Source organism: Phocoena phocoena, chromosome 13 (assembly GCF_963924675.1).
Source record: "Phocoena phocoena chromosome 13, mPhoPho1.1, whole genome shotgun sequence".
Classification (NCBI taxonomy): domain Eukaryota; kingdom Metazoa; phylum Chordata; class Mammalia; order Artiodactyla; family Phocoenidae; genus Phocoena; species Phocoena phocoena.
This window is the reverse complement of record NC_089231.1, coordinates 83,297,610-83,441,788: the sequence shown is the minus strand read 5'-3', so window position 1 is coordinate 83,441,788 and position 144,179 is coordinate 83,297,610. Positions and strand designations below refer to the sequence as shown.

The 144,179-nt window shown below is 39.5% G+C and overlaps 3 protein-coding genes and 1 non-coding gene across 6 annotated transcripts; 3 read left to right on the top strand and 1 right to left on the bottom strand.

Moving 5' to 3' along the window:
- Positions 1–23,807: 23,807 nt before the first annotated feature.
- On the bottom strand, positions 23,808–91,186 carry KNTC1 (kinetochore associated 1). The gene is made up of 63 exons (XM_065889536.1): positions 91,058–91,186; positions 86,305–86,425; positions 84,463–84,578; positions 83,492–83,570; positions 82,826–82,903; positions 81,659–81,693; positions 81,304–81,414; positions 80,397–80,490; positions 79,990–80,042; positions 79,661–79,776; positions 79,255–79,309; positions 78,629–78,727; positions 76,848–76,891; positions 76,679–76,744; positions 76,198–76,273; positions 72,202–72,327; positions 72,022–72,111; positions 71,557–71,610; positions 70,096–70,157; positions 67,975–68,086; positions 66,745–66,888; positions 66,508–66,564; positions 66,313–66,414; positions 64,492–64,608; positions 64,256–64,399; positions 63,722–63,820; positions 62,998–63,101; positions 62,745–62,844; positions 62,165–62,299; positions 61,514–61,633; positions 59,816–59,888; positions 59,138–59,205; positions 56,242–56,522; positions 54,856–55,028; positions 54,309–54,406; positions 53,606–53,744; positions 53,074–53,130; positions 52,405–52,568; positions 50,892–50,996; positions 50,349–50,477; positions 49,603–49,719; positions 48,681–48,790; positions 46,411–46,618; positions 44,538–44,627; positions 43,334–43,505; positions 43,189–43,247; positions 42,837–43,053; positions 41,772–41,845; positions 40,538–40,748; positions 40,309–40,418; positions 37,947–37,993; positions 36,466–36,544; positions 35,133–35,251; positions 34,283–34,418; positions 33,529–33,624; positions 33,101–33,157; positions 30,147–30,201; positions 29,994–30,057; positions 29,297–29,426; positions 28,149–28,238; positions 27,536–27,681; positions 26,420–26,510; positions 23,808–24,173 (listed from the first exon to the last, which is right to left on the bottom strand). Exons 1-63 carry the CDS (start codon positions 91,184–91,186, stop codon positions 23,808–23,810), a joined length of 6,969 nt encoding a protein of 2,322 aa, XP_065745608.1.
- A 2,602-nt stretch (positions 91,187–93,788) lies between these two features.
- Positions 93,789–112,239, top strand: RSRC2 (arginine and serine rich coiled-coil 2). 2 transcript variants are annotated; one of them, XM_065889697.1, is made up of 11 exons: positions 93,789–93,900; positions 98,075–98,136; positions 99,696–99,739; positions 100,544–100,621; positions 102,199–102,411; positions 102,972–103,175; positions 104,565–104,687; positions 107,035–107,114; positions 108,053–108,285; positions 108,679–108,768; positions 111,256–112,239. In XM_065889697.1, the coding sequence occupies exons 4-11, from the start codon at positions 100,614–100,616 to the stop codon at positions 111,433–111,435; spliced, it is 1,131 nt and encodes a 376-aa protein (XP_065745769.1). In that variant the 5' UTR covers positions 93,789–93,900; positions 98,075–98,136; positions 99,696–99,739; positions 100,544–100,613; the 3' UTR covers positions 111,436–112,239. The 2 variants fall into 2 exon arrangements, with proteins under 2 accessions (XP_065745769.1, XP_065745768.1); XM_065889696.1 differs by lacking the exon at positions 100,544–100,621 and having other exon boundaries at positions 93,804–93,900; positions 97,980–98,136; positions 102,221–102,411.
- A 3,166-nt stretch (positions 112,240–115,405) lies between these two features.
- Positions 115,406–138,622, top strand: ZCCHC8 (zinc finger CCHC-type containing 8). Of its 2 annotated transcripts, XM_065889704.1 has the most exons (15): positions 115,406–115,620; positions 116,798–116,840; positions 119,409–119,483; positions 121,055–121,160; positions 122,372–122,446; positions 124,707–124,810; positions 124,930–124,995; positions 125,565–125,625; positions 126,103–126,245; positions 126,535–126,677; positions 129,592–129,713; positions 131,043–131,129; positions 131,398–131,515; positions 137,017–137,909; positions 138,125–138,622. In XM_065889704.1, the coding sequence occupies exons 1-14, from the start codon at positions 115,422–115,424 to the stop codon at positions 137,793–137,795; spliced, it is 2,121 nt and encodes a 706-aa protein (XP_065745776.1). In that variant the 5' UTR covers positions 115,406–115,421; the 3' UTR covers positions 137,796–137,909; positions 138,125–138,622. The 2 variants fall into 2 exon arrangements, with proteins under 2 accessions (XP_065745776.1, XP_065745777.1); XM_065889705.1 differs by lacking the exons at positions 124,707–124,810; positions 124,930–124,995; positions 125,565–125,625; positions 138,125–138,622 and having other exon boundaries at positions 115,422–115,620; positions 137,017–137,795.
- On the top strand, positions 119,946–120,080 carry LOC136133382 (small nucleolar RNA SNORA9). The gene has a single exon (XR_010656525.1). It is a non-coding gene; the product is annotated as a small nucleolar RNA SNORA9 (small nucleolar RNA).
- Positions 138,623–144,179: the final 5,557 nt, after the last annotated feature.

Genomic DNA, 144,179 nt, shown 5'->3' with positions numbered 1-144,179 from the left:
TAACTCTTTGTATATAAAATAAAAAATTTTAAACTTACCCAAAAGACAAGGAAATTCATCATGAAGGAAATGGAGAGATCTTCTTAACCAAGCCTGGGAACTCAGAAGCTATGAAAGAAAAGATGGGTATTTGACTATGTCAACATTAAAATGTTTTATGTGACAAGGGATACCAAAAATAAAGCCAGTGCAAATGATGGAGCTGGAAAACTATTTGTAATACAAATAATAGTCACCAACTGTGGTTGACTAACTTACTGTGTGCCATGCACCATCCTATTGACTTGTATTAACTCACTGGTGTCTAGAACAACAGTATGAGGTAGGAATTATGATGTTGATCATGACTGCTACTTCCCAGAGGAGTAAACTGGGGCAAAGTTGAATGACTTGCCGAGGTCACATAGCCAGTCAGGGGCTAAGTTCTGAGGCGACCCTTGGCAGCCCGCCCCAGAAGACGATGCTCTTAATCACTTCTCTGCAGTTAAGCCAAAGTTCAGATGGATGCTATCTAAAGAGCTTTTACAAATTGACCTGAACAAGACAAACAACTAAGACAGAAATGGACTTAGATTATGAACAGCTTATTTACAGAGGAGCAAAACCAAATGGCCAACAAAAGAATGTAAAGATCTTCAAATTCAACAGTGGTCAGAAAAATGCTAATTAAAGAAGCAATAAGACATTGCATCCACTAGACTGACTGACATAACTAAAACGAGCAGTGCTCTCAAGTGCTGGCAGGAATATGGAGAAAAGGCCACTCTGGTACATGTGAAGTTCTGCAGCCATTTGGGGAAGCAATCTGGCAACATCTGTTAAAATGGAAACAAAACCCTTTGACCCATTTATCCAACTCCTGGGAATCCGTCCCAGAAAAATAAAAGTACCAATACTTAAGGACGGGAACATTGTTTTTTTGTATGTGTGGTAGGAAGCTGGCCACAAAATGAATGCCCATCAAAAGGAAAAGGGGAACGATGGAATAAATGATGCTCCATCCACCCTATACATATTTTAATAAAATAAAATCAATCCGTGTCTGCAGCCTGGCGGCCTGCTGGCCCTAAGGGCTGGCAGATGTGTTTTTGGTGAGCCAGCAGTGTTTTTATAAATTCCTGCAGGCTTCTGAGTCTATGATCCCCTGCAAATATTTCCATTAGACACAAAGTCTGCCGTCAAAAGGGCTACAGTACACAAACGTACGTGGTATATGTGTGCTATTAACCTTTCATGGGGGGGCGGGGGGAGGTGTGGGTGATGATGTGGAGAAATTGGAACCCTCATATATCGCTGGCGGGAATGCAAAATGGTGCTGCCACTGTGGAGAACAGTTTGGTGGGGCTTTGATAAGGTAAACATAGAGTTACCATAGGATCCCAGCAATTCCACTCCTATGAATATATCCAAAAGAACTGAAAAAGATGTTCAAACAAACACTTGAACACAAATGGTCATAGCAACACTATTCACGATAGCCAAAAGGTGGAAACAACCCAAATGTTTATCTACTAAATGAATGGTTAAACAAATGTGGTCCATGCATCCATACATACAATGGAATATTATTCAGCCATAGAAAGGAATGAAGTACTGATACATATACAACATGGATGAACCCCGAAAACATTATGCTGAGTGAAAGAAGCCAGAACTAAAAGGCCACGTATTTTATGATTCCGTTTATAGGAAATGTCCAAAAGAGGCAAATCCATAGAGACAGGAAGCAGATTAATGGTCTCCGGGACCTGGGGGGATGGGAGAATGGGATGTGACTGCATAATAAGGGGTTTGGGGTTTTTGTTTGGGGTGATGAAAAAGTTCTGGAACCAGACGGTGGTATTTGTTGCACAGCACTGTGAATGTATCAATAGTTAATGCCACTTTAAAATAGTTAAAATGGTGAATTTTATGTTATGTATATTTTATCACAATAAGAAAAGATTCATGGAGCGGGACAATTAGAAAAAAAGAGTCTGAAAAGGTAACTGGGGGAGGGGCAATAAAGGAAAAGGGGTTGAGAAACACTCTGGGATAAAGACTAGTCTGTGCTTCAGTATATCAAAGATCGTGAGCCTTAAAGCAAATACCTAAATAATTCACCTTTTTTTTTTTTTTAAACAGTGACGGGGAATTCCCTGGCGGTTCGGTGGTCAGGACTTGGGGCTTTCACTGCCATGGCCCGGTTCAATCCCTGGTGGGGCAACTAAGATCCCACAAGCCGCGCAGTGTGGCCAAATAAATAAAAAAAACAGTAAGACAGGAATAAAGACACAGACCTACTAGAGAATGGACTTGAGGATACGGGGAGGGGGAAGGGTAAACTGTGACAAAGTGAGAGAGAGGCATGGACATGTATACACTACCAAACGCAAGGTAGATAGCTAGTGGGAAGCAGCCGCACAGCACAGGAAGATCAGCTCGGTGCTTTGTGACCGCCTGGAAGGGTGGGATAGGGATGGTGGGAGGGAGGGATACGCAAGAGGCGAGAGATATGGGAACATATGTATATGTATATATAACTGATTCACTTTGTTATAAAGCAGAAACTAACACACCATTGTAAAGCAATTATACTCCAATAAAGATGTAAAAAAAAAACAGTGAGGGATCTTGTAGGCCCTTGAGGCAAATCACCCTCCTTTTCTGTTTCTAACCCAGGATTTGGGGTGTGTTCTTTCACAGCCCGCAAGGATTTGAGCTTAATCACTGTTTCTTGTCCAACTTTTGTCTGACTCTGTGTCACTTGGGACCTTCTGGGTTACCTGGGGTAACGCACGTTATGTAAGCAACCGAAGTAAGTTTGCTCAGGAAACTGTCAAGCCTTGTGCTGGCCTGGACCATACTGTCTTAAGCCAAGTCCAAATACCATCTGATAGAAGGTGCATCGTTACTTTATACGCCACGAAGACAGGAAAAGAATGTGCACCCACTATGGCAAACTTCTTATCACTTTAAAATTTCAATGGATACTTGTCACTCTTGTGCATATATTAAAAGGACAATGGAAATAAGTTGACTAAGGTGTTCCTACAATGTCTTCCTGCTTAGAATCTGACTCTTCTCATAACTTTTCGAAGCAGTCACACTGAGGTCTGTGTTTTTCACTCACCATTGTCCTCTGTGCCTTGAGAATGATGGTGATACTGCATTTCTCTCTTTTTTAAAAAAATGTATTTATTATTAAAAAAATGTATTTATTTTTATTTTTGGCTGCGTTGGGTCTTTGCTGCTGTGCGCAGGCTTTCTCTAGTTGCGGCGAGCAGGGACTACTCTTCCTTGTGGTGTGAGGGCTTCTCATTGCGGTAGCTTCTCTGCACGGGCTCTAGGCACCTGGGCTTCAGTAGTTGTGGCACGTGGGCTCAGTAGTTGTGGCTCGTGGGCTCTAGAGAGCAGGCTCAGTAGTTGTGGCGTATGGGCTTAGTTGCTCTGCGGCATGTGGGATCTTCCCGGGCCAGAGCTCGAATCCGCGTCTCCTGCATTGGCAGGCAGATTCTTAACCACGGCGCCACCTGGAGAGCCCGATGTTGCATTTCTTAAAAGACTGAAAAGCCGTTGGCATTGGGTTCTTGTGCCGGCTCAGGAATCATGCAGGGGAGCCTCCTTTTGACTCCTCCAATGGCAATGTTGCTATACATGTCTGATCCTCTTCTTGCCTCATCTCTTCTCCAACTCCTGTGTTCTTAGGAGTGAAAAAAGTGCTCCACTGTTTCCCGGAGCCATCGACACCCATCCTGGCGCTTTGGACCCCTGTGCTTTTGGCGCTCACCTTCCTGCAGGCAAAATCGTCACTCCAGGATTGCTGCCCCCACAGCAGCAAGAATTAAGACACCAGCTATTGTTAGACACAGTCCAAGACGTTAAACGTCATGAAAAACAAAGGATACATTTAATTTAATTTTTTCGACTTTATTTTATATTGGAGTATAGTTGATTAACAGTGTTGTGTTAGGGACTTCCCTGGTGGCACAGGGGTTAAGAATCTGCCTGCCAATGCAGGGGACACGGGTTTGAGACCTGGTCCGGGAAGATCCCACATGCCGCGGAGCAACTAAACCCATGCGCCACAACTACCGAACTTGCGCTCTAGAGCCTGTGAGCCACAACTACTGAGTCCACGAGTGACAACTACTAGAGCCCACGCACCTAGATCCCGTGCTCTGCAGTGAGAAGCCACCGCAACGAGAAGCCCATGCACCGCAATGAAGAGGAGCCCCCACTCACCGCAACTGGAGAAAGCCCGCGTGCGGCAGCGAAGACCCAATGCAGCCAAAAATAAATAAATAAATAAAATTAAAAAACAATGTTGTGTTAGTTTCAGGTGTACAGCAAAGTGGTTCAGTTATACATATACCTGTGTCTATTCTTTTTCAAATTCTTTTCCCATTTAGGTTGTTACACAATATTGAGCAGGGTTCAAAAGATGCATTTTTGCTTACATCGATGAAAATGGTATGCCAGGAAAGAGAAGCTCTAGAATTGTCCCCATTCTCATGATGTGGCCTCAGTTGGTCGTTGCTCTGACTTCTGTCTTCTTTGGGGGTCTCTTGGCTTCTGCCCAACTCCAACGGAGGTGTTTATTTCTTGCATATCTTGCTTGGGTCCAGACTTCCATAAAGAGAGGACCCGACTGGATCGTTGTCACTGTCCAGCATCTTCCCTGACATGACTGGGTCTAATAGTCATTATCCAATGGGAGTGGGTTGAATGGTGATCCTCAAAAAGATATGTTCACGGGCTTCCCTGGTGGCACAGTGGTTGAGAGTCGGCCTGCCAATGCAGGGGACACGGGTTCGTGCCCCGGTCCGGGAAGATCCCACATGCCGCGGAGCGGCTAGGCCGGTGAGCCATGGTCACTGAGCCTGCTCGTCGGAGCCTGTGCTCTGCAATGGGAGAGGCCACAACAGTGAGAGGCCCACATACCGCAAAAAAAAAAACAAAAAAACAAGATATGTTCATGGATTAATCCCAGAACCTTAACTTGTGAATGTTCCCTTATTTGGAAAAAGGGTCTTTGCAAATACGATTAAATTTAGGATCCCAAGATAAGATCATCCTGGATTATCTGGATAAGCCTTAAATCCAATGACAAGCATCCTTAAAAGAGACACAGAGAGGAGAAGGCCATGTGAAGACAGAGGAAGAGACCGGAGTGATGCAGCCACAAGTCAAGAAACAGCTAGGGGCACCAGAGCTACAAGAGGCAAGGAAGGGTCCTCCCCTAGAGCCTTCAGAGGGAGTGTGGCCCTGCCAACATCTCAATTTTAGACTTTTGGCCTCCAGAACTGTCAGAGAATAAATTCCTGTTGTTTTTTTTTGTTTGTTTGTATTTTTTTTGCAGTATGTGGGCCTCTCACTGTTGTGGCCTCTCCCGTTGCGAGCACAGGCTCCAGACGCGCAGGCCCAGCGGCCATGGTTCACGGGCCCAGCCGCTCCGCGGCATGTGGGATCTTCCCGGACCGGGGCACGAACCCATGTCCCCTGCATCGGCAGGCGGACTCTCAACCACTGCGCCACCAGGGAAGCCCCAATTTCTGTTGTTTTAAAGCACCAAGTGTAGGGTCTTCCCAGGTGATCCAGTGGCTAAGACTCCATGCTCCCAATGTAGGGGGCCCCGCTTTGATCCCTGGTCAGGGAACTAGATCCCACATGCTGCCTCAACTAAAAGATCCCGGGTGCTGCAACAAAGACGTGGAGCAGTCAAACAAATAAATAAATATTAAAAATAAATAAAAAGTGAAGCACCAAGCGTGTGGTAATTTGTTATAGCAGCCCCAGGAAACTAATAGGCAGTATGGAGTGCCTTTTTGAGCAAAGTGTATGTACCAGGCCAGCTGACAGCTGTCAATCAACCAGTGGATGGCTCCCCTGGGCTGGTCTAGTCAACTGAAGCTCAAACGGTGACATGACACAGTGCTCAAGCCATGGGCTTCTCTCTCAGCACAGCACAGAGTGACACGAGGACTGCAATTCGATTTTTAAAAACTTCCCCACTCTAGCCTTTATGGGTCTAAAACAATCCTTTGTTTTCAAACCTAGTATTATCTTTCTCATAAACATTCAGTTGAAAACAAATTAATCCCCATAATGCTCTAGGTGGTGTCCCTGGAGCCTGCACTTGGCCTTGCTGGCTAATTGAGGGACTTCAGCGACACTGGCTGATGTCACTGCTTTCCCTTAACCACTCATTGCAAGGAACTGCTGCAGTCTTTCCTTGTGTCTATTGTCATGGAGGATCCAATCAGAACACTTCCTCTCTTCCACACTTTCATTGTACCCTGTGCTTTTTTTTTCTTCATCACATTTATCACAATATTAATTTTAAAATGATCTGCGTAACCCCAGTGTTCATAAGTGACCATCAACAGACGAATAGATGGAGAAGATATTACATATATATATATACACACACAGTAGAATACTACTCAGTCATAAAAAGGAAAAAATCTTGCCATAACAAAAAAAGATGCAAACTCACAGAGCACAAACTAGTGGTTACCAGAGGGGAGCGGGAAGGGGGGGAGGGGAAATACAGGGGTAGGGGAGTAAAAGATACAAAATATTAGGTATAAAATAAGCTACAGGGATATATTGTACATCACAGGGAATATTGCCAGTATTTTATAGTAACTATAAATGGAGTATAACCTTTAAAAATTGTGAATCACTACATTGTACACTTGTAACTTATAGCAACTATACTTCAATTTAAAAAAAGAAAAAAGTAATTATTGATAGATAAAAATAAATGAATAAAATGAGCTGCAGAATTATTTGTTTAACCTCAATCTCCTCCACCACACTGTTAGCTCCATGAGGACAGGAGCTAAGGCTCTCTGTCTTACCGTCATCTCCCGACTGCCTTGCCCAGTGCCTGACACATAGTAGACACACAAGGAATATTTGTGGAATAGACAAAGAAATGAATTCCATACGGCTTGGTGGTGGAGGCAAAGGCAAATCTGGGTACACAAACCAGAATCTAGACAACTTTAAATAAATGGGAGTTCCTTGAAACACATTCCCAGTGTTTCAAAGGTGCCATAAGGAAAGCACACCCTGGATCCACCAGGGTCCTTCCTTTAGTATATTTTAAGAGCTTCCATTTCACACAGGCTTCATCATCTGACATGCTGTTTGTCATGACCTTACTTCCCACACTTCCTCCTTAAGACAGATGTTTGCAGAACAAACAATCCCCAAAGGAAAGCTTGCTTGGCAGGTAGAACAGTATGGTTCACACCCTTGAACAGAATACAAATTGATCTCACAATACGGGGAGGGGTGGTTGACAGAGAACTTGGCTACCTGTGTCATGACATTCACACTCAAGGTCACCATCTCCTGAAAATGGCCCTCTTCCAAGTGACCATGCCCTTCAGAGGTGATTGGGTTCTCACCCAGCTTCAGGGTGTGAATCTTGATTAGTTTTAGCCAGTCGTGGTGGTTTCACTCTCCTTGCCAAGACATTGCTGTAGGCTCAGAGATGTGACACAATTCTGACCTATAGGATGTGAGGGGAAGTCTAGGGATGTGTTTCAGAAAATTTTCTAGTAATTCCATTCCTAGGTATATGTCCCGGAGAACTGAAGATCAGTTACTTAAATCAGTACATGTACAGGCACGTTCATAGCAGCACTGTTAGATAGAAAGAGCCAAAACATCCATCAGCAGCTGAATGGATAAACTCAATGTGGCATACCCACGCAATGGACTCTCAGAAAAAGGAACGAAGTACTGATGCATGCTACAATGTGGATGGACCTCGAACACATTAGATGAAGTGAAAAAAGCCACAGAAAAGGCCACGTACTGGGACTTCCCTGGCGGTCCAGTGGTTAGGACTCCGCGCTTCTTCCACTGCAGTGGGACACAGGTTCGACCTCTGGCTGGGGAACTAAGATCCACGTGATGCGCAGCCTGGCCAAAATAAAAAAAGGAAAAAAGGCCCCGTATTGTATGATTCCAATGTCCAGAATAGGCAAATCCTTAGAGACAGAAAGATTAGGGGTTTCTCAGGAATCGGAGGGGAGGGAGAGAGGAATGGCTGTTTAGTGGGTATGAGCTCTCCTCTGCAGGGTAATGCAAATGTTTTGGAACTCAACAGAGATGGTGGCTGCAAACACTGTGAAGGTACTAAATGCCACTGAATCGTTTACTTATAAAATGGTTAATTTTATGTCGCGTGAATTTCACCTCAAATGGAAAAAAAAGACCTTTGGAAATTCTTGCCTAAGGATGTAATGTTTGGAGGAGCTGAGGCCCGCCACCCCCACCCCCCTTTTTTTTTTTTTTTTTTTTTTTTTTTGCGGTACGCGGGCCTCTCACTGCTGTGGCCTCTCCCGCTGCGGAGCACAGGCTCCGGACGCACAGGTTCAGCGGCCATGGCTCACAGGCCCAGCCACTCAGCGGTGTGTGGGATCTTCCCAGACCGGGGCACGAACCCGTGTCCCCTGCATCGGCAGGCTGACTCTCAACCACTGCGCCACCAGGGAAGCACCGCCCCCCCCCCCACCCCTTTAAAAAAATTTTTTTTGGTCGCACCACGGCATGCGGGGTCTCCCCCTGCAGTGGAAGCATGGAAGTCCCAGCTGAGTCCTTTTGTGAGGAAACAAGCTAAGGCCAAACCAGTACATTAAAGGATGGCTGAGTGGAAAGATGGAAAGAACCTGGGCTCAATTACATCATTGGCAAGTTCTGGGAACTCAATATCTGAACTTCTGATTATGCAAGATAGTAAATGCCCTCTTTACTTAAAGCCAGCTCTAGTTAGGTTTTTTATTACTGGCAGCCAAAAGACTCCAAAGAAGGTTCTGAAAAATCAAGGCAAAGGTACTGATTTTATCCAAATGGGAGCAAGAATCACACGACTAACAGTAGCCATGTTCGTGCGTCTCTCCCTGGAGAGAAAAGATAGCATAATGAGTTGCTACAGCTAAAGTGAAAGAAACAAACCTTTTCAGCTTGTAGGTAGACAGCTAATGATAAAGAATTCTCAAGCGCAGTTAAATCTCAGGGTTAGGTAAGGAGTATGTGTATGTGCGTGTGTGTGTGTGTGTGTGTGTGAGATTCCCCAAGATGAACCCAGGTCTCATGCTGTCTCAAGCCAATCTTAGTATTTCAAAAACAGGGAAGGACTAGCTTTAGGTGCTATATGTAAATAATTATAGGATTGTCAGCTCTGCGTACTGCAGGCAAGATGCAATCGCTAGCCACACCACTGAGTTTGTGTGGCTTCTCTCGGGCTTTGAGAGCTTAGCAGAGCACTGAAATGTGACCACACGTTGTGAAAAACTCATGCTTTCTCTGTGTGAAATGTCAATTCTATGCGGTGAAAGTGAGCACTTCCCTTTTCAAAGTCAGGTTGACTTTTCTGAATCACTAGGCTGTGACTGGGAGAAAGCAGAGGAAGATAGAAGTGGATCCCTCTCCACCCCCTTTCCCTCAATTTTCTGTGGTTCTGGAAAGTTCTGGCACCTGTTGGGCTGCACCCCACAGGCCAACAAGCCCTGTGCTTCCCCAGCTTCAACAGCCTGGAGTCAGCTACAGATATATCAATGGTTCAATGGATGGGGGAGCTTACACATCTGAAGCAAAGTCCTAGAGCGACACCCCACCTGTGCAGCGGTCGGTGGGCAGGACATGGTGGCGGTCTTCGCTCCTGGGGGGCAGGGGAGGTTACCAGTTATAGGAGAATTGACCTCACGTGGGCTCATTAGTTGCCAGGGAAACTAGCCAAGGGACACGCCCCTCACCGCCCCTTTATTCCTCTTTCCACTAGCTGGGGCCTGGGACAAGTACTTAGGAAGGTCAGTCCTGTGCGTAGGGTGTAGGTGAAGCAGGCACTGGTCGGGCAGGGGATGGACAGAGAGAAAGAGAACAGCCGTGGTCAGTGGCCTGATCATACACAGCCTTGTCCGTTTCCTGCTCTACTCCACAGACAGAAAGCTTTCAGAAAAAGGATAATGCAGCTGGATGGGCTTTTATAAGGGCGTTTAAAGGCTAATATTAGGGATTAATAATTGAAGTGTGGTTGGATTTGATCTTTCTCTTACTATATGTCTTGGCACTTAGTCCTAAGTCATTGTGTAATGTGTAAACTATTAAAATAAATGACTTAAGTCGCCTACGGTAAAAACCTGTTTCACAGCTGATGGATTAAGGGAACCAGGTCCTTCACCCATGCTGATTCAGGTGCTATATTTGTCTATAAATGTTGCAGGGCCTTAGCCATGATGGAAATTAATTAGGATGTATTCCTCTGAGAATCTCTAATAGGGACATGGAGTTACCTTCCTCTCTGTCTTCACATCTTGGTTGTTTTTTATTGACTCAGCTGGGATTTCATATATTCAATGGGTCTTCTCTCTAAAGAGGTGAGCTGTTTATTCAAGAAGTCTTGAATCGCCTGGAATGTGAGGTATTTCCAAAACAATGAGTAAGTGTGCTTAAATAAAAGGAAACAAAACAGAATCCTGCCGACTTTCAGAGTGTGGACATTGAGTTAAATCTAAACTACTGCCAAGGTCCTTTGGGGCTCTGCTTATGAGCCAGCTGCAAAGAAAGGGAAAGGAAAGAGGAATAAAAAATTGGCTTTTGAGACTTGCCCTGCTGGTTACTTGTATCCACTTTTGAAAGCTGTTGATTCTTTAGCTTTTCTGTAGATTTAATGGGATAGTTACAGGAGACGGATGACGGTGAGAGTGGCACACCACTGTGAATGTACTTAGTGCCACTGAACTGTACAGTTAAATATGGTTAAAATAGTATGTTTTATATCATGTGACTTTTATCACACACATACACACACACACACACACACACACACACACACACACAAAATGGGATAGTTAAAATGCACATGAGATTGGGTAACACGGCCAAAACCACAGGATCCAGAGCGGAGGGCTAGGTTCTGGTTTAAAAACCTGAAAAACTGAACTCTGTAATCACCAAGGAGGAAAACATTAGTGAAACATACATTGTTTACTAAGTAGAATCAGGGATGAAAATAAGTAAACACTTAGTCATAAAAATCAGAAGGAGGTTGTCATCACCTTTCAAAAGAATATGGTTCCTATATTATTCAGCCCTAAAAAGGAAGGAAATTCTAACATGTGTTACAACATGGATGCAGCCAGAGGCATTACGCTGAGTGAACTAAGCCAGTCACAAAAGGACAAATACTGTATGAGTCCATTTAACAGGAGTTCCCTAGAGTAGTTAAATTCATAGAGACACGAGTAGAATTGTGGTTACCAGGGGCTGGGGAAATGGGGAGTTATTGCTCAACGGGGACAGAGTTTTAGTTTTGCAAGATAGAAAATTCTGGAGCAGGATGGTGGGGATGGTTGCCAAACAGTGTGGAAGTATTTAATGCCACTGAACTGTACACTTTAGAATGGGTAAGATGGTAAATTTTATGTGTATTTTACCACGAATAAGATTTTTTCTTTAATGGAAAAAGAAGAAAGAACATAGTTCCTAATCTATACTGGGAATGTTTTGTGTCTTGATTTGGGTGTTTATTACATAGACACGTTGTCTTTGTGAAAATCCATGACGATTTCCGTACTTTTCTGTACCTTAGTTTACTTCAGTTAAATTTATAAGATGAGGGCTTCCCTCGTGGTGCAGTGATTAAGAATCCGCCTGCCAATGCAGGGGACACGGGTTCTAGCCCTGGTCCAGGAAGATCCCACGTGCCACAGAGCAATTAAGCCCGTGCTCCACAACTACTGAGCCTGCGCTCTAGAGCCCACGTGCCACAACTACTGAGCCCACGTGCCACAACTACTGAAGCCGGCACGCCTAGAGCCCATGCTCCACAGCAAGAGAAGCCACCGCGGTAAGAAGCTCACGCACCGCAACGAAGAGTAGCCCCGCTTGCCGCAACTAGAGAAGCAGCAATGAAGACCCAGTGCAGCCAAAAAAATTAAAAAAAAAAATTTGTAGGATGATTGTGGGACTTCTCTGGCGGTCCAGTTGGTCAGGACTCTATGCTGTCACTGTTGAGGGCCCGGGTTCGATCCCTGGTCAGGGAACTAGGATCCCACAAGCTGTGAGGCGCGGCAAAAAAAAAAAAGTATAAAATGATTGTTTCTTATCAGTGGCAAAGTAGAGAGCTCACTCTCACTGAAAGGAGTACACACTTTATCCAAAGGCAGAAGCAGTAGAATTTCAGGAGGCTGGAGTGGTTTGAAGTGTCCCCCTTACTCCCCAACCACAATATTCACGTCCACCTGGAACCTCAGAATGTGACGTTACTGGGAAATACTGTCTTTGCAGATGTAATTAAGGTAAGGATTAAAATGAGATCCTACAGGATTAGGGTGGGCCCTAAATCCAATGACAAGTGTCCTTATAAGAGACAGAAAAGGGGAATTCCCTGGTTAGTGGTTAGGACTCGATGCTTTCACTGCCAGGCCCAGTTGGAGAAGTAAGATCCCACAAGCCGCACAGAGTTGCTATAAATACATAAATAAATAAATAAATAAAAGAAAAGGACAGAGAGACACACGGAGCGGGCCATGTGTTGATGGAGATAGAGACTGGAGTGATGCTGTCACAAGCCAAGGAACACCCGGCACCACCAAAAGCTGGAAGAGGTAAGGAAGGATTTTCCATTAGAGACTTTGGAGGGAATGTGGTCCTGCTGACACCTTAATTTTGGACTTCTGGCCTCCAGAACCGTGGGAGAATAAGTTTCCGATGTTTTAAAACACCCAGTTAGTGGTCATTTGTTATGGCAGCCCTAGAAAATGAATACAGAGATATTTGGGGCAAATAGAAGAGAAACTTGAGTTTTCTCCCACTGCCTTTCAAGAGACCTACCCAAGGAGGTTGGATGAAGATGATGTGATAGCATAACTTCGTCACTGGCTTTCATCCTTCTGGTTCTTTCTTCCTTTCCCTCTTAAGATCTCCTCTTTCACTCTTCCATACAACCCTCACCACTTACATTTTCTTTTCACTCTCGCTAAGCCCAGAAGTAAAATGAAAATATAGAAAAAATCCCACCAGTAAACTTGTTTGAACCAAAAGCATGGAACTTTCTGAGAAAAGGTCACCCACTAATATATCAGCATGCAGAATGCAGAATTCTTTTTTTCTTTTTTCTTTTTGGCCACGCTGCACGGCTTGTGGGATTTTAGTTCCCTGACCAGGGATTGAACCCAGGCCCTTGTCAGTGAGAGTGTGGAGTCTTAACCACTGGACCGCCAGGGAATTCCTCAGAATTCTTCTTCTTATTGTTATTTTTTAATTTTGGTGAAGTGCAATTTATCAACTGTTTCATTTATGTCTACATTAACATTTTTAAAAATTAATTAATTTATGGCTGTGTTGAGTCTTCATTTCTGTGCAAGGGCTTTCTCTAGTTGCGGCGAGCGGGGGCCACTCTTCATCACGGTGCGCAGGCCTCTCACTGTCGTGGCCTCTCTCGTTGCGAAGCACAGGCTCCAGATGCGCAGGCTCAGTAGTTGTGGCTCACGGGCCCAGTTGCTCCGCGGCATGTGGGATCTTCCCAGACCAGGGCTCGAACCCGTGTGCCCTGCATTGGCAGGCGGATCCTCAACCACTGCACCACCAGGGAAGCCCCAGAATTCTTATTTTAACATGGCAAACTTATGAATGATTCAACTATTACAATCAGTGTTGTATACTGTGGTTGGTTAAGAGTCATCTTAGAAAGAAAGAGATTGAAACACCAGCATATGCATTCATATCATTTGATGACAAAAGTTTTCCTAGATATTCTGGCTCCATGTGATCAAAAACATCATCAACTACAGGGCATGTGATATTATGAGGTGGGAAGAAGAGGAAGAAAGTTTGTAAATTACCACTTCTTCTTTTGAGGTATGAAATATAGTATGGGTTATGAGTAACATCCTTTCAGACTTAAAAAATCAAGTCTATATAAAGAACACTGGAAAAAATAAGTTGACAAGAATCCTGGTTTTGAGATCATGCCATTTCTCCTGATTCATTATATTATTTCTTTGAATGCAAGGACTATCTTAACACTTCATATGTACATGCATAGTCATATAAATAAGATATTCTCTTAAGTAATTCAAGGAACTTGGATACTGAGTAAATGTCATGTAATAAAGAATGAGTGGGAGTTAACTAGGCAAAGAGAGAATGGGAGCAAAGACTTGAAACAGCATATGGTGTGTGCAGAGAATCGCTCCCAGAGACAAGACAGGGAGTGGAAAAAATCTGATCATAGAGTCTTAACTGATATCTTAAGAATGAGTAAGCCAATATGTATACATATAGAAAAATAATAAAAACCCCTCAAAGTATCAAGGTGGTTAAAAAGCTATACGACAGGGCTTCCCTGGTGGCGCAGTGCGTTGAGAGTCCGCCTGCCGATGTAGGGGACACGGGTTCGTGCCCCGGTCCAGGAAGATCCCACATGCCACTGAGCGGCTGGGCCTGTGAGCCATGGCCGCTGAGCCTGCCCGTCTGGAGCCTGTGCTCTGCAACGGGAGAGGCCACAGCAGTGAGAGGCCTGCGTACCACACAAAAAAAAGCTATAGGGCATAACAATATTAATTATAATAGCCAAAAGGTGGAAACAGCACAATTTTCCATCAATGGATAAGCAAAATGTGGTCTATCTATGCCATGGAATATTATTCCACCATGAAAAGGAATGAAGTACTGATACATGCCACAACATGGATGAACCTCATGGTCACTAAAGACCACATACTGTATAATTCCATTTACAGGAAATGTCCAGAATAGGCAATTCCATAGAGACAGAGAGTATATTAGTGGTTGCTTGTGGGCGGGTGGGGTTTGGGAGGGGAAATAGGGGGATGATAGCTAAAAGGTATGGGGTTTCTTTTAGAGGTGATGGAAATGTTCTAAAATTGACTGTGGGGACTTCCCTGGTGGTGAAGTGGTTAAGAATCCACCTGCCAATACAGGGGACACGGGCTCGAGCCCTGGTCTAGGAAGATCCCACATGCTGCAGAGCAACTAAGCCCGTGCGCCACAACTACTGAGCCTGCACTCTAGAGCCCACGTGCCACAACTACTGAAGCCTGCGCGCTACAGCCCCTGCCCTGCAACAAGAGAAGCCACTGCAATGAGAAGCCCACGCACCACAACAAAGAGTAAACCCCACTCGCCATAACTAGAGAAAGCCCACGTGCAGCAACAAAGACCCGAGGCAGCCAAAATTAAATAAATAAATAAATTTATATTTGTGAATATTCTCAAAATTATTGAATAGTATACTTTAAATATGTGAATTTTATGGTGTGTGAACTATATCTCAATAAAACCTTTTTTTGTTTAAGCTGTAGGATTACTTACCAAGGGAAAGTCAGTTTAGAGGTTGTATTCTTTGGTCTTATGGATGTTGGAAGGAGAGTTCAAAAAGAGAAATTGCTCTAGAAATTTCTTTATTTCCTTTAGAAAACATTCAGCCTTGGTTGTTCTAGAAGCACAAGTTCTTGTTTTCTGATTGCTTTTGAATATGTAAAGAGTGCCAGAAAAAAAAAAAAAAAAAGAGTGCCAGAAAGATAAAAAACCCCACTTTGTAGCTCTCTAATCGTTTGTAAAGTTTATGGTAAGACTTAGCTGTTGTGAGTTAAGATTTAGAATCTTGCTGTGCATCTTGGTTAAGATCATATAGTGTGACGGCCACTCGACTCTGAGATATGCAGATACACTGTGGATTTAACTCATCCACAAATCTCAAGTGGAAAACGGAGGGGAGATAAGCCAGAATGGAAGACAAGATGTTTGTCCTGGCATTTTTTCCCCTTCATCAAGAGTATTGTAAGGTCTCCCACTAGGATGGCTAAAATTAAAAGGGCTGATATACATGCACCCCAGTGTTCATTGCAGCACTATTTACAACAGCCAACACATGGAAGCAACCTAAATGTCCATCTACAGAGGAATGGATAAAGAAGATGTGGTACATATATACTATGGAATATTACTCAGCCATAAAAAAAGAATGAAATAATGCCATTTGCAGCAACATGGATGGACCTAGTGATTATCATACTAAATGAAGTGTCAGACAAAGACAAATATATGGTATCACTCATATGTGGAATCTTTTTTTTTTTTTTTTTTGTGGTACGTGGGCCTCTCACTGTTGTGGCCTCTCCCGTTGCAGAGCGCAGGCTCTGGACGCACAGGCTCAGTGGCCATGGCTCACAGGCCCAGCCGCTCCGCGGCATGTGGGATCTTCCCAGACCAGGGCACGAACCCATGTCCACTGCATTGGCAGGCAGACCCTCAAGCACTGCGTCACCAGGGAAGCCCCTAATCTAATTTTTTAAACAATGATACAAATGAGCTTATTTATAAAACAGAAACAGACTTACAGATATCAAAAGAAAACTTATGATTACCAAAGGGGAAACATGGATGGGAGGGATAAATCAGGAGCTTGAGATTAACATACGTACACTATTATATATGATAGATAACCAATAAGGACCTCCTGTATAGCTCAGGGAATTATACTCAATATTCTGTGATAACCTATATGAGAAAAGAATCTGAAAAAGAATCAATATATGTATATGTATAATTGAATCACTTTGCTGTACACCTGAAACTAACACAACACTGTAAATCAACTGTACTCCAATAAACATTTTAAAAAATAAAAATAAATTTAAAAAATAATAAAATTAAATTAAAATGACTAATGATTCCAAGTGTTGTCAAGGATGTGGAACAATCTCTCTCTCGCTGGTGGGAGTGTAGACGGTACAACCACTGTGGCAAGATTGTTTGGCAATATATATATATATATATATATTTTTTTTTTAAATAAATTTATTTATTTATTTTTGGCTACGTTGGGTCTTCATTGCTGCACGCAGGCTTTCTCTAGTTGTGGTGAGAGGGGGCTACTCTTGGTTGCGTTGCACGGGCTTCTCATTGTGGTGGCTTCTCTTGTTGCGGAGCACAGGCTCTAGGCATGCGGGCTTCAGTAGTTGTGGCACGCGGGCTTAGTTGCTCTGCGGCATGTGGGATCTTCCCGGACCAGGGCTCGAACCTGTGTGCCCTGCATTGGCAGGCAGGTTCTTAACCACTGCACCACCAGAGAAGCCCCTGAACTTAAGATTTATGTGCTTTATTGGATGTAAATTATACCTCAGTATTAAGAGTATTGCAAAGTAGGGACTTCCCGGGTGGTCCAGTGGGTGAGACTCTGCGCTCCCATTGCAGACGGCCCAGGTTCGATCCCTGGTCAGAGAACTTTATCCCAAATACCACAACTAGGATCCTGCGTGCTGCAACTGGGACGCCGCACAACCAAAATCAATCAATCAATCAATCAATCAAAAATAGTATTGCAAAGTAAAGTCGTCTATCCCAGTAGTTTCCAAAATGGTGTGCACAGGACAAGCCAATGGATATAGGAAGAAAGTATTAGCATCTCTATTTTTTATTTCCTCTTTTTAAAAACTTAACTATATTTGATTTATAATACTGTGTTAATTTCAGGTGTACAGCTTCTTTTCCATTGTAGGTTATAACAAGATATTGAATATAGTTCCTATTTCTTCTTTTCAAAATCTCTACTAAAAGAATACACATTGGGAGTATATATTCAGAATTTTTTACTGAAGGACATGCAATAAAAAACTTTGGTGGGGGAGCAGTAGTCTATTATACCTAGGGCACCAACATTCAACAAAAAAGGAACACGTTGGTTATCTTAAGCACCTATGTATGCTTGCTTAGCTACTCCCCCCTGGATGGATGTGATCACCAAAACTATTTTGTCTTATTCTCTTACTTAAAGAAAACTTGTCAAAAACTACCCAAGGGAGGGATCCAATGTGTTTACATAAGCACAGCAAGTAGATTCCAAATTTCTGGGCCCCAGAAGAAACAGAAGAAAGAAGACTGAATATCCTACATGTTGTCAGACCACCTTTTCCATCCTCGGGAAGGGCAAGCAGCGCCTCACTAATTAAATTCTCTACTCCAAGTAGTCAAAGGAATGGCCATTGAGCCACCTCATGGAAAGTCAGAGATGATGAAAGACTGTGCATGAGTCATGAAAATTAAATGTAATATCTTTACTTATTTAATTGTTGCTAAATTCCTCCCTTTTTTTTTGGTTATGTGTAATGAGGTTCCTTCATTAGTTCATGTGACCATGAAACATTCGAGGAAGGAAATTTACCCTGAAAAATGGGTAGCCAAAATTCATTTATCTCATACATATATATTAAGAGCCTACTACATGAGGCATGGCTCTAAGGTATGGGGACAAAATAATGAATGGTGAGACAATCAATAAAGAAGGCGACAAAGATAATTTTGAACAGTTTTGTGAAGGAAGTACATACGTTCATGCCCTAGCAAGTGACTGGGATGGGGAGACACTGGCCAGAGAAAAGGGGAGAGTGGTAGGAACTGAGGCCAGAAAGGTAGGTGGGCTGGATCCAATTTTAAGCCATGGTATGGATGGGCAGGTAGCACTGAGCTATAACAGATCCACCTTTTAAATCCTGTGCTTTAAAAAATGTGACCCTTGGGCTTCCCTGGTGGCGCAGTGGTTGAGTCTGCATGCCGATGCAGGGGACACGGGTTCGTGCCCTGGTCCGGGAAGATGCCACATGCCGCGGAGAGGCTGGGCCCGTGAGCCATGGCCGCTGAGCCTGCATGCCCGGAGCCTGTGTTCCGCAACAGGAGAGGCTACAACAGTGAGAAGCCCACGTATCGAAAAAAAAAAAAAAAAAATGTGACCCTCCACAGGGGTTGCCTTTTTTGGCTAGATGTACCGAGAGGAGAACACTTTTATAGAAAATCTTCCTAGAGAGTGTTGACAAAAAAAATTAATCAATAGTCAATCTAAAAAAGAAATGAAAAATTTTACTTGAGTCAATCTGAGGATTATAAGTCGGGAGAGTGTCTCAGAGAGCTCTGAGGACTGCTCCCAAGAGGCAAGGGGGGAGGTTAGTATAGGTGTGATTTTGGTGAAGGGTGCGTGCAATCAGCACACATCTTGATAGAAGGTTGCTGCTACTCACCAGGGAGAGACATCTTAGTGGTTTTAGTGCTTTTCTAAGTATGGGAAGAGGCAAGAAACTGGGTTCACAAAATCCTCTCCTGAAAATATTTGGGGACCAGTTCTGCCAGTTTTCCCAGAGCACAAAGTGACTCATCCCCATCCCTTCAGGAGGTGTTGTAGGTCAGTGACTACAGCAACTAATGACTAGATTCCCGTAGAACCGGATGGTGGGCAACATTCTTTATTTTACAACCCCTTCCTTTCAGTCTTAATTGCAACCAAGGTTTGGGAGGCATTTCGTGACCAATTTGTCCCATGGCACTAGGAATGTGCATTCCCAGGTCAGGTGGGGATTTTGTTGATGGGCCACTCAGTGTGCTATTACTGGCCTAGGCTCTGTTAACTGTTAACCGAAGGCCTCTGGACCACCTGTCTTACTGGTCTGTTATAGTCCAGGAAATGGTTCCTTCTTGTTGCTTCTTCCCATATCTAGAGTTACACTATTACAATTATTGATCTTATAGAACTATATTTTTGATCATTTCAAGTCATCTAGTCATCAATTAAAAAAAAATTATTTATTTTGTTTTTTATTTATTTTTGGCACATTGGGTCTTCGTTGCTGCGTGTAGGCTTTCTCTAGTTGCAGCAAACGGGGGCTGCTCTTCGTTGCAGTGTGTGGGCTTCTCATTGTGGTGGCTTCTCTTGTTGCAGAACACGGGCTCTAGGCGTGTGAGCTTCAGTAGTTGCGGCACGTGGGTTTCAGTATTTGTGGCTCTTGGGCTCTAGAGCACAAGCTCAGTAGTTGTGGCACACGGGCTCAGTTGCTCCCTGGCATGTGGGGTCTTCCCGGACCAGGGCTCGAACCCATGTCCCCTGCATTGGAAGGCAGATTCTCAACCACTGTGCCACAAGGGAGGCCCTGGTACTCATTTTTTTTTTTTTTTTTGCAGTACGCGGGCCACTCACTGCCGTGGCCTCTCCCGTTGAGGAGCACAGGCTCCGGATGTGCAGGCTCAGCGGCCATGGCTCACAGGCTCAGCCGCTCTGCGGCATGTGGGATCCTCCCAGACCGGGGCACGAACCCGTGTCCCCTGCATCGGCAGGCGGACTGTCAGCCACTGTGCCACCAGGGAAGCCCGGTAATCGTTAATTTTATCTGAGGTCCAGTCACACATTCGGTATTGCAAGAAACAATAATCTTGTGAAATAGGCAGAATACATGAAATATAGCTAGGGCTTCCTTGGTGGTGCAGTGGTTAAGAACCCCCCTGCCAATGCAGGGGACACGGGTTCGAGCCCTGGTCCGGGAAGATCCCACATGCCACGGAGCAACGAAGCCCGTGCGCCACAACTACTGAGCCTGCGCTCTAGAGTCCGTGAGCCACAACTATCGAGCCCACATGCTGCAACTACTGCGCCCACGTGCCGCAACTACTGAAGCCCGTGCGCCTAGAGCCCGTGCTCCACAACAAGAGAAGCCACCGCAGTGAAAAGCCCACGCATCGCAATGAAGAGTAGCCCCTGCTCGCCACAACTAGAGAAAGCCCGTGCGCAGCAATGAAGACCCAGCACAACCAATAAATAAATAAATAAATAAGTAGTAAATAAAAGATTAAGGGAAAAAAAGAGAAAGAAATATAGCTAGAAACACTAGTAATCATAAGTATTTTAGCTAAGAACTTCCATTACTTGCAGCCCAGTATCTCCCCAGGTTGTCTGACCAGTGTGTTCTGCACCAGCCTTCTTTTTTCTTTTTAAAAAATATTTATTTATTTGGCTGCATCGGGTCTTAGTTGCAGCACAAGGGATCTCTAGGTGCAGAACACAAGCCCTGAGGCATGTGGTATTTTAGTTCCCCTACCAGGGATCGAACCTGCGTCCCCTGCATCGGAAGGCAGATTGTTAACTGGACCACCAGGGAAGTCCCTGCACCAATCTTTTTTTTTTTTTTTTTTCTTTGCGGTACGCGGGCCTCTCACTGCTGTGGCCTCTCCCGTTGCGGAGCACAGGCTCCGGATGCACAGGCTCAGCGGCCATGGTTCACGGGCCTAGCCGCTCCGCGGCACGTGGGATCTTCCCGGACCGGGGCACGAACCCGCGTCCCCTGCATCGGCAGGCGGACTCTCAACCACTGCGCCACCAGGGAAGCCCTGCACCAATCTTTATAAGGGAACCAATATATTGGTAAGGCGAGTGGTAGCTCATTGTGACCCGTTATAGAATTGCGAAAGGAATGGCATCTTCTAAGGCAGTGGTCCCCAACCTTTGTGACACCAAGGGCTGGTTTTGTGGAAGACAATTTTTCTACGGATGGGGGGGGATGGTTCAGGAGGTAATGTGAGCGATGGGGAGAGGCAGATGAAGCTTCACTCGCTCGTCTGCCACTCACCTCCTGCCGTGCAGCCCTGTTCCTAACAGGCTGTGGGCCGCTATCGGTCCACGGCCCAGGGCTTGGGGACCCCTGTTCTAAGGAGTTACATGGCTGGTGCTAGAAGAAAAGAAATTGAGCTTTACGGTTGTACAGGTATTTCTGCCACAGGGGAGGTCTGGTTGTGCATAATGCAGACGCACAATGCACACTAAAGAGGCCAAAACAAGCAGAGAAAAAGTTTAAAGTTTTTCTTGTCTTAAAATGCAAAATTTTCTTTTTTTTGGCCATGCCGCGCTGCACGCGGGATCTTAGTTCCCCGACCAGGAATCGAACCTGCGCCCCATGCAGTGGAAGCGTGGAGTCTTAAGCACTGGACTGCCAGGGAAGTCCTATAATGTGAACTTTTATTTCATCAAGATCTTTGTTTCTAATTTGAGCAAAGGTGCCAGTGTGCCTCAGTTGGTGACTTGGATTTTATGTTAAGTGACAAAGGTGAGCCAGTAAAAAGTGTGACGCAGGACAAGATGAGATCGGGCTTATGTTTTAAGAATATACTTAGGAAAAAAAAAAAAAGAATATACTTAGGGAAGGGGACGGAGTATGGAGACAAGAGTGGAAAGGTAGGGCTCCCCTGGTGGTGCAGTGGTTGGGAGTCTGCCTGCCAATGCAGGGGACACGGGTTCGTGCCCCGCTCGGGGAGGATCCCACATGCCGTGGAGTGGCTGGGCCCATGAGCCATGGCCGCTGAGCCGGCGCGTCCGGAGCCTGTGCTCCACAATGGGAGAGGCCACAGCAGTGAGAGGCCCACGTACCACAAAAAAAAAAAAAAAAAAGAGTGGAAAGATAAAAACGATCATGGCTAATAAAAATATAATAAATATAACAACAAAAAGTATCCTGGCTAATTATGTATCTGAACTTAAATTCAAATATATTTATATTCCATAAAGCTACTTCTTTGGCATATCAAAAGCTAGCCCGTTACCTATCAGAACTGTGCATGTCTGTTAATCTTCCACCAATTTATTTGATAAATTTTCCTAATGTAGAATTATTTTATTTTGAGGGATAATTGACATATAACATTAGTTTCAGGTGTACAACATAATGAGTCAGTATTTGTATATACAATGAAATGGTCACCACAATAAATCTAGTTAACATCCAGAGCTTTATTCTGAACAATGAAACCAGTTAAGACTGGGAAAGAACTCCTTTTTTAGCGCAGCTTGAGTCCATGAAGCCGGAACGTTCATTTCCATTTGTTACGTTCTAGTGCCACCACTTGACCCTTTCATTCCTTGCACATTTATGCCCAAGAATACCATCACAGGCTCTACTCGTGATCTCAGGCTTATAATTACAGTTTTCTTAAGGTTCAATCACATAGATATTAAAGAAATACAAATGTAAATACTGAGACACTATTTTCACCTATTAAATTAGCAAAAAGTTTTAAAAAGTATGATTGCCAGGACTTCCCTGGTGATGCAGTGGTTAAGAAGAATCCACCTGCCAATGCAGGGGACACGGGTTCGATCCCTGGTCCGGGAAGATCCCACATGCCGCAGAGCAACTAAGCCCATGTGCCACAACTGCTGAAGCCCATGCCTGTGCTCTGCAAGAAGAGAAATCACCACAATGAGAAGCCCATGCACTCCAACGAAGAGTAGCCCCTGCTCGCCGCAACTAGAGAAAGCCTGCGCGCAGCAACGAAGACCCAACGCAGCCAAAAGTAAATAAATGAAAAAAAAAAAAAAAAAAAAAAGAGTATGATCACCCAATGTTGGGGAGGATACAGTAAAGCAGACATTCATGTTTCTGGTAGGAATAGGCTTTTGTGAAGAAGACCTTTTGAAATGCATGCAGTTTGGCAATTTGCATCCAGTCTTTAAAATGTCCTTCTGAGAGTTCCCTGGCAGTCCAGTGGTTAGGGCTCTGAGCTTCCACTGCAGGGGGCACGGGTTCAATCACAGGTTAGGGAACTAAGAGCCCGCAAGCCACTTGGCATGGTCAAAAAAAAAAAACAAAAAACCTTTATTCCCTTTGATCTGGTGAATCTGCTCCTGGGAATGTATCTTAAGGAAATAACTCCAAATAAGGAAAAAGGTTTGTGGAAAATATTGATGTAAATTTCCAGAAGAGAGCAAGTGGATGAACATCTAAACCTACTGCAAGTAGCAGGTTTACAAACGAGGGGATTAAGGCTTTGAGACGTTATATAACTTGTCCAGGATCACACAGCTAGTAGGTGATAGAGCCAGAGGTCAAACCCAGACTTGCTTTTCATCCAAAACCCATGTTTTTAGTCATATTACATTGTTTCCTGTACAGAAATAATATTTTTCTCAACAGGCAAAGGCAAACAAATTCTAGTATTATCAAATTCAGTTTATTCACACGTAGAGCAAAAGACTACACAGGCAGGATAGAGGTGTGAGTGACGTTTCTGTGTGCTGGGTCCCGGCTGCAGGCTCTCAACTCCACGCCGCCCTTGCAGGCCAGCTTCCATCCTGCCCTGTCCTGCCGGGGGCTTACAGCCTGCAGACTGTGTCTCCCGGACCCCTTGCCAGATGGCTTCTGTCCATTCCTGCTATTTCTTGGCACTGGCACGAGAATCAGGAGGCTGGAGAAAGCAACACGCTGCCTCTTTTCCCTTCTGGAGGCGGCAGCACTATAGCCAAGGGTGACCAAGCGCTGCGTGGGCAGCAGTGCCGGCGGGAGGAGGCTCAGCCTCCGGAACAGCAGCGCCCGAGCTCCAAGGCAAAGCAGCTTCCTTTTCTCTTTTTCAAATTAATTAATTGTTTATTTAATTTAATTTTTATTTTTGGCCGCGTCAGGTCTTAGTTGCGGCACACAGGATCTTCGTTGAGGCGTGCGGGATCTTTTTGTTGCAGTGTGCTGGCTCTTTGCTGCAGCTCGCGGGCTTCTAATTGTGGCGTGCGGGTTTTCTCTTCTCTAGTTTTGGCACACAGGATCCAGAGCACATGGGCTCTGTAGTTGTGGCACTCAGGCTCTGTAGTTGCGGCACGCAGGCTTAGTTGCCCTGCGGCATGTGGGATCTTAGTCCCCTGACCAGGGATCGAACCTGCGTCCTCTGCATTGGAAGGTGGATTCTTTACCACTGGACCACCAGGGAAGTCTCAAAGCAGCTTCTGATGTTAGGCGAACAGCCCCTTCCCTTTAGTTTCTCCAGCGCCCCCTCTTCATCTCCCTTTTGCCTTTCAGTCCTCTTGACAGCTTTGTAACCAATTCCTGACACTCAGTCCTTCTCTGCTTCAACTAGCTAGAGTGGTTTCTGTATTTCTGGCTGGCCACTGACGGATACGCTCTGCAGCAAAGATTATATGCATATTTACTAGAATGACGTTAAAAAGACTGACATTCTTATTTATATAGATGGAAGAAACAGGATATAAGTAGTTGCTTTTCTTATGGGGGGAGCAAAAAACTTTCCTTCATACAGAGTGCAAAAAACTAATAGTCTTTACAAGTTATACACGTAACTGGCAAAGAAAATATTTATTAATTTGTAACATGAGTTCTTTATGAGACAGTTATGCTATTATTAAGCATCTTAGTTATTACTTCTCGAGGAACATCTGACAATAGCTACTGTACACAGAATGCACAATTTAAAAACTGTAGTAATAAATAGGGTCATTTGATAACAGATTCCAAACTTCCTCTTATTCTTCTTGAAAAAAGTTTTGATGATTTACTATGATCCATTAAGAAACACCTAAATGGGAAGAAACACAGAAGCATTTTTATGAGTGTCACTTAGTTTTTTAAATAGAAAACGGTTTGATAAACTATAGAACTTAAGCCCTTAACTATATTGCTAAAAATCTACGTATGAGATTATTTTGCATTTTAGACAGATATGATTGGAGAAAAACAGATACATTTTAAGGGCCACAAATCTGTCTCCTGAATCAATATTCTCCCTTTTTGAAAAAAGTAATCTTATGCCATTGAGCACAACAGACTGGAAGTGGAGAAGGGAAGTTATTGATGGATGTTAACAAAATGCAGGCTTATTTTAATGTGACTGACCTGGACCAGGGGAAGAAAAAAACCGCTAATAACTTAATTACATCCAATGAAATTACCAAAACGTGATCAAAATTAAAATTTTTACCTTATATTTAAGTTCAGAACAGGAATAAAAGTGATTTACGTGCATATTTTATACACAAAAACATTTGGAAGAACATACACCAAATTGTTAACAATGATCCTATCTCTGGTTTCTGAGATTTCAAGTTATCAGTTTTCTTGTTATTATTATTTTTGCTCTTCCAGATTACTTTTTTTTAAAAAAACTATCTATCTATCTATCTAACTATTTATTTATTTGGCTGCATTGGGCCTTAGTTGTGGCATGCAGGATCTTTCGTCATGGCGCACAGGCTTCCCTGTAGTGGCATGCGAGCTGCAGAGCGCACAGGCTCCATAGCTGTGGTGTGGCCTTAGTTGCCCTGTGGTATGTGGGATCTTAGTTCCCCAACCAGGGATCCAACTGGCATCCCCTGCATTGGAAGGCGGATTCTCAACCGCTGGACCACCAGGGAAGTTCCGCTCTTCCAGATTTCCTTTTGTTTTTCTATAGTGAACGTATATGTCTTAGCTAATTAAAGAAGTAGTAATAAAAGCAATGGATACTCCAGCACAACATTAATCAATGCCCTGTAAAATTTAGTTTGTCGGGGAGTTCCCTGGCGGTCCAGTGGTTAGGACTCTGCCCTTTCACTGCCGTGGGCCAGGGTTCAATCCCTGGTTGGGGAACTAAGATCCCTCAAGCCGCACGGTGCGGCCAAAAAATTAAATAAATAAACCCGAGAGTGTAACCTAGGCCTCTTGATTCCTGGTCTGGGACTCTCTCATACAAAAAGTGAAATATAAAAATACATGCAGTCACGCACAAAAATACATTTATCTCCAGAACAGGTTGGCTCAATTTTAAGACCCTAGAAATAAAAATCGTGTCAGGTTAGAACCCAGTAACTCTGGGCCAGATTTACCTTCAGAGTTTCACAGGGAGTGGCTCCTGGTGGCACAGGTTTCCCACAATGCTTGTAATATTCAGTTATAAAGATGGAAGCTTCATCTAAACTATGGAATCAACAAGAAGAGGGGCATGAGGAAAATGTGGGAGTGATAAATACGTTTGCCCTGTCCACTGTGGTGATGGCTTCACAGGTGTATACACATATCAAAATTTATCAAGTGGCATACTTGAAGTATGTGAGTTGATTATATATATCAATTTTACCTCAAAAAATACTACTTGTTCATAAATGACAACCTGTAATTATGGTTGGATCACAAGTGGTAAACAAGCGAAAGAAATCCATGGCATGGCACTGAGAAAGTGACACCTCCAGGGATCAGCACAGTTAGACCAAATGTAGGGATGGACCCAGAAACATTTCAATCCTGACTAAGCTTTCCCTTTCTTCTGTGCCAGCCCATTTCTCCCTTCTTTTTACTTTCCAAATCCCCTCCGAACCCTATGCCAAGAAGCTTACTATTTCTTTTTTTTTTTTGTGGTATGCGGGCCTCTCGCTGTTGTGGCCTCTCCCGTTGCAGAGCACAGGCTCCGGACGCGCAGGCTCAGTGGCCATGGTTCATGGGCCCAGCCGCTCTGCGGCATGTGGGATCTTCCCGGACCGGGGCACGAACCCACGTCCCCTGCATCGGCAGGCGGACTCTCAACCACTGCGCCACCAGGGAAGCCCGAAGCTTACTATTTCTAAACTTGTGGGTGCTGGAAAATTAGATAACCAAGCTTAGCAAAAATTATGTTACATATAGCTATTGATTCTTTGGTCAAGTGTCTAAGGAGTAAAGTTGTCATGTAGGGTTTTAGAGCAGGACTATTTTGGGAGGTTAGGCAGCTTGATTAATTGTCTGATTCCAAGTTCATGTTCCAAGAGATTGGATTACAAGACAACTAACCTCTTAGTATGTGTTAGTAGCAAGGTATGTGTAACGTAGTGATGCTACAGCTTAATTATTTGGAGCCTTTAATTACAATCAAATAGTTTTATGATTATTTGATATTTTCATCCAAAATAAATATAAATTTTAAGGAAATTTTACGTTAAGTTGTTTTTTAAAAAATTTTATTAACTTACCTTAACTCATTTGCCAAATAGTTTACTAGTTCAGCGACGTTGTTGGTATTCATCATGTGTGATTTCAACACTGGGAAGTATTTTGTCTTTGCCAAAATCCCAAACTCCTTCTTATCTATGATATTATTCAGGACCAGACTTCTAACCTGTAGAATGACAGGTATCATCGCACGCAAAATGTGTTAGATGCCATGTCATCTTATTCAATACCAAAACATTTCTGACAATTAGGAGTTAAATTATCATCGCATCCTGACTAAGCCTCCTCTTTGAGGGGGTGGGCAGGGGGGACTGCTTTAGTCCATTTCAGTATACAGTGAATAAATAAAAAGTTGTTGTTAAGCACTTTGGGACTTTTTGCAAGGAAAACTGTTCACAATGACAAGTATTGAAGGCTACAGATTTTCCACTGAGTAGAGCACTAAATAAACAAGACAGCCAGGGTCCCTGCCTTTTAAAAATTTAATGAGGCTTTAATGAAAGCCAAATAATTGTATATATTAACAAACAGATCGAGATGGTAGGTTTTCAGCTTAATCTTGGTTTGGGGAAAATTTATTACCTTCTAATATCAAGTTTTTCATAACAAAAGGGAGAGGAAATTGCCTCTTACTTGATGTGAAAACCCTGCCAGCTGGCCAGTATTCATATGTTCCTCTAACTGCTGTAAAATGATCTGAGGGTCACAGGAGCCCAGGAAATTCTAGAGAAAAAAAATCAACACATAATTAATGGAAAAGTATAATTACTACTAATTTCTGTCAAACCTGGAAGGTTTTCATTTTTAAATTTGAAATATCACAAAGCATATCTACTACAGGAAAAAAACCACCTCTATCAACAACAACAAAATTATTGAAATAAGGGAAAAAAGCATTTTACAAATAACTATTCCAACAGCAAAGAGTTGCTTAATAAGCATTTTGTCATTCTAAGTGCCAAAAGGAATCTATTTAAATACTAAAACTCTGAAAAGCATCAATGGATGAGTTTAAGAAGTCAAAAAGGAACAAAGTCAAAGACGGGCACAGATGGCTCTGAAAAAATGCAACGAACAGAGCAAGTGAGAAATAAAAATTATGTGTGCTCATTTATATAGATCTCTATGTACTGCCTTCTCTACCCGTGGGGAAATAATTGTAAAACATTTCCAAATGCTTTGTTCTATTTATTCTATAGTATAAAGGGGATGGGAGTTATTTTTAAAAGTTCTATCCTCAGAATGCTCGTGGTGCCTTTGTTAAGACACCCACACACAACCTGACTCTACTCTTTTATCTCCCACATCTAATCACCAAGTAAAGCTGCATCTTTCCCACCTAGCTCATTTTCGTTGCCACCACCCTGCTTTGGGTACTTATCCCCTCAGGCTTCCCCTGCCTAGCCACAAGATTGTTGGATAATTCCTATTCAAATGCAGTGATTCCCAAGAGTTTCACTTCTTGCCCCCTCTCTCCTCTGATCAGGCCCACGTGGATTATTCCCTCAAAAATACTGCCTGATCATTTCACTTTATTCTGGCAGGAAAATTCACTGTTCCCCACTGATAAAGAATAAGGTGCAAACTCCTCTTCGGGCATCCCTCAGACAAACCTTCATCTGTCTCTCAGTCTTGCCTCCCACCAGACCCCCACACAAACCTTCCACCCCCACTCATGCTTTACAGGTTTGGTGAAAAGAAAGTGGAACCTTTTGCAGGGGACATGCAGCATGAGACCTTCCACACCCTTGACAGCCCCGGAGGAACAATTTGCAAAATACCTTTATTTCCTGGTGCCTTTTTTCCGAGTGGGGCATGAGCATTAGACAGGCTAATGCAAAAGCCGGAAGCTCTAACTGGACATACTGCCTGGCCACTCTGATCAGGTCAAGATCATCTGAAACTGGACATCTTCAAGAGAGCACGGTAATTAGTTAATAACCTGTCATATTCACTAGATTATACTGGCCTTCCTAGTTTTCCACAGTGGTTACCTGTTTACGGTTTCAGTAATTTTAAACATTAAAATGCTGGTGCATAACGTATGCCTAGTAATGAGTAGTTTGAGCCTTTTATGACATCCTTCGTGAAATAAAAGACTTGATCTACAGGAACACAGACTCCTGACTGCAGCTATAATTGTGGCTGAAAGTCTATACATGGCTAAAGACGAATACTTAGAAGACTCAAAATCCATGAGACAACACTGTATGATTACGGTAGTCATAAAAGGTGCTCTATACTCACATTAAAACTGGGTACAAAGTTTAGGGAATGCAGGTTGAATATAAGTTCACTAGTTGCCCTGCATGTGGAAAGTAGACATTGTAAAGATAATAGAGATATTTTATTTTCAAATCAAGTGGTATGCTTAACTTCCCCCCAAAAAGGAATTACTCATAGGAACGTTGATTAGAAAGGAATTTTATAAGCAACAAATCTGATTTTGGGGGGTAGGAAAACAAATATTTTACTTACTCTAGGACAGCGATGAGACTCTCACAACAATCTGACAGCTGACTGGGGCTTAAAGGACAAGAGGCTGAAAATTAAAAGCAACAATAATGTGTCTATATGCATAACTATAAAAGGCTACTGTCAGTGCGTCGGGGAGAGGGGAGAGAAAGATACCTGAAAGTAGCGGTATCTGAACCACGCGCTGCCAGGCTCTGCTGAAGTAGGGAACCTGCGGAAACAACTTTATTAAAGAATTCATGTCTGGGATCTTATGAACCTCTCTTTATTTTGCAGTCACAGAACTATATACACTTAGAGCTTATATTCTTGATGTTAAGACCAAAATTATAAGTTGATATCTCCCAGTTCTAGATCATTAAGATTTTAGGAGAATTTTCCTTCATAACTGTATATTTCAGGATATTAACATATAATCCTGGCTGATTCATTATTATTAATTTTGCTCTGCAAAATATCTTATTCATTTATATTTGAAAAAATGGAAGTATAGTTGATTTACAATATTATATGCAAGTGATTCAGTATTTTTACAGATTATACTCCACTAAAAGTTATTATAAGATAATGGCTATAATTCCTTGTGCTATATACTATATCCTTGTTGCTTATCTGTTTCATATGTAGCAGTTTGTATCTCTTCATCCCATATCCCTAATTTGCCACTCCCCGCTTCCCTCTGGTAACCACTTGTTTGTTTTCTCTGAGTCTGTTTCTGTTTTACATACACACTCATTTGTATTATTTGTTTAGATTCCGCATATAAGTGATATCTTACAGTATTTGTCTTTCTCTATCTGATTTACTTCATTAAGCATGTTACTGCAAATAGCAAAATTGTATTCTTTTTTTTATGGCTGGGTAGTATTCCATTGTATCTATCTATCTACACCACAGCTTCTTTATCCACTCATCTGTTGATGGGCATTTAGATTGCTTCTGTATCTTTGCTACTGTAAATATATAGTGTTGCTATGAACATTGGGGTCCATGTATCCTTCCACGATTCACTATTGTTGCATTTGGGAAAAAAGTGTCAGAACTCAATTCAGAAAACAAAATTTATACTAAGTCTATGTATGTGCCAGACATTGTGCTAGGACCATAGGAAAGGCGGAAGGAGAGAAGGAATTTCAAAAAATGAATAAGGCAACACATAAATTTCCATCAACAGGAGGAGTGGTTAAATAACTTATGATACATTTTATTCCACATTTTGGAGAACAATTAAGAGTTAAAAATCATGAAATAGGGCTTCCCTGGTGGCGCAGTGGTTGGGAGTCCGCCTGCCGATGCAGGGGACACAGGTTCATGCCCCGGGCCGGGAAGATCCCACATGCTGTGGAGCGGCTGGGCCCCGTGAGCCATGGCCGCTGAGCCTACGCATCCGGAGCCTGTGCTCCACAACGGGAGAGGCCACAGCAGTGAGAGGCCCGCGTGCCAAAAAAAAAAAAAAAAAAAAAGAAATACCTCAAAAGATTAAACATAGTTATTGTAAGACCCAATAATTCCACTCCTAGGTACACACTCAAAAGAAACGAAAACATATGTTTTTTATACACCAATGTTCACAGAGCAGCATTATTCATAATAATCAAAAAGTGGAACCAACCCAAATATCCATCAACTGATGAATGGATAAATAAAATGTGGTCTATCCATACGATGAAACATTATTCAGCAATAAAAAGGAAAGATATGGGACTTCCTTGGTGGCTCAGTGGTTGAGAATCTGCCTGCCAATTCAGGGGACATGGGTTGGAGCCCTGGTCTGGGAAGATCCCACATGCCGCGGAGCACCTAAGCCTGTGCACCACAATTACTGAGCCCATGCTCTAGAGCCCGCGAGCCACAACTACTGAGCCAGTGTGCCACAACTACTGAAGCTCGCGTGCCTAGAGCCTGTACTCCGCAGCAAGAGAAGCCACTGCAATGAGAAGCCCACGCACCACAACAAAGAGTAGCCCCAGCTCGTTGCAACTAGAGAAAGCCCGTGTGAAGCAACAAAGACCCAATGAAGCCAAAAATAAATAAATTTATTTAAAAAAAAAAAAAAAGGTATGATACATGAGATAATAGCTGAACCTTGAAAACATTATGGTAAGTGAAAGAAGCACAAAGGCCACATATTGTATGACTCCATTGATATGAAATGCCCAGAAGAGATAAATCCACAGAGACAGTAAGTAGACTAGTGGTTACCAGCGGCTAGAGGGAGGGGGGAAGAAGGAATTAATGATCCGTGATGGATATGGGGTATATTTTCAGGGTGAAGAAAATGTTCTAGAATTAGATAGTGGTGTTGGTAACACACTTTGTGAATATACTAAAAGCCACCTAACTGTACACTTTAAAAGGGTAAATTTTATGTGTGAATTATATCAAAAAAAAAAAGATCTATACGTGCTGATGTGAAACAATCTCCAAGATACATTGTTATGTGGAAAAAAACACTTTGTCTAGAATGTGATTGCATTTATATGTACCAAAATGAATACATACACACACAACACCCACACCCACACATATATGCGCCCACACCCCTGCTTGTATATAATAGGAAAGCTCTAGAAGAAAACATAGGAAATTGTCAACAGTAGTCACTTTGGGGGAGATAATTATGAAGGGAAATGGTAAAGAAAAATTTTCATGTTTTACTCAGCATATGGTCTAATTTATTAAACTAAGAATAAATTATATATTTCTATTATATATATATATATATATATATATATATATATATAAAATGTGTGTGAACAACACATGAAATTTAGAAAAGATGAATAAGACATGGTCTTTGACTTTAAGGGTGCTCAAAGTCCAAGAGGGGCAGTCGAATGTGTGATTTAAATAAATTATACCGTGACCAGTGTTATAGTTGAGCCAAAGTGTTTTGAAGGCATAAATGAAGATGTGATTCCTGAGGCCTGAAGAACTGCGAGAAGTGATGTCGTGGATGAGACAATGTCCAAGCTGGGTTTTCTGGGTCCAGGCACCACTTTAATGGAACAGCTTCACTGAGGAGCTGACTACTTAATCCAGTGTATCCAGCACTAGCCGGTGAGTATAAAGATTAAATTCTGTAAAATTTACTTTAGAAAACTACATACCTGCCATAAAGAATAGATGCTAGAAATGGCTGTTAAAACCTTCCTTAGATAAGGAATCTGAAAAAATAAAACACAAAAGTTCTGAAGACCACCCAAACAGAAAATTCCAATGTGAAAATTAAACTTTCACAAGAATATCAGTAAAATTTATCTTCCATGAGGACCACCAGAGAAGGTCACTTACAAATTCACAAACATCAAAAGAGGCCAGGGAAACTTCCATTTGTTTCCAATGAAATTTATGTCAGTTTTGAGTTTGCACTTTCTCTGGCCTAACGCCAAGTTCTTTAAGTTGGGCATGAAGCCAGTGAGAGTGAATGTTTTCAGCATCCATCTGTTCAATAACAAGTATCAGTGCAAAATGTTTAGGAGATGCTGTGCAAAATCTTTAAAATATACTGCAGTCTAGGGCACTGAGTCTTACTTACCATTCTGAAGCCAAGAAGCTTTTGCAAGAGTCCATTCCAAAGCTGCAGGTCATAGATTTTGTATTCTAAACAAAGCTCAGTCACCAACCTTACAGCCTGAAGCAGACAAAAAAAAAAAAATTCATACTGTTTCAAGACACCAGTAAATCAAACCACCTTTGGAAAAGGTAGGGCAGCTAAAGACAAAACATGCTTATAGTCTAAGTGTGTCTATTGCCTAATTTCAGTGAAGGCCCTCATCTCTCTAGGGAAAGAAAAAAAAAATATTCTTTTTCTTTCTTGCCGTTATGGACTCACAGCATCTCAGACTCCCCTTCCTCCCCGCTTTGTTTCATCTGTCCTAGAACAGTTTGCCTGTTGGCCTCATACCCTTCCCGCCCTGGGCTCCAACTGCCTCAGAGACTACATTCCCACCAGTAACTAGAAGGAAGAGAAACAATACTCCTTACACAGGGAAGTCTGTCTAGATGAGGACAGGCAGGACTTGGGGAGGGATTATAAAAGTGTTCCCTCGGGTAGGTGGGATGGCTTCAGGCCTTAGGCTTTCAGGGAGAGAGGTAAGGGGACTTCCAAGTTGCCTTGTCACCTGCCAGGATAGGAAAGTCAGGAAGCCCTCAGAGCAGTAGACCTGTTCAGGAACCAAGAGTTCTCTGGTTCTGTCTTTCAGAACTCTGAGTGGTGGCAGGCAGCTGCGTGAACAAAAGAGCATCTGAGAAGATGGAGGCCCAACTGCCGGATGACTCTGTGTACATACCATGGATTCGTGGCTGTGGTTTTTCCATAGACCTTTAATCATTCCTTCTTTAGGACTGTTGCAAAATAATTCATAGGTGATGGGGATATTCAGAGCCTCAAATGATGCCAGAAAAGTTATACATTTCAAATAAGATCTGGAAAACAGAGGCATGTATGGGAATCATCCTCACTGACCATATTTACATTTAAAATAATTTCCCTTGGAAATATCGGACAGTTTGTTGTTAAATGTCTATTTTAAGCTTCTAAATATAGTCATGGAATATTAGAAAGAAATCAATTTGAGGGGCTTCCCTGGTGGCGCAGTGGTTAAGAATCTGCCTGCCAATCCAGGGCACACAGGTTTGAGCCCTGATCTGGGAAGATTCCACATGCCGCGGAGCAACAAAGCCTATGTGCCACAACTACTGAGCCTGTGAGCCATAACTACTGAAGTCCACGCACCTAGAGCCCATGCTCCACAATAAGAGAAGCCACTGCAATGAGAAGCCTGCACACTGCAACGAAGAGTAGCCTTCGCTCGCTGCAACTAGAGAAAGCCCGTGCACAGCAACAAAGACCCAATGCAGCCAAAAATAAATAAATAAAATAAATTTATATATATATAAAAAGAAATCAATCTGAGCAAGATGAAGAAAACACTCAGTTTCTAAATGTCTCAAAGACTCGAGGGAAACAAGATGTTCTTAAAGGCCTGTTTCCCCTTTGCCAGAACGTCAAGGACACCCGAGGCAACAGAACCACGTTGACATGGCCCCTCTAACGCGCTCTTCTGAACTATGGGGCTTAAAAGTTATGCTTCCAAAGAATCTGTTTTCTATTAATACGATTTTTAAACTTCCACTTACTTCACTTCTTCAATGGGTTTTTTGAAGAGAGATTCTACAGTTTCCTTGTCAGCCAAATAGAGGAGACACTGCAGGGCTCGCGTTCTGTGGGCGAAAGTGAGCTGGTGCACACCTAACGTCTGTAAGACCAAAAGAGGTTTGTAGAGCTGTGCCGCGTGTTGTAGTTGGATAACTGAGTTTCCATCTAGGTAACATGAGCCACATCAGTTTTTAAAACATTAAAGTCTATGTCTGCCCTTAGGGAGTCAGTGGTTCTTAAAGTGTGTTCCATGGACCCCTGCATGGGGGTTGGAGGGTTTCTTATACTCTTTGAGAAGGAAAATAGTTAGAACCACTTTTGTAATAATACTATAATGGTATACCTGCCTTTTACACTGTGTTAACATTTGCACTGATGGTGCAAAAGCACTGGTGGGCGAACGGTAGGAACACCCAACTGCTGTGGCAGCCACCACATTCTTCACGTTTGCAGTATTGCAAACAAGACACGTCCACTTAAGAAGGTTCTTGAAGCAATAAGGATTAATTTTATTAAACCTCAACTCCTGAATATAGTACTATGAGTTCACACTTGAATACGTGTTACTATTAATTAATCAAAACATATTCATTAATGTTCTACATGACTAAACAGGAAGTACTCGTAAAGCACACCGCGAGGCAATGGGTTTTTTCAGGGAAAAGCCCTTGTATGACTGAGCTGTGAGCTGAACCAGGCACTTTTCATGCAACACCATTTTTACTTGAAAGAATGACTATCAGATAAACTAATATGCAAGAAGGGATTTTTCCCCCCTTGCGGTCAAAGACATACAATCAGCATCTCAGCCTTTTCCCCATTCTTCCTTCTATCTACACCTTTACTCTCCCTCTGCTCCAACTGCCTCAGAGAACATTTCTATATGTAAAAGCCTGAAGGCTAGAGATCGAGTTGCCTTTAGGGATAAGGGAAAGTTATCCCTAGAGTTTAGTGGGGAAGGGGTGTGACAGCTCAGGCAGGGACTGGAGACCAGGGTGAAGACTTCTCTCAGGCTGGCTCGTTGGGGCCTCTGGTATTAGGGATGCAGCTGGACCAGGGCATTAAAACAGTGACTGTGGATAACCCATGGGAATTGTCAACAGCTGCACCACTCAGTTTGCCAAGCAGGATGTTTCAGAAGCCAGCACTAAACGGAGCTCAGCAGGTACTACAATCCTCATCTGTAGAGTAAGACGTACTTTGAGTAAGTACAGAAGTGAGCATTATCTTAATCACTTGTAAATGGTAAATATGCAGGAAAAAATGTTAAGTTTAGATGTAAAGATGAGCTTTGACTAAGTTCGTAGAGCTTACAGTTGTAGCTGATGTTGCAAAAATGAACAGCATTCTTGAACTATAATCAACCGGACGAGACAGAAGGAGATACAGGACTCTGAAAAAAAATTGTTAATTACATTTAGACTTTAACTTAGTGAGAGATTAGCAAAACAAGAGACCTGTTTTACTCTCCATAGAAAAAGTCATTAGACATCCCAAATACAGCCCTGAAGGGCTATCTCCTTTAAAGGGTGCTTAATTTTTTCTTGAGTTCCTTCACAGCTAAAGAAGATAATAAAGACAATAAATGTCAAGCGTCAGTCCTCTCTATGAAATGGCTAGTCAACCTCCCAAAACGTATATTCTTTCTAGTTAAGGAATTAATACAAATCATACTAACCATAGCTGCAAAGTACATTGAACACTACACATGGAAACTTCAGGTTTAGTTCACAGGACCTTGTTAGTGGCACGTTTTAACCTCTGGACTCAGGGCTGACTGGCCCCCTCCAGAGAAGGGCAAGACAATCAGGTGTACTGGAAGGGGAGCGGGGTGGAGATTCCAGTGGGAAAAGGCAGGAAGTTATGAAATTGGCATGAAGTACCCTTTGGGATCTCCTTCTTGGGGTTCTCTCTCTCTCTCTATCTCTCTCTCTCTCTCTCCCTCTCTCTCTCTCTCTGAACTGTTTCCCTCTAAGCCTGTCCAGGTGGCTGGTTCAGTCAGATGCTCCAGGAGCTACCTCTTGCTTAGACAAAGGTGTCTCTGCCCTTAAAGGACTAAGCAAGGACAAAGGGGTGACCAGAGGAAAGAAGGGCATGAAGAGGATACTAGGCCAGTTCTCCCAAAACCAGGAAAAATTCTTTTCCAGTGTTTATCTTTCCACATCCTCTCTCACCATCAGATCTCCAGGGCCAATGTAGGGTGTAGGGCTTCATGAGTGAGCTGAGCTACTTGGGTCCAGACCAGAATGGCAAAAAGCTGGGATACATGCTACCACTCCCTTTCCCATGCCTATGCCAAGCATCATTAATAGATTACCACATTTTCTGATTTGAGCACAGATATAGTCTTCTCAAGAGAGCAAGCCATGACTAGTCAGACTTAGCACAGTACGCAATACCAATGTGCCTTTCTAAGTCTCAGTCTTAGGTTAGAAGGGAAAAAGAAATCCTGGTGGCCTATATCTGAACCAGCCTAGCTCCCCAGGGAGAGAGAATACACAGGGGTCTGGGGCAGAGTCCTAGCTACAGAAGAGTTTTCCTTTGCTCAATGTACATTCTCTGCTAAAGGTGTTCTAGTAGGAACTCACTGAGGGTTCAGAAACTCTGGATCTTGGTTGTTTTTTATTTATTCCACTGGAGATACTTAACACACTCACAGCCATATATCAATGAACTGATTCTTCTCAGAGGTTCTGATCCAAGTTGTACCAAGAAAGTCCAATGTCTAACACATTCATTGGTAAGATTCCTACTAGGCGACAGGATGTAGACAAACATAAGTACAGGAAGAATACCTTCGTAGTGCTTCATCTTCCTGAAGTTCAAATAATTCTGATGGTGTCTTTGAAAAAGTGAAAGAAAAAAAGTTAAAAATTGAAGAAAGTTGGTTGACTGTATAAGCTTATGAAAGTCTATTAGATGAAAAAACCCAATATACAAAATTATATTTAGAGGAGGAGGTGTAGCTCAGTGGTAGAGTGTACGCTGAGCATACATGAGGCCCTGGATTCAACTCCCAGCACCTCCATGTTTGATGACAGCAAAAAAAAAAAAAAATTTATAAAAAAATTTTTATTTACAGACAGGGAATTACAGTGTAATTCATTACTTTATGAGAAGATTCTTGCCTTAAAAAATGGGATTACTCACATTCATTCAGTCAACAAATATGTACTGAGCACTTAACATGCACCAGGCATTTGCCTGAGTGAATAAAACAAATATTCCTGTCCTCCTGGAGCATACATTCATTGGGTAATTTTTAAAAAGAAAGGACTCCATGAATTTTATGCCTTAATCCAGTATATATTTATGGGGACTTACAAAGAAATGTATTAGGTGCTATATGTATAAACACAGTTCCTGGTCTCAAGGGGCTTTCAGTTTAGTGCTCCAGGTTTATGCATAAGTTAAAACATGTGGGTTTGAGTCAAACACAGATTCTACGTGGCCTGGATATGCTTCTAAGTCCTCTGTTTCCACTGATACACAGTCCTTGCTCTTGGTAAATACTCAAAAAATATTTGTTAAAGTGAACGCCAAGTAATATAAAAACCACTAGTTGAAAATCTAATGTCATGTTAGTTATACTATTTGTTTAAAAATGGATTTTTTTCCCCAAGGATATCTGCCTAGGTGGATAGAGGAATTATAGAATCTCCCTCATTAAATTCTGCCTGAAAACTCAGAAGAAACAATTCCGAAGATTCTGCATTTGGATCACCGAATCCCATCATAAATTTAGATGTTAATATTATTTCTAAAAAACTGATGCTATGTGTTCTCATATCTGAAGAGAACACATCCCCTGTAGAGTACGGCTGCTAAGAATCCATAACCTGAATCTAATCATGAGAAACATCAGTAAACCCAGAACGAGACATTTTATAAACCAAATGGCCTGCACCCTTCAAAAATGTCCAGGTCCCGTCACAGATAAAACATTCAGGTAAGAATCATCAGTAGAGTCTAAATCAAGGCACATGTGTGGTGCAGGGGGGAATCTGAAGAACAGAATATTTCACTGTCTCAGAACATCTCCCCTAATAATTATAAAAGGAAACGTAGTAATTATGTGGTACAGAAATGGACAACAGCATAACCAAATTAGCTAAATTAACATCCCTATTAGGGCAAAGAGACATCGTGTGCCCCCAGATGTCAGACCCTGGGCAAGACACACAATCACTCAGGTAATACTCTATCCAAAATGCGTAACTCCAATCTTATCATGAGGACACAGACAAGCCCAAGTTGAGGGGCAAAATAACGGGCCTAAACTGTTCAAAAATGTCAGTGTCATGAAAGACAGAAAAGTTATGGAGCTGTTCTAGAGTAAAAGAGATTAGAGACATGACAAATAAATGCAACACATAATCCTGGATTAGATTCTGGTCCCAGAGGAGAAAACTGCTGTAAGGAACATTATTGGCACAACTGGTTAAACTGTAACATGGACCATAAATTCAGGTATACATAATATATATATGTATTTTACCAATATTGTATCAAAACTAAATTATCTGATTTTGATAATTATACTGTGGTTAAGAGAAAATCCTTTTCTTCGAACTACAAACTTAATTCTTAAGGGGTAAAGGGGCATGACACATGTAATTTACCCTCAAATGGTTCAGAAAAATGTTATATGTAAATATATTATAGGGAGAGTGATGAAGCAGATGTGGCAAAATGTTAAAAACTGATAGATCTGGGCGAAGGGTATACAGGGAATTCTTTTATACTATTCTTGCAACTTTTCTGTACCTTTAAAATTATTTCAAAATAAAAAAATAAAATAATCACATGAATCTGTGTCTAAGAATAGGCCACTTCTTTTATACAAGAATTCATCTGAAATTAATTTAATTCATCAATTAAAAGGTAGAATGTATCAACTATACTTCAATAAAAAAAACATTGCCAAGTTAAAAAAAAAAAAGGTAGAATAGCAGCAAAACAACATTTAAAGGAAAAGAAAATGTAAACAACCCCACTGAAACTCATCGTACAACAGAAGGCATTAAAATGCTCAAATGCTCCTTCTAACATTCCGTGCTAATTAGAAGTCGTATCATTGCAAGACAAATAATTAGCCTTTGAGAAGAAGCCATCAGCTCATACTCAACAACAGACATGCTCAGAACAAGCACTTACTTCACCAGGTTTCGCAGACGGGCACAGCCATTTTTCCAACAACATGTCCCAGACTTTCTCCAAATTAATTTCATTGACTTCAGCTATTTCTTTGGCAGCCGCGTGAATATCTAAGATATTAAAGGCAAAGAATTAAAGAAAGAAAACCTCAGGTTTTCAATGCAAGATACCTGGGAATCAAAAGGATAGGTCTCTTTGGACACAAAGATAAAAAGGGTTTTGCCCTCACCAGGATAATCTTTGCCAGATGAATTCTGAATTCTTTGATTTATGCTGGGATGTTCGTACAGACTGACAATGAGATGTGCTGGTTTTCCGATCATTCTTAAATACTCTGCAGTGTTCAGCTTGTGGGCTATGAGCACAGCTTCCGTGCCTGATCGCCGGTACTGAATATGAAGCTTCTTCAACAGAGCTTCAGCTTTTTCATGTGTTTCATCCTTTTAAAAAAATTCCAAGCAAAAAGAAACTCTTGTTTTCTAAATCGCAAGTGAGCCTAAGAATCCAGCTTTATCAGTCAAGGTCCCTCTCTGCCTTAGTTACACCTTTAAGTGTCTACACCAAGCCTCATCTTCTTTTTCCAGTTTAGGCATCCAACCCTTGAAAACACCTATCACCGGGGCAGGATGAGAAGGGATGCTAGGGGAGCACAATTTAAATTAAAAAGAGGGCTTCCCTGGCGGCACAGTGGTTCAGAGTTCGCCTGCCTATGCAGGGGACGTGGGTTCGTGCCCTGGTCCGGGAAGATCCCACATGCCACGGAGCGGCTGGGCCCATGAGCCATGGCCACTGAGCCTGCGCTCCGCAACGGGAGAGGCCACAATAGTGAGAGGCCCGCGTACTGCAAAAAAAAAAAAAAAAAAAAAAAAAAGAAAGCAGAGCCTGTACCCCAATGTTCATAGCTGCACTACTTACAGTAGCCAAGATATGCAAGCAACTTAAGTGTCCATCGACAGATGAATGATACGGTATATACATATACATAAAGGAATATTACTCAGTTATGAGAAAGAATGAAATTTTGCCATTTGCAACAACATGGATAGACCTGTAGGGTATGTATTATGCTTAGTGAAATAAGTCAGACAGAGAAAGACAAACACTGTATGTTACCACTTACATGTGGAATCTAAAAAATAAAACAAACGGATGCATATAACAAAACAGACTCACAGATAGAGAAGAAACTAGTGGTTACCAGTGGGGAGAGGGAAGGAGAGAGGGGCAATATAGGGGTAGGGGAATAAGTACAAACTACTATGTATAAAATAAACAAGCTGCAAGGATATATTTTACAGCACACGGAGTATAGCCAATATTTTATAATAACTATAAATGAAGTATAATCTATAAAAATTTTGAATCACTATGTTGTACACCTGGAACTAATATAATATTGTAAATCAGCTACGCTTTCATTAAAAAAAAAAAGAGGAGCCTTCAATCTTACAGTTCAGACACACCTGAGATGGGATATTCTGAAGCCACCTCTCAGCTAAATACAGGCAGAATTTCAAACTGGACATCTTGAAGGAACCTAGAGAGATAAAAGATTTATAAGTAAATCGTAGTCCTTTCAAGACAACGTATTTCAGTCAAATTAGCCAGTTTTTAAAAACAATGACAGGAAGCATACTCATAGTAAAAAACAATTTAAACAGGCCAGAGGATACAAAGTAGGAAGTGCAAGTCCACAGAGGCCTTCAGTTTCTATTCCTATCCCCTAGATCCTTACATTCCTCCAGAAGTTTTCTGTGTATGTGTGTTTGTGTATGCACACACATGTGCTCAAGCACATTAAAATGGGATAAGATCATACATGTAGTACAGTTTGCTGTTCTCACTTAATATATATCTTGCATATATTTCCAAATCAACTACATAGAATTCCATTCTATGAATACACTATTTTTTTAACCAGTTCCTGACAAATGAGCATTAAAAAAAATCAGTTATTTTCTTTTTTTTTTGCGGTACGCAGGCCTCTCACTGTTGTGGCCTCTGCCGTTGCGGAGCACAGGCTCCGGATGCGCAGGCTCAGCGGCCATGGCTCTCGGGCGCAGCAGCTCCGCGGCATGTGGGATCTTCCCGGACCGGGGCACGAACCCACGTCCCCTGCATCGGCAGGCGGACTCTCAACCACTGTGCCACCAGGGAAGCCCAGTTATTTTCAACTTTTGTTACAACCAAAAACATGGCAATAAGTGCCTGTGTTTGTGTATTTTTTTGATCATGCAACAATGTCTAAGGATTCATTACTGAAAGTATGTATGATTGGATATGAGGAAGTATTAATCTATATTCAAGCTGAGCAATGCCTATGTCTCTGCGCCCTGGGCAAGCAGCATGGTGTCTTGCTTGGTTCCTCTTTAATGTACAGCAGTGCCGCAAGTGAGGAGAGGGGGCACATACATTTCTAAGCTATCATACTGTTTCTCCTTAAAGATGAGAAAGGAGTACATTTTTTTACAAGTTCCAAAAACAACACAGCTGACCATTTTAAGCCCAATTAAAGGAAGAATCCATACCTTCTGGGACATCCTGGGCTAGACTGATGGCAATGGCTACAGCCCACTCCGGGTTAACGATAGATAACAAGTAGGATTCGATGGTTTGAGTGATCTTAGTTATCTCCTTGTTAATCAGTGTCGAGGATTTAGCTTGTGTTAACTGCAGGAGCTTAGGCTTCAGTTTTTTTTCAAAAACGTGTTTGGCTGTAGACACGTACAGAGTGTCCAAAGAGAACTTCAAAGACAGGAAAAATTAACGCTGACTTACGTGCTCACCTTTAAATGCTGAAAACAGCATAAAATCTTTCTACACAGGGTCTGAATGAATTACAGAATAAAGATACGACTTTTATGAGTTTTAACCCATTACCTTCATTAACTTAGAAATTAAGAGCAATGTTGGGAAGGATTCTTCACTGAGTTCCGTAGCTAGAAAGGAAACAAAGATAGTATGATTTACCTAAGAAAAGGGTTTTGGCTATTCGGTACAATTCATAAGAAGTTAATGAACATACAGAGAATTTTCCAGAAGCTCTGTGCTGTGCCGAAGAATATTAGGTGAAAAGGCAGTCTAGTTTGGGCAGCTGATGGCAAAGTTATTACGTGCTCCAACATATACTGATATTCTAGGTCCACTGGAGGAGAAATTCTTCTGTATGACTTCAAATGTTTCAGAAGACTCAATGCCTACATTAAATTAAAAAAGTATTTTCCTGTGAGGTTAAACCCATCATTAAGCGTTTTAAAATCATCTAATTCTATACTATCATAGGGTTCCATTCCTGGGACAGTCTCATATTCATAAAGATGATCAAAACCTTTCGTAGTTTTACCTTCAAAACTATTATGCTATTCTTCTAAACCATAACTTTTGTGATCATTAAAGAAATTATACTAGGAGAAACCCTGTTGTTGGTGGGATGTTTTATAAACCAGAGTTTGGAAGTTCTCTACTCTCTTCAAATAGTTTTAGATATACCTCAAAAATACTTGATTTCACTTTAAACACATAGGCAGTAGATCTAAAATTAATCCTCTATATTCTCTCTTAAGTTTACATCTTATATTCTGGGGGCCTGTACAACTTTTTTTTTTTTTTTGGCCGTGCCACACGACTTGCATGTGGGCAATCTTAATTCCCTGATCAGGGATTGAACCCAGGCCCTCGGCAATGAAAGAGACACATCCTAACCACTGGACCGCCAGGGAAGTCCCTAGGGCTTATATAACTTTTTGAATCAACCCATTTTCTTTTAATTTTTAAAATCTAATTAAAAAATATATGTAAGCTCCTATGACCATATTTGTAAAACACTAGGAAGTTACTGAGTACTAAAATAGAATTTAGTCCAGGACCTACCTACTAATATAGAAAGCTAAATTTGACTCCGGGTCTTACATGCTTTGATTTTTTTTTTTTTTTTTTGCCAGATGACAAATATTTTTGCCTTAATTCTTCTAAATCAGTCTTTTCGTGACTTTGTACTCTTGGCCAGATTTAAATTGCCTCAGTAGAGCAAAAACTGGATTAAGATAAAACATGGAGAGCACAAAAACTCTTTCTACTTCTGTATCCCTTTTAAAGAAAAGGAAATAGAGTAAAAACTACAGTTTAAAGGGAGCTCAGAGGACAGTCCAGAAAGACACTAGATAACAGTAATTTTTTTAAATGGTCCAAATAAAAACATAATTTTAAAATCTATAATATATTTGTTATACCTGATTAATATTAATGTTAGTTATCTTTTCATCAGCTCTTTCTATGACTTTCAGGACGACTTCAATCATCTCATAGTCATAGGGATCCAACTGTATAAAAACAAAGATATGTCAAAACTGGAGAAGACGTTGCCAGGCTGGTTGATGGTTTTATGCAGTTATGTTCATCAGCAGAGATTACAAATGTAACAGCTCAGTGCACTATAATATTAAGTTAGATTATTCTTTAAAAAATGAACTAACAACAACAAAAAAATGAACTAACATTTTTCTCATCTCTATAATTAACTATTAGAATAAACATACATCTTTAGAATGTCTCAAAAGCTGTTTTTTAAGAAACCTGTATGAGGCAATGTCATTTCAATACAGAGAAATGTTCTTAAGGTACTAAAAACCTAGAAAGATAAACACATTAAAATTTTATAAGACTTTAAAATTTATTTTTGGCTGTGTTGGGTCTTCGTTGCTATGCACGGGCTTTCTCTAGTTGTGGCGAGCAGGGGCTACTCTTCCTTGCGGTGCGGGGGCTTCTCATCGTGGTGGTTTCGCTTGTTGCAGAGCATGGGCTCTAGGCGCGCAGGCTTCAGTAGTTGTGGCACGTGGGCTCAGAAGTTGTGGCTCGTGGGCTCTAGAGCACAGACTCAGTAGTTGTGGTGCACGGGCTTAGTTGCTCTGCGGCATGTGGGATCTTCCCAGACCAGGGCTCGAACCCATGTCACCAGCATTGGCAGGCAGATTCTTAACCACTGCGCCACCAGGGAAGTCCGAATAATTTTATAAGGTTTTTAAATTAAAATTCTTTCTTCCATTTATGATGGGAAAATTAGAACAGGAGAAATTTGACCTTTTCTTGGAAATGACATAACTAAAAGTGTGGGTCTCCAAGCAAAACCTTTTCAAAGGATTTCATTCCAGCTATAACCATATATTAAGATACAAGAAATAGCTGGGTGGCATCTATATATGTTTATAAAAAGAAAGGAAATATTCTCTTTGTTCTGTTTCTGCCCACACACCATTACTTTTAAAAAAAAATTTTAAATGCCAACTAAATTCACGTGTTATTCAACTAAATAACATTGAACAAAGTGGAAAGATGATCTCTTTAGTACCTAGAAATTTTGAGCACGTCTATATAATTTTTGGCTGAATTACAAGCGAAACATAAAACTGAAGTATTATAATTTTAGTCTTATAATTTTATTTCCCCTTCTATCCACCTTCACTCCCCCATCAAACTACCCCTTGACCTAAAAGTTCCAATTCTCAGAAGATCTCCTAAAAAATAATCAAAGAGGGCAAACGTGTGTATGAAGATATTCATTTTAACAACTTATAATAATGAAATTTACAAAAAATTTAAATGTCCCTTCAAAAAGGCCTGGTTAAATACAGGATGTTTCATCCACACAGTGGAATAATAAATATGTATCTGTCAAAAATGAGAGAGACATCTATGCATTGACATGTAACGACAATATGTTAAATGAAAAAAGAGAGTGACAGGATAGTATATTTAGTCTAAGATATTTACCAAATTATTAACATTTTAATCTGTGGGAGTGGGGTTGTAGGGAAATTTCACTTTTTGATTTATACCTTTCTCTCTAGTTTCATCTTTTTCAAAGAATGTGTGCTATTTTAAAAAATCTGGGGAAAAGGGCTATTTTTATTTTGAAGGAAAAAAAGACAGGAAACGTGCTGTATTAAAGTATAATAAAAATACAGAAATTTAAAGTGTTTTGAAAATTAATAGTTTACAAAAAATATAGGACTTACATTTTCAATTTGTTACTATAGATATCTGATTAATTAAGGGTAGGAGGGATGCTTGAAACGACCCAATGCATTCATTTCACCATTCATCTACCTTATGCAGTATTCCACTAAGACTGATGACCAAATCTTTTGTGCTTGTCAGTAAAGGAACCATTTCGATGGCTTTGGCCAGGAGTTTGGAACGCTGCTCCTTTGTGGATTCCGTGCTTGTGTCTCCCTGGCTCTGGCTGGCATTAGTGTTGTGGAGGAGTGTTTCAATGAACAGCTGAAGAGCTGCATCCGAGTCCAACTGAAATGTGCTGAAATAAATATTCAATTACACATAAATGTCCCAAAATGCATGCATTTCTACAGTTTCTCACAGAAAACTTAGGTATGAGCTCCCACCACTGAAATCTAACCCTTCCATTGTCAAGTGTCATAACCAGACCATCTACTTGTTTTCAAAGTTAATTCTTGCTTTTAAAAATATCAGATAAAAAAAAAAATCAGATATTCTTGGTGGGCATATAAACTGGCACAATCTTGGAGGGAAATTTGTAATAAAGTTGAAAATATATATTTATGTCCTTTAATAGAGAAATTCCACTTTCATACACTTCACAAAAGTAGCAAAGATACACATATAGGATGTCCTGTAACAACTGCTTGTAATATTTAAAAATTGGAAACAAATACTCATCAATAGGAGGCTGGTTAAATAACTTATTCAAAGGAATACCATAGGATTCAACAGATATGAGGAAGAGCTATATGTCCTAATCTGAGAAGACATTATTTTGTTAAGTGAAGGATACATGCTATAAGATAATGTACAATTCTATTTTTCATAAACTTTAAAAAATGCATGTTAGTAAATGCATAAGGGAAAAAAAAAAAGAACAATATAGGCCAAACTCTTAACAGTGGTTATCCCTGATGGATGGAATTATGTGGGACTTTGATTTTAATATGTTCCACCTGAATTGGAAAAAGTAGTACATTTAAAAATTAAGAGTCAGGTTAGTATAGACAAATCGACAACTGAAATACCTTCTAAGCCCTATTAATAAGATAGGGATAGTTTAATCTGTTATACAGAATAACTGAAATCTCAAGAAGAGCTTTACATACAATAATTTTAAAGTCATTCCCTGAAATTGTAAAGGTCACCTAAATTTATTCAGTGGGACTGCCTGAGGCAAGAAGGTCACTATCACACAAGTAAAAATCTGCAATGCCATATGTAAGCACAACGATTGTGAAATGAGCCTGACATAATTATAGCTATTTCAATTTCAGAAAAGGGGTCACGCCATAAAACAACAGACAAAAATCTACCAGGAGTTCAAATTAATAAAGAAGACGGAGTGTGCGTGCCTCATTCTGGATCTGTAGCGCTCCAAACTGAAGAATGGCATGGTTTTGTTATATCAGAGTGCAGGTAGGTCACAGCTAGTTAGAGCTATGAGCAGCCTATGGTCCCTGACTTGCAGGTTCAGGATGGTGACAGCCAGGGACATGACTCCCCACCATCCACAAGGACAAAGAACTAGATCCCTGTCTGGTGAGGAAATGCACTAAGCGGCCTCATTATCGAGAACTGAGATTCCACCCATCTGTCACAAACTGGATAAGGATTACAGCACCCTTGGTATTTTAGGAGCAGTACTTATTATCTGACCTTGAGCAGGGCACCTAATATGGGTTTGTTTTCTCATACATAAATTGGTTATAATATACAATAAAAAGTAAACGTGATGATGTGTGGGAAACCACTTTGAAACTAATAATGGGCCAGCAAATTTAATATCTAAATTTATCAGATAAAAACAACTGAGATATAAATTATAAATCATTTGATTCTCCTCATCACAGTAAGCTGTATCTATAAATAACATTTGGTCTGTTTTTTAAAGTTATTAAAAAAAATTCTCCCTAAATCATACTTTTCACCAATTTTTAATTTAAGATCAACTTGCTCCTAACTTGACCTGATTTAGAAGTTTACTTGCTCAGAATATTCCCAAACTTCCCTTATCATGTGAATCGTCTGGAGCTTCTATTAAGACCAGTTTCCTGGGCCTCAGCCCAGACCTGCCGAGTCAGAACCAATAGAGGGACCCAGGAATCTGTATTTTTAATCAAGTGCCCCACGTGATGCTTATCATGAGGCAAGTTGAGGAAACACCAGAGTGAATTAAAAAGGTGATATCAGAAGAAAATTTAATCTGGTTCGAACTTATTCAGTTTGAGGTTGAGCAAAAGAAAACATCAGACATGGGCCACATGTAATAATCACTGTTATCACTGTGTTCTCACATTAGCATTACCGGTTTGTTAAGCTAACAGCAAAAATACCAATGAAATTTAAAGAATTACCTGCAATATTCCAGAATGAGGCTTGTATCCATAGCTATATTCTCCACAAGAGCTTTAATGAGGTCTTTCTTGGTGAGAAAATGTTGCCTAAAAACTGGCTGGAAAGAAATCTAGAAATAAAAAGAGCAAAACAAAAACCCTGCTAAACTGAAATGTATCAGACAAAGGGCACTGTTGTGACCTGCCCTTTTACTATCGATTTTTTTAGAGAAACATTTTTCTATAGCTTCTTCAACTTTTATTTTTATCATACTACCCAACTCGACCATCACTCTGAAATTTCAGGTATATTTGGCTAGAGGTCCAAAATCTCTCTTAGTCACACTAACCCCTGGCTCTTCAGTAAAGTTTGGTAGTTAGCAACAAACAGTCCCATTACTGCATAGGAATGAGGTGTCAAAACATATACCATTTCTACAATGGTTACATTCCTGATATGTCAACTATCTGCAAATAAAATAAAATGTTACATTCATAGTAAAGAAAACAGGATTTTGTTGGTTTGTTTTTGCAAAGTGAAAAATAAGGGCCACTTACTTCTCCCTGGTAGGAGTTGCTGAAGCTTAGTACAATGTATATACATTTTAATATTCTCTTTAAACAAACAGCACATAAAAAAGTATGAGGCTAAAGGGTAGGCCTGGAATATCTTAAATGTTAATTAATACTAGATACATTCCTATAATGAGAAGCTAAGCAGATGAAATGTCAAGCCTCTTCTAATTTCTTTAAAAATATAGCAAAAAGAAAATGAGGCAAAAGGTCCTTATTTCTTTGAAAGCACCAATGTGTGTAATAACTAACTAAAACTTACAAGTCAGTTTATATATAACCTCTCCAAAAGTAAAGGATAATGAGTTCTTTGTTTTAAATTTTCCAACTGGAAATAGATGAAACTTCATGGCACTTGAAGAATACTCACACCAAGTTTACTAAGACGAATGCCCCACCGGGAATCAGTACTGAGTTCACAGAACTTAAGCTCCATTTCTATTTCTTGATAGAGACTGGCCAGCTGAGAGCCCACCAGAGATATTGCCTAAAAAATTAAAATAGAATTAAAATTGAATTGCAAATAGAAAATGTTCTAATACCTTTTATGCGAAACCCAACAATAAAAACCATAATCTTCCTTTATGATAACAGCTGGAATGTTACATGTTGCTTCATATACCGTCATTACTTGTATTAATGTAATACTTAGGTAATTCGGCTTTTAGTGTGATGCCATAAATTTAGTCTGGATTTCTTCCATAAGAAAAGGTCAAATTTGAGCTATCCTGCACATAAAATGCCCACAAAGGGCAAATTTTGAAACAAACAATATCAAAGACAAGTTTTGCATCTGTTAAACTTGTCCTACAAAGAAGAACTGGCTCATGGGTCTAAGATTTCCGGTACACTAGAGTAAGCATAAGCAGTGAGGTTCTCTGGCTGAATACAGATTTAAGAAATAAAAAATGTAATCCTCTGGGTTGAGCAACGCTTAGGACCTGCATATACATTCCCAGGTGTGTTGTCAGTTAAGGAAAAGCTGGTAGAAACCATATGTGTTAGCCTGACGTTTCTTTTGCTAAATCTTTAAGATCTGGTGGCAAAGCCAATTTTACTTCTTCCCCTAAATCTTCAATATTTCAAGAACTGAAGGTGTGCTTCCTTAGGTCATACCAATATTTTGTCGTAATTCTGCCATGCTTTATCTATGAGCTTCCATATATTTTCAAAGACTTCTTTTTGTGGTAAGAGAGTGCAGTACCCCAATGCCAAGTTGAGGTCCACCAGGCGACAATTAAATACCTGTGGGAAGAAAGCATCCAGAGAAGCAAATTCCTCACAGTCAAAACAGAATTCAGTCTCTAAAGGCTGATTTGTCATTAAATTTAGTTTTAGGCCCTACGAAAGAACAAGCATTTCATGAAAAGTTATTTATAGTAAAATAGTTCCAACTTGTTTGCTTAGTTTTAATGTCTTTTATCACTATTATAAATTTAAGGAAAGAAACTCTAACAAGTTCTGTATGACACAGAACCCTTACCTTCTTTGTATTACTTCTTTTCAAGTCCCCAACATCCCCTCCCCCTCCTCACTCTTACCCTCAATGAAAAATCAGAAGCAGGAGAGAGGGGAGGGGGAGGGAGGGAGGGAGAGAGAGAGAGAGAGAGAGAGAGAGAGAGAGAGAGAGAGAAGAGCTTACCACAAACTAATACTCACTTTGTACAAAAGGGTTGTGGCGTTTCCCCTGATAAACATAATGGCTTTCTCTTTCAATTCCATAACAACATGCTTGGATTTAACTAATGTGGCCTCTCCACACAACTTTTAGAAAAGAAGAAAAGAATTCTCAGGTCCACGTCTATGCATAGTTTTGAAAACTTTTCTTAAATATTAAGGAACATTGAAAATTCAGCATTATATGCAAAAAGTATTGTCATTTAATCTATAATGACAGAAAGCTGGGGCTTGCAGGGGAATTGACTGAGAAAGGGCAAAAAGGAACCTTATAAAATACCCTGTACCTTGATTATGGTGTTGGTGACAAGGTGAATACATTGGTTGATATACTTAAAATACGTGCATTTTAATTTTGAAAGCTATACTTCAATAAAGCTGATTTTTAAAAATATTGGCATTTAGTAAATATGAAGAGAGTAGTAGAAATGAATACAAGACCAGCTTCATCAGCAAGTTATCAACAGATAGTTTGTCTTCTAGAATCTTTTTAATGACGCCGTCGGGTAATAATTATAATTTGGGCCACAGTAAAACAAATAGCAGATCGATAGCAGATTGAACCAATGTGGTCACTGGGCTTGGAGTAAGAGGACTTAACACTGCAACCAAAAGCCTCAGATTATTTACTTTAACTCCCTGAATCTGAGTTTCTTCGTTTGCAAAGTGGAGTCTCTCAGGTTTGTCGTAAAGATTAGGTATGAAAACGTGTGCAAGGGCTTCCCTGGTGGCGCAGTGGTTAAGAATCCGCCTGCCAATGCAGGGGACACGGGTTCGAGCCCTGGTCCGGAAAGATCCCACATGCCACGGAGCAACTAAGCCCGTGCGCCACAACTACTGAGCCTGCGCTCTAGAGCTCGCATGCCACAACTACTGAGCCCGCGTGCCACAACTACTGAAGACCACACACCCAGAGCCTATGTTCCACAACAAGAGAAGCCACCACAATGAGAAGCCCACGCACCGCAACAAAGAGTAGCCCCCCCTCACCGCAACTAGAGAAAGCCCACACATAGCAACGAAGACCCAGCGCAGCCAAAATTAAGAAATACAGTAAAATAAAATAAAATAAAAAAATAATTAAAAAAAAAAATGTGTGCAAGCACCTTGAACTATACCTGACTTTGTAGATGTTCAACAGACGTTTCCTAAATCTGAGAAATTATCAATTTCCTTACTACAAAGCCAAATAGGAAAATGTGGGTTCCAAATTCCTTTGTTTGGCAGTGCTTTTTTTTTTTTTGTGGTACGCGGGCCTCTCACTGTTATGGCCTCTTCCGTTGTGGAGCACAGGCTCCGGACGCGCAAGCTCAGGGGCCATGGCTCACAGGCCCAACCGCTCCGCGGCATGTGGGATCTTCCCAGACCGGGGCATGAACCCATGTCCCCTGCATCGGCAGGCGGACTCTCAACCACTGTGCCACCAGGGAAGCCCTGGCAGTGCTTTTGTACCTGTATTTGCGCAAAGTGAAAGTAGTTGTTCTCGAAACTGTACCTTGTCACTCAAACTGGCATTCATGAAGTTTGACACAGAGTGCTGAAGACAGGTACCAAATGAACCAACTACAAATTTTAGGGCCAGCTCCCATTGGCTAGATTCCTGAAGGTTCTGAAGCAAGGCAGAGATGGAATTGATAATAGGTAACATAAGGCTGTCTCCTGTGAAATGATAAAAGTATTTTACTCGAGTACAAGTATTTTAATATTTAGAGTTTTTTTAAACAAAGAAATACCATATTTGGAAATTGTTTTCAGGGATGGTCTACTTCTTCAATGCAGGTAATGGTCATAGAATTTATCCTCAAAGTTAGTAAATAAAAGAGTTAACATGAGGCTTGATCTAAACCAGAAAATAGCTAGGTACATGGATACTGAGGTACTTTGATTGTAACTTGCCTATTTTGAGATGCTTAAATCATTAGCTGAAGAAAACCATTTCTCTACTTGGAAGACCAAATTTATGAACAGATTCATAAAAGTTAACACTATAAGCCAAATGACCCATTTTCCTGACAGTTTGGAAGAGTAACAATGTAACAGTAATAATTAAGAAACTATATTAAGGACATTACATCAGATTCATATTCAGGATTTCAAGAAATTTCTATGTTGGCCTATTTACAAAATTGTAATTCAATGGTTATACGTTTCTGATGTCAAATACCTTCACCGATGGAGCAGTATGGTAAACTTGTAGAATCGAAGGGATATCTCTTGCTTTCTACAAAAGAGAATAAATTCAATAACAATAAGTAAAATAACTCTCTTTTAGAGCACATAGTCCCAGAGATACTTTAATATTGTGCTCGTATCAAATAATGTTCTAAAGCAACCTGTTACTTAAAAAAAAACAAAACCTTTTCAGGTCTGGATGTACAGATAAGTGTACATCCAGACCAAGATGCAGAACACTACTAGCATCCAGAAACCGTCCTCTTGCCCACTTCCAGTCTACCCTCCAAGGGTAAACACTACCTCGACTTCCAATAGCATGGCCTCCTTATAGCCCGTCCTTGTACTTTACATAAATGAAATCATACAATACATATTCTTTTGTTCCTCACTTCATTTGTTCAGCATTATGCCTACAAGATTCATCCACGTTACTATGTGTAAGTTTCAGTTCCAAACCTCTACCATTTAAACTTGCATGAAGCAGAAGTACACAGAAAAAAGATGACACAAATGAGATTTACCAGCCAGAGGCACAAGTGATGAAATCAATTCATAGATGACAGGGAGCACCATCTGTGACTCGAGAACTATCCCATCTTCACTGAAGAAGTCACAGTAAGACCACTCCTCATATGGATCTTTATGAGTTCCAAAGGAAGTCTAAATATCAAGTCATACAGAAAAGACACAGATAAGGACACTCCAGGACACAGATTCCTTCTTCACCAAGCAGAATCCAGAATCAGATCTATCAGAGCCAAACACAATGTTGATGGTCAAATACAACCATGTAGTCTGTTTCTTCTGGTCTATGGCTTAAAATAATGCCGCTTTAAGTTAAATTGTTACTCAGGGAATTCCCCGGTGGTCCACTGGTTAGGATTTGGCACTTTCACTGCGGGGCCAGGTTTTGATCCCTGGTAGGGGAAGATCCTGCAAGCCACATGGCCAAAAAAAAAAAAAAAAACACCAAACTGTTACTCTGGACAATGTCCAGAGATGCCTTGTTTGAAGCCCAATGTTTCAAAAGATAGTGCAATTAAAGCCAATAAATATTACTAGAAAAGAGAAGTGGTCTCATGCCCTTAAGTAGTTCTCTGGTCTAGAGTAAGAAAATATGAGAGGTAGATTCAGTATTTTTATAAACTGCAAGTGATTTAAAAGTGGTGTGTAATGGATTGGATAGGGGTTTTGTTTAAGGAAAAGAAATTCAAAGCAATTTACTTTCATGAGAATTCCGCAGTCATCCATTTGGCACTGTCTGGAAAGCTCTACTGCCATTAAAGTATATTTACAGAGTTCTAAGGCATCTAGCAAAAAATCTGAAAGAAAATGGAGAAAAAAATCATTAAACTAGTATTTCATGTGTTTAGAACAACATAAACAACCTTTGAATAATTACCATTCAAAATTCTAAGGTAGGCCACAAAGCAGAGAGAAAGGTTTCCACATAGCTTTGACTACCCTAAATAATATAGGTCAACATTTTTCTTAAGCTTGACTAGAAAGTAAGATCAGATATGGGGAGGCAAGGAATTTCACAATCTTCTGAAAGTGAATATTGTCAACAGTCAGAAATGACATTGTTAATTCTGGAAATACTTTAAAATAGTAACCCTCATAGAGATTCAGTTATAAGTGTCCCCTTTGTGAAAGAGGGATAATGATTGTTTCTCTCTCTACCTCAGTGTCCAACTGTAAGGAGACAGCATTAGACAAGTACGAAATGAAGCAGAGAATATAAACCCACATAGATTATAAATCTTGTCACCTGGACTGCAGATGGTGGCAGCCTGGCATGCTAGATCATGTATCTCAGAAGGAAGATTTAGTCCCTCAGGGATTGCCATTGGAAAGCCATTAGCCAACATCTGACAAAGCTTCTGACACGTCAGGAACAGCAATTTCCCAGTGTTGGTGTTGCAGTGATACTTAAACAAGTCTCTTTGGAAGAAAGAAGTGTCAGAAGTTAGAGCACTCGTATGGAAAGCAGATGTATTTGCCTTTCTTGGATTAATATATAACCACTGGGGCTTCCCTGGTGGCGCAGTGGTTGAGAGTCTGCCTGTCGATGCAGGGGACACGGATCTGTGCCCCGGTCCGGGAAGATCCCACATGCCGCGGAGCAGCTGGGCCCGTGAGCCATGGCCGCTGAGCCTGTGCATCCGGAGCCTGTGCTCCGCAACGGGAGAGGCCACAATAGTGAGACGCCTACGTACCACAAAAAAAAAAAAATATATATATATATATATATATAAAACCACTAACAACATTTACAATGTCTTTAAATGTTTTCAGTGTGCTTCATTTTTCAACTTGCTTGGGATACCACTAACTGTTGCACTGCAAGGTGACCTAAACTCAATGGTTTGGTTACCTAACTACACACGGTTAGTCACACTTCTTCTATGCCACCACTTTCTTTCTTTTAAATAAATTTATTTATTTTATTTATTTAGTTTTGGCTGTGTTGGGTCTTCGTTGCTGCGCGTGGGCTTTCTTTAGTTGCAGTGAGCGGGGGCTACTCTTTGTTGCGGTGCACGGGCTTCTCATCGCAGTGGCTTCTCTTGTCAAGCACGGGCTCTAGGTGCGCAGGCTTCAGTAGTTGTGGCACGTGGGCTTTAGAGCACAGGCTCAGTAGTTGTGGCGCACGGGCTTAGTCTCTCCATGGCATGTGGGATCCTCCCGGACCAGGGCTCGAACCTGTGTCCCCTGCGTTGGCAGGCAGATTCTTAACCACAAGTCCCTACGCCACCACTTTCTGACCCAGGCATCCAAAACAGGCTCTCAGGGTGAGAAACCAAGAATCACGTCTGTGGAAGTGAAAGGGTCACCATCCCTACCCTCGTCACCAAAGAAGTAAATGAAGGGCTTCCCTGGTGGCACAGTGGTTGAGAGTCCGCCTGCCGATGCAGGGGACACAGGTTTGTGTCCCGGTCCGGGAAGATCCCACATGCAGTGGAGCGGCTGGGCCTGTGAGCCATGGCCGCTGAGCCTGCGTGTCCGGAGCCTGTGCTCCGCAATGGGAAAGGCCACAACAGGGAGAGGTCCGCATACCGCAAAAAAAAAAAAAAAAAAAAAAATTACAAAAAAAAGAAGTAAATGAAACCAGTGCTCCTTTCTGATGAGCTGCGTGATTTGGGGACCCGGAACTCACCTGCATTTTCTCAGCGCCCCTTCCACATTCCCGTCGTTCAAGGCCCTCAAGATCATCTTGGCCTCCAGCTCTTGCCGGGACACCTGCAGGGCCAGCACCTGTCGGTGCAGCTTGGACTCGGCGCTCAGTCTCTCCTCCTCAGCAGCCGCAGGCTCTGCTGGCCTCCAGGGTTTGTGTTTAGCCTGTGCAACTTGCTGAGCTTTAATGTGCTGTTCCCGGAGCTCTGCTACCAGGGAACTATTGCTGTAATCTTCAAATGAAAGAAAGACCTCAGAGTTCTCCTGTAGCAAGGCAAGCAAGACAAAGCTCCACGTCTGTCCAGTTCATCTGCGGTTGAAAACCATTGGTGTGTCTCGAACCTCTATTTTACCTCTCTCTCTCTCCCTTGTAAATTAAGAATTTAAGACTCTATATTTCAAAAGTAACTTATTATATAAAGGTTGGAAAAGGGGAAAATATCACTTAACCCAGGGCTTTCTCAACTTTGGCACTGCTGACGTCTTTGGGTTTGGTAATTCTGTTGTGGTAATTCTGCCCTAATCCTAATCCTAACCCTAACCCTAACCCTAACCCTAACCCTAACCCTGAACAGAAGGAGGGAGGGATTAAGTATTAGGTTTGTGCGATTCTACCCTGGTAGCTTGAAGAAGCCAGTTTTGCTCTTTTCTGTAATAACTTCTGGTTAGCTGCTAACACCAGACCTAGAATTAATTTTTCCAACCCAATAAAAGGATCCTGCTGAAGCCCAGGGAAGGACACCAAGAGGTGGTGGGAGTGAGTGAGACCTTCTTCTTTGATGCCACACTTCAGACCAGAGTTTCCCAATCTGCCAGATGATTCTGTGCCGCAGGGGCTGCCTTTGCACAGGAGGATGTTTAGCAGCATCCCTGGCCTCTCCCACTAGACCTGGCACAAGGATTGTTCCATAAATGGTAGCACCATAACTAAACATGACTTTGCTAAGATCTAAACCATTGCTTTAAAGTACCTGTAATTTTCAAATTTAAGAAGACCACGGAGAAGTTAACTTATGCTGACGCCTGGGTGCTTCACACGAAGACATCTATTGTTTAACACAGAAGATCACAAACTTTTGGGTTGTAGCACCTCTTTACACTCTTAAAAATTATAGAGGACCCCAAAAAACTTTTTAAGGAGATATCTATCAATATTTACCATATCAGAAATTAAACAGAAAAGTTTAAAATACAAGAGCATATAAAAGTGCACATACCATCCGCCTTTAGAGCGATGATATTACCACATCATGAAGCCTCTGAAAACCCAGTATACTCTCATGCGAGAATATGGATGGAAAGAACAATTTCTTATTTTTGCTATAAATAGAGTTTTAATCTCATGGACTCCCTGAAAGGGTCTCAAGAGACCCTTGGGAGTCCATGGGCCATACTTTGAGAAACATCAGTACAATAAACTGTGATAAATTATTTCTTCTTTACACACTTTGAGATAATACAGTTGCGAGTTAAATCTGCCGGTGTGTTAATTTCAAGTTTTCACAAAGAGATCCTCACATCTACCCAATATCCTATTTGATGAAACTTATCAGTTAGCCCTGACAGCCCTTCTATTTATAAAATCTTTTCATGTTAGGAAGGCCCTAGAGCCAAAATAAAATAATTAATTTCAAATTTCAAATCTGAAGACAGTTAATCAGTTCAAAGTTAACAGAAATTAATTTTCAAGAAAAAGTGAACTGCCTAGAATGAAACTATATAGAAAAAAAAAATTAAGACATTATGAAGTAGACAGTAATCTTTTGGGCCAGTTTCTATAGACAATTTGCTGTCTTTTGCAATATTTTGAGACACTGTGGTGCCTCGGTTTCCTCATCTGTAAAGGAGAATTATAACAGTACCCTCCCTGGGGATCTACGGTGACAAATAACACATGCAAAGCCCCATGTCTAGTACATGGTAAGTACTGAGTAAATGACAGCTACTGTTAGCCATCATTCCGGGCCACCAGAGTTAAATAAATAATCTATAAAGATACCGTAAACCAAAATGGTTTTTTAAAAAGGCATAAACTAGAACACAATTAAAAAACAGAGAACAGTTCCTTAAAAAGTTAAACATAGAATTACCATATGACTCAGCAATTCTTCTCCTGGGTATATACCCAAAGGAATTGAAAGCAGGAAGTTAACAGATATTTGTACATCCATGTTCAATGCAGCATTATTCACAGTAGCCCCAAAGTGGAAACAACCCAAGTGTCCATCAAGAGATAAATAAACAAAAATGTGGTAGAGCCAAACAGTGGAATATTATTCAGCCAGAGACAGGAAGGAAGTTCTATACATCCTACAACATGGATGAACATTATACTAAGTAAAAAAAGCTAGACACAAAAGGACAAATGTTTTATGATTCCACTTTATATGAAATTTATGAAATAGGAAAATTCATAGAGATAAAAAGTAGATTAGAGGTTACGAGTGGCTGCGGGGAGAGAAGAATGGGGAGTTATTGCTGAACAGGTGCAAAGTTTCTGCCTGAAGGGATGAAAAGTAGATACTAGTGATGGTGATGGTTGTACTGCACTGTGAATGGAGTCAATACCACTGAATTATAAATACAAAAATGGTTAAAATGGCAAATTTTACATTGTATGTACTTTACCACGACTTAAACAATCAATAATGCAATACACCCAAAACCATTGAATTATACACTTCAAATAGATGAAATGTATGGTATGTGAATTATATTACATTAAAGCTGCTTTAAAAAAGAGAGACAGAAAGAGGAAAAACCAGTATATCTGAAGCCTCTGAAGGCTAGTGCAGAAGGTTTTAAGAAGGAGGAACTGATCTATGTCAAATGCACTGATGAGTCAAGTAATAATGTTCAACACGGCTTAACATCTTTACCTGTAAGCTAGCAACAGTTTTAAATTGTTTCAAGGTTTCTTCCCATTCATCCTTCTTCTGCAGATTGTCTGTAATTAAATTTTTAAAAGTTATAGCATACATCCAAATTCTGATATTATCAGAATTTTTAAAAGCTAAAATTTTAATTCGCTTTGTTTTTCTCAAGTCTTCAGTAGTTCTTTTCAGATTCTGATAGAAGACAATTTAAGTACAAAAAGAAATCTAATTATTCTTTCTGAAGGTTGAAAAGAGAAGTTTGTTGGTTACAAAATGGCAATTTTTTTGAAATAAATTCCAGATTTTTTTCCCCCCAAGAGAATTACTTTGTTAATTGTTTTAAATTCAAGGTTAAATGGGTTTTTTCCCAATCATAACCAAGTGATAAGTGAGCAATGTGAGTAAAAAGTGCAAGGCACCAAAGAAATCTAGTCCAGCATTAAACAGTCACTGAAGCATATGCACAAATGATGAGTTGATCTTATATGCTTCTGCTCTTACACTACTAATCAAAAGAATAAGGCAAGAAAGCCTTTTCATGAAGTAAAGTGTGTGAGATCAAAAAAGACAATCAGAGGCAGGAAAACTGTGGGTCAGGATGGGAGATGTCACTGATGCCCTCTTCTGTAAAGGATCAGCTTTAGAACTAAACCAAGAGGAGCGAACAGAGATGGAAACTACCTTTCTGAATGTCACACAGTAATTTAAGAATGTCTACTGATGTCTTCGCTACAGACAGTCTCCAGGCCTTGTCCTAAAAAGAAAAATGCAAAATGAAGTCCCTTTCTTGTATTTGCCATTGTATATGTAGTGCATATATAGACAAATAAATAAAAAGCACAGAATCAGAATAAACAATAGATATGGCTTAAGAGTTGAGAGGTCTGTGTTACAGGGAGTTGGGCAGCCAAAGAATAGATCATAATTGAATAATATATAAGCTAAACATGAAAAATACCCATATGGACTCTTGGATATATGATTTAGAAATACTACAGAATATGCAAATCTCCCAAATCACCTTTCAGATACACTATAATTAACAGGCATGTGGGTTTTGTTTTTTTTTTTAACAGCTTTTACTTATTATTTGAGAAAAAATCTGGAAAGGATCTCTGGAAAAGTTAAAGAGAACTGAACTTGTTTAGTATAGAAATCAGAAGTCTAAGAAAGAATCATCCTTAAGACTAAAAAAAAAAAACAAAACCTTTTTTTTTTTTTTTTTTAAAGATAAGAAAAACCAAAGAGAGAAAAGCTTTAATTGAAAGACACGGTATGTGCAAAATGCTTAGCAAGGGCCAGGTCCGTACAAGGTACTCAAACATTTTGACTACGGGCTGCAGTTGAAGCTGGTGGTTGAGAACACAGACAGTATGAAATGAGACTCTGCCACTTTCCAAATACCCTTGGGAAAGCCACTAATTTTAAAATTTTAGTTTCTAAACTCAATCAAAATGAGCTAACAATAGGGTCTCCTTCACAACTTTGTTCACAGTTTTATTGTGAGGAAGAAATGGACAATCTATGTGAAGTATTTAACCTAATGCCTAGTGGACAATAAGAGGATAATAAATTTTAGGTGTTTCAAAAAAAAAAAAAAATCATTTCCCTAAAGGTAAAAAATGATTGAAATGCACCACTGAGAGAGGCTGGGAGGTAAGTATCTTCAAAGGTTTAAAAAACTCAACTACCCTGGATAAACTAGGTTTTCGGTCCCTTATCTCTCTACCGTGAATTGGCTCTCTGGAAACCGTTTCTAAGTTTCAACGTTCTGTTCTCAGATTAGATTTACTTTGGTTCTGTGGCTGACATTACTCAAGAGTAATGACTATGTCTCATACAATGCAAAACACTGTTTATACTTCAAGGCATTACGGAAAATTCTTTATGTATAACAGATACGTCAGTTAATCCTTTTGATCTGCAGATCCTAGATTATTCAGTGTGGGCTCAAAGCCACTGCTCCAAAGCAGCTGTATTTGTTTGTTTTTCTATATGGTAAATTTCCTATATAGTAAATGGGAATTTTAATATTAGGCCATTCTATGGGCTTCCCTGGTGGCGCAGTGGTTGAGAGTCCGCCTGCAGATGCAGGGGACACGGGTTCGTGCCCCGGTTTGGGAAGATCCCACATGCCGCGGAGCGGCTAGGCCGGTGAGCCATGGCCGCTGAGCCTGCCTGTCCGGAGCCTGTGCTCCGCAACGGGAGAGGCCACAACGGTGAGAGGCCCATGTACCGAAAAAATAAATAAATAAAAATTAGGCCATTCTAGCAGTGAGAAGAGCAAATACTCATATTTGTAAGTCTGTCTTTTCTATCCTGTTGATAAATATCCATAAAAATTGGATTTATCTGCATTTTATTTAGTGAAAATCTCACCTCATTAGAATTATCTGGTTCTTCCTGTAATGCCAGTCGTGCCCATATGATTACTCTTCCTGCAGTTTTCTGAGCTTCAGCAGGAGGCAAAGACCTCAACAGAAGGATACAGTCTTCACCCTGTAAACAGAGTTTGAAAGGAAGAAAAAACAGCTGCTGCCTGCAAAGGATGATTTGGATTTACCTCTTACTTTTCTATTTAAAGATGAAAAGACATCATTTTGAAAAAGACATTATGGTTCCATGGTTTAAAAATCTGAAAATTCTGTTTTGGATGACAGCAAACAGAAAAAGTAAATTAAAATACTACCTTTTGTATTTTGTAATTCTTAGGTATGCCTGTAGTTTTAGAATTATATAAAAATAAAGACACTTAAAAACACAAAAAGAAAACCCACCTCCTATTCTGGAAACAAAGGGTCCTACACATATGTAAAACATGAGTCTGAGTTTTGTTAACTACCAAAGACTATGAAAGCTCATTAGGTATTCACAAAATACTTAAAACAAAACTATACATATAGGCCAATCTAACGTCTAATGTTGGTATAACTTTATTTTGTGCTTGTCTGTTTGGATAATTTGATAGTTAAATCTTTAAAAACTCAAAACAAACCAACCATATAAAAGTACGATATAAAACTTTCACACCTTTTCTCTATCAATCAGGTCAATAATCCTTAGACTGTAGATTTCGTCTTTAGGCAACATATATGCTTCGGCCACCTTTAAAGAATCTTCTAAAGAAGATGGGACATCTTGTTTGAGAATGTATCTTACCACCCTCTGAAATAGAGACAATACACATTTCTTTGTTATGAAATCTCAGAGAGCCCAGAAATCATTTGTTCATATAATTAAAACAATGCAGCAAACTCTAAACTGTATGAAAAATTAAAACATGATTTGTATTCTGAATTTAATGACAGTCCTTTCACCCTTCTTTTTTTCCCCTTAGCTTTACTGAGGTTTAATTGACAAATAAAAATTACATATATTTAAGGCGTACAACATGATGGTATAATATATTCCTTCAGCTTCTTAATTTACTGTCTGTTGTCTTTACTACTCTAACAACCAATCAAACACTCTCTTAACATTCTATCTAACAAAAGGGAAGCGGTGAAGAACCTGGCTCTATTAATCTTAAAGAATATAAAATCTGGTTAAATTTCCCATGTTGCTCTGGAAGTGGAGCAAAGGCGTTAAAAGATTCAATTATTGTACTTACCATTATTTCCTTGCTTAAGAGATTCACCTCCCTTATTCCATAGCCTCGTAAAAGTTTCTTCATCTCCATTAGTTTGTAACTTTCCTGTAATAACTTGACTCTAAAAGTAAATTTATTGATATTAACATCAACTGTCTTTTTTTATGAAATACTAAGGGACACAGTAAAGGATAGAAAAACATATATGAATTTCAACTCAAAACATGAAGTCTATCCAACAGCAAAAAAGCTGTTTGGTACACTGTAATCTTACTTGGGATGGTCCATCTCCAAGTGCTGTTTCACCAGCTGCTCCACAGCTGCACTCCAGGGGACCACTGCTGCATACATTATCTTGAGCACAGCATCAAATATGAGCTATAAAGACACACACACTGACAGTGAATAGCCCTCGGATTTACTTTTCATGCAAATTAATGACACAGCCTGATCTACAGCAGGGATCTTGCATCTATTGGATAGAAGCTTGAGAATATTTCATCTTCTGACTGCAAAAGCATATGTCTTCCAATATTCACACATAAAGGGCAATTTTATTATTTAGAAAAATTCAGAAGAGTCTTTTCTCTGCTGAAAGTTAAATCATATAGCTCTATTAACTTTCTATAGACTCTGTGTTTAAAAATATTCTCCATGGTTTTATTCACATTTTACAATGGTGACTAATAACAGTGTGAAGTCAAAATAAAGGCATATGATAAACATATTTTAAAATGTCTCTATGTTTGTAAGACCATAGAAATGCCTGAAAATATATGCATCCAACTGTCCATGTGGGTTTTTCTGGGGGTGGGAATGAGAAGACTTTTTATTTTCGTAAGAAAAAAGGATTGAGTGGTTTTTATTTTCTTTTTATTGTTTTTCCTATTACACAAATTCTCCCTAACAAATATATATTGCTTTTGTGACCAGAAGAAAAGTTTTAAGAAAGGATGCAGTGCTCAAAAGGAAAATCTATATGATCACTATTTACTTACATCTGTGTCAGATAAACATCCTATTACTGCTATAGCTTTTGCTTCCCATGCTGTATCAAAGAGTGAGGTGAACTTTGAGCTACATCTCTTCAATAAATCCTAAAATGGGATAAACATTTTTTTTAATTTAAAACTCTCACTAAAACACCACCCCACACATATATAAACATAGATAAATAGCTTTTATGGATGCGTAAAAAAACCAAAAACTTCTACTTAGCCATGAATGCTGAACAATGGTCAACAAGTGCAAAATTGCCAAAACCTTGGCCTTCAGTTTTATTTACATGGTACAGAAAACTTTGTTCATGCTCCTATTATTTCACAACAACCATTTGGAGAAAGTCCTAACATTATCTCACTGTGCTCAAGGCGACCAGTCAGTTAGCAGCAGAGTTAACCCACATTCTTAACCAATACAATATGCTGCGTCAATCCTGATGGTAAAGCATGACATTCCGTAAAGAGTTAAACATTTAATACAATGATGCACTGCACAGATCCAGAAAAAAAGACTAGAGCTAAAGAAGTTACCTCTATGTACAGAAGGAGAAGTTCCTCCTCCTGTAAGTCATGTTCCCTCACGTAAACTCTTATAAACTTCTCGAAGATGGAAGGGATAAGCTCGGGGGCCAGCACTTTATCAAACATTCGGAATACAATGGTGGTTGTATCCTCCTGGATGTTGAAATAAAGACGGCATAAATGCAAACTCTAGCTGTGCTGGCTATGATAAAATAGTAATAATTCTGATAAATCTAGACTTCTACCTTCTCAAAATCAGAGAGGGCCAATTTGCAGTTGTATTTCCTATGCAGTGTGATTAACTCTCGTAGGTTATTTACCAAAGTCCTTAACTGACAAACTTCCTCCATGTTTTGATGATCCTTATAAAACAAAAGTGTTGAAGTTGTTAAGGATATGAAATAAAAGTGTGAGAGGGAAATACAAATAAGAGGAAACTGCAACTTATGCCTTTAAGTTTTGTAGACGTTTAAGCAAAATTAACTAGTACAAATTAACAGATCAGAATCCAATAGAAATCTAAAAGAAATTTTCTTTCTTAAAAAAATAGAAAAAACTATTAATATTAGTGTAATATTTTTTCAGAACCCCAATATACTTAGGTACACAAACATCATTTAGATAATCCTCAGTGTTCCATCCATATAGATCATGACCAGATACAAAGTGATGACATTTCCTAAAGTTATATACAAGGAACAGAATTTTCAATTGATAAAAGACAACTAGGGAAAAGACAAAGTAGTGTTTTATAGCAAGAGGAAAAGCTCTTCTGTGGAAAAACATATAAAATGATCAATATACATTGTACATTATAACATGTATTGATTATATAACATCAATATACTGCTTGAAACTTACAGAAAAAATTCCCATCTTATTCTTAACAGCACATAATCAGTAAGTATAATTAATAACAAGAATCTGCTATATCAGAAAGTAGGGGGAAATTTATTATTTATTTTTGGGCTCCAGAAACTTAAGGAATAAATGTAATTTCATAATGTATGTATGATGTTACAAAAGGTCATACCTTCCAGTCCTTAAGTACTTTAAACTTCAGAGTTGAGGTTATACTGAGATGTCTCAACATGTTAGTTTATAAACTAAATTATGGTACCCCAACAAACTTTTTCAAAACATAAGAATGCATTTTTTTTCAATATAATGAATGCTTTCTGGTTTTTAGCAATATGAAGGGAAAAATAAATGAACTTAAGAAATTTAGAAGCCAAATAATAAATTCAGTTCATTAATCTCAAATTAACATCATATGTAACATCAATATTCCTGATCTTAGTTCTCTTTCTAGCATTGCTATTTTATTCAGTCAGTCAGAAAGTCCCAGATTTTTTTCAATTTGATCTTTTAAAAAATTCTTTGAGGGGCTTCCCTGGTGGCGCAGTGGTTGAGAGTCCGCCTGCCGATGCAGGGGACACAGGTTCATGCCCCGGTCCAGGAAGATCCCACATGCCGCGGAGCGGCTGCGCCCGTGAGCCATGGCTGCTGAGCCTGCACGTCCGGAGCCTGTGCTCCGCGACGGGAGGGGCCACAACAGTGAGAGGCCCGCGTACGGCAAAAAAAAAAAAAAAAAAAAAAAAAAAAAAAATTCTTTGGTACTTAAGCCATTATGACTATTGGAATGCCAAAGAAATGCAATCAAAACTAGAAGTAGTTTACTACTTTAAATAAAAGAAGTAAACCTGATTGATACAGCCTTTGAAAACTAATCTTAATATGTTATTAAGCTTTGCCCTTTTAAAGGACTGTGAAATGTTACTAATGCATAAAATCCCAATTAGACTACTTAGGAGTATGTTTATATATTGTTTCCCTTTTGGTTGGCTCAATAGAGAAAAACTGTGCATTAAGACAGGTTCAAGTTGTAACAGAAACATAAGGAAGAAAAAAACCTACTTTTCCTTTTTGTGGATTTTAAAAGTACACAACAGAAGAACATACAAAAAGAATATTTAAGAAGTGAATATGTGTCTAAATACACATAGACAAACCCTTCAATATAAATTAAATGTTTTATTACTAAAAATTTGTTTTTCATATCATACCAAGGAACTCCAGTGCCAAGAGGATGCCAATCCTAACTCATCTGGTTTTTCTGCTGTAAAAAATACCTCTGCCAGTTGAAGCCCATTTTCTGGCCAGTTTGCCTTTAAAAAAATATTAGAGACCATTAAAAATAATGTTTTATGCCATGGGGAGTACTGGAAATGCCTTTTCAGTGCTAATTATACTGGTATTACCTTATCAGTTAGTTCAAGGTTCCTGGCTGCTTGTTCCAACCATTTTGCAAGAACTTTCTGAAATAGATATATCATAAAAAGTATTGATATGAATAAATAATCACTGAAATAATTTAAAACCTCCATCGTAGTCTTTCAAGAGACACTAAAATGAACTGGTGTTAGCACGACTTAATCTTCAACGATATAATGTAAAAAATAGAATCATCAAGAGTGAAAACACTGAAGGCAACTTACCTGTCCTTCAGGTACAGTCCTTCTCACAAATGGGATCACATCATTTTTAAGCCATGGACAAAGCTTTTGCAAAGAGACTGGTGTAGAAATTGAGTTGAGCAAGTTCTCAAGCATTTTCACATCAAATCTGCTTTCAAAGTTTGCCTAAATCGTACAGAGTGAGAAACTAAGATTTATCCAACAAATTTAAACCAATAGCCTCCCAAGAGGTAAAGACCTATTAGAAAGTCATTTCAAGAAATACTTTACTGTGTTTCCCTGGTGGTGCAGTGGTTAAGAATCCGCCTGCCAATGCAGGAGACAGGGGTTCGAGCCCTGGTCCGGGAAGATCCCACGTGCCTTGGAGCAACTAAGCCCGTGCGCCACAACTACTGAGCCTGCACTCTAGAGCCCACGAACCACAACTACTGAGCCTACGCACCACATCTACTGAAGCCCGTGTGCTCCAGAGCCCGTGCTCCGCAACAAGAGAAGCCCGTGCACCACGACGAAGAGTAGCCCCGGCTCGCCGCAACTAGAGAAAGCCTGCGCGCAGTGACGAAGACCCAACATAGCCAAAAATAATAAATAAAAAAAAATAAAATAAATTTATTAAAAAAAAATTTTTACTGATGTAACGACCCTTAAAGGTGATTTACTCTGTGCAAATGATTCAAGTTGGTAGCCACAAATTCTGTGAAACCTCATGGCAGTGAGTACTAGCTAATAAATTAGAGGCAGAGGAACAGGCAGAGATGGCATTCTAAGGAAAATTTAACTGGAGGTGACAGTACAAACCCTAACAAGCATGTGTCTTTAATAGCATCACACCCAGATACTGAGCTTTGGACCTAATATTCTATATCAACATTAAGGAGATCCGGAGCAGCAATTATAATGGCAATCCTTTTCCACAATCTGAGCTACAACAGGACTACCCTCTCCACCATTCCTACCTAAGAAAGCCCATCAATAAACCGCTTAATAAAATGTTACCTCTTGACCTAAGTTTAGGAGCTAACTAGACTCTGAATGATGAGATAACATAAGTTTATATTTTATGTATAATATTTCCTCTGAGTTAACATCATCAGAGGATAGTTTTCTCTGGGACAGGTCATATTTTATCAAACCGTCTGAAAATACCCCATTGCCCAGTCACTCCTGCCACCCTATTAGTTTCCAACACTGATTCAATCACCTCTCACAGGAGCTATAAAGCCATTAAGAAAAAAATGCAAAACAAATTACCCGATGTCTCAGCCAAAGGTACTGTGCACAAACAAGGTTTCCTTCTCTTAGCTGTAAAAAAATATCCTTAAGGTCATCTTCATTATTCAGAAATTCAATCCAAGAACTACCCCTGCAAAGTCAAAGAGAGGAAAGAAGTTAGTAGTCAAAAAATATATATTAAGGTTATATGTTACAAGTAGATATCATTATGCATTTTAATTAGGTTTTTTTTCCTCAGAGTTAAAAAAAGAATCAAAAGATTATACAGTGAAAAGTAAGTATCCTTCTTATCCCAGACCTATAGAACTCCTGTATCTTCCCCAGAAGTTATAGCTCCCCTTGTAGGTCCTTCCTGAGATAATCATTACATATACAAGCAACCATTTTTAACTTTAAAATGAATGAGAATTTTTTATGTATACTATTTGTACTTAAAAAAATTCATTTTATATTATCTTGGCAGCTTGTACCAATGAGCACATATAGATATTATTCTTTTTAAGGACTACATATTATTCCATGGCATGGCTTTACTATAATTTAACTAGACACCCACAGTTGAACATTAGGGTTACTTCCAGTCTTTTGCTATAACCAACAAAGCTATAGTGGTTACCCAGTCCTAGTTAAAGCTCAGAAATAGATGATGAATACTTCCTTAAAATGATAAAAAGACAAAACCCTATAAGCCTGTACCATGCTTAAATGATAAAATAAGCATTTTCACTAATATCAGGAACAAGAGAAAGATGTCTATTTACCACCATTATTTAATAATGTTCTACATGGGACTTCCCTGGCGGTCCAGTGGTTAAGACTTCACCTTCCAATGCATGGGGTGTGGGTTCGATCCCCGGTCCGGGAGCTAAGATCCCACATGCCTCATGGGCAAAAAACCAAAACATAAAACAGAAGCAATATTGTAACAAATTCAATAAAGACTTAAAAAAAAAAGGTCTACATCAAAAAAAAAAAACAAAACAAAAACGTTCTACAAGCACCAGTCAATGAAATTAGGCAAGGAAAAAATAATGAGGAAAAAAATGAAGCAAAATTATAATTATTTGCATATATAATTATATACTTGGAAAAAACAAGACCAATTGAAATATTACTACAAGTGAAAAAGGAATTCAATAAGGTAGCTGGTTTAAAAGTAATTTTAAAAAATCAATAGCTTCTATATCCTTTTGAAAATACAATGGAGAAAAGTCCCACTTATAAAAGTAGCAAGAAAGACAAAATTAACAAAAAAATGTAAAAAATCTATATGAAGACAACTGAGTAGATACCACTCAGGAATATAAAAAAAAGGATAGAATAAGTAGGAAGCCACATACTGCCCTTAAATAGTGATATGAAGACTTGATCTTGTAAAGATACTGATTCTCCCCAAACTGATTTTAGGTTCAGCACATTCCCAATAAAAATAAATAATAAAAAATCCAATAAAAATAAGACTTTTTAAAAACTGGATAAGCTGATTCTGACTCCAAGTGTCATACAGAAAAGAGTAGCTGCCCAAATTCTGAAAAATAAGAAAAGTATAGTAGAACTAGTCTACCACTTAATAGGACACTTTAAAGCTACATTAATTAAAACTATGATACTGGTGAATGAATAGAGAGATGAGATCAAGCAAATACAATTATACTGCAGAAACTTAAATACACGTGAGAATTTTAGCATGTGATTAAGGTAACATTTCAATGAGCAGTGAAAAGATAGAATGTTTAATGATAGTATTGGGATAACTGAATAGCTATAAGGAGAAAAAAACAAAGCTTCCTTCATTGTTAGTTTATCATGATAAATAAATTTGTCTTAGCTTTAAGGTAACTAAATCTCATATTTGTCAATAACGATATTCTTGGTGCACATGTTAGTATATCTAACAGGATTAATTTCCAGAAGTGGATTGTTAAGGCAAAAGGTATGTTTATTTAAATCTGCCTTCCAAATGTATCAATTCCAACCGATGATGTAGGAAGTGCCTAAAGCTTAGCAGGAAAGATAACATTGTCCATCACTGAACCCCCCAGAAACACAAATTCACTCAAAGCAATGCTATATCTTTTATAACATTCCAAACTTAAATCTAATTCATAATCCAGAATTCAAAATGGGGAATGCACATACCTGAATTTTTCTGGTCCAAATGCTCCATAAAAAGTAGTCAACTTTGCATGAGCCCTTAGTACCTAAAAAGAAATAACTTGACAGTCTGAATGTTGTGTGCAATAACATTAAAATAAAAAACACCAAAAATTAGGCTTTCTGTTTCAGAAGTCTTGTACATATTCTCATTTTACCCCATATGACAAGTCAATTCCCATAAATATGACTGCCTTTACTTAGCACAAAACAAAAAAACTTGAAATAACGGAAATATTTCCAATCACACTCAATGCAATAAACCTGCAAAGAAGAGGAAGGTATTTGTACATTAATTGTAGGTGCCTTTCGAAATCAATTAGTTTTCCCACTGATTTATAAATATGCCCTTATGGTAAAACCTAGCTGGATTATACTAAACATTTACTTTGAGATAAGAGTTAAAAAATATATAGATGGTCCCTGACACGCAACGGTTCAACTTAAGATTTTTCGACTTTATGATGGTGGAAAGGCAAAACGCATTCAGTAGAAACCATACTTAGAATTTTGATCTTTTCCTGGATTAGCAATAATATATAGGATGATTCTCCCTTGTGATGCTGGCGGCAGAAAGGAGCCGCAGCTCCCAGTCAGGTACATAATCACAAACAACCGATATACTTACAACCATTTCGTTTTTTCACTTTCAGTACAGTATTCAATAAATTACATGAGCTATTTGTAATAGCTCAAACAGGCTTTGAGTCAGATGACTTTGCCCAACTCTAGGCTAATATAAGTGCTCTGAGCACATTTAAAGTAGGTGAGGCCAAGCTATCATGTTCAGTAGGTTAGGTGTATTAAGTGCATTTTTTTTAAAAAAACCTTTTTTATTGAAGTATAGTTGATGTACAATATAGTGATTCACAATTTTTAGAGGTTATACTCCAATTATGGTTACTATAAGATATTGGCTATATTCCCTGTATTGTACAATATATCCTTGTAGCTTATTTTTTTAATTTTAGTTTTTAAATTTATTTTTTATAGAGCAGGTTCTTATTAGTTATCTAGTTTATACATATTAGTGTATACATGTCAATCCCAGTCTCCCAATTCATCCCACCACCACCATCCCACCTTGAGTGAATTTTTGACTTGCGGTATTTTCAACTTAACAATGGGTTGGTCAGGATGTAACCCCACCATAAGCTGAGGAAGATCTGTATGTACATGTGCACACACACATATTTTTGGCACCATCATAGCTATCATCAGTTTACAATTATTTGAAATAGCAGGCACTACGCAAAATGATTTATAGGAAATATTTCATTTGACCTCAAAATAACCCATAAGTACTATTATTATTCCCATTTTGCAATAAGGAAAAAACGTATTAAAATAACTTGCTCTTGAAAAAATACAGACCTATCTTGAATTCAAAGTATATTGTAACAGTATATTCACTCCCAAATTAACCTATAAACCCAATGTAATTACCTCTTTTAAGCCATCAGAATAGATAGGAACAGCTTTATCTTCTTTCTTCAAAAGCTAAGGTGAATAAGAAACACGGTTAGAATATCGGCTATACTAGGTTTTTCGTGAAAGAAGATGGATTTCCTGTGGATTAAAGGAAAAAATCATCTTTAAAAATTAAATTGCACTCAACTCTGAGATGAACAATGAACAATAAAGAAGTTACATATCTTAAAAATAATGCATTTTATGAAAACAGCTCACATTTTGCCCATCTGTTACACCTTGATTTTAAGGAATATAACTAGCAATGGTATTCATTTACAGGTGAGTGAGGGGAACAACCTATAGCAAAAATGGCATCATTTGGAAGAGCAAAAAAAAATGCACTTTAAAAAAGGTCTATGGGAGAAATCATTCAGTTTTTTGCAAAATACTTCTTTTGCATAAGACAAACTAACATGCACAAAGGTCAGAAACACTTACCCTGGTTTTGGCATAATTTAGCATTTCCTGGGTTGTTTCATAGGTTATCCATTGAGCCTCCAAGCAGTAATTCACCACAAATTCATCGTCCTGTTTCATAAATGCCAGACATGGTAAGGCAACGTAATACTGATCAATCCATCGATCTGGATATTCTAGTATACAACAGGGAAAACATACCTGGATTTTATGCAGATTTTCCTTAGCTTCATCTACAAGTTTTTGCCATTCAGTCTGCTCACTGGTGTTCAGAGAACTCAAAGCTAGTTTCTCCAATATATCATTTGATTTTACTTTGTAAACAAGCTGTAATATAAACATGCAACATCAAGAAACTTGAAGCAAAATAATGCCTGTGGATGAAATCTTACACTGTATGCTAAATAAAAAATGTAAATATTCATGTAGTTCAAGAATAAGCATTAAAGAAGGTAACACTTAGATAACAGAAAGGTAACCCAGATTACAAAGTGTTATGGAAACCATTTCTACTGAGTCCTCACTAGATGTGACCAGCAGTGTACTAAGAGCTTTATGTAAATTATCTCAGTTAACTCTCATAAAAACCTAAGTAAGCATTTGCACCTCCTCAAAACCCTATGGGGTAAATACTAAGATCCCTATTTTACAATCAAGAAAACTGAAGCTTAAGAGAGGGTAAGTAATGTGTCTGAAATTTTGCTGTTCAAAAGTGAATGGAGGGCTTCCCTGGTGGCGCAGTGGTTAAGAATCTGCCTGCCAATGCAGGGGACGTGGATTTGATCCCTGGCCGGGGAAGATCCCACATGCTGCAGAACAACAAAGTCCATGCGCCACAACTACTGAGCCTGCGCTCTACAGCCCATGAGCCACAACTACTGAGCCCGCGTGCCACAACTACTGAAGCCCGTGCGCCTAGAGCTCGTGCTCCACAACAAGAGAAGCCACCACAATGAGAAGCCCATGCACCGCATCGAAGAGTAGCCCCCGCTCACCACAACTAGAGAAAGCCCGTGCGCAGCAACGAAGACCCAATGCAGCCAAAAATAAAAATAAATTAATTTTTTTTAAAGAAACAGGAAATTAATACTGGTATATTAAAAAAAGTGAATGGAGCTGGTTTTTAGAAGAATACCACACAATTATGTTTCACGTCTACTTTTCTAAGTTTATCAAAGGTTCTTTTTTCTAAATTTTAATTAATTAATTTATTCAAGGTTCTCACTACTTCTTTGCTAAGTGATTTGCTAAATTGATATAGTTTAACTCAGGTTAGTGAGGCATACCATTTTATTTTATTTTATTTTTATTTATTTATTTTTTAAACGTCTTTATTGGAGTATAATTGCCCCACGATGGTGTGTTAGTTTCTGCTTTATAACAAAGTGAATCAGCCATACATATACATATATCCCCATATCCCCTCCCTCTTGCGTCTCCCTCCCACCCTCCCTTATCCCACCCCACCAGGTGGTCACAAAGCACCGAGCTGATCTCCCCGAGGCACACAGATTCTTAACCACTGTGCCACCAGGGAATTCCCAGTCTATCAAAGGTTCTTTAGCAGCTGGAAACAGCTTGAGTTAGACAAAGTCAAAATTTCAGGTTCCTTTTTTATAAACAAAATACCAACTTTAACATGGGCTCTCTGGCTCCGAAAGCTAAAAGTGATACGAAAGAGCAGTTTCTCTAGTTCTGTGTCTCCACTCCCTGAAAACATCTTTCACTGGTTTTGATTTTTTTGCTTCATTTGCTCTTTTTAAAAATTAGTTATTATGAAACTTTCAGATATTCAAAAAGGTAATAATATAACAAATACTCACGTACTTATCACCTAAATTTAAAAAATTTTTAATAATATAGCTTATATTAATATTTATAATAAATAATTTTACATTATATTATAAAAATTTATAATAAATAATATATTTATATTTAATAATATAATTTATATATTTAATATTAATATAATCTATAATATTTATATTATACTTTAATATTACTTTCTCTTCTTCCAAATAAATCATTCTCCTTCCCTGAACCAGAAGTATCCATTATTCTGATTTTGGTGCTTGTTATCCCATTAATTCATATACTGCTTTACTCATATACATTTCTAAATATACAAAATTGTTTTGCATGTTTTAAAATGCTACTTTCTTTAAACTTTTTATTTTATATTGGAGTATAGTTGATTAACAATGTTGTGTTACCTTCAGGTGTATAGCAAAGTGATTCAGTTATGCATATACAGGTACCTATTCTCTTTCAAATTCTTTTCCCATTTAGATTGTTACATAATATAAAATGCTACCTTCTTAAAACAACAAACACATGGGTACCCACCACCCACTTAGCAAATGTTAGTTCTTCACTACCATCAGGCTTCATCCTTCATTACTTCCCAGGACGTTTCAAGGGATATCAATGAATTCCTAATCACCAAATCCAACAGACAACTTTCAGTTTTTATACCTGATTTTATTGGTAGTATTTACAACTGCTGATCACTCCCCACTAAACTGTTTGTTTTTTGGTCACACCTCACGCCTTGTGGGATCTTAGTTCCCCAACCAGGGATTGAACCCATGCCCTCAGCAGTGAAAGCAAGGAGTCCTAACCACTGGACTGCCAGGGAAGTCTCTCTTGGCTTCTTTAATCATACATTTGTGTGGTTTTCTTCCCAAATATGTTTATAGCCCTTCTTTCTCTATCCCCTGTGTGCTGGTGCCCCTGTAGCTCATCCTCAGATCTCTTCTTACTCCACACATTCTCCTTGAGTGGTCTGAGCCATTCCTCCAGTGTTACCTATGTCTAGATTCGGCTCAGATCACTCTCCAACTTCCTATCAGACAGCCTCATTTTATAAGATCCCTTACATGCAATTTTTATAAAGCAGAACCCTTCATATTTTACCCCTAACCTGTTCTTCCACACATATTCCTCATTTTAAGTAATGCCATCACATTCCAACTACAGTAAGTCCCCTACATACGAATCTTCAAGTTGTGAACTTTCCAACACGTGAACGTGCGTTCACATGTCCAATCACGTAAGCTAGTTCACGTGTCTGGTGTACATTGTCACATGCGTGCATCCTGTACAAGTGGCTGTGCTTTTGTGTACTTTACTGTACAGTGCTGTATAGAGTACAGTAGTACTGTATCTTTATTTCAAGCCCAGGATGTCCAGAAGCAAGCGTAAAAGCAGCCGTGATGTACCTGGAACTGCTAAGAAGCACCAGCTCTTGTACTGTACTGCTGTATTTTTCAAGGTACAGTACTGTAAGATTAAAAATGTTTTATTTCTTGTGCGTGTTTGTTTTATATGTATTATTTGTGTGAAAAGTATTATAAACCTATTACAGTAGAGTATTATGTAGCCGACTGTGTTAGTTGGGTACCTAGGCTAACTTTGTTGGACTTCTGAACAAACTGGATTTATGAATGTGCTCTTGGAATGGAACTCGTTTATATGTAAGGGACTTACTTGCAGTACGCTGAGCCAGAGTCCTGCTAGTCTGCTCCTGACATTCGTACCTCCCACTATGTTTGATCGCTGAGCCCCACTACTTCTACCTCCTATACACCTCTCTCATCAGACCTTCCCTCCTGTGTGTCTCCACCTCACTGCATTGGGTCAGTTTTTTAACTGGTCTTTGCATCTCTAGATTTACCCCTTTTCAAACAATTTCCCATGTTTACAAAATGAAAACCTAATCAAGACATTCTCCAGCTTAAAAATCTCAGTAGCTCCCCGTCACCTGCAGAATAAGATCTAAATCCTTTGCAGTGCATACAAAGCCCTCCAGGCTCTGACCCTCTCATTTCCCACCACCTCCTTTCCCTTCTATGTACATATAACCTACACCCTAGTTCTATCTAATTACTAGGAGCTCCTGGAAGCACCGTAAGCCTCCCTCACTTTCTTCATGTGTCTTAACACCTAGAATTCCCTTCCTCGTCCAGGACTATCTGGAACATTTTCAAGATCTGACATAAAATCACCTCCTGCACGAAGTCTTCCCACCCTACTTTAAGGGTCAATATCTCCTTTGAATCCCTACTTTACTTTGGTCGTATCTTAATTATAGGCCTGATCACACTAAATTCCCATTATGTCTTACATATTTGTCTCCACAGCCTCTAGCACATGAAGAAATGCTTTCAATGAATGAATGAATACATGAATAATTACCTCAACATCTAGTCCAAACTGAATGGCAAAGCTCTCCGCTTCAGCAAATCTGTGTTTGTGAAGTAACCGACTCAATCTGATAAATTGAAAGAAATTTCAGTAAAATTTTTATTAATCAGGGAATTCAAGCTTTTCATCAAGGAGTAAGGCTTAGAAGAACACAAGAGGGCTTCCCTGGTGGCGCAGTGGTCAAGAATCCGCCTGCCAATGCAGGGGACACAGGTTCGAGCCCTGGTCCAGGAAGATCCCACATGCCACAGAGCAACTAAGCCCGTGCGCCACAACTACTGAGCCTGCGCTCTAGAGCCCGTGCTCAACAACAAGAGAAGCCACCGCAGTGAGAAGCCCGCGCACCTCAATGAAGAGTAGCCCCTGCTCTCCGCAACTAGAGAAAGCCCGTGCACAGCAACGAAAACCCAGTGCAGCCAAAAATAGATAAAATAAATTATAAAAAAAAACAAAACAAAACACAAGTAGTTACCTGTTTTCTGGCAAAGCTTCTGTAAGACATCTGAGTACTAAAACAGAGACTGAGTCTTCAGATAGTCTGAGAAAAATTTTAATATTGACATTTGTCATTTAACATCAGTAAGTAAATTTTAACTTTGCTATTATTTAACAACTTATCTGATAAACAAAACAGGACTTACTTTGGATCATTTTTGCAAATTCCTTCCAGAAGGTATATGGTATCCTACAATAGCAAAAAACATGTTTAAAATTGAAATACAGAATTAATTCACTTTATAGTTACTAGAGTAACAACTGGTTTAGGCAGAAATTATCCATCAATAGATTCTAAAATTACTGGGAAAAACTGGTGAGGAAAAGGATATTCCCATAGTCTCAAAATAACACCACGGAAATTACTTACTAATTATACAGGGGAAAATGTACCTTTACAATGGAGAAATATGGCAGAACTGCTTTAACCAAGTGGTCAAATTTAACAGCATCAATAACAGGACAAATGGACATAAGTCCTTTAATGTGATGCAGTTAGGACACAGTATCACTTATGCAAGATGCTTGCCAAAAATCTTAGCACGAATCTAATCATGACGAGACACAGATCCAAATACAGGGACATTCTGCCACACAACTGGCTAGGACTCGAAAAATGTCAATATCCGAAAAGACAAAAACAGACTAGGGAAGTTTTAGAGATTAAAGTAGACTACCATGTGACCACGACAACAAAATTCAATTCGTGATGTTTGATTGAATCCTGGGTCAGGAACAAAAAAAAGTTCTCAAGTAATTGGCACAATTGGTAAAATTTGAATTTGGATGGCATATTTCATAATAGTATTGCATTAATGTTAAATTTTGTGGGCCTCATTCTTAGGAATGAAATTAGGAGTGAGAGGTCATGATGTCTGCACGTAATTTCCAAATGGTTTGGAAAAATACAATGTGTGTATATAAAAAGAGATAAAACAGGGGCTTCCCTGGTGGCGCAGTGGTTGAGAATCCACCTACAAATGCAGGGGACACAGGTTCAAGCCCTGGTCTGGGAAGATCCCACATGCTGCGGAGTAACTAAGCCTGTGTGCCACAACTACTGAGCCTGCGCTCTAGAGCCCATGTGCCTCAACTACTGAAGCCCACGCGCCTAGAGCCCGAGCTCTAAACAAGAGAAGCCACCGCAAGGAGAAGTTCATGCATTGCAGCAAGGAGTAGTCCCCGCTCACCACAAATGGAGAAAGCCTGCACGCAGCAACGAAGACCCAACGCAGCCGAAAATAAATTAAAAAAAAAAAAAATCCGCCTGCCAATGCAGGGGACAGGGGTTTGATACTTAGTCTGGAAAGATCCTACATGCCGCGAAGCAACTTAGCCCGTGCGCCACAACTATTGAGCCTGTGCTCTACAGCCCACGAGCCACAACTACTGAAGCCTGTGTGCCCTATAGCCCACACTGCAACTACTGAAGCTGCGCGCTCTAGGGCCTGTGTGCTGCAACTACTGAGCCTGAGTGCTGCAACTACCGAAGCCCATGTGTCTAGAGCCTGTGCTCTGCAACAAGAGAAGCCACCGCAACGAGAAGCCCGCGCACTGCAACGAAGAGTAGCCCCCGCTCGCAGCAACTAGAGAAAGCCCGCGCGCAGCAACGAAGACCCAAAGCGGCCAAAAAAAACCCAAAAAAGCAAGCAATAACCTCCCCCAAATTAACAATCATCTGTATTTCCTGTGGAGACAAGAAAATTGAATGTGCAATTGACTGATGTTTTATTTGATTAATTTCCTTCTTTTTAAATGAAGACTGACCTCCTGTAAATATATTCGAGGACCTCTGATAACAATAAATATGGTTTACCTGAGATCTATCCAGGTATGCCACTAGGCTCCACTCATGCTTAGCTTAGTTATTCTTTTTTTTTTTTCAATTATAAAAAAATATATTAGTTCAAAATACACATCAACTTACTGAGCTAATTCCTGTTTGGACCAGAGAAGAAACACTAGATACTTCCAAAGAATATAGTATTTCCATCATAGGTAATGAATAGACCATGAGGTTTCTCATCTAAGAAAAATAGGACAGCAATTAATGTCTTAGGTCAATATAAACCTATGAGCACAAGACAGCACTTCACAATCCAGGGCATAGATTAAAACACTTGATACGAAGTTAAGTGCAAAAAATAAGTAAATCTGTTACTGTATTATTTAAATGTTACATAGAAAATTATGTTCTATCCTACCTTTTAAATCTGTTAAATGAAAATCCACGTACCTGGAGTCCATTCTACAATTTGTTTTTAAGGCAAATATAATTCCTCAGTGCCAGAACTACATTAAGTATCACTATAATAAACATTTTCTTATAGACATTTTTATTGCTGAAATGCTCCAATTAAAATGTGAAGCTGAGATTTATACCTTTTTTTTTAAATGAGAAAAAAGAGCTCTGCAGGGTTATTTCTGATCTGTCAAGTACCTGTGTGAACTAAGAGCTAATATGCTGTGAGTACTACTTAACAACTAGTACTCTTATGTTAATGCTATTTCTAACACATAATATAGACAAATGTGATATAAATTTTCCAATACCTTCTTATTAGTAGTAGTTGTCAGAGCTACTAACTTGAGATTTGTAATCCCTTGCCTGAAAGAGAAAAGAAGGTTTAAGTGAATCAAAGAAGCCAACTGCTAGACATAAGCTAAGTCAAAGTGATATCCTTGTATAAAAGTTAAAATTAATTCACACAGAACTTGACTGAACTTGACTTCTGAATGTTTATGGCCCAGACTCACACTCTTTCTAACACATTCACATGGAGGTTTTTGTGTTGCCTATTTGTTCTCAATGAATTTGGCTAACAATGAAATGGTCTTTACCCTGTCAGTCTGTTCACAGTGTTATCTAGAATGTAACACATAAGAAATGATCTGAACAGAACCAGGCAAGAAACCTGGTTCTAACAGAAGGGAAATCAATCTGAGCGTCATAATGTACCACGTGACTGATGAAGGTGAATCTGCTTCTGTGGTGAGAAGAAAGTCTTCTATGTGAAGGGAGGGCCAGTTCCATGTGGGAGTTAGGGTGTAAATATCCCATAAGCTCAGCACGTTCTGCAAAAGAGACATTTCATTGATACGTCCTCTTAACGACTAAAAATTTACATTTTGGAATCTATCTTTTGATACGTAACTGAAATAAAGCACATTACACAAGGTAGTAATCTACCCTGGCTAAAGTCCTTGTCTTTGTTAAGTTCGACAAAATTTCTGTTGTTAAACATAACACCAAGTGAAAATACTTAAGGGGAAGTATCAGAAACATACGTTGGTATCAAGAACAAAAAGTAGATTGTCTATCAGCTGGAACTTCTTTGCACCTACAAAAGAGAAAACAAAGGTGTGTAAGGACTATGTTTCTGGGTTACATATAGCCATATTTAAAATAGTAAACTAACATATTTATGGAAAGGCAGAACTACACTTAAAAAAGAAGTTCCCATTCCCATTTATTCCTGTTTCTCTACTTTTTTGTAGGATCACTAAAACATAAAACCTCCCAAAATGAAGAGTAACAATTGCAACATGTTAAGAAGCCAAATACACGGACAATCATCAGACTAAGCTGGCTTGTTTCCAAGGTTTGGTAAAACGGCTCATATGCCAGACTTAGTGTACTGGCATGAAAACGACAACTCACAAGTAGCAAAAATAGTTTCGTTAACTGATTTTACCTTCAATAATCTCTGCATCAATAACACTCTTAACGGTCATCCCTTTCCTAGAAGAATCTGGTTCCCATTTTGAGAATGCACAATTACCAGTTCCCTACAGAAGTGAAAATAGTATGTCAATTACAAACTTGGGTCTAGATCTGAATTCTCCTCCAAGTAGAAACATCTAAGTTGTACATGTGACTAATTTCAAAATATATTTATATATTCAAGCCCAGCTAGCTCTTATCATCTAGTTCCTCTCTTAGTTTGTTTTCAACAGAACAGAATGGAAAAAACAGCAAACTCCTGCTGTACACTGTTATCACATGAACATTTAATAAGGAGGAGGCATATTCAGGCAACTCACTCTAGAGACATCAGGTAAGCTTCAAGACCTCCTCCAGCATTACAAGCTAAAGATAACCTTTGATGAAGTATTTTCATGAAAATAACTACTAATATTTGAAAATAATTCATAAGTATTCGTTTCAAATTATTTGAAACCCTGATGAAATACTGAACTAGATACACAAAACGGGGAAAAGTGACTGCTTCTTAACATATTATATAAATTTGGCAAGTAAAGATGTTGTAAATGCTATAATAATATAATTCAATATAGAATTTCTGCCTACTCCTTGAATATAATATTAGATGTTTTGTTTGCTGCTGTTGTTTTTGCCTACACTCATAATTGAAAGACATGCTAAATGGCAGGTAGAGATTAGTGAAAATAAAGATGCAATATTTTTTCCAACATAGAGACTTAGTTATACTTGTTGAGTTAATTTTATGACCTTCATTTTATAATTTCCCTGTTTCTGTTATACAGTACAAATTAATACGTAACTTTACCAAAACTATGTTTTAATGAAGAAACATTTCAGAAAAAAAGCCCAAAATTTTATTAAAAAAAGAGAATTACCCCAATTATCACAGGGATTTCGCTTGCTAAATCACCAGCCACAAGATTGAGACAACCAAGGGTATGACAATTTTCAGTAGAAATAAAACTGGACTTGATTTGTCCTTGTAACTGCAAGATTTAAAAAATAAGAATGTTATATATATGCTCCATAGTCCAAATTCCTTGGAAAGACTGATAAAAAATCAGTTTAAATCAATAGCTATAAATGTATTTTTTAAAATAGGAATGTTATTAAAATGTTTTATCATGCTAATTCCCAAAATATCAACCATTAGACAATTATGCAGAAACACTTTCCTAAACTGACATTAAATCTAAGTTTCAAGAAGACAATGTGGTTTTGTCTTCTTACCTTTTTTGCCGTATGGAAGTCTACCTTTTCAATCGCTGCATGAAAAAGAGAAAGTAGGCTAAATTTACACTATAACCTATAAAATACGTATGAATCTTCCCTTTTGTGTCAAGGTTAAATTACATATAATCTAGTAAGAGGAACACTGGTCAGAAATTCATAAGGTGCTGGTGACTTTTCAGTTTTGCCCTTGACCAATGAAATAAACTGTGATGACATGTCATACTCAGGGCACCAGCCAGGCTGCCTTACGGTCCCTACAGTGTCTGTCCACACCTTCCCTTAAAAGGTTCTTCCTACTAAGATGGTCTTCTCCCTGCTCCAACTCTCCTATTCAAGCTCTGAAGTCTTACCTGTGAAAGTCTTCATCACTTTGCACTCCTTTTTGTAAGAGCTGTTTCACTTGTCTGGCTCCTTCATTAAACTACAGAGAACCTTGTATCTTAAAACTCGTTGTATCCCCAGAACTTGGCACATTCTTAGCACAGAGTAGATCTTTAAAAAGTATTTGTTGGGGCTTCCCTGGTGGCACAGTGGTTGAGAGTCCGCCTGCTGATGCAGGGGACACGGGTTCGTGCCCCGGTCCGGGAAGATCCCACTTGCCGAGGAGCGGCTGGGCCCGTGAGCCATGGCCGCTGAGCCTGCGCATCTGGAGCCTGTGCTCCGCAACAGGAGAGGCCACAACAGCGAGAGGCCCGCGTACCGCAAAAAAAAAAAAATAATAAAAAAATAAAAAAATAAAAATTTGTTGAATACGTGCCCGGAATCAATTCCTCAATCTCTGCCAGCTCAGAGGGATGTATGGTCCACACGACTCACTTAGCACACACTCTAGATTATTGCCTTGTATTGTTAACACTTACAAAATCATTTCAGTTTCCAGGTTCATTCATTCCATCAAAAAGTATTTATTACTATGCTAGCGTAACTCCTGTCTCCCCAACTAAGTTGTAAAGTCCTTGAAGACTATAAATAAATATGTCTTCAGATTCTGTTGTAGCCCTAACTGTGGAGAATAAGTATATTATGAATACTTTAAAGTATACCCAATATCATAGAATATAGTTAAACTAAAATATTCTTAAAGAGTCTATTTTAAAATTTACCTGGAAAACTAATAAGAAATATTGCTGCAAATCAGTAATAAGAAAATAATACATTACTTACCTTGTTGAATTTTTACAAGCTGAAGGTTTGTAATACAAAAAAATCCATTGTTTGTAAGAAGCAGCATATAATAGGTACCTATTAAAATAAAACCAAGCCAGCTTCTTTAAAAGGCACATGATATAAAATTTAAACCAGGGTCTGGATCTAGCTTAAAAGTATGTCCATTTGCTCATTTAAAGTCTAATAATAAAATAACACAGTAACAATACAAAGCTTATTTACAAAGAATTGGTAAGTTATTTGCAAAAACAATGTTAACTGCTTTGAAACTTCTATAAACCAAATTTCATTTGCCAGAAAAAAAGAAACTCAGATATATCAAAATAAATTAAGGACCAGTTAACATTTGTTAAAAAGAAATATGATAAATACACTGAAACCCATAAGAACATATTAAAAGAATATTATGTCTCCCTGATAATCTATAGAACTCTCAAAACTGTAAAAAGTTTAGGATATTATACTTAAGAAGAGTACATTTAAGCCTCTGAAAAGAGCTAAAATCGAAAACTTGTTTTTTAAAATAATATTAATTGCATCCCTAGAAAGTTTAACATTGTGTAGGTAACACCAATTAATTTACATAATATATTAACTATAAATCTGATTTTTTGACTGGGTATTAATAAGAAGACATTAAAAAAAGAAATTAAAAGCACTTACCTTCACTTGAACTATCTTTCTCAATAACAAGATTCCGGTAAGTACACTGATTTTCATCATTAGCTTTCTGAACAAAAGCCTAATTGCAAAGTAATTTCAAATGATAAGATTAAACCCAGAAAATTACAGTCAAGGATTATATTCTTTAAACTCTAGGGATATCAATTATCATTAGCAATAATTCTGCCTATACTCCAAACATTTTAGTTTTCAAATGGAAAACTATTTACAAGCTTCCTGCAAAAATGTTTATTTTCAATACAGAACTGTTTTGGACAAGTATACTATCTTCAACCCATACTTTTTCAATTTTGCATTTATTTCATATGTTTTGTGGATGAAAAATGTTGCCTGCCATATTAGCAAACAAAGGATGCTGCGACCATCAAGCCAAGAGGGAACTCAGGATGCAGATAAACAGGCTGCCCACTGTCAAGCCATCAGCCATTGCAGCAACTCCCAACTGTGCATCCTGAGGGGACTCAGGATGGAAAAGCACAGGATACTGGCCCTAAGACAGCAAAGGTGTATATCAAAGGAATAATTTCAATGAGCCCAGACTCTTGCATCTTCCATACATAGAAAACGCTAAATTTATTAACCCGATATACCTGCTTTTCTTTAACAGTAATCTTTTGATGTTCTGACTACCTGGTCTCCCTTGCAAAACTCCTATGTATCCTGGCTCCTCCCTCACATCTCTTCAGAGCTGTCCCTCAGAGCATCTGAGAGGCTGCCTCCTGGGCTTGAAGTTCTCAGAAAGTCCGCCCAATAAAACATAATTCTCAACTTTTAGGTTGTGCACTATTTTTTCAGACAGTTTCTAAGGTATGATTCTTAAATTCAATGTAAAGAAACATTATTATTTTAATTTAGGCCACAAATCAAGTAATGCTTTGCTAGAGCTTTAGCTTTCTAAAAGATAATTTAGAATTTAGATAATGAAGATGAAAAACATAACAAGGCCTTACATTGGTGAGTAATGTTTGCTTTGATGCTACATGAATAAGATGTAAGTTGCCACTTCTCTCCCCAACCAGAAGAAACTTTCCTTCTTGACATAGGCCAACCACATCCACTTCAGTATCTGAAAATTTCAAGTCAAAGTTACAAGCTTCCTCTGAAAATGTTTATTTTCAACACAAAATATTGCAAATTTTGTTATTAAAAGTCAACTCTTTTAAGCTTCTTTTAAATATTTCATGAAAGTAGTGACTAATGTAAAAACGAATGCTACTGACTCTTTGTCAACAAATATTTGCTGAGCACTTAGTATATGCTAAGCACTGTTCTAGGTCTTTGGCATGTATCTGAGAATAATAACAAGAGTCCCATCTTCATAGAGCTCAAATTCTAAGGCAGAAATAGATGATAAACAGTCAGCATAGTAATCAAATTGTATGACATACACAAAGGTGATACATTCTCTGGAAAAAAGAAAAAGTAGAGCAGCGAAAGAGAACTCAGAAGAGCCATGCAGTATCAGGTGGAGTGCTCAGGAGAGCCCCCTTTGATAAGGTGAGATTTGAACAAAGACTTGAAGGAGGTAAGGAAGTTATTGCTTGCACACAGCAAGAAGGCCTGGGGGAATGACATGGAGATCGGGAGGGAAAGACTAAGAGATAAAAGCAGTAACATATAAATTGCTTATAACTAAAATTATTCAGCAGCAATATCTTTATACAAAAGTATTATATGTAGGGACTTCCCTGGTGGCACAGTAGTTAAGAATCCGCCTGCCAATGCAGGGGACAACGGGTTTGATCCCTGCTCTGGGAAGATCCCACATGCCGCGGAGTAACTAAGCCCATGCGCCACAACTACTAAGCCTGTGCTCTACAGCGCATGAGCCACAACTACAGAAGCCCACGTGCTGCAACTACTGAAGCCCACGTGCCTAGAGCCCATGCTCTGCAACAAGAGAAGCCACAGCAATGAGAAGCCTGCGCACCGCAACGAAGAGTAGCCCCCGCTCGCTGCAACTAGAGAAAGCCCACGCACAGCAACAAAGACCCAACGCAGCCAAAAATAAACAAACAAACAAATTTATTTTAAAAAAAGTATTATATGTAAAACACAGCCTCACTTTTAATTGGTGAAACTGTGAATCTTGGGGACCCATCAGGGTAGATGCGTTAAGATTCCACAAAATATGGGTTTCTCTCCTGCAAACTGTAATCAAGATTTTGTTCTTATGTGCATACCTTCTAATTCCTTTTCATCTACGTTCTTTTTAAAAATAATTAATTAATTAATTTTCAGCTGTTCTTACGCAAACACTTCAATAACCATCTTTCTCTCAAAATTTCAGAAAAAAATTCATAATACTATCTCCTATTTTCCAGCATAATCAGACTTGTCTGTCCCTTAATTTACTCTGAAGTCCACACTTCCATATACACACTTAAAGCCCTTTAACTCAATAAAGAATTAATTCATAAGTACTTTTAAAAAACTTTTTATAGTGCTAAAAGTATTCAAATTATCTGTTGATGGTATTGAAATTATGTACAAGATTCAGGAACTTAAACATAATTGGGCTCAACTGTTTTCTACAGTATTCTAACACAAAAACCACGCAAATAAATTGTTGCTTTCCATGTATGTTTTTCCTTAGACTTATTGAGAGAAGGGATCATCTTCAGTACCTGTTCCGTCTGGTACTCAGCACAAGGCACTCAGGAGTAATTTCTTGAAATTAGTGTAATTTTGAGTCTTATAAATAATGGAGTAAAGAAAAGGCAATACTGTAGAAATTGGTAGCAAGATATAGTTGACTTCCAATTTATTTTACTGCATTACATTAGACTTACCAAATATAAGATGCAATTGAAGCAATCTACAAATACTGTCCAACAGTATCACTGATTGGTCCGCTACAATAATAAACCCATCACTTAAGCTGCATGCTTGTAGTTTTGGATTTAATGAGGCCTGTGGGAGGGAAAAGCAGAACTAAAATAAAACATTTTTATACATGTTTAACAATACCTATCAATAGTATCACCATAGTCACAATCACCCAAGTTTAAAACTTCACCTGATAGGCCTTCTTTCTTTAGCCCATATATCTAATGAGTCAAGCTTTTCTTTGTATGATATATCTTGAATCCATTCAGAGCCTAGAACAGGGAAATAGTCCAGGGTTGCTAGAACAGGGCAAAGGATTCGAAAGTACAAGTCTTTGTTTCCTAAGGGCCGAGCTTATGCCTGGAGAAGCCAGCAGGCATTAACGTAAATGAATGAACCAATACTGGCATAAAGTCTCAGGGTCTGGGAAACAACAGGGAGGGGGACTGTGAACTGGAGGGCACGAGGCCCCACATAAACTAAAGAGAACAGAGTCAGCCAGATGAATGCCCTGTGGAAATGCGATCCTGGCATGGCCACAGCTTCCAATTTACCAAGAAAATCTGGATCTTTGTGTGAAATATTCTAATTTTTAAATATTGGCAACTAAGTCAACATTTTAAAAAACACAATGCAAGCCAAATATGAGTCTCCTGTTTGTAGCTTCTATTGATTAGCGCTTCCCACACATAATCTTTTTTAAAAATTAATTAATTAATTAATTTTTAGTTGCACTGGGTCTTTGTTGCCGTGTACGGGCTTTCTCTAGTTGTGGTGAGTGGCGGCTGCTCTTTGTTGCGGTGCAAGGGCTTCTCATTGTGGTGGCTTCTCTTGTTGTTAAGCACAGGCTCTAGGTACATGGGCTTCAGTAGTTGTGGCACACGGGCTCATTAGTTGCAGCTCGCGGGCTCCAGAGCACGGGTTCAGCAGTTGTGGTGCACAGGCTTACTTGCTCCACATGTGGGATCTTCCTGGACCAAGGCTTGAACCCGTGTCCCCTGCATTGGTAAGTGGGTGCTTAACCACTGCGCCACCAGGGGAGCCCTCCACACATAATCTTGAAGCCGTCAGATAGCTCAGTAGTTGAGAAGGCTGTCACTTACTAGCTGAATAATCTCAAGCAAAGGCCTCAACTGACTCTCTGGTAAAGCTGGAATAATAATAATAATGCCTACGATGCTGGCTGGTATGGAGATTCAATGAATTAATTCATGTAAAGGGCTTAGAAGGGAACCTTGCCTGTAGCATATGCTGGGATAAATGTTAATTACTCTTAATCTTCTCTGACAAACTAAGCCAATCAACTCATTTTATACCTGTTTCAATGGTCACCTTCTGCAGGTGTAACTTTTGAAAACTACATTCTGATCCCTCTTATACTTTTTTTTTTTTAATAAATTTCATTTATTTATTTATTTATGGCTACATTGGGTCTTCGTTGCTGCATGCAGGCTTTCTCTAGTTGCAGCAAGCAGGGGCTACTCTTTGTTGTGGTGCGCAGGCTTCTCAATGAGGTGACTTCTCTTGTTGCAGAGCACGGGCTCTAGGCGTGCGGGCTTCCATAGTTGTGGCATGCAGGCTCAGCAGTTGTGGCTTGCGGGCTCTAGAGCGCAGGCTCAGTAATTGTGGCACACGAGCTTAGTTGCTCTGCAGCATGTGGGATCTTCCCAGATCTGGGCTTGAACCCGTATCTCCTGCATTGGCAGGGGGATTCTTAACCACTGTGCCACCAGGGAAGCCCCTGATCCCACTTATACTCTTAACTTGCTTCTTCCAACTAGTGAAAAGTTACACCAAAGTGTCACAAAGAAGAAACTGTGCTACACGTCCTAGGGGTCTACCCAGGCTGTTTTCTCTGCCTGGACTGCTCTTCCCCCTCTTCTCTTTAAGATTTTTTTTGGCCGTGCCGGGAGGCTTGTGGGATTTTAATTTCCCAACCGAGGATTGAACCCGGGCCCTTGGCAGTGAGAGTGCAGAGTCCTCACCACTGGACCACCAGGGAATTCCCAAGACTTTAATTTTTAAGAGCAGTTTTACGTTCATAGCAAAATTGAAGGGGAACTATAGAGATGTCCCACATAGCTCCGTGTTCCACACATGCATAGCCTCCCACATTGTCAATGTTCCTCACCAGATGATACATTTGTTGCAACTGATGAACCTACACTGACACATTATAATCACCCAAAGTCCACGGTTTACATTACAGTTCACTCTCGGTGTTGTACATTCTGTGGTACACACATCTAGCATTATGGTCTCATACAGAATATTTTCTCTACCCGAAAATCCTCTGGGCTCTGCCTACTCAACCTTCACTCCAACCCCCAAACCCTGGCAACCGCTGATCTTTTTTTCACTGTCTTTTCATTTTCCAGAATGTTATAGAGTTGGAATCAAACAGTATTGTTTGATCAAACAGGTTGTTTACTCCTTGTGTGAGTTTTAGCAGATTGTGTTTTTCAAGGACTTGGTCCAGTTCATTAGGCTATCAAATTTGTGGGCATAGAGATGTTCATAATATTCCTTGATTATCCTTTTAATGTCCACAGAATCTGTGGTGATGCCCCCTCTTTTATTCCTGATATTAGTAATTTATGTCTTCCCTCTTTTTTCTTAGTTATCCTGGCTGGTGGCTTATAGATTTTATTCATGTTTTCAAAGAACCAGCTTTCGGTTTCATTGATTTTCTCCACTGATTTCTTATTTCCAATTTCATTAATTTTTTCTCTCTTGTTATTTCTTTCTTTCTTTTAAAAAATATTTTATTTATTTATTTATTTGGCTGCAGTGGGTCTTAGTTGCGGCATGTTGGATCTAGTTCCCTGACCAGGGATCGAACCCGTGCCCCCTGAATTGGAAGCATGGAGTCTTAACCACTGGACCACCACGGAAGTCCAGCTTCTTTTTCAGGTTTCCTAACTTGAAATTTAGATTATTGATTTTAGATCTTTCTTCTTTTCTAATATATGCATTCAATTTCCCTCTAAGCACTACTTTTGCTGCATTCCACATATTTTGGTAAGCTGTGCTTTCATTTTCCCTGTTTTTTCTTAAGGCCCAAGTCAGGTGCTAGTTTATGAAATGCTCCTTAAATTGTCCCAACCCACAGTGAGCTCTCCATCCTCTGAATTCCTACTGCATTTACTGTCTGTACCATTCATTTGGTAGTTCTCATATACTGACTTGCACATCTAGATAGATACCTTTTATTGCTTGTGTCCTGTCTGCCTAACTTTAAGGAAAGATCCTAAAGAGAAGAGATAATGTTACCTTACCAAGGGCCTAGCATGGGTTGTGAACATAGCATTTGCTACAAGTAATGCCCCAAGCTAATAACAAATGGAATTTTAGTTGTTAACTGAATTCAAAGCTCAATACACACTATTATTTTTCAACAGTAGCCCTCAGAGATCAAGTGGCCTGGGCCACTTCCATCTTTTAAGGCTGCTGGTAATATTAAAAAAATAAAGAAATACCACTTTCTCATTACAGAACTTATGGTATTCTTTACACTTTTGCCTTAACAAATAAACAATTTAATGCCAAAGAACATAATTTATCTGTATTACTCATAAAAATTATAAATCCTGTGACTTTTAAATGCCACAAAGCAATAAAGGCTGACAACAGGATACAAGCTGAATAAAGAATGATTTTTTTAAAAATCCCTATTAGTCTCTGAATGCTCATTTGAAGAAAACTCAAAAGCCTACACTTGAGGCCATTTGTGAATAAGGTTCCCCAGAGGAGGCCCTGCCTTTCTAGCCCTAGAAAATACAAATCTTGTCTGGTCTCTTCTCCTTTCTTTTACACTTTTTTTTCTTAATTAGAGAATTAAACATTACATTAACTTACTATGGGAAGTAGAGGAATCCTGGGCTATAATACTGTGACAGAAGATCATTTGCACTTTCTCTAAAAGAAACTTTTGTTTACCACGGCCATCAAAATTTTAACAAAAGCAAATTACTAAGAAAGCAAATCAAAGATAAAAAACTAAGGGCAGGGCTTCCCTGGTGGCGCAGTGGTTGAGAGTCCGCCTGCCGATGCAGGGGACACGGGTTCCTGCCCCAGTCCGGGAAGATCCCACATGCCGCGGAGTGGCTGGGCGCGTGAGCCATGGCCGCTGAGCCTGCACGTCCAGAGCCTGTGGTCCGCAACGGGAGAGGCCACAACAGTGAGAGGCCCGCGTACCGGCAAAAAAACCAAAAACTAAGAGCAATATTTTCCGTAAAAGGCAGAGAATAAGGTTTCAAGCCTGGTGTGAGAATGGTGGAATAGTTATTAAAAGAAGAAAGTCAAAATACAGAAAGAAGTTCATGGAAAGGATAATCTCAACCTCAGTAGAGTTCTTAACTCAGGGGTGGAGTATGAGAAGAGCCTGGGATCAGGAACGGCCTCCAGGGCCTTGCTTCGATTCTATTGGTAATGTTTTACTTCCTAAACTGGTGGTGGATATTCTTTGTATCATTTTATATACATCTGTATGTCTAAAATGTCAGGAGGAGCTATGAAAAATTCAGGTTTGGAATACTGACCATAAGGTGATGCAGGGGGAATTCAGATGGAAATTTCCAGTGATCGGATACTGAACTTTGATTCCCTGAGAAAGGACTATACTCATTTATAAAACATTTACCACGTGGCTACTAGTCTTACTAAACACTCAGTAAAAATTTTGTGAATGAAAACAGTCCACGTCATAACCATTACCTTTTCGGAGGAGATCTTCGCTAGTAAATCTACTTGATATAAAGCAGTTCCATGTTCTCTTCTTGAACCAACACTTAGGTACCCACTTCCTGTATCATCATTTGTTAGCAGCTCAATATCATTCCACATGTTTCTGAGATTGTTTTCCTGAGACAGGAACCACTGCCTTCCCTGTGACAATATGTAAAATTAGGCCAAATTTTATTGTTGCATAGACTCCAGTTCCTTGGGAAATGAAAATGCTTTATCCCCCCCCCCAAATATACATATACACACACACACACACACATCAACAAGTAAAGACTTCTCTCTCTTTGTGTTATTTCTGTAGTCACTAGACACTTTGGATCAATAAGATACATGGAACTAGAGCTATGGTTATCACTAGAGAAGAATATATTTGTTTAGGGACACAAGGAAACAATTCCAATCTTACCAATCTGTCCTAGAGCTACTAGTATTTTCTGTGCCTAGCTGAAATTATAACAAGTTTTCATTTGGAAAAAACCTTTAACCAATATAGCAATAAATAGTGAAGGCTCTGAAGTCAGACTGTCTGGGATATCTTAGAATGGTAAGGTTCCAGATGAACTTAAAAAAAAAAATGACCATTCATGTTTCCAGTATTGTTATTCAATAAATGAAAATGTTAAGGAGAGGAAGAAAAAATTGCACTAGGTTTCTGACTGGACCAAAGAGTATATTTGTAACCTTTTGAGTCACTTAACTATCTCATCAGCAAGGACTTATATAACTCATTTCATTGGATATGGGTAGGCATAGAATACGAAAATGAAAAACAATCCTTGGATCAAGACTAGTGGGGAACAATAACCAAATAATTACAGTTGTTTTGGTAAGTGCTCGCAGAAATATGTTTTTAAATCTTTGGAAGGTATAGTACAGGGAAGAAATGATTTTTGACTTGGTGTTCTTTCACATTTACTAAGCTGCTGTCCTTAAGCAAGTAACTTAACCTTTCTGTTCCTCAGTTCTTATCTATAAAATAGGAATACAGTTGTAGGTAGCTGGAAAGGTCAGTATGAGTTTCAAACATTCACAAAACAATGCTTCATTCATGGCAAGCACTCAATTTAAGTGTTATCTAATTCACTACTGTTATTCGTGGAAGCAGGTAACATTTGGGTTAGAAATTTAAGGTCACAGGAGCTTTTTTTTTTTTACTTTTTTTTTTTTTCCATAGGAGCTTTTTAATATAGGAAAAGAGTTCTTACTAGGAGTGTAAGCGAGGGCACAAAAACAGAGTATGTTAGAATACACGATTTTAGTGGCTGTGTTTGGGTGGGAGTTGGGAGGAGATTAAGACAGGTTGGAGTGAATACTTTTATGGGGCTCAGAGTCCCATATCTGTAAAAATAGAGAAATATCATCAGCCTCCCAGATCTGTCACACTCACTCATTTGACAAACGTTTACTGAATGCCTACTACGTGTCAGGCACTGTTCTAGGAGCTGGGAATACAGCTGTGAAGAAGACAGAAAAGGTCTTTGTCATTATGAAATTTATATTCTCGTACGAAGGAGAAAAATAAAATAAAGACGGTATTGAGTAGGCAAGCTAGTTTGAATGCATCACTCATTTAATCTGCACAACAACCCATTTTACAGCTGAGAAACATGAGTCAGGGACTAAGTAAACGGCCAAGGTCACCTCAAGCGAGTTAATGATGTAGCTAGACAAGACTCAAATTCATGCCAGTTATTAACTGGTATACTGCCTCCCTACGAAAAACTAAGTAAACGCAGAATTACAAATAGTGCTCAAATGAATGGGGGGAGGGGCGCATAAGAGAGACCTGTTTGAGAAGTGAAAGACATGACATCTGAGCTGAGACCCGAATATCAAGAAGCCGACTATGTAAAGCTCGTGGGGACAAAGATGCAGGCCGAGTACCAAAGGCTCAGAGGGTGGAATGAGTTTGGGGCTGCTGCCCGGACACAGCAAGAATGGAAAAGTGCAGGCGTTAAACGAACAGGTGGAGCCAATGAATCCTTGATTACAAGATTGAGTTTCATCCTCAGTGCTAGGGAGGGAAAGATACTAAGCAGACCAGTGACATGATGTGATTAACGATTTGAGATTCCTCTGGGTGCCGGGTGAACAGATTAACGAATTAAACGAAATGAAACAGTTTCAGTTAGGCCTCCACGCGTATATGCTCTCAGCTGGACACCGGGGCCAGCAAGAACCGACTCCAACCTCTCTCCCGCCAGCGTCTTTAGGGGAAAACACATCGAACTGAGCTGAGGCCTCTGCTACTTCGACCTGAATCCACCCCCAGCTCCCTACAACAGCGCGGCTCACCCTCCTCACCTGTAATTGAAGAAACTAAAGAGGAGCACTCAAGTGTATCGTCCCCCCCGCCTTCCGAGCTCCAACAGACGTTCCCAATCTCTTTAGGGTCTATGCCACAAATTTAAATTGGCGGGAGAACACCAAGCCCAACCCCTTTTACGGCGGCCAGCGGAGGCCAAGATTGCTTTAGAATCGAAATACGAAGTCGCCCCACCCTAAATTCCACCCATTCCGATATCCAGGCTGCGCATTCTAGGGTGTGTTCTAGGCCCCGCCCCCCTCCCCGACCTCACAACCCCCCTTCCAAAGAACAACCAATCACCGTCGAACCGCGTTGCTACAGAAACTCTTATCACCACCCCTTTTCCTCCCAGCAAGCTGTGCGACGCGCCGGGTCTTAGCCCTTTTGTGCCATCCGGGTCTCTCGCGGGAGCGATTTCAGTGTTGCGAAGCGTTTAGGCGGCCGGTACTGTGGAGAGCGGCAAGTGGAGGTGCCGCCGTAGCGGCCAGGACTCTGGACTATGGCGGTAGGTGCCGAATCTGAGTTTAAAGTCAGGCATATTTTTTTGCTGCTCTGCAAAGAAGGGATGAACGGCTCCCAGAGCTGTTGTCGGGGCTAGTGTGTGGACAAGATGGCGCCGCGGCCTTCTTCTGCGCCCGCCATCATGGCTGCCGTAGGGAGGGGGAAAGAAGGCGGTGTCGATGGGGGTGGGGAGCCGCAGGGAGTGTCTTTTCTTCCAGAACTTTCCTCGTGTCTTTCCCAGTTTTATGTTCCTTTTGTCCCACAGAACTGACTCCAGTTTTGCTTACTCACCCTGGTTGGTGATTAATATTGAGTTTCGTTAGGGCTTGGGCATTTATGTTCGCGGTGGGAAAGGGCTGGGGAAGAGAGAAAAGGGATCAGGGGTCGTCTCTGAAAAGTATGGGGTCAAAAAGGAGGTGCCTGTAAGAGGTAGACGTGAGAAGAGAGCAAGCGGTCTTGTAGCGATTATTTTGCCTACGCTCAGTGAGATGATTCTAGCTGCATAATTTCGGTTAGGGTGAACGTCCGTGTAAACCTTAGTTTATTCCTTAGTAAGCATCTAGGGAACGTGTTTCTCGAAGGGAGTAAAAATTCGACTTAATGAGAAGTCTTTGGAGCTACGAATTCTGACTGGCTCCGTTTCCGAAGTGGCTCCTGATGTAATCATTTTGAAGGTTTCGAGAAACATAATCAAAGCCCTAACATTGGCATTGTTACTTTAAATTTAAGAGCCCTTCATAGGCCCGTTAAATTTTAAATGAAAGCTACAGTTCTTAAATTACGTTTTCTGAGAAATTAAGCCTGTTTTGGTTATAAGATGCCCAATCCTGATGGATCGCATTATTGTGTGATTACTTCATTTTACTTATCCGGTCACAAGAAAAATGCAAACATTTTGCATTCTTTTCCATTGACTAAAAAATTGTGTTTTCTCGTTTTCGAAGATAAATAGGACTAAAATAAATAGGACTGTTAAGAATAACGAAAAACTCGTACTCATCCGATCATTGGGGTATCTGGAAGTAGAAATTGTCTGCCCCTCCCACCCGCGCCCCCATACCTAATTGATTTGATTTAGAACCGGGTTTTTGATAACCGATTTGGAATCCTTGTTCAAACAGTTGGGCACATAATCTATTTAAACATTTTTTTGTTTAACTAGTGCTTTGGGCTTCTTAATCTACTTGAAAGAACAGTATTATTTTACTTGGGCTCAAATAGTCAAAAAAAAATTCAGACCTTCGTTTCTGCAGCGCCTTGTTCAATAAAAAGACGATCCCCTCGAGATGTGGCCTAGTATTAAGTCCAATGTGCCGTCTTTGCACTGGAAAACATTCTTATACTATGTCTTGAGTGCCATTGGGGTTTTAAAGAAGTGAATTTTAAGAAACCGTGGTGTTTTTCTAATAGAGAAAATGGTAGAGTGAAGGGCCTTTTTGCAGTTAGCATTTAAGATTTACACATAGGTCCGTACTAAATTGAAATCTTAGATATTTTCAGAGAAGTTTTATACTCGATTTTATTTGGATATTTTTGTTATTCTACTATAATATATTCTCAAGGAAATAAAAGCTTCGGGTGAGCTAAGTGGCCCCCTATTATTCACATCTGTTTAGTGATACGATGGTTTTTGTTTTTGTCCTGTAGTGTGTTTTACAGATGAAAATGGCTGTTCGGTGTGAGTTATTAGCCCGTTTTACAGAGTGCCTTCCCTTAAGGGCATTTTACTAAGTGTAAGTTTACCAACACAGCACATCACAGACCTGTCAGAAATAATCCTTAAGAATAGTGATGAGGGGATTGACATACATACACTAAGATGTATAAAATGGATAACTAATAATCTGCTGTATAAAAAAATTAAATTAAAAAAAAAAAGAATAGTGATGAGGACTTCCCTGGTGGTCCAGTGGTTAAGACTCCACGCTTCCATTGCAGGGGGCACGGGCTGCATCCATGGTCGGGGAACTAAGATCCACGTGCCGCACGGTGAGGCCCCAAAAGAAAAAAGAATAGTGATGAGAACAAGAGTAAAAGAAAATGACCAATGTTAGTTGTGAAAATCAGAATCATCTTTAGTTGTGTGATATAGTGTCATGTATTATAATATTAGACAGCAAAGAGAGTACCATCTTACGTGAGTCAGCTAATGTTGCTGGATCTCATCTGTGAAATGAGAAAGTTGAGCTTGATTCTAAGAGATGAGAGCCTTTCTGCACAAAAATTTTATGATTCCAGAGATCACCCATACATAGAGAAGCATGTGTGCTGGAATGGGCCTCCCCAGTAATTAGGTGTTTCATCCTATAATATGTCTTTCATCCTAACTAACCTGTAAATCCTTCCCTTTTAATTTATTATTTTATTCCTGAAGTCTAACATCGAGTTAGGTGCATTTTTGACCATCAGAAAATAGTTGTTAAAATAATGTGACGTCTCACACTTCATTTGTTAAAGTACTCCCCATTTAGTTTACTTGGTGTTTGTTTTCTGGACTAATCTTCCTAAAGGAAGAAGTTCATTATCATGTGATTATTTCTCCTGCTGAAAATGTATAGTATATTCACTATTTACCCAATCCAGATCTTTTTTCTGTAAAGAGCAAGTTAGTAGATATTTTAGGCATTGTGGACCATGTGCAACATACAGTCTCTGTCACATTCCTTGCTTGCTTGTTTTAACAACCCTTTTAAAAATGTAAAAGTCATTCTTAGCTCAAGGGCGATACTTTGCTAACTCATGTGGTAAGTAATCAACTCCCTGGGGGTATTGACTATTTTTGTATTTCCTCTCTGGTTAGATGGGTTGCCAACGTCCACCTTCCACATATTACGGAAACTGTTTTCCCTGCCTTTTATCAGAATTTCACTCAGGAGAACATTTAGGTTTTAGTTTCTCCTTGAAGCTTTTTTTCTATGACTCTTTTTTTTTTTTTAATAAACTTATTATTGATTGATTGATTGATGCTTCGGGTCTTTGGTGCTGCGCAAGGGCTTTCTCTAGTTGGCGCAGAGTGGGGGCTACTCTTCGTTGCAGTGCGCAGGCTTCTCATTGCGGTGGGTTCTCTTGTTCCGGAGCACTGGATTTAGGCACGCGGGCTCAGTAGTTGTGACTCACGGGCTGTAGAGCACAGGCTTAGTAGTTGTGGTGCACGGGCTTAGTTGTTCCGTTGCATGTTTGATCTTCCTGGACCAGGGCTCGAACCCATGTCCCCTGCATTGGCAGGCAGATTCTTAACCACCGCACCACCAGGTAAGTCCCTCTATGACTCATTTAAATCAATTTAATGAAGGAACCTACTCTCCTAGGTAAATCGGGTCTTTGGGAAAGAGTGTGTACTCTTGACTATTTTAATTTTTTTAAATTTATATTGTGATAACTTATAAAATGCTTTAAAGCAGAAACAACTTAATGTTTCCATAGCCCAGAGCATATGTGAGGAGAGGCAGACCATATTTTGCAGCAGCACTGTGCCAAGGGGCTTTCATTAAAGAGGGTTAATGAAATTAAGATTGGGTTCTCAGATAGGTAAGTTAATTTTCTGTTGTTTTTTTTTTTTAATAATATTCTAGAAGCATTCTCTTTGCTTTTTAAGATTTTACAGTCTTAGGTCTTTTTAACCTTTAACAGCTCATTTTTAAATGCCTCTTTATGCTAATTTAAAATACAAGTATTGGTAAAGTCAACTAAATGAATTCATAGATCTAAAATGGACTCTATTTTCTCTGCTTGAATACTTAATGGAGATACTTGAAGCCCTATTTTCCCCTTCCCCCAATGTTTTGAAAGTTATACAAATAATGATTAAAAAAAATAAAGATGTATCCATTCAGTTACATGTGTCTCTGGTATTGGGTTAGTCAGTTTATTTATTGTTATTTCAATTTATTCAGGCCTACTTAGCAAGTACAAAGCATATTTAGCTACTTGAAAATCAGTTCTTCTGATTTCTTGATTTTCTTTATTTTTTAATTTTGTAAAACTCAAGGATAACTATCTTTCCTCCCTTCTCACTCTTTGAAGTAATTGGAAACATTTTAAGTGCAGTTAAGAATTTATAACCATTTTTCTTTAAACTTTTAGGCTAGTGATACAGAACGAGATGGACTAGCCCCAGAAAAGACATCCCCAGATAGAGATAAGAAAAAAGAGCAGTCCGATGTATCTGTTTCTCCCAGAGCCTCAAAACATCATTATTCAAGATCACGATCAAGGTCAAGAGAAAGAAAACGAAAGTCAGGTATGTGTAAGACATAAGTTTACTGATGTAATTAATATGTGTTCTTCCCATTGAGAAATGGATAATGAAAAGTGCATTGGGAATTTTCTGGAGAATTTTTCAATTATGAGGAATACAAATGTCCTAATACAGGAATTTTATAACTTGTCAAAGACAGAATGTATGCTTAAATTTGTGTCACAATAACTATTATCCCTCAGATGTTCAAATTTTATCCTTTCAACATAGGCAAAACAATATTTTGAAAGATGTAGTCTGGGCAGTGGTATATTCTGAACTTACTTAACATCTTTGATGTAAGTTACAAGAGCTTTTTTTTTTTTTTTTTTTTTTTTTTTTGCGCCACGTGGGCCTCTCACTGTTGTGGCCTCTCCCATTGCGGAGCATAGGCTCCGGATGCGCAGGCTTAGCGGCCATGGCTCGCAGGCTCAGCGGCCATGGCTCATGGGCCCAGCTGCTCCGCGGCATGTGGGATCCTCCCGAACCAGGGCACGAACCCGTGTCCCCTGCATCGGCAGGCGGACTCTCAACCACTGGGCCACCAGGGAAGCCCACAAGAACATTTTTAACCTTGGTTTTCTTTTTAATGTTAAAATATTTCTGAAAGCAAGAGTTTTTAGTGTTTTGAAATGCTCTTTATTTAGAGCATTTTTTTTAACTAGACTGATGTGGCATAGAAAGCATGATGTATTGCTAATGAATCAATACTTAAGTAGTTAAAAGAGAGATAGAATAGAAATGAGTTAAAAAGTTTCAAGACCTGGACTCTGGTTATTTATCTGTTGCACCCACAGATAGTCCATCTACAAAATGGTTCAAGTGTAATTTTTATGTATATGTTTGAAACTGTACAGTATCATAACTACTTTTTAATGGGAATTTTTCTAAACTGTAACATCTTTTTGACTACTTAAAAGACTCCAAATATAATTCAACCTGTTTGTTTTCTCTTGCATTCTTTGCTCCTTTTGTTCTTAATTGTTTTCCTCTATTAAGACCCTTTATAAGTTTGCTATGTAATAGGAAGCAAGATGAACTGGACAGAATGTTTTGTAAAATATAGAGAATCTGTGATAGGGGCTTCCCTGGTTGGCGCAGTGGTTGAGAGTCTGCCTGCCGATGCAGGGGACACAGGTTCATGCCCCGGTCCGGGAGGATCCTTCGTGCCGCGGAGCCTGCGTGTCCGGAGCCTGTGCTCCGCAACGGGAGAGGCCACAACAGTGAGAGGCCCGCGTACCGCAAAAAAAAAAGAATCTGTGACCACCTGAAAGACAAACTCTGTTTGTCATATGTCATGGAACATGGACTTGTGGAACTTTTTTTGCTTACTTATTTGATTATATTCTGGTTTGCTCAGATTGCTTGATTTATTTCAGATACATGAAGTATTACTGTAGTAGAATAATCCCACCCCTGCCATAAAAAAACAGTCTTTAGAGTTTGACTAGTAAATAGATTAGTTAGGCAAGTGGCCAGAAATGTTCTTTGTATGAGTTTTGGAATTTGTGTTTGAGGTGTTTCTGTACCATTATTTATGGTGAATTTTTGTGTGTTCACAGATAATGAAGGAAGAAAACACAGGAGCCGGAGCAGAAGCAAAGAGGTAATTAACACTTTGTAGTGAATAGGCACTTTAGAATACTTGTAAAGTATCTGGTAGAAATGTTTGTGTGAATATATGATATTGTCAAGGTAAGTACCAAAACTTGAAATTTAAAAGGTTTAATTCAGTTATAAAATAAGCATGATTTGGATTCATCATTTTTCAAGAAGATAGATGTTTATATGAAAAGTTCATTCAAAAACTATTAATGTTATGTTGTGAAAATATTCACAATAAAAATTTCATATGAAGAATATAACTGGTTTTTTAGGCCTGTCACACAGAGCTTCCATTAATCTGAGGTCCCGAGTCTCTTCATGCCTGACAACTGCTCAGGACTTTTAAATCGCAATCATCTTTAAGTAGCAATACTTTTAGATATCTATGGGCTACTTTTTCTTTATGGAAGATAATGAGAGTCCTTTTCATTAGTAAACTAGTTTGATTCCCTAAGAATAGTATTGAATTTTGAAATAAAAGTGTCAGTGAGGGACTGCTGGAAAGATGGCGGTGACACAAAACTTGAGGATAAAGAAAGGCAGCAGCTGTATTGCAGAGGAGTTAACTTGCCCACCTGAGAAGACAAGGAATGAGCCAACAAAGGAAGAGCAGAAGTAGAAGCCAAAAAGGGAGGAGAAGAGTCTCATGGGGGCTGGGCAAGGGACTCCTTAAACCACTGTGGGCAGGGACTTCACCTCTTCCCCTAATGGAAGCTCTGTTAAATTTTAATTTAGGAGAGTTTTTGTGAAAATGACTATTTTGTTTAGCTCACATGATAACATTTCTATAATAAATCATACTCAGCGTGCTAATGCGCGAAGAGACTGAACTGAAGACGCTGCAGACTCAGATAGCAAAATAATAAGCCTACTTCATGATAAGGTAACTATTAGTCATTCAAACTCCTATTTCCCTTAAGTATATCTTAAATCAGTTAAGGGTTTTAATGGTTTTTTTAAAAAATAATAATAGTAATGTTATGTTTGGAAAGCTGGTTTGAAATAAACTGAAACTTTTGCAAGCTTAATAACCACTTAAAGATTTTCCAGTTTGCCACCATATGGCAAAATCAAGGAAATAGTCTTTTTTATAAGCTCATATGGAGAACTGGCATTGAAACTAAAATTTAGCTGTGTCTCCAGGTCTCTTATTTTTCTGCAAAATAATAAATTACAGACTATGATCCTTTTCTGATGTATCACCATGCATGTTCTAAAATGTTTGACTAAGCTTTTTGTTTTTAAGAAAAGTTAATCTTGAGCGGAAGGAAATATGTGCTAAGGTCTATTCTGGGAAGCATGAGTTAAGTGTCCTGTTGTGGTGGAAAACGGTGCCCTGGGTGTCAGAAGAATATGGGGTCTGGGTTCAACTCTCCTAATATGTAGCTTTGTGACTTTAGATCTTAATTTAGTCATATATAAAGTAGGGGGAATTAGAAGATCTGAGTTTCCTTCCAGCTTTAAAATTGTGATTCTGAAATGTCCAGGATTTTAAGCTTTAGCTACAAGATGGATTTGACAAATCTTAACGGGGGGAAATCAAATGTTTAGCACTTCCTAATTCAGTATGTGAGTGTAGGATGGAGACTTGATCATACAATTAATTTAGCTCAGTCTCTGAATGCATATGTTGTGAAAGCAAAAGCCTTGGTTTTTATAATCGTTCAGAATATGGGGGAAGTATGTATTATATAATGGTAGAGGGATTAATTGTGTTACACCTAGTTTGATTTCATAAAAATTAAAACAGATATGGTTGCCATTTTCTACCCTAGGTACATGAAGTGTAATAGAACTCCAAGCCTGTTGGGATATTGCAAGATGAAAAGTGATTGCTTCACAGTTTAGGATTGGGAGAAAAATCAAGAGCCGTCTTTAAGAAAGGATGTGGCAGTATAGCTATAAAAAGGACACTTAACTTTGTGTAAAGTAATTTGAAGTTGCTAGAAGATATTAATACTTAGATTAATTTTACTTAGTTACCTAATTGGAAATGCATTTTTCTGGTGCATTTCTTTGTGTCCTTATCTTCGTTATTGTTAACTTTTAAAACTTAATATTATGTACTCTGGATTTAGAAGTTGTTGTATATACGTGTCTGTTTCTCTAAAAGGTTTGTTGGAAAAATGAAAAAACTTTGATACATGTGTACTTCCCTCTTAGATAAAAGAAACATCAGGGATTCCTCTTTTTCTGAAATAGTGGTTTTTCGATATTATTGACATTGAAAGTTATTGTTTTGATTGTGGTATTGAAAGTATTTGGGGGTGGAAACTGCATTTGGGGGGGTTTATAAAGAAAAAGTAAAATTAGTAATATACATCTGCAACATTTGGGTGATGTGAAACTAGATCTTTTTTTAAATTTGCCACACACTCCTAAGGTTACTAATGTTGCATCACAACATTTTTGCTACTGATACCCATACTAACTCTCTTTGTTGCACTATTTTCCTGAAAGAACCAACTTCTTCTTAAAACAGGCAAGAAGACATGAATCCAAAGATAAATCCTCTAAGAAACACAAGTCTGAGGAACATAATGACAAAGAGCATTCTTCTGATAAAGGAAGAGAGCGGCTAAATTCATCTGAAAATGGTGAGGACAGACACAAACGCAAAGAAAGAAAGTCATCAAGAGGCAGAAGTCATTCAAGGTCTAGGTCTCGTGAAAGGTAAGTAGTTTTTCCTAAGTTAATGCCTTCTAAAGAATTCCTAAGTTACATAAAGGTTTGCATTAATGGAGCAACACCCAAAAAAATCTTAGCTAGAAAATTGGTATTTTTAACTTTCTGAGTTGTCTGTCACAGTGAAAAAATTTGTGCTGAATTATGTTTATATAGTTGCCAATATCATAATCCTTTTACGTCGCTGGTGCAGGATTCGTTTGCTGCTGAACTCTAGTCTAGGTTTTATTTAGGTATGGGTTAAAAGATTTTTGAGAAATGGGTCATGGTTCAAATTTTTGTGGCTTTTTTGTTGTGTTTTAAGAAACCAGTGTCCGCAACATATTTTGCGGATTTCTGTGGGGAATATGTGTGTGGTATCAGATTTGGTCAAAAATTTTCAGTAGTAGAATAACTTGATTGTTACTCTTAGAAATAGTTTGGTTCAGCAGTAGACTTCAGGCTATTAAACAGAATCTTAAATTGGGGTAGGAAACATTGCTTTTTTGACATTATCAGTTTATTGTGTTCCCTGTAAGTAACTACAAATTTATGTACTTGAATTTCAGGCGTCATCGTAGTAGGAGCAGAGAGCGGAAGAAGTCAAGATCCAGGAGTAGGGAGCGGAAAAAGTCAAGATCCAGAAGCAGAGAGAGGAAGAAATCACGATCCAGAAGCAGGGAGAGAAAACGTCGGATCCGATCTCGTTCCCGCTCAAGATCAAGACACAGACATAGGAGTAGAAGCAGGAGTAGGACAAGGAGTAGAAGTCGGTAGGTATTCATCATCTTGAATAAAATCAAACAGACCCCTCACAGGGTCTGTTCAGTCAGGCTTAGAAAGGTTAAGTAACTTGCTCAAGAAGCCCAACATCATACAGTTCTTAAATAGTAAAGCTGGGACCTGGTTCCAAATGCATCTGAAAGCAAAGTCAGTACGTGTGCTTAATCCACCGTACTGGTTATACTCTCTCAGATACTCAGAAAGATGAGCTTATAAATTCACACTTGTCTTGATTGGAAGGAAATTTTGATTTGTTTAGGCAGGAAATACAATAAAGAGCATTTAATTATAAATATTCAGAGAATATGTTTATTCTCTACTAATATTAGTTACTAATAGTGTGTTATATCTGTATTCACAGATACTGGTAATAAAGTTAATGTGAAAGCTTCTTTGTTAATTTATTGTTCATTAAGTCAAATAGTCTAAAAGAATGAAATATGGGTAAAAGTGTACTTTGGCTTATAATAACTTGGTTTGTCACTTGTTTGATCATTTTTTCAGTTTTTAATCATTGGTTTTAGTGTGTAATAGTTGCCTAAATTGAACTTTACCAGTTAGGCGATATAGTCAATCTAAAGTAAATGGTAATTTCACCATTAATTACCATTGTTTTTTGGTTTTTGGTTTTTGTGTTTTTTTGCGGTACGCGGGCCTCTCAGTGTTGTGGCCTCTCCCGTTGTGGAGCACAGGCTCCGGACGCGCAGGCTTAGCGGCCATGGCTCATGGACCCAGCCGCTCTGCGGCATGTCGGATCTTCCCGGACCGGGGCACGAACCCGTGTCCCCTGCATCGGCAGGCGGACTCCCAACCACTGCGCCACCAGGAAAGCCCTGTTTTTGTTTTTTTTTAATCACCATTTGGGCAATTCAGGTCATTATTTATGGCATTTCTAGTTTTAACCACTGATACCTTTTATTCTAATCAATGACTATTTTTAATTCTAATTTTGTTTTCGTGATTTATATTTTTGAAAACATTTACAAGTTAATTCATTGTACATTAGAATACTAGGACCATTTAACTTATCAATCCCACTAGTAGGAATTTATCCTACCTATTGACTTACACAAGTGTAAAATGACTAACGTACAAGTCTAGCGTTTGCAACATTGGGTGTAATAGCAAAAGATTGGAAACAACCTAAATGTCTATCTGAAACAGGGATGGTTAAGTGAATTTATAGAAACTAGTCTTATATACAAGGAACTTGGTGTGCCTATGGAAGGTGTACAACAGAGGTGGAATGGAAGGGGTTCAAAATATATTTCCTAGACCAGTTTAATTTTTATTGAACTATGTAACTGTAATTTATTTTGATTCAATAAAATAATTATTACTTGGCCATACTGAGACATGTAAAATATGATTTATTAAAGAGATAGAAAGAAGAGAATTGAAAAACCGAGAAGATTTAGCAGAAGTTTAAGCCGAACTCCTAGCCCACCTCCCTTCCGAGGCAGAAACACAGCAATGGATGCACAAGAAGCTTTAGCTAGGAGGTGTGTATATTTTTTATTCAATACATTTTTTTCTCCTTTTCATCTTGAGGTAGATATTCAATTGTGTGGACCAAATGAATGCTTTCAGAGGATAATTCAAATAATTAAATCTAGCCATAACTACTGTGGCAGTTTTGTGATACAGAACTGTATTAAGTGGTTTGTTAATTCCCATCTTTAATTTGCTTATTTGCACAACTGGAAAGAGTATTTCTTCAACAGTTTCTCTTTTTTCTTCATGATTAACTAATTCATTTTTCTCAAGTCTAGACTCGAATATTTTCAGTTGGCCATTGGAACTTTTTAAAAAATCTTAAATGTGATCTAATAACTGTTAATTTTGCATCTAAAACTGCTTTGTCTTTACCTTCTTTGTTCTTCCTTAAGAAAAGTCTCTGAAACAATAAGTAGAATTCTGTCAGTAGTTTTCCTATTTTGAAGGTGGTGAATAATAAGCCAGTTCATTTGATCTTAAAGTTTTTACTGCTGTGATAGCATAGGAAGATCATTGTATTTTTAAATTTTCCAATGTTTCAAAGATGGGTGATTGTGGGACCACACACAGCAGGGCTGTCTAACCGAAATCTGCAAAACCATTGAAAGAACTGCCTCATAGAGGCAAGAAGTAAAGTAAAATCCAAGCCCTTGTTTGCAGGTTTTCCCATATTCTAAAAAACTAAAATCTTTTGATTTTGATTTTTTTTTTTTATGAAATTGAGTTTGTATTTTTTTTTCATTACAAAAATACAGTTATCACAATGTAACCTGATGGGCTGCTGCCCTGTGAACCCAGCCTGGCAGAAACTCCAGCTGAACAGCAGCAGCAGCAAAGGTGTGAGCTCACCCCTTCTCCATTCCATTCACCTTAGTGAATGGTATTGATTCCAAACCTGCAGTGGCCACTTAAAATATACAGCCAGTAGCTGTCAGTTACTTTCTTACTGAAACTAAAATCAACAGAATTAGGAAATAATTTTCTACAATATCTGAACTAATTTATAAAGAATGGTCCATTAACTTTGATCATGAATTTTTTTAAGCCCTAAAGTTTATTCTTGTTTACTCTTAAGTTTATTGTATTTAAAATTTTGGATTATACTAAAGTTGAATGTATAACTAGCATCTAAAACTTTAATTTAGTCTACTTAGTGATTTTCAGATGACAATTTTTAAAACTGCTTTGGAAATACTTTTATTTATGAACCTATGTTTTAACATTAATCCTAATCAGAAACTTCTTTCTGATTAGGACAAATTCAAGGCTGTACTACTTGTCTTTCTTTCATGTGTGCTCAATAGAAGGGAACAAAATTATAGATTGTTATCCTTTTATGTGAATTATGACAATTGTTAAAGCAAATGTCAATTTTCTACTACTGTATTTTACCTGTAGTGCCCACTGCTCCCCTCCCCCAAGAAACTTTTTCCCCAATCCTTGCCCCTTTATACTATAGAGGAGGGAGAGGGTGGTGTTTAACTTATGATTGGTAAATCAAGAAATCTTTGGAAGAAAAGGGCTTTCTCTTTCAGGAACTCACTGTGAAGATAACATTACTTACCATTTGTGATATACCAGATAGATACCTACTTGACAGCACATTTTGTTTAGTGTGTGTATTCAGTGGTGAATTCAGTGTGAATCAGAATTCGTTTTTGGGGATGAATTTGTGTTTCACGTTTTCAGTTCCTTTGCTAATAATTTCTTTACCTCCTAATAGTAATTTTCTAATATTTAGGTTTTTCCCCCTGTTTTATTAGATTATAGAGAATGGCAGGGTTTGCTTGCCCTTTTTTAAATTTTATTTTTGGCTTTTTAATTTTCACTGATTTAGAGACTAATAAAGTCTGTTTATATAAAAATCATTTGCATGCTTTGATTGGCCTTAATCCTGTATCGGCCTCCGTTAAGAAGCATTTAGGTAATTCTATAAATTATTGCATGTACCCTAAGATTTACTCAGCTTTCAGTATGTTTTCTCAATGTCTCAATTTGCAAGATTTAATTTTATCCTTCTCCTGTAACCAGCACTGATGAAGATTGAATAACTTTTATCTCATAACCATTTTAATGACTCTGTGGGAACTGTATATAAAAGCTACTAGAGTTGTTGGCTATTCAGTGAAATTAAAAATGTTTAAAACCAGTAGTGAAATATTATCTAATTGTGACTGATACCATCTTAAGAATGATTGCTTTTTTTCCCACATGCAGATATCAATTTGGGGAAGGTATTAAATTTATTTAAAATTCTATATAAAGTGTTTTATGCCTACATATGTATACATAAAGAGATAAATGTTGGCTTTATATATTGATATTTTTATTTATTTAAATTGTCTTTGACAGGTTGGAAAGGGCAAAGAAATTACAGGAACAGCGAGAAAAGGAAATGGTTGAAAAACAAAAACAACAGGAAATAGCTGCAGGTAATTTTTGTTTTCTTTATTATGGAAGTATGGCAGTATTTATAGAACATTTGAAAAGTTCAGGAAAAGTAATAGGAAGAGAATCATGTGTGATCCCTTCTACCCGTCAGTATGCTGTAGATCAGTATGCTGTAAATTACTAATTGAATTGGGAACATGTTATTTTTAGTGTTACTTTTGTACCTCATAAAACTTTTTTTGCACTGTATTTCTGATTTGGTCAATGTAGATAATTTTGAAAAGTGAATAGTGACTATTCTTGTTCGTGTAGCAGTTTAGCCATCACTGCATATGTCTTTTAGTTATGATTTTGGAAATGCAGTTTATTAAAGATGATGAACTGGAGTATGTATTATGTCTTACTATTAAAAATCAAGTTTTAGGCATAACACAGACACACTGCCTGTGGATGATTTAAAGGTGATCAGAGAGATCCTGTATGAAATGTAATCTGGAAGGTAGAAGTAACAGACCTGGCACTTAACTTTTATAGGACTTGGGCCTAGTATGATAAGTGTGTATAATACCTGTTAAATAGTTTTAAATGTTTCTTGTGGGTTTCAGATTAGATGTTGTGAGATTGTTTTGTGAGCTATAAAGAACCATACAAAGAAAAGTCAATGTATTAAAAGTTTAGCGACAGTCACTAGTTCATTTCCATTGAAATCATACACCTTTATCCTATTTGCAGGATTCCCTTTATCCTCAGAAGTAAGTGAACTTTAAGTATATATAAGGGATCATATACAGAAATGTCTAGTGATGAATACATTAATATTTGCTAAAATGTTATTGCTTTATAAGCTTAACACAGTCATTTTCTATTTGGTGAAAATATTCTGCCTTTTTGCAGATTAGTAGCTCTTATATATAAATAATGTATTACTGTAAATTAGGAGGTTTGTTTTGGTTAAAATCCATACTTATTTCCTCTTCAGCAGCTGCAGCTACCGGAGGTTCTGTTCTCAATGTTGCTGCCCTATTGGCATCAGGAACACAAGTAACTCCTCAGATAGCTATGGCAGCTCAGATGGCAGCCTTGCAGGCTAAAGCTTTGGCAGAGACCGGAATAGCTGTACCTAGCTATTACAACCCAGCAGCTGTGAATCCAATGAAATTTGCTGAACAAGAGAAAAAAAGGAAAATGCTTTGGCAAGGCAAGAAAGAAGGAGTAAGTTCTCTTATTCTCCTTTTTTGTCATTGATTCCTCAGCTTAGAAAAACAAACTTGGATTGGAAAAGATTAGTTTGGGTTTATCTTTCTTCTGAGAGCCTGACTGGAATAATTTAATTTGCTACAATTATTAATTCTGGGGGGGAAAATGCACGATCTAAGTCAGGCTTTCAGAGAAAACCAATATTGCCCTACATTTATTAAGGGGAAAGAGTTGGTTCCTTAGCTTAGATTTTTTTTTTCATATTATTAAGGTGATTATAAATTCCATTGGTGGAATGCCATAAATGCTATTGTTTTTCTACTAAGACTATATTATGGGAAGATCTAGTATCATAATACAAGGTATTTAAATTTTACATATGCTAAAAATTCATTGTTTTTTTAACAGGACAAATCCCAGTCTGCTGAAATATGGGAGAAATTGAATTTCGGAAACAAGGACCAAAATGTCAAATTTAGGAAATTAATGGGTATTAAGGTGAGTTATACACTTTGTAATAAAGTTCATGTTATTTTATATTTTTAGGGTAACTTGGTTCTCAACTTAAACATTATTTCAGTGATGTGTCATCTCTGGGTACTTTCTAGTGCTCTTTCATTTGTGTTCTCTACATTAACTTCACAGAATTAACCAATAAATTATCACTAGTCAACAATACAAATTGTTAAAAAAAATTTTTTTTTTAAGAAGATGTTGGGGGTAGGAGTTTATTTATTTATTTGTTTTTGCTGTGTTGGGTCTTCATTTCTGTGCGAGGGCTTTCTCTGGTTGTGGCAAGTGGGGGCGACTCTTCATCGCGGTGCGCGGCCCTCTCACTGTCGCGGCCTCTCATTGCGGAGCACAGGCTCCAGACGCGCAGGCTCAGTAGTTGTGGCTCACGGGCCTAGTTGCTCCACAGCATGTGGGATCCTCCCAGACCAGGGCTTGAACCCGTGTCCCCTGCATTAGGCAGATTCTCAACCACTGCGCCACCAGGGAAGCCCCAAATTGTTAAATTTGATTAAAACATTTGTTGAGGGACTTCCCTGAAGCTCCAGTGGTTAAGACCCCACACTTCCATTGTAGGGGATGTGGGTTCAATCCCTGGTCGGGGAACAAAGATCCCACATGCTGTGCAGCATGGCCAAAACATAAGAAATAAAACAGTTGTTGATTGTTACTGCGTGTTTATGCCTTAAGCAAACCTTGTTCAAAATCATAAGCTTTTCTTAGTAAATTAAAAAAAAAAAATTGTAAAAAGGAATTAATTTGCTTTTAAAAATGCCCGTTTAGGGCTTCCCTGGTAGCACAATGGATAAGAATCTGCCTACCAATGCAGGGGACAGGGGTTCAATCCCTGGTCCAGGAAGATCCCACATGCCGCAGAGCAACTAAGCCCGTGTGCCACAACTACTGAAGCCCACGCACTGTGCTCCACAACAAGAGAAGCCTGCGCACCACAAAGAAGAGTAGCCCCCGCTCGCTGCTACCCTGCATGCAGTAACAGTGACCCAACATGCCCCCCCAAAAATTAATTAATTAAATTGCCCATTTAAATGGAATATTACTCAGCCATAAAAGGGAATGAAACAGTTATTTGTAGTGAGGTGGATGGAACTAGAGTGTGTCATACAGAGTGAAGTAAGTCAGAAAAAGAAAAATACCATATGCTAACGCATATATATGAAATCTAAAAATTGGTACTGATGAACCTAGTGGTAGGGCAGGAATAAAGATGTAGACGTTGCAAACGGACTTGAGGGCATGGGGTGGGTGGGGGTAGGGGAGGCTGGGACGTAGTGAGAGAGTGGCATTAACATACATACACTACCATATGTAAAATGGATGGCTAGTGAGAAGCTGCTGCAAAGCACAGGTAGATAAGTTTGGTGCTTTGTGATGCCCTAGAGGAGTGGGATAGGGAGGGTGGGAGGGAGGCTCAGGAAGGAGGGGATATGGGGATATATGTATGCATATGGATGATTCACTTTGTTATACAGCAGAAACTAACACAACATCGTAAAGCAGTTATACTCCAATAAAGATGTATAAAAAGAAAAAATGCCCATTTAAGGTTAACTATACTTGGTGTGGGGTTGGACTTTCTTAATTTTTTTCAAGGAAGTGTTTTGTTTGAGTTTTTTTGTGGGTTTTTAAAAAAATAATTAATTAATTTGGCTGTGCCAGGTCTTAGTTGCAGCAAGCGGGATCTTTTAGTTGCGGCATGCGAACTCTTAGTTGCAGCATGTGGGATTTAGTTCCCTGACCAGGGGCTGAACCCAGGTCCCCTGCATTGGGAGCACAGAGTCTTAGCCACTGGACTACCAGGGAAGTCCCAAGGAAGGTTTTAGGTTTTACACAACAACCTGGTAAGGTCGACAAATGTTCAGATATTGGTTATTACTAAGGGAGTTGGTTTTTCATTGAAGGGATATTTGGTTTAAACTCCATCCCCATTTTCTCCTTCACTTTTCCCTAGATGCTTTATTTATTTTTGGCTGCATTGGGTCTTCATTGCTGCACACGGGCTTTCTCTAGTTGCAACGAGCGGGGGCTACTCTTCGCAGCGGGATGCAGGCTTCTCATTGCAGTGGCTTCTCGTTGTGGAGCGTGGGCTTCAGTAGTCGTGTCGCACGGGCTCAGTTGCTCCATGGCATGTGGGATCTTCCCAGACCAGGGCTTGAACCCTTGTCCCCTGCATTGGCACGTGGATTCTTAACCACTGCACCCCCAGGGAAGTCCCTGGCCTGTTCTACATGTTCTTTCTTGGGCCCACTGAATGATTTTTGTTATGTCCTGCTCTATCCCAGTACCTAGAATGAACATTGCCTTGAATTCCATAGGTGCTGAATGAATGAATGGAAGCTAAGTGAGGTCAAATATGTACTGCAAAAATGTGATGTAGTAGTACTTCTTAAGGGAGAGAAGCACTTTTTATTCCTAAGTGAATTCATTTTAATAGTATATTTTGTATCTGTTATTTAGAGTGAAGATGAAGCTGGATGTAGCTCCGTTGATGAAGAAAGTTACAAGACATTGAAACAGCAGGAAGAAGTATTCAGAAATCTAGACGCTCAGTATGAAATGGCAAGATCACAAACCCACACACAAAGAGGAATGGGATTGGGTTTTACATCATCGATGCGAGGAATGGACACAGTTTGAAGAAAATCACACTTTATACTTGGGACTTTTATAGACTTCTGGTTCTGATGTCAGGTCCTTGTTCACCAAACAGCTGGCATTCTAGCTTGCATGGGTGTTGCATTGACTTTAATTTATTGAAAAATATGATTTTTTGTAAATATCAGATCAGTGATACTGGTGTTAGTGTTGTAATCAGGTTAAACCCGCTTCCATTAAACTTGACAGGACTATAGAAGGACAATATTTTTTAGTTAATGAATTCTACTTTTCAAATATATAAAAGCTGCAGATGGGATAAAATCTCATACATGGATTTTTGGTGTCCACTGTCTTGTGTACTTTTGTACTTAACCTTGTACAGTTATTTTCATCTCTTGAAACATGAAAGAAATGTTATGTAGATGTTCTTTAGAAGATCTGGCCATTTGGTACATAATCCAGCACAAATAGGCTGGGTGGTGATGATAATAAAAATGGTTTTCTCAAAACTCGTGTTAATTTAAGTTACCTGGAATTCTTATTTGAATTTGTCTTATGGTTTCTGTAGCATTTTGCAATTTCTAGTGGAAGACACTGGCTAGAAATTCCGTTGTTTTTTTTTTTTTAAGAATTATGCTATAGGCAATACCATGGTGAGCAAAAATGTAAAAGGAAGTTGGGAGGAGTGAAAAAACTTAGTAAAATAATACTGTTTTCCTACTATTATAAGGGACAGAACTGGTGTACAGTATTTGTTAAATATTCCATTATGTTATTCAGGAAATAGATTAATACATTAAAGGGATGTAAGCACTTTTATTTTAATAAAGTGCCTTATAACAAGTTCTTTGTATGCCCTTTCCTCATTATCCCTTTTGAATTGTCTAACCTGAAGTACTAAAACAGAAAACAACTTTGTCACTAAATTGATTAAATTTAGGGCATAGTTCTGGTGGAAGGAGGGGACTACAGAACTTGTACTTCATTTGCTTTCATTACAACAAATTCATAATTTTTAGCTTTCACTGGAAAAATCCTTTGAAAAACATCTCCACAATGTAGTAGCACAAGGGAAGACTGCTTAATGTGTTTTGGTAAATGTTTGGTTTTCCCAGAGCACAATTATTTTGGGGAGAGATGGCTCTTAATGCTTCAGCGACAAAGTCAAGTTTCTGGGGAAATAACACCATGGTTTTTCACTTTGGAGTCATCCCAAATTCACATTTTCCTGGTGAGCTGTACCTTCTGAAATCTGTTTCATTAAGAGTGTTTTTGGGGGGAAAAAGAATGATTGGGGGCCTGTAATGCAGTGTGGATATGAAAAGCACACATTGAACTGCTTCCTGTGTTTTTCTGTGGTATTTTAGGAGCTGGCCATACACGATGAATGATATGGTCCATCCTGTACTCATTTAGTAATTTAAAGAATTTTTATAGCTAATTTTAAACAGGAAACTAATTTTGATTCATTTAGTATGGATTCATTTAGTATGTCTAAAATAATTGAGTTAGGTAATCAGTATTCTTAGTAGAGATTTTACATTCTTACTTGCATGCTTGTTTTTGAAATCCAGGGGGTATTTTACATTTTAACATCCCAGTTGGGACTAGTCATATTTAAAGTTATTAATAGCTACATACAGCCAGGGGAAACCATCCTGGACAATGCAGATTTAGAGGGAGGCATATAGGTAATTGCAATTTGCATAATTAAATTTTATGAAGCAATTATTGGAATCCTGGGGGTGGGGGACAGTTAACTGCTTGGCTCAATTTGAAATGAGTTTGTAGGGAAGCATTTATATGCTTAAAACTTTTTTTCCCCTTTTTTCTGGCTGTTAATGTGCTTTCCGTGTCCAAAGCCTGGTACTCCACCATGGATGTTTTGGGCTTTACTCTTGTATGCGACGGGAACATAAGTTGCTGTCCAGGAGATTCTTTCAAGACATGGTAGTAAGACAAGACCACACTATTTGAGGCAAGGTTTTGATGAGCTTTGTGAGAGCAACTGGCTTGGAGGATAAGAAAATTCAAAGATGATGTTTCCAATTTGGGTGATCATTGATGGTGATTAAATTAGAAAAATACTATAGTAGGTTGGTAGAAGGAGATAGAAGCAGAAATTAAGTTGTATTATATATCATTCCAAGTTAATTTCATGGCCAAAAGATGATTTAAGTATATACTTAAATATAGTTTCTCAGGGGCCCTCTCCTAGTTCTCCCACTGGCTGTGCATCAGTTTCTGTAGTTGTCTCATCCTAAATCCCAGCCCTGTAGGGCTCAGTCCTAGACTTCCTTCCCACTCTGTTCTTCACTATGCAGTCTCATTCTCTATCATCTTTGTATTTACTTTCCATAAAAATTTGAACCAGCCAAATGCTAATCTTTAGTTCAATCCTCTTTGGAGCTTAGCCAAATATCTGTGTAATATACACCTCCACTGAGCCCGAAAATTTTACCTTCAATATACTAGAGCTTCAAAAATTTCTTCCACTACTCTAGTTACTTACCTAACTAGAGTTATATACGGATAAAATTGTTTATAAGGATAAAATTGCCTCAAGGTACCACATAGCCAAAATGGAACTCACCCTTTACTCCCAAACCTGGTCAACATCAAATGATTTTTTTCTCTATCTCAAATGATCACTTATTTAACCAGTTTCTTAAGTCAAAATCCTGGCAAATAATTCACCACCCTTTTCTCTCATTCCCTATATACAAACCTTCAGTTATCTCTGTTACTTTAATTTTATCTTTTAAATATTCTCTATTAAATATCAACCCTTCACTATTGCCACTACCCTAATCCAAGCTAACATTTGTTGATCTTATTACAAAAATCTATCAGTCTACTAGATTTGGAATTCTACGTTTGCTCCATCGCCAGTCCTTTTCCTATCATGCCATCAGGACCATCTTACCAAAATGAAAATTTGTGGGTCATAGACCCACCACTTGTTTAAAATGTTGAAATGACTTGCCAGTTTGGAGGTGGAGACAATGTCCCTAATATGGTGAGTACTTGCCTAATGTTCCAGCCTCATTTTGGTCCACTCTGCCTTTTCGTTCTACACGCCATTTCTTCAGACTAGGACTCTTAATTCCACCCCCCATACCACCAACTTTGCCCTCCTAACACTTCATAATTCAGTTCAAACCTCAGTTCTTCCATCCACTGACTCCCACAGAAATGTCAAATTTTTTACATATCCATTCCTGTTTTTATTTCACATATCTATTTATTAATATGATGAATACCCATCAACATCCACTTTGACCCAAGAGCGGGAACATGTATGTTTATTTTTTGTTTCTTTCTTTTGCTAGCCTGTACCCTCTATGAAAGCAGGAACTTCTCTAGTTTGCTCACTCTTACACCCTCAGCTCCTAGAACAGTGCCTGGCACATAGAACTCGGTAAATAAATGTTAATGAATGAGTGATTGAAGGAGAGAAATCACCAAAAGCTGCAACAGACAAATCTAAAATAATCTAAGGTCAAGCTAGTTCTTCATGACAAAGTGAAACAAGCCCAGTAAACTAAAGTAGCTTCTCCAAGATCACAACGGTAGTCTGTGGCAAAACTGGAGTTCCTTATTCACCAGGATCTGTGATAAGCCGTACATCGTGCTCTGATTTTTTGCAGCCTTAAATGCGTAAGAGACAACTCATATTGTTGTAACACGATCTGATGTAGTTTGGCTTTCTTCACATTAAAAAGGATCAATCCCAGTATGCAATGCAAACAATGAGTTAACAGTCGATTAGAAACCCATATCCAGCATGCCTTGCTCCCGAGCAACCTCAGAAGTGGGTATAAGAGACACCATTGCATTCTGGGAGTTGTAGTCTCACAGGACTGGCCCGCCTATTATGCAGCTTCAGCGGCCTACGTTTGGAGGAAACCGTACTGGGTGGCTTAGGGCGGCCGGAGCCCTAGAGAGCGGTGCCGCCCAACAACCTTTGCCTTCGACCGGGGGGGCCAGCTCCGCCTCTTCTCGTATCTTTCCCATAGCCCAAAATGGCGGCGGAGGTGGATTTTGGCGACCTAGAGCTGTTCGAGGCGTTTGACCACCTAGAGGAGTCGACTCCGAAGCCAGTTCACACCCTCTTCAAGGACGACGACGGCGACGAGGAGGACGAGAATGGGGTCGGCGACGCAGAGCTGCGGGAGCGGCTTCGGCAGTACGAGGAAACCATCGAGCAGCTCCGCGCCGAGAATATCCTTCCCGCTCGCTGGGCCCTGTCACTGGGGAGTGTGGTGTGTGCCGTCCCCGGGAGGGTGCGGGCGGAAATTCCACGAGGCTGAGAATCGCGGGTTCGGGTTGCATAAGCCGTCCCCGAGGCCTCGGCGCAGACATCTCCCCTTCTGGGATCCGTATCCTGGACCTTATTCACTCCTCCCGCTCCCCAATCTGGGGCAGGTTTTTAGCGTTATTCCGGACTCCTTCAACTGTTCAGTTGTAGACTCTTCACTTCTCTTCCCCTATTTGGAGTCATCCGATCTCCTTTTTTGGAGCCAAGCTAAAGTTGTTGCAGTCAAGCTGTAGTTATATGTTAGGAGATACCGGATGCTTAGACCTAGGCGCAGATGTGTCTTTAGGGCGGGGCAAAAGTTAGTGGTGCTAGGATGTGCAGTTGGGGGCGTTAAGGAGTCGAGGCATGCAGAGAGAAATGGTTAATTGCTCGATGAACTTCGGGGATTCATTTTAAAGTTCTTCCACTTTGAAGTCGCTTCCGTGGTTAAGGGCCATTGCAAACCCCTAGGGAAAACGCGCAAATAAGTTTCCGTTTGCCTTTAGTTACATGTTTACAACCTTTCTAGAAGAAGTGTTACTATGTTTATTTCCATTCTTAGAGAATTTTTGGTATTTTTTTGTTTGTAATATACATGCAAGTAATTTTGGCTCAGGTAGTTTTTCTAGTGTAAAAACCCCTGAAAGTGGTTGGTAAATCATCTTTTAAGGTTTTCGAAGTCATTTTTTCATAATGCCGTTTTCCTCGACATTTTTTTATGAAAAATTTCAAAATACAGAAAATTTGAAAGGATTTTACAGTGAACATTCATAGATTCCATCCTAGATTCTTCAGGTCTTACCAGTCTGTTACGCTGCATAACGTTTTTGGTTTGGTCTGTTAGTCTCTTTGAACCACGTGCCCCTGCCTTAGAAATACCATGTTGGAAGGGATGAAAACTCTATTTTAGTTTTTAGATCCAGATACCTAGCCCTGCAACAAAACAGGAGGTCAGTAAGTGTGTCATCCTCAAAATATTTGTCTTTTAACGTTTATAACATATGTTTATAACATTGACACCAAAAATGAGGTTAGTAGTTGAATTTTATGATCTTCGTATTTCTATTTAATGAGGGCTTATACTCCTTAACAAGTAATAACATCAAGAACTTAAAAGAAAATTGAACATTCTGACCCGACCAAGGTATGAGATCTTGAATTTGCACCATAATGTCCTTTATTTTTTATCCTGACATTAATATTTAATCACAGGGTTTTTTTTTTTTTGCAAAAAGGGTGTTTAGGATTTTTGTACCATTTTTTTTTTTTTTTGTACCATTTTGTACTCAAGAAATCATCGTAATGATCTTTTATTTTTAACTTGTGAGGGTAAAATTTGAATTCTCACAACTGTGTTAAACTTTGAAAACTGACTTATTGGATGAAAATATGTGTGAAACACAATTCAGAAGTTTTTGATTTAATGTTCAGAACAGGCAAGTTATCAACCTAGCTGTTGCTATTCAGTGAACATTTCTGGTAAGTTAGAATTCAGATTACAGTATTAATCTAGCTGAAGATTTATTTATACAATTAAAATGTGTTCATAAATAGAAATAATGCAAGATGCAGCATTTTAGAAGAAGAGATGGTAGTTGCTTTTGAAAAAAGTACAGTGAGTAAATTTGCATTCAGGCATCTGATTTTAATAGAAGATTAAATGTTGATATTTTGTAATTAAATTTATTCAGTAGTCACTAAATTAAAATATTTCCTAAAGTACAAATTTATTACACAGAATGGTATGTTAAGGCTTTCAGAATATGGGGTACACTGATGCAGTTTCACATGGAATTTTTTGTCCCTGGTACCGGCTGAATTAACTGGCTACACTGGTGACTAAAACTTTAAAATTTTAGCATTTAACATATTTAGAATTTAGACATATTTCAGAATATGTCTAAAGAATAACTTCTCTATGCCCTACTTTCCTTCCTCTATGTGAGCACACTTTGTAGATCTACACTTATTTTTGGTTAGGTAGTAAATATATTGAATGTAACTAGGATTCTTAAAAAAAAAATCACAATTTTTATATATGTAAAAATATTTAGACAAGCATATGCTTTGTAATAGAGTTGTTCATTTAAACATTAAATATTTATAAGGGGGTTATAATCACCTGAATTCAAATGATTACAGCATCATAGGCTTTGCCAATTTATAAGAAGCAAGCATTAGTATCCTGAAAAAGGAAAAAATATATATATATATATTTTTTAATTGGTGCCCTCCACATTGTCAGACTGACAAAGCTTTCTACAGAACACCAAGGAAGAAAAAAAATAAAATTATTTAGATAAAACTGTACCCTACATCTCTTGATTTAACCCTTATTTTTGGAACTTTCATGATCAGAAGTGTCTCTTCTTTTTATCCAGTAAACATTGTGGGCGTTTTTTTTGTTTGTTTGTTTGTTTTCTGTTTTTTCTTTATATGATGAAAATTTTCAAACGTACAGAAAGTGGAAAGAATAGTACAGTTAATACCCATATTTTCATCACTTAGATTTAACAGTATTTTGCCATATTTCCTTCTTCTAATTCCATATACATATTTTACCCCAAATATTTCAGCATGTATTTTTTTTTCTAAAGACTTTCATGTTACCACAACACCATGATCACGCCTAATAACTGGCGCGATTTCCTTAATAACATTCTCAACCAGATTCAGATTTCCCCAATTGAATGTCTTTATTGCTGATTTCTCAAACTGAACTCCAGTCAAGGGTCATGCAATTGCATGTAGTTTTTAGAAACATGATGTATTTTTTAAAACTGAAGTTTGTGCAAATTGAAGCAAGTTTCTGGGTGTCTTCATATTTAATTTTATTTCTCTACTTGATGCGGGCAATTCCACATACAGATTGATTTATTTCACGTGCTGTACAGGTAGAGGGATTTGAGGCAGGTGTGGAGGAATCAGATTCAGCTGCTCCCAGGTTACCAAAGGGATATATAGCAGATTTCCAGGCTGCAGTCTAGTTCTGTTTTTTGCAGTATTTCAAAGTCAAATTCAGGAATGAGATACTTTTTACATCTCTACTTTAAAATTTTGGATTTGAGCTACTTAGTGCAGTGTGCTCTGCCCTCCAGAAAGAGTCTACCCATTTATTTATAAAGTGTTTCAATTTCCCATATATTTCTAAGCCAAATTCACTGATTCTTTCAGAAATATATTCTTGTAACCTGCTTTATTCAATTCCTCCCTTCCCTCAATTTGTAAACAAAGAGCCATTGGGTAAAGAAGCTTTTCAGTTGAAAGATTAACTGTAGTTTTTAATTTTTTTTGCGGTACACGGGCCTCTGACCGCTGCGGCCTCTCCCGTTGCGGAGCAACAGGCTCCGGATGCACAGGCTCAGTGGCCATGGCTCATGGGTGCAGCCGCTCCGCGGCACGTGGGATCTTCCCGGACTGGGGCACGAACCCGTGTCCCCTGCATCGGCAGGCGGACTCTCAACCACTGCGCCACCAGGGAAGCCCAGTTTTTAATTTTTTTATGAAATATTTCTTAAAATATGTAATGTAAAAGATACCCCTAAAAACTGTTAAAGTGGGTAAAACTGGAGTTCTTTGTGGTTCTTGATCTTATTTGTAAAATATTCTATGATCTTTGGTACTTAAGAATTATAAAGATTCAGTGTTTATATAAACATATGCAAGTTTTACTTTAATGTCTTCTAAGAATATGTTTTAACTTCTGTTTTAGTGGAATATTGGTGAACAATACTAAATTAGATGGACCTTTATTTCAGATTCTATTTATGAACAATGTTATTTCAAAGTAAGTAATTTTCCCTTTCCTAATATTATGAGCTGATGTATTTATGATACAATGTCTTCTATAAATATGCTGTTCTCATTTTTACTTTATATACCATCTTTATTCTTTTACTTAAAATTTATGGAATCATGATAAGAGTGAGGACATTAGAGTCATATAAACCTGAATTTGAAGCTGGACTCCTCTACGTTCTATATCTGTGAACCTGGACAGGTCACTGACCCTCTCTGCATATCAGTTTCATCACTGGAAAACAGGACACTAATAGTAACTACCTCTTAAGTAGCTAAATGAGCACCTGTAAGAGCCCAATAAATAGCCTCAAATAAAAGTCACCGCTACCACCATAAATAATCTTAACCATTTCTCTGCCACAATCAGGGACCTAAGTTTTCCCTGTTGGCTATCTTCAAAGCTTACCCACGTGATTTTTTTTTTCTTTTTAATAGCAAAACTAGACCTTTGCAAGCCTTCCAGCATGCTTGGGTCTAGGATGACTCAGTGCATTCCTGCAGTGCTTGCTAGAATGTTCTGACATGGTTTGAGGCCTTGACCTGTCCCTCCCTCAGAGCATGGTCATAGACATTTCAGACACCTGCTTGCCCCCTTCGGTGTCACTTAATCATACTGTTATCTTAGGCGCCGGGCAAGGTAAAGGGACCGTACATAGGGCGTTACCTGTGTGGCAGGTCCATTGGCTACTTCAGCTCAGCAGAAGCAGAACCTGAGGCTCTGGGAGGGTGGAGCAGCCTGTGGTGAGCACAGGCGCAGCACGGTGCTGGGCACGTGGGGCTCCAGCGCCGCCGTCACCGTCCGAATCGGCCTCTAACTCAAGCCCTTGGCAGTCTTAATGTCTGCACTGCTCACCCGGCGTTGTGCCTGCAGAAATCTTACAATGTCAGAGCTAACGGGACCTGATGGATCAAGTCTGTAAATAGGAGGTTGGCTCTTTTGGCCCCTCCTGAACCGAGCACTGAAGAATATTTGATGAACGAGGTTCTTGACCTGGAAAGCTGGAGAAAATAGACCTCAGCCATTTTTCTTGCGTTGCATTTGGTCTTTTTTTCTCCAGTGTAATATTTACATAGGTGTTTCCTTATATGTGCAGAGGGGGTGTCTGGGAGGAGGATGTGGGATAGCTGAATGCACTGATTATCTCTGTGTTGCAGAAATAAGGGGCTGAGAGACAGGGTAGGAAGGGAGCTTTTCATTATGTAACTCACCCTTTTAGTTCTTTTGAATTTTGAACCATTTACATGTATTATATATTGAAAAATTAAGTATGTAAAATTTATAAATAAAATCCATTTAGTCTTTGCATAAGTATTTGCCAGCTGTTACAGCCTAGGCACTGTGTTAGGTTATTGTAATCATTTTATTAACTTGACAGCAATGTATATATTTTTCCTAAGGAATAGATTCCTGAGTGTTACAAAGAGTCAGTGATTTGATAAACTCTGAAAAACAAAATAACAAAATTTACACATGACATCTTCTAAAAATGCATAAAACTCAATCAAGTCAATGTTTTACTCTGTCTGGGTTCTGACCATTTTGTCCTCTTTATGCAGGCAATATCATCAAGAAATAGAGGAATTTGTATCAAATTTAGTAAAAAGATTTGAGGAACAGCAGAAAAATGATGTGGAAAAGACTTCCTTTAATCTTTTGCCCCAGGTATTTCAAACTTAAGAGACTTTAAGATTAGTAGGTTATGCTTTTCGCTGCCAGTTGTTAAGCTCCAGGGATCCTCTTGAATCAAAACCAGAATGACTGTTGAGATTGACTCTTCACCTCCCATCCTGCAAGCCAGGCTTCCTTCTCCACAGTCTGACCAGCGCAGCCACAGGGTTTTCTTTTGGATCACGGGTGTTTTTCTCAGGGATTCATATTCACACCTGGCTGCACTCAAAACTGAAGCCTTTTTATTTTCCATTCCCTGACTTGGACACGTGGTTTGGGGAAGAAAATTAATTTTAGGTCAGAAAAAAAAATCTCTTGTCTCTGGGGTTTATAAAAGATGGATTCTTTTTATCTAAAATGAACAGGTTCATATGTTATCCTTTCTTTCCCTTCTACTTGTTTTAAAAATCAACAGCATGCCCAAAGAAATCTGAGAGATTCCACTCTGAATATTAGGGCATGAGTTTACCTTAAGAAAATCAGAATTATGATTTCTGGGCTCTTTTTTTTAATTAAAAATTAAGGTAAGTAGGTCTCTCAAATAAGGATCTTTAGCTGTTTATCCTCAGAGGTTGGAGAATGGAGTATTCTAATTAATTAAATTTTTTGTTTATCACCTTTAGTTTTCACCTATCAGATATAATTTTTAAAGATTCACAGAACAAAATACATTTAACAATGAAAACCATACTGAAAAAAAAAACCCAAAACATATTGAGTATTATTTAATATTTGATTCAGGAAACACTTCAGAATTTTGTAGTGGCTTGAGGTCTGTAAGGGTTGTAATACAGTATTGACCAGTAATATCAAGTTATATATTATTTTAATCTTTGATTATCTGATTTCAAGGTAAAGTCTGTCTTGTCAGTTTAAGTGTTGAAAGTTCCATAATTAATATTTGTTAACACAAAGGTCATAGTGTAAAAATAATTTTAAAAAAGTTGTAGTGTATGTTAATGCTCCAGAAGATAGTATCTTTTATATATCTTTTTAACTTTCCCACTTGGGAGATTTCTTTCATAAACGTTCCTACCTAGCTTAACTTCTCAACTCACCCTAATTATGACAACAATGAATTCAAAATTTTATATACCTTAATGGTATGTATTAGAAAATAAAGTGTGTTCAGATGGCTAATACTTGAAATTGAAAGTTGTTAAAAATTGGTTACCTTTTGTAACATGTATTTCTCTTTGTGTTAGCCTTCCAGTGTTATGCTAGAAGAGGACCATAAAGTAGAAGAATCCAGTGCTGTCAACAATAAGGAAGCTTTTAGTGTAAGTTTGGACATTTAAGTTTTGAATTCTGCAGATGTGTTTCCTATCCTATGTCCATTGGGTGACATTTAAATGATAAAGTGGTATAGGCATATGTCGTCAGACGATCACACATTCTTTCATTAAATTTGTTTTAAACAACAGTGTAGGCTTCAGCCTCTAACTACCACAGTTTGCTTTTTAATAACTATTTCATTGTGGCCTGGGGGCACAATATATATACTTTGGAGGACTTTATTTTTCTCTTGACTATCCTCTCTGTTCATCTTCTTTCCTTTCTTTCTTTTTCTTTTTTTAATAGATTGGGTTTTTTTTAGAGCAGCTTTATGTTCACTGAAAAATGGAGTGGAAGGTACAGAGATTTGCCATGTATCCTCTGCCCCCAGACATTCATAGCCTCCCCCACTATCCACAGCCCCTACCAGGTGGTACATTTGTTACAATTGATGGAACTACATTGACACATCATTATCACCCAGAGTCCATGGTTTACATTAAGGTTCATTCTTGGTGGTGTACATTCTGTGAATTCGCACAGATTTATAATGATATGCATCTACCATGAGACTGTCATACAGAGTAGTTTCACTGCCCTAAAAATTATCTTTATTCCACCTATTCATCCCTCTCTCCCACCTCTACGCATTTTTAAGAACTTGGATGAAGATATAGAAAGCATGCTTGTGGAACTTAGAGATGGGTGAAGCTGAGAGGGATATATAGCTAATATAACAGGTGGCAGATAGGAAGTGTTAAATGTGGACAGACTACAATAGTGGGTGAAAAACAGAAGACGATTTACAGGGATGAACCTACATTTAGCCCTTTCAGTACCTATGCAAAATTCAGCAGTGTCAGTGCAGTGTAGTGGTGTGATTTTGCAACTTAAAAATTTTTAAAGAAGATGGTGTAATCCTGGATTCCATTAAAGGAAGACTAGTTTTCATGTTCATGGAGTATTGTGTCCCATTGATGTACCACAATTTAGACTAAATTAATAAGTGCAAAATCCCCCATTTCCAGGCAGGTGCCACTTTAAATCCCAGAACCTTAGAGTTTAAAAGGGAAATGAAGTTATCTAATTCAAATTCAGGAATCTTTCTTTAAAGTGCCCTTAGAGCATTTTGCTCTTTTTTTGAGTCTTTCCAGTAACTTGGAATTCACTTTTTTAAAAAATGAGACAAACCACTTCATTCTTCACACCTGTGATAGAAATTTCCACTCTCTAAAAGTGGAGCTGATATGTGCTTCTTGGACTCAATCCAATCCCTGGTCCTAGTTCTTCCACTTGACATTTATAGGGTGATCTAAAACGATACCTTTGCAAATATCAGCCTTTATCACATTTGTAGAGATGTGTACATACCTTGTAAATCTTTTCAGTAAGATCTGTGGGCTCTTCATCATCCCAGCACCCTCATGTCTTTAAAATTGTGGAAAACTGAAAATAGATTGGATATAGATGATTTTAAGGTGTTAGTAATTTTCTTAAGCATGACAGTGGTATTGTGATTTGTAGAATGTTCTTATTCTTAGAAGGCTCATACTGAAGTATTTAGTGGTGCAGTGTCATGAATAGAGTCTGTAGCTGGTTATGTGTGGAAGCTAGAACCTGGGAAGGAAGTTATTGTATTAATCTCGAGCTGGAGAAAATAGTGACTTAGACTAAGATGATAGTGGTGTTGACTTACTTTTTAAAAATGGCTCAGTAAAAAGTGTGTGTGTGTGTGTGTGTGTGTGTGTGTAGAGATGTGCACACAAAAATGTCAGTTAACAATTGTTGAATCTAGATGGAGGGTACATGGGTGTTCCTTGTACCATTTTTTTCAACTTTTCTGTAGGAAATTGTTCCCAAAAGTTGGAAGGAAAGGAAAAGAGTGATTGGGAGGAAAGGAAGTGGAAACAATGACTATATAGACAACTGTCTGAGGATCTTGCTGCAAAAGGAAGCAAAGAAATGGGAAATTGGAGGGAATATAAGAGTTGTTGAAAAGTTTTTGTTTTTTAAGTCTGGAGAAAGTGCAACTGATGGTAGTGATCCAACAGGAAAAATTCAGTGATCTAGGCAACAGAGGGGAATTCAGTGATGGAGATCTTATTTATGCATCAGAATGTGGCTCCTTTAACTAGGGAGTTGATTATTATTTCTAACAATTTCATCCAGAAATAAATTGTTAAAACAATTAATCATAGTCTTACATTATTTAATGTCTTTTTTTTTCTGCTTAAATAGCAATATTTTTTGACTTGTTTTCTGCAGGTTGTAGGAAGTGTCCTGTATTTTACTAATTTTTGCCTTGATAAATTGGGGCAACCGCTACTAAATGAAAACCCTCAGCTTACGGAAGGATGGGAAATACCCAAGTATCCTACATAGTGAATGAAGATCTTTATGCATCTTGCCATTAAGTTCACCTTTAAAAAAAAAAAAAAACCAAATTTTGCAGACTATGATAACTATTCCTTAATAAAACTCACTAAAGGTACCAGCAAGTCTTCAGCCACATTGTTTCTCTAGAAGGGCAAGAAATACAAGTAAAGGCAAAAAGGTTTGTGTGGGGAGTTGCTTTTGTTTTCTTCTTCTTTTTTAACCAAAACCATGAACTCTTTTAGCTTGAAAAGTTAATATTCTTTATTGCTAGATTACGATAAACAAACAGATTAAACTAGAATTTCAATATATAGACATGTTAAATGTTTAAGTCAGTTATATTGGAATTCATTGGTTCACTCCTGATGTGCCTGGGTGGGTGGAAAGGTATAATTACTGCTGTCAGTTTGATTGCTGTCTTATAACCATCTACCCCTTTCCAAGTTACCTAAAGGAAAATATGATAATCTGTTTGCCTTGGTTCTTCTATTATTAGCCACTGACAAAACTCAGAGGTAACAGATCAGTCGGGAACACAAGGGTTCTTGGTTAAAAGACTTGGTCAAAAGTACTGTTTGTTTAAATCACTAAGCACAAGAAGTGAAAGTGTACTCATTTTTGCAGATAATAATTGGCGATCTACATGCTTTCTTGTCTCTGATACACGTTGCTGTCATACAGAATTTTGTTGATTTGCTTTTATATTTCTATTTACATTATGAAAATCTTTGTTTTTTGACCAAATAGGCCAAAGCCTCACTGTTTCAATTGTGGTTCTGAAGAGCATCAAATGAAAGATTGCCCAATGGTAAATTTTTCTCATATAAAAAAAAATCTTTGAACCAGAGCTTTCTAATGTTTTCAATACATCTGTGGCATTGTGTGATGTGAAGAAACTTCCTGTCTTTCCCATAGTCCTTGATTTTGAAATCTTTCCAAATTTATATGTAAGTTTTAAAGATAATAGATTTTTAAAAAAATAATAATTTATTACAGTACTCTGTATTTGAGATGAATAAAACATTATGAGGGTTCATTTTTAGACAACTTATTTTCAAAACTTTCTTTTATGTTATGATAGTACCAAGGTAATATGAAATTAAGGGGCTGCTTCTCTTCTTTGCTTATTTTCCTAAAGTATCCACTCTCTTTTATACCTGTCCCTTATGCATTAAAACTGAAATAATCTGTGTGCTTGACCTAGAAAAAGTGCTTATATTTATTTAATTTCTGAAATATTTCTAAACTGCTCGATACCATTCTTTCCAAACACATTACAATTTAGCCTCGGAATGCTGCTCGAATAAGTGAGAAGAGAAAAGAGTATATGGATGCCTGTGGTGAGACAAGCAGTCAGAATTTTCAGCAGCGATACCATGCAGAAGAAGTAGAAGAAAGATTTGGAAGATTCAAGCCAGGAGTTATTAGGTACCTCTGTCATTTTACCATAGAATGTCATTTCTGCTTCCCTATTATTTGGAACGTTCTGTGGATCTTCAGGGTAATAATCAAGATATAAGTGTTCTCTAGCAAGGCTCTATATAATGTACATCAATCAATCCAAAAAGATTTATTGGAATTTTAACTATGTGTTTGATAGGCACTGTGCCACAGGCGTGTAATATAAGACACAGAAGAGTTTTAAAATATCAGACCAGTATGTATTTTCATCCAAACAAGAATACAGTATTTTTCTTCCTCTTTTATTTTTACTCAGTGAGGAACTTCAGGATGCGCTGGGTGTGACGGACAAGAGTCTTCCACCTTTTATATATCGAATGCGCCAGCTAGGATACCCACCAGGCTGGCTCAAAGAGGCCGAACTAGAGACCTCAGGGCTTGCACTCTATGATGGAAAAGGTATAGTATGTTCAGTTAGATAAGTCAGCTTAAGTGTTCTATCTTTTTCTTTTTTAATTAAAGAATCACAGTAAAATAGGGTGGGAATGGCTGGCTTATTTAGTGTGTGCTGAGTTAACTAAAAAATATCTTGATGGTGTTTCCCTTGTTTTACAAGGAAGGAGCTAAAACTTCAGTGAGAGTTACCAGATGGTTATCTGGACTTGCCCAGTGACTACCTAGCAAGGTATTGGTTCTCCAGCTAGACCTCATAAGCTCTTGCCTTTCTCAGTAATGGTAACAGAAATATATCCATCTCTGCCAGGAGACCTATAAAAATTAGAATAAATAAACCCTCCTATGATCTAGAACTTCTCTTAGGTACCTCCTCTAGAAAAATATTCACACATGCACACAAGGAAATGTATGTATATAAAGATACTTTTTAACATTGACTATGATAGTGAAAAATTAAAAACAACATTAAGGCCCTAAAGGAGAATGGCTAAGTAAACCGTGGTAGATCTGGGGGGTGGAATCCCTGCAGTATTTTTAAAAATGGAGTAAATCCATGGAGCTAATGTGGCAAAATCCCTATGCAATACTGAGTTTAAAAGGCAAGTTTCTGGATGACTTAATATTATGATACCATTGATCTTAAATTAAAAAAAAAAACCCACACGGATGAAACAATGCTCTATATTTTCTATGAGGAGTTATGTTTGTAAAAGATATTTTTGAAAGATCTTAACCAAGAACCACCTAGGTTTCAGGGTTTGGACTCATAGAGGCCTTCCCTGACCACTTTATTTAAAGGTATCTCTCCCGGGCTTCCCTGGTGGCGCAGTGGTTGAGAGTCCGCCTGCCGATGCAGGGGACGCGGGTTCGTGCCCCGGTCCGGGAAGATCCCACATGCCGTGGAGCGGCTGGGCCCATGAGCCATGGCCGCTGAGCCTGCGCGGCCGGAACCTGTGCTCCGCAACGGGAGAGGCCACAACAGTGAGAGGCCCGCGTACCGCAAAAATAAATAAATAAATAAATAAATAGATGTGTCTCTCCCATGTTTACCCACCTGTTCTGCCAGTCTTTATCACTTCACCCTGTTTGTTTTCTTCATGCCCTGTCACAATTTGTATCTATTTATTTATCATGTAGCACAGTGCCTGGCATCTGGTGGATAGTAAATAACTTTTTATATAAAAATTTTTAAAGTCCTAACCAATATACAGCAAACTCAACAGTGGTTATCCCTGAGAACGAAAACAGGATTGGGCTTAAGATTTTAGTATTATCTCTAATGCTGTACATTTTTTTAAAATGAGAGTGTTTCTAGATATTACTTAGGTAATTAAAAATAAAAATAAAAAATTTAGAGACTTCCCCGGCAGTCCAGTGGTTAAGACTCTGCACTTCCACTGCAGTGGGTGCAGATTCGATCCCTGGTCAGGGAACTAAGATCCCACATGCCGCACAGCACAGCCAAAATAAATAAATAAATTAATTAAATAAAAGCTAAATAAAAAATTTACCAACCCCCCCACCTCAAGTGGTACCAAAGAATATTTAGCACAGCCTTTTTTTTTTTTAATTTTATTTAAATTTTATTTTTGGCTGCGTTGGGTCTTTGTTGCTGTGTGCGGGCTTTCTCTAGTTGTGGCGAGCAGGGGCTACTCTTTGTTGCAGTGCGCGGGCTTCTCATTGCGATGGCTTCTCTTGTTGCGGAGCACAGGCTCTAGGCACGCAGGCTTCAGTAGTTGTGGCTCGCAGTCTCAGCAGTTGTGGCTCGCGGGCTCTAGAGCACAGGCTCAGTAGTTGTGGTGCACGGGCTTAGTTGCTCTGCAGCATGTGGGATCTTCCCAGACCAGGGCTCAAACCCTTGTCCCCTGCACTGGCAGGTGGATTCTTAACCACTGTGCCACCAGGGAAGCCCCAGCACAGCCTTTTAATATATCCCCAAGTCATGCTGACATTCAAATTATCATTGCCCCTGCCGCTCTGTAGGTGCTTGCATTTCTGTTTTTTTTCTCTCTCTCTCTCTCTTTCTCTTTCTCTCTTTATTTGTTTGAATAGAGATTCTTTGGACAAAAGATTGTAGATCATTGAGAGCCTCTTAAATCTCTTTTAATCTGTAAGTTCCCTTTCTTGTTTTTAACAAAACTCTGTATTTTGTCCTTTTGAGTTTTCAAGGTTTTGCTGGTGCATCCCCATGGTGTTATTTTAGCATGTTTCTCTGTCCCTCTGTTTCCTGTGAATTGTAGTGGAATCAGTCATTGGTGAACATTGCCTATATCTATCTGTTAATGACGGGTGACACACTGGTTATATTCTTATTCTTTCATTACTTGGTTTCTTATCCTGAAAACTTATATAAAGACAAACTTCTCGTCAACTGTTTGTTTTCCTTAGATATATAGACAAGGCAAAATAAAATGTTCGATTTATTTAGTACTTTTCAAAATAATGAAGTGGTTCCTAAGTATCCTTCAAAAACTATTCTCATCTGTAAAGTGGTTTTAATAGTATGTACCTCTTAGTGTTGTTATGAAGATTAAGCGAATGAATACTTGTAAACTGTTTCAAGCACTATCTGAAAAGGAAACACTAGCTCATACACAGTGACCATTATATAAATGTTTATTAAATAAAGAATTGGAATAGAGGGTTAGGCAAATCAAAGACCAGTGCAAAACAGACTTTTCAAATAACTCATGGAAGAACTAAAGTTTCCAAGATTTTAAATGTTTATTTTTATCAAAATAATATGTCCATGTTGTTTAAAAATTCTAATCTAATGGTTCAGACAAATTATAATTAAAGCTATTCTCGGAATAATTCTGTGGTCATGGATCTAAGCACTTTCCAGGTCTGCTTTTGGTCTGGAGAGGGATTTATGTGGGCATCTAGCAATATTAAGCGTTTTGATGGTCTGTAATAGATGGTGCTGATGGAGAAACAGAAGCTGGAGAAGTACAACAAAATAAAAGTGTCACTTACGATCTCTCGAAGTTGGTAAACTATCCAGGTTTTAATATATCTACTCCCAGAGGAATTCCAGATGTAAGTGTGTTGGTTTTTTATTCTTCTGGGATGTGACATTATTTATGTAGATTGTTCAAAATGTTAGCTTATGTAGCAGTTACTGTTCCATAAAGAAGTAAATGTGTTGCTTTTGTGTTTAATTTTTTAATTTCCTTTATGTTGATTAGAATATTAAGTGAAATCTTGAATTCATCAGAAAAAAAGCCCACAGTTTTTTCCAATTTTATGCCCTAAGAAAAGGAGCTAAAATAGAATGGTGAGATTCTATAAATCTAAAACTATTCTAAAATTAAAAGATTATTTTTTTTAAATATGGGATGGTTTGAAGCAGTGCTATAAGTTTTACAGAATTAATTGGGAAGTAAATTTCTGCCTTTAATAAATCTAAGTATTACTATAACTTTTTCCTACTCTTCCCTCTTCACCCCCTCCCCAAAGTAAAATTTCTCCTATACAAGAAAGGTTTGCTACACTTAATCTTTTCCAACTTTCATCTTACGTTTCAGGCTTTAACACCTAACTACAGTAGTGGTGATGGTGGTGGTGGTATTTTAATAAAAATGCATTCTAGGTGTTCTTAGGGACTGAGCTTCAGAGAAACAGCCAAAGGTCTGAACTTACAGTCTAGTGAACAGATACGAAGACGTGTGTAATTAATCAAGGGCTGAGTTGCATGTACAGACCATCAGTCCCTCTGGAAGTGGGTCCAAGTACCAGCCCACATCAGAATCTCCTTGGGGTGTGCATTAGAAATGTACATTCTTGAGCACCGCCCCTGCCCCCCCTTAGACTTAACTTAGTCCCTGGAATCTATAGGTTTCACAAGAGCCCAAAGTGATTTCTATTGAGAACCACTGTTGAATGTGTTACTGGCCATAAGAGAGAAACAAGTGATGTTGAACCTTCAAGATTATTGCTCAGTTTGGAAAGGGAAAGAACAGAAGACAGAAAAATCAGCATGAGTGAGCGAGTTAGGAGAAGGGAACAGTTAACAGTCCTGTGAACAGCGCTGGTGCGTCAGGAGTGGGGCGGGAGCCAGCCAGGCCGAATGAGAGTCTGCGTCATTAATGCCTGTAACTTCTTCTTGTAGTAGGTAGAACCTTTTTGGGCCAAGCGATTTTGTCAAGTAGTCTTTTAGTGTTCAGTCCTGATCATTTTGCAGGCAGAGTTGGTTTTTTTTTCCCCTTCAATGCTCCATTATTTTCATTAATTTCCCCAAAAAGGAAAAGTCACATATGAAGCAGAAATGTAATTTGAGACCTCCACTTTACCTCCTGTCAGCAGACTATTCAAAGCATGACGTTTTCCAAATACGTACTTATTTTTCTCTTCTCTTTTCATCATTAGGAATGGAGGATGTTTGGTTCCATACCAATGCAGGCATGTCAGCAGAAAGACGTGTTTGCCAATTACCTAACTTCTAACTTCCAAGCGGTAAATAGATTTTCAGAGTGTGGTTTATAAAAATGTATCACGTCTATCTGAGGAATTTTGTAACTCATTAGGCATCTTATTGCCTTTTCTCGCTTTGGATAGAAAGCACTCTGTGTTTTCTGATGAATCCAAAGGAGAAAGGTAACTGCCTTCTCCAGTTACCTGGACTTAGCTCCAGATTGGTTTTCTACATCATATTTAAGTGAAGGGTTGGGGTTCAATTCTTTGTGGACCCGCCTGACTTGTGTTCAGTTTGGTTCTCCGTTAGCCGAGCGTCAGGTCCAACAGCAAGAGGTCTTCGTCTCTGCCCAGGCCTAGTAGCCCAAAGAAGCAGAAGAAGGAAGGCAGCTTGGCAGCCTCGCCCGCCGACATGGAGCTTGACTCGGGTAGGTTTCATCCCGTGGTTTTGATTTCTTTAGAAAGTAGGGGGCTTCCCTGGTGGTGCAGTGGTTGAGAGTCCACCTGCCGATGCAGGGGACACGGGTTCGTGCCCCGGTCTGGGAAGATCCCACATGCCGCGGAGCGGCTGGGCCCGTGAGCCATGGCCGCTGAGCCTGCGCGTCTGGAGCCTGTGCTCCGCAATGGGAGAGGCCACAGCAGTGAGAGGCCTGCGTACCACAAAAAAAAAAAAAAAAAAGAAAGTAGGGTGAATTTGTACGCTCCTGAGTTCCATAAGAAAGAGGAAGCTGTTTATGAGCACGAACTTTTCTTTTATACTCGGATATCAGAGCATCTCCACTCTTGCTGATCAAAGCTTGGTGTGAGAGCCAGCTGGGCAGCCGACTGGGTACCTGAGCTAGACAGACCTACCCACCCAGTCCCAGTGGTTCTGGACCTGGACCGGCCCCTCTGGTGGGCAGTGCTTTGAGACAAGCAGTGGAACATGCTCCCCTTTGGCAGCTCCCGAGATGAAGAAGGGCAGAGCTAAGTCAAGCTTTCTCAGTTACTCTTCCCTAGTGTATAAATCCACTAAGTCCCTCCTCCCTCCAGGAAAGAGAGACCAGGGGGAAAGTCCGTCCTCTCAGAAACCCAGGAGGGAACAAAGGCCTTGCCCTCTGATACTCCCCCAGCCTTTTGTTCTCTGAACCCTCTGGCTTTACCGTGGGACCTGCGGTCAAGCAGGGTTGTGACGGTCCTTTTCAGCAGAGCAGTACTTATCAGGACAGTCATGCTTCCACCTTTCTGAGTCCCCGCTTACCCCACTACCAACCACCACTCCTTTGGGCTTCCCCTTGGGACTACTGATGAGTAGTTTAGATTTTGCCCCCAGAAGGCTCTGGAATGGATCAGAGTTTTGTGTTAATTGGATAAACTCCAAGTCCACTCTGAACCTAAGATGAAAACTCAACCCTTGTTCTGTTTCCCGTCACAAACCACGCCCCTCTACTCTGGTCCCATGTAGCGTGTCGGATGTTCTGGAAGTGAAATGAAATGGCAACATTAGGGTAAAATGCACACGGATGCTCTAGTAATAAGAGGCCAGCAATGTAAATTGCCTCAAATTTGAATGGAGACCTCCCCACCCCGAGTACCCATTTTCAGATTCCCGGGGAGATTTTATTTTACTTTATTTTTTTGGCCATGCCACACGGCACGCGGGATCTTAGTTCCCCGACCAGATGTTGAACGTGTGCCCCCTGCAGTGGAAGCATGGAGTCCTAACCACTGGACTGCCGGGAAGCCGCACCCAGGGAGAATTTAAAGGTTGCAGATTAAATCACCTTAAATCCCCAAATTGAATTATTTTGCACTAGCAACTTCAAAGTCCAAAATTAAAGCCTCCAAACCATTTTCCCCAATTTTTTATTCTGCTTGTTCTTACCACAGGAGTCTTGATACCTGAGTAAAGTTCACAACCTGGACGTTTAGCACCTACAGCCTTACTTCAATATCTAGTCTCACGTTTAACAAGGCCAAAGAGTTCATAGGAAACAGAATTACAGCCTTTGCCACATACCTATGAAATTTTGAAAGCAAGCAATTCCCCAAAACCCAAAAGCAGTTGTCCCAGACAATTACATTCCCAGAGCCCAGCACTTCCCAGTGTTATCAAAGGCCACAGCCAAGATTTCTGAGTAAGGGCAAAGACCTTGGTTTCTCTCTCTCTCTTAGTGCCAGTCATCTGACTCCACCACCTGGGAACTTAGGTTGGAAGAAACTTCCCCATAAGAAGATAATTTTGGTTTTAGGCACTTAGAGTACCTCTGAGGAAAAGACACCGAGCTTGGTATTTTGAACCATTTGGGATGTAGTTGCTTTCTCTTGAGGTCTGGGAATGTGAGGTGGTGGCAGTCCGTAACTAGGTCCACACACTACGTGCAGGCACTTTCAGCCCTGTGCTGGGAGCTGCTGCTTCTGTTTCTTGTGAGGGAATTTCTGAGGCCTAGGAAACCTTCCTCTTAAGGGAAGTTTCTCTCTGTTTGTCTGTCTGTCTCTTTCTTTCTCTTTCATATATAATTAACCAATCAAGAGCCAGCCTGAGCCCATGTGATGAAGTGAGACTCAAGAATACAAGTTTAGGGGCTTCCCTGGTGGTGCAGTGGTTGGGAGTCCACCTGCCGATGCAGGGGACACGGGTTTGTGCCCCGGTCCAGGAGGATCCCACGTGCCGCGGAGCGGCTGTGCCCGTGAGCCATGGCCGCTGAGCCTGCGCATCTGGAGCCTGTGCTCCGCAACAGGAGAGGCCGCAACAGTGAGAGGCCCGCGTACCGCAAAAAAAAAAAAAAAAAAAAAAAAATCCAAGTTTAGTGCCTCCACATTCCTTCTGTGGCTCTCAGTCCACAGTGGAATTTGGGACAGAAGATCTAGTGCTAGCTTTTGCCTAACTCACCCTGGGATAAACGGTTTAATTAGAACCTCTTTAGTTCTCGGTAAGACAGACAGAACCTTTCCAGAACAAAGATTATTTACCCCAGGTGCCTAAAAGGCCTGAAATGCCTTCTTTCCACACTATATATCTGGTCTCTGCCTCGGCCACACTTCCTGAGGACTAAGCTGGGCCCCTACCCTGAAGCCTGTGCCTTAGTTCGCTAGATCCCCCTCACCCTGCAGTCTGCAAGTGAATTATTTCGTCAGTTGTGCCTGCTTCCGAGCCTCTGCTGCCATCCGCTGAGGCTTCTGCCTGCCCGCACACATTTGGTAAGTGTAGTTCAAGGTCCCAGACCACCTGCTAAAGGCTCCTCTGGTCGCAGCCATCAGCAGAGGCAACTGGTTTTGTTTACAAGCGCCTGCCTCTGTGCAGAAGCTTAGGTAAGCCTCTGCCTTTTTAGAAAGAGCAGCACCTCTAAAAGAAGCCACCATAACACGCACTCACCTGCTGGGGACAAAGAACCCCGTGACAAGAGCTTTCTTGCCCAAGCCGCAGCCTTAAAAGATGGGCCAGTGCCAGTGTCAGAACACTGACCACGTGTAAAGCTCAAGGCCTCGAGCCACGTGTCTTGACCTCCACGTGTCTTCCCACCCCCAGTCCATCCTTCTGTTTGTTAAAACCTGTTGTTTGCCATGTTCCCTCTCAGCACAATGAATGTCAGCGTCTTTGAGGGGGTGAATAGCAACCCCCTTCCCTACCCTTGTTCTGAACAACTTAAGTGATCATTCAGTGAGTAGTAACAGATCAAACTATCAAGGCCAGCTACAGGGCTGCTTCATGAAAGGGCCGAGAGCGTCTGCTAACTGAACTGGGTTGGCCTATGGGCACCCTGATAAATGGTCCTAAAGGCAGGCCCTTCCCACCCCAGAACCACCGCAAATCCCCCTGTCCCCAGCTTCTTCCTGCCCTGCAGGGGCAGAACTCTGTAAGCCATAGTAATTCGAGTGACTTTTGTCGGCAGCTCATTCCCAAGAAGAAGAAACAGTGAGTCAGTGTAATTGCCATTTTCCTGTGGAAAATTTTATTAGCAAATCATGTGTTATAAGTGAAATGGATTCCATATTGCAAACCTGTGGGTAGAGTGATTCAGCTTGGAACTGTGAAGTATAACTACCTGAACATCCTGTTCCCATTTAGCTTTCTTACGTTAATAGTGTTTATTGTGATATTTGGTGCAAAATGAAACTTGGGTTAAACTGTTTAGTTATGTTTTATTCTTAAAAGCACAAAATACATACGTTGTCAAGTAGTTCACTAGCTTTGCCATCCCTTCTCCCTGCCCGCTGCTCCTCTGTGCTCTCTGCTGTAGCCGGCAGCACCCGTGCTGTCGCAGCTCCCGAGACTGAGAGATGCCATTCATCTGCAGCCGCATCCACCCGTAATCGTGGCTTTCGTTTCTAGCCAGTTACCGAAATCTAAACACTGTCTCAGAAATTGCCTCTTCGTTCAGGCTTTTTTCTCTCACCTGATTGCTCTTGGCGCCCTTATAACTGATTTTTTTTTTTAATCCTTCCTTTCAGCTTTTTTATCCATTCTTTGCTCTTCCGATTGAGTTAACGTCTTAAACTCTGAGTGACAGTGTATTACCCTCCTCACAGATCTTATTGCCTATACAATAAAGTTCAGGCTGGTTTTGCATAGGCTTTATGATTCTGTGTTATGCAGTTGACTTTTCCAAAGTTTTTAAACACATAGTGTGTTTCAGACTCCTCTGCTAGACCCCGAGGCCAGGAAGATGAATAAGACACAGCTGCTACCATTAGTTACGGCCCTCTGTCGCCTAGGATTGCAGATGTGTAAACATCATTTTAATATAAATGTGGTGGCCTGTAGTGATACATACAGAGGTTAGTATCACAGAGCTGGTTACCAACCGTAATAGTGGCACCAAGGAAAAACTGAGCAGCCGTGCTGGATAAAGTCATAGCCTCTTCCCAAGAATGACTTCGAGCTGTATCATGAGGGATGAATTCCGAGATTTACCAGGGCCATGAGAAGGGTTAGGGCGTTTGAGACAGTGAGAAATGCAAATACAGAAGCACGAAGCATCACGGCACGTTGGTCCAACAACAGTGTGACAGCTGGAGTCTTTTAAACCAGGCAGTAAGAAATGACATGGTGGAAGTAGGCAAATTCTTGGTTGTGAGAGCCTCTAAGGCCCAGAGGAGATCGGACTTCTTCCTGCAGGTGATGGGAAGGCCCTAAAGAGTTTCTCATGAGATGGAAGTGTTATTAGGACCAGATTTGTGTTTTAGAAAGACTGATAGTTTGGAGGATGAATATAAGGAAGAAGCGTCCAGAGGCAGGAAGGACTCATATTCCTGACAAACGGTAGTGACCCCAAATAACGCAGCGCCTGTGACAGGCTGCAGGAAATGGTGGGCCCCAGAGAGCCAAGGACCTGGCGTGGGCAGAAGGAAAGGAGGAGGACTGTCTGATGACGAGCAGGTTTCAGTTTTGGAGACTTCAGCAAGATGCCACCGGTGGTGCTATTAGCGAGCTTAGCAAATAGGGGAAGAGTGTGACTAGGGAAAGATCCTCTGTTTTGGACAGGTCAGATCTGTTGTGTCTGTGGGACCTACAGGTAGTGAAGACCAGTGACCAGTTGGCTGTATGAACCCACAGTTCAGGCGAGCAGTCTAGACTGAGGGTACAGAATTGGGAGATAAGCCAGGGACCCTCCCGCCCTGCCAGCTCCACTTCATATCCTTCTGCCTCCACCCACTCTGGAGTCTAGGCAGCTGAAGTGCCAGCCCAGTTTCCTACTGTGTTAAAGTTTTCCCTCGGTTAAAGTTCCCGGCGCCAGAGATCCTGACCTTTCCCCCTGCAGATGTTCTTTTCAGGTGGATTGAGGACATTAAGTGATGGTCATGGTATCTGAGGATCCAGTTTTCCCCTCTTGAGCCAGTAATTTTGGCCAGTGAACCTCTGGATTCACCTGAGTTCAAATAATAAGTGTTCGTAAAACCAAATAAATGCTATATGACAACTCAGAGTTTCTCAACGTCCTCATTTCAGATGCAGAGGTCCCGCACGGGTCCCCGAGCAGTGAAACTTTTCAGTTTCAGCCCCCGCTGCCCCCTGGCACTCCTCCGCTCCCCCGGAGCACCCCTCCACCCATCTTCACGCCTCCGCTGCCCAAGGGCACCCCGCCACTCACTCCCAGTGACTCACCCCAGACCAGAACGGCATCTGTGACTATGGACGAGGACGCACTGACTCTGGAGGAACTTGAAGAACAGCAGAGGCGGATCTGGGCGGCCCTCGAGCAGGCCGAGAGCGTACACAGTGATTCTGATATTCCTGTTGACACACCTTTAACCGGGAATTCGGTTGCCTCTTCACCTTGCCCGAATGAGCCTGACCTCCCTGTCCCAGAGGGAAAAACATCTGAAAAGCAGATGTCAGATGAGGCTGAGGTACCAGACACCAGTACAGAGAAGTCGGAAGTTGAACAAACCTCGAGTCCAGATTCTGAGGCTGCCTTGCCTGGCCAGAAAGAAGAGGAAGAGCCGGCTCAGGTAGACTCTAAAGGTGCTCTTGACAGCGGCAGGGTCGAGTCAGACTGTGAGGTCAAGAATGGAGGCAGCAGCCCGAAGCTCCTTCAGGCGGACGCCAGTCCTGGAACAGCCACTAAAATCCATAGCCCTGTCCCTGACATGAGCAAGTTTGCAACCGGAATAACGCCATTTGAATTCGAGAACATGGCGGAATCTACTGGAATGTACCTCAGGATAAGAAACTTGTTAAAGAACTCGCCCCGAAACCAGCAAAAAAACAAGAAGGCTTCTGAATAAACTGCTTTTGACATAGCACCAAGAGCTATTTAATTATAACTGTGCATTCTGGTAATTAGTACTAAGTGGACAGGTAAAATTATTTTCCTGTTTGTCCCTCCCATGTTAAAAGAAGTCTATCTAGGGCTCCCCTGGTGGCACAGTGGTTGAGAGTCCGCCTGCCGATGCAGGGGACGCGGGTTCGTGCCCCGGTCCGGGAAGGTCCCACATGCCGCGGAGCGGCTGGGCCTGTGAGCCATGGCCACTGAGCCTGCGCGGCCGGAGCCTGTGCTCCACAACGGGAGAGGCCACAACAGTGAGAGAGGCCCGCATACCGAAAAAAAAAAAAGTCTATCTAAGGCTTAACTGTGATCTGAAGTCAGGCCTCTTTTAAAGAACAGAAAGACTGAGCTTGCTGGTTTACTATATTTTATTCTTGCTGATAAAACCTTGGGGGGTGGGACGTAGGGAGGAGCTGGTTTAGAGATGGTCTGTTAAGGTTTATACTGTTTTTGGATTGTGTCTGTCAAGAGTGATGATTTTTATCTGTCTTTTGTACATTGTTTTCCCTTTCTACATTTTGCTAATTATCCTGTAAGTAAGTTTAATATATCACTTTTTAAAAGAAAACATTCTAACCATTTAAAGTTCATATTTCAACTGTGTGAACCAAATGAGAAAAATCAGGGATGAGCAGCTTTATCCCATTTCGGGTATTTTTGTAAGTGATTTACATGCATCAGTTTTAATAACACTTTTACTTTTTGTAACTTCATTCTTCATATAAGCTTGCTATACAGGTATGTTCATCTTTGTGTACAAAGGTTTAATAAATTAGCTTTCATATACATAATCTGAGACTTTGAATACAAAAAAATGATTCACAGTTAAATAAGTATATACAACCTTGTAAGTTTGGAAGTAAATTTTGTGGTTGCAAAAATTAGTGGCAGCAAAGAAATTACAAGTTTGGGTATTTTCGGTGGATTTCAGCCTTAAATATAGAAACAGCAGGACCTTTTAAAGTAATCATTTTGAAAAAGATAAATGGAGGGCAGCTAGCCTTTGTACAAAAATAATTTTCTAGATTTGAATCCTATGATAATTGTTAAAAACAAAAAGTAGACATAAAAAAATTGTGTTTAATTGTCAGATATATCAGATAGAGCTGAAACTATGTTTTTTGTCTTTATGTGGAATGCCATTACATCTTTATACTCAAGTCCATGAAAATAAACATTTAGATGATCTTGAATGATTCCTGTTAGGTAGTGTTATTCTCCTCACAGGCCGGCAGAGGGAGCAAAATATAACCATTTCAGATTCGGTTTTCATTTCGGGAACTTGAGAAACCAAATTAACTGGGAAGAAAAATTATACGAAAGAGAGAAATTTATTTTCAAGCCCCTCACAGAATGTGCTAGAAATTGAATAAAATTTTTAATACTTTTGGCTTTTTTCTCTGAGTCGAAGTCCATAATAAAACATCTTCTACAATAGTTTACACAGTGCTTTTACGTACATTATCTCACTCAACGTTTCTGTCAGGTAAATGTCTTACCACCACATTATGTACATAACCTAAGGAAACTTGAGCGGCATAGAGAGGTCAAAAGGACTTGTCAGCAATTAAGAAGTGGTTGTTGGGATTTCCCTGGCGGTCCAGTGGGTTAGATCCCTGGTCTGGGAACTAATATCCTACGTGCCACATGACACGGCCAAAAAAAAAAGTGGTTGTTGAGAGGCCAGTCCAACTAAAGACTTGATTGTTCCCTAAATCACAGAAGTAGCTGTTTCAATGCCCCTCAAGCACCGCGTTGTGCAGAGTCTCCTGTGACACCAGAGATAATCTAACAGTTATCTCTCTAGCATGTCCCACAGACAATCATGATGAGGTTCTTCGTGCTTTATTACCCCATTGTCACAATCGCCATATTAGGTAGGGATCATTAATTTCATTTTTAGAGGAAATGCCTAAGACACACAGTGGCTGAGTAACCTGGTGAACCTAAATCTAGATCACTCTGACCCCCATATCCATGCTCTTAACCATTAAACTGCCTCTCTGTCAAAAGCTCTATAAATCACTAGTTTCTCAAAAAATTGACTCCTATTTCTCTATTTATCCAGTTATTGAGGGCCCACTTGAGTTGTTCTATGTGCTTTGGGGCGTTAAAAGAAGAAAATGATAGAATCTGTTTTAAGAGAAGCTTGGCTACTAGCAGGAGAAAATGGATGGTTTCCTCTTAGGAGATTGATCGTGTGGCCATGTGAAGCGAGCAAGGTACCTGGGCTATTTTGGGGTGGTGGGAGAGGCACCTAGGAAGGACTGGCTTTAAATTCACAGGGCCAGGGCTTTCAGTATTCGATTGGAGGGTATCTGAAGACTTCTGAAAAGAGAACCTTTGAGCTAATCCTTTAAAAAGATAGGTACAACTACAGATTTCCGTAGACAAAATGAGCGTTGAAATACACAAGAAATGGCATGAGTAAAACCAAGCAGGATCACTCAAGAAATGTAGGATGGTAGAAAAAAAAAGACCTGAAAGTATGGTTTATTCACTGATGCTAAGAACTCTTGATTGTGTTGCTATGGGGTTTGAATTTTATTAAGACAAAGGATTTGCTAAAGATCTTGCAATGTGAAATGACCTCATCCAAGTGGTATTTTAGGAAGTGAAATCCTAAAGCAGAATTCAGAATAATTTGAGAGGAGAGATTTTATAGAATTGAACCCAGAAAAATGGAAAGTGGTTGCCTTAAGAAGGTGCCCCATTTTTTAAATGCATTCTGTTTGGTGTATTTGAATATTAGAAAGAGAGTGTTGGGTGGAGGAGTGAGTTGTTGTTTGGAGTTGGCCATGCTGTGACAGGTCTCCAGGTGTAGAGAGGTGAGGTCATAACCAAACACTTGCACTTCAGGATGGACTGGGAGCCGGGTGGGGACCTGTTTCTAATCTTTGCCTTTGTGAAAAGGAATGTGAATTGTCATACAGGCTGCTAAAACGAGGCCAGCTCTTTGTCATCTCCTTGAGCATGTAAGTGGAAAGAAGTCACCGTCCTTACTAAAATACTGAAGAACTGATTTCTTTTTTCAAATGTTGCATGTCCTCACATGGTCAAAATACAGTCTACTTTGTGCCAATTAGAGGCTTCCTCCTAGTTGGTTCTGTTCTTCAGCGTCTGATGGAATCATTTTGCCCTTCTGTCTCATACTTTGTAGGTTATCATTAGCACATAAAACCAGCAAAGGTATTGTAACAGTCGTGAATTTGTAAGGTAGGACTCAGTTCCCAAGAACTCGTGTCCACACAGGCTGTGTTTTTCTTTAGCATTTAAGAAAATTATTTTTTCTTCAACTTAATATATTCGTTTGATTAACTGGTATAAACTCACTTTTAAATGTTTAGGATTAAATTATTTTGTTAAAGGGTTTCTAAATAGTTCTTAATTACAGAGCCGTTTCTATAGTCTTAATAATGTGGAAGTCTCTGAACCAAGCATGTTTTGAAAATCAGAAATCTAGCTAGAATGTTTATATTGAAATATTGGAGTGGAGGGGGAAAAAGTGAAAGCTGTCTTAAAGGAAATATCTTTTTTTGTCTCCTAAAGAAATAGCTGCATTGGAGAGGAACCAAGATGGCGGAGTAGAAGGACGTGCTCTCACTCCCTCTTGCGAGAACACCAGAATCACAGCTAGCTGCTGGACAATCATCGACAGGAAGACACTGGAACTCACCACAAAAGATACCCCACATCCTAAGACAAAGGAGAAGGCACAATGAGACGGTAGGAGGGGCGCAATCACAGTAAAATCAAATCCCATAACTGGTGGGTGGGTGACTCACAGACTGGAGAACACTTATACCACAGAAGTCCACCCACTGGAGTGAAGGTTCTGAGCCCCAGGTCAGGCTTCCCAACCTGGGGGTCCGGCAATGGGAGGAGGAATTCCTAGAGAATTAGACTTTGAAGCCTAGTGGGAATTGATTGCAGGACTTCAACAGGACTAGGGGAAACAGAGGCTCCACTCTTGGAGAGCACACACAAAGTAGTGTGCGCATCGGGACCCAGGGGAAGGAGCAGTGACCCCAGGGGAGACTGAACCAGACCTACCTGCTAGTGTTTGAGTGTCTCCTGCAGAGGCGGGGTGGGGGTGGCTGTGGCTCACCGTGGGGAAAAGGACACTGGCAGCAGAATTTCTGGGAAGTAATCCTTGGCATGAGCCCTCCCAGAGTCTGTCATTAGCCCCACCAAAGAGCTGAGGTAGGCTCCAGTGTTGGGTTGCCTCAGGCCAAACAACCAACAGGGAGGGAACCCAGCCCCACCCATCAACAGTCAAGTGGATTAAAGTTTTACTGAGCTCTGTCCACCAGAGCAACAGTCAGCTCTACCCACCACAGTCCCTCCCATCAAGCCTCTTAGATAGCCTCATCCACCAGAGGGCAGCCAGCAGAAGCAAGAAGAACTACAATCCTGCAGCCTGTGGAACAAAAACCACATTCACAGAAAGATAGACGAGATGAAAAGGCAGAGGGCTATGTACCAGATGAAGGAACAAGATAAAAACCCAGAAAAACAACTAAATGAAGTGGAGATAGGCAACCTTCCAGAAAAAGAATTCAGAATCATAGTGAAGATGATCCAGGACCTCGGAAAAAGAATGGAGGCAAAGATCAAGAAGATGCAAGAAATGTTTAACAAAGACCTAGAAGAATTAAAGAACAAACAAACAGAGATGAACAAACGATACAATAACTGAAATGAAAACTACACTAGAAGGAATCAATAGCAGAATAACTGAGGCAGAAGAATGGATAAGTGACCTGGAAGACAGAATGGTGGAATTCACTGCTGCAGAACAGAATAAAGAAAAAAGAATGAAAAGAAATGAAGACAGCCTAAGAGACCTCTGGGACAACATTAAATGCCACAACATTCGCATTATAGGGGTTCCAGAAGGAGAAGAGAGAGAGAAAGGACCAGAGAAAATATTTGAAGAGATTATAGTTGAAAACTTCCCTAACGTGGGAAAGGAAATAGCCACCCAAGTCCAGGAAGTGCAGCGAGTCCCATACAGGATAAACCCAAGGAGAAACAGGCTGAGACACATAGTAATCAAATTGGCAAAAATTAAAGACAAAGAAAAAGTATTGAAAGCAGCAAGGGAAAAACGACAGATACCATACAAAGGAACTCCCATAAGGTTAACAGTTGATTTCTCAGCAGAAACTCTACAAGCCAGAAGGGAGTGGCATGATATACTTAAAGTGATGAAAGGGAAGAACCTACAACCAAGATTACTCTACCCAGCAAGAATCTCATTCAGATTCGATGGAGAACTCAAAAGCTTTACAGACAAGCAAAAGCTAAGAGAATTCAGCACCACCAAACCAGCTCTACAACAAATGCTAAAGGGACTTCTCTAAGTGGGAAACACAAGAGAAGAAAAGAACCTACAAAAACAAACCCAAAACAACTAAGAAAGCGGTCATAGGAACATACATATCGATAATTACCTTAAACGTGAATGGATTAAGTGTTCCAACCAAAAGACACGGCTTGCTGAATGGATACAAAAACAAGACCCATATATATGCTGTCTACAAGAGACCCACTTCAGACCTAGGGATACATATAGACTGAAAGTGAGGGGATGGAAAAAGATATTCCATGCAAATGGAAATCTAAAGAAAGCTGGAGTAGCAATACATCAGATAAAATAGACTTTAAAATAGTGTTACAAGAGACAAGGAAGGACACTACATAATGATCAAGGGATCAATCCAAGAAGAAGATATAACAATTATAAATATATATGCACCCAACATAGGAGCACCTCAATACGTAAGGAAACTGCTAACAGCTATAAAAGTGGAAATCGACAGTAACACAATAATAGTGGGGGACTTTATTTTTTATTTTATTGTATTTTAAAATTTTATTTATTTATTTATTTATTACTGTGTTGGGTCTGTGTGTTGCTGCACGCGGGCTTTCTCTAGTTGCGGTGAGCAGGGGCCACTCTTCGTTGTGGTGCATGGGTTTCTCATTGCAGTGGCTTCTCTTATTGTGGAGCACGGGCTCTAGGCACGCGGGCTTCAGTAGTTGCGGCACGTGGGCTCAGTAGTTGTGGCTCACAGTCTCTAGAGCACAGGCTCAGTAGTTGTGGCACACGAGCTTAGTTGCTCCACGGCATGTGGGATCTTCCTGAGCCAGGGATCGAACCCATATCCCCTGCACTGGCAGGCGGATTCTCAACCACTGTGCCACCGGGGAAGCCCTACTGGGAGACTTTAACACCTCACTTACACCAATGGACAGATCATCCAAAATGAAAATAAATAAGGAAACAGAAGCTTTAAATGACACAATAGACCAGATAGATTTAACTGATAGTTATAGG

What these genes read in the sequence shown, in the direction of transcription:
- RSRC2 (XM_065889696.1), top strand. An exon ending in GCCGGAGCAGAAGCAAAGAG is followed by an intron (nt 99,740 to 102,220) that starts GTAATTAACACT and finishes TTCTTAAAACAG; the next exon opens with GCAAGAAGACATGAATCCAA. An exon ending in AGGTCTAGGTCTCGTGAAAG is followed by an intron (nt 102,412 to 102,971) that starts GTAAGTAGTTTT and finishes CTTGAATTTCAG; the next exon opens with GCGTCATCGTAGTAGGAGCA.
- ZCCHC8 (XM_065889704.1), top strand. Translation starts at nt 115,422, where the DNA reads ATGGCGGCGGAGGTGGATTTTGGCGACCTAGAGCTGTTCGAGGCGTTT. An exon ending in CGAGCAGCTCCGCGCCGAGA is followed by an intron (nt 115,621 to 116,797) that starts ATATCCTTCCCG and finishes ACAAGTAATAAC; the next exon opens with ATCAAGAACTTAAAAGAAAA. An exon ending in TGCACTCTATGATGGAAAAG is followed by an intron (nt 126,678 to 129,591) that starts GTATAGTATGTT and finishes GGTCTGTAATAG; the next exon opens with ATGGTGCTGATGGAGAAACA.
- KNTC1 (XM_065889536.1), bottom strand. Translation starts at nt 91,186, where the DNA reads ATGTGGAATGATATTGAGCTGCTAACAAATGATGATACAGGAAGTGGG. An exon ending in AAAATCTGCATAAAATCCAG is followed by an intron (nt 72,112 to 72,201) that starts GTATGTTTTCCC and finishes TTTATGAAACAG; the next exon opens with GACGATGAATTTGTGGTGAA. An exon ending in GGGGCGCTGAGAAAATGCAG is followed by an intron (nt 55,029 to 56,241) that starts GTGAGTTCCGGG and finishes TTTCTTCCAAAG; the next exon opens with AGACTTGTTTAAGTATCACT.